Here is a 122,643-nt window from a genome sequence, read left to right as displayed (position 1 = left end):
ATCTGTCTCCTGATCCACTAATGCTCTTCCTCTGAACACATCCTCGTCCTTTCTCCACCACTGAAAGGAATCTACCAGAATATGTGTTACTGGTATCAGAGCATAATTTTCCTTAGAGACTGGTCTCCAATGATGGAGAAGAAAGAGCTGGATGGGTCTCATGTGTAACTTTCCCCACGGTATGATGTCTGTGCAGGAGATCATCAACCCTAAAGTCTGGAGAATGACCGGTACCTCTACAAGCTCTTCTCCGCTTGATTTAACAAGGTTCTTAGGTCTTGTATCCTGCTCTGTGTTGAGAATACTAGCCCTAAATCGAAAGTGTGTCCCGAGGTAAACAAAATCTTGTGACGGGGACAACTGAGACTTCTCCCAATTTGGAAGAAAACCTACCCTACCCTTACTAAAATTGCTAACAATCTCTGAAGGGTATCTGATAGTAGCTTCTTTTGGTGTTCGTTGAATAACCAATCGTCTAAATAAACATGAGGTAGCACACTACAGTAGGGCAACCTGGCCATGGGCGATTTTTTTGTTAAGCAAATAACTCCTGTATTATGATATGCATAAAAAATGAAAAACAAAAAAAATAGATGTACACTATAATCAGTATAATCAGTATGAAGTAGTACATACAGGCTTCACATTTGTTAAAAACTAAAATAAATAAATTGGTTCCGGATTTTCCGAAAGTGTGTTACACAAGAAATTTAGTTTTACCTGCAGCGAAAAATGGAAGCTCATAGTAAAGGTAAGATAGCAGGAAAACTTAATGTACAACATATGTCAAAACAAGATTAATTCTGTATTTGGGATAGAGATATTTCATTTCAAATAGGTTTCAGAAAAAAAAATTATGTAGAGAATTTTGGGTCAAATATCATAATATTTTGCAACTTTTAAGCAATTTTTAAGTTGCTATCATGGTATTCACAGCTCTAAAAATAACAGAAAAAAAATAAGTTTACTTATCCTTCTGAGCTGTTTTAAAATTGCAATGTTTACATATCTAAACATGTGCCATATTTTTTCCAGAATTTGGCATTTTTACTGTACACTGTTACCTGAGGATGAACCCTCTGTCTTCTGAGATAGGCCAGAACAACTGATATTATCGTTACAATCACTCTTCGGCCCGACGCTATTCCAAAAGGAAGTGCCTGAAATTGATAGCACTTTCCCAGGAATGCCAATCTCAGGTACTTTTGACAATTCTTGTGAATTGGAATGTGTAAATCAGCATCGGTTAAATCTATCGTTGCTGCCCAATCTCCTTTGTTAATGTTGTTGGTACTTAAAATGACTATAAAACGAAATGCAGTAATACACAGATTTCCCCCGTTGATTTAATTATTGAAAAAAAAACCAAAACCAACAAAAACCCCAAAACAATTCGACATTCCTGACATATATACCTAGCCCTCGCCCAAAATACATGTTCATTTAAATAGAAAAAATTGTCGATTTACATGAACACATGTATATCTATATGTGTACATGAAACACATATTTGTGTGGAAACTGGATAAATATTCCACCATAAAATATTTGCCGTTTTCGGTGTTTCGGGAGTATTGACAAGACCCAACGGCATACATGCAAGCATATTCCCAGAAACACAGCGTTTCAACAGTAAATGCTGTTAACTACTATTTGTACTGATCAAACAACACGACTTGGTGGTATCTCTTCTTCATATCACCTACAAAAGTGACGAATTAAGAATCTCGTCAAATCTCGTCAGCCTTAGGACTTCACTGTCCGTTGCTTAAAAAACAAAACCCCAAAGAATACCGATATAATAGCGAAACAATATTTCCAATCCACGTCGACAAAACAATGGCAAAGTATTAGCAACAAAAACATTTGCATGGATGCCTTTGATATAGTACAAGGATAATAAGACCAGGTCCGTCGGAGGAGTAAACGTCTTCTGTTTTATCGACAACACCCGCAATATAACATCAGGGTTAAGTCAATGGAAGCTAAGATGGTGACAATGGAACCACTAGTCATATATATAAGCATCAAACACGTCTGACCGAAGTTAATCCTTCCAAAACCAGCTACAGCGGGGTAAATATACCTAAAATCCCCTAGAAGTATGAAACTTTTGATGATTATATCCTACAATAACTTGGTTTCCATCTCAATTTCAGAGATATCTACCACAGAAGCAGGCTGTAGTTTGCACAAACACCAAGGTTTAGTAGTCAGTTATTGTCGACCATATGGACACTCCACATTCACAACGTCATTACTGGGATAGTTTTAGTTATGCCGAATTATGGGTGTAGACTCGTCAGTGTTGCGTTGGACCAAAATTATTAAAATCCAAACGGAGAGTCGAGAAAAAGAGTAAAAAAAGATGTTAAGATATCGAAGGAGAGGTGTACGATCTCTGTAATTTGACCGATTCCGATATAATGTTCCGATTTTTCGATATATAGGATAAAATGTTGAAAAAGCATGTGTATATATTAAACCATGGTCACTATTAATCAGAATTAAAATGAAGCTTGCAGGTTAAGAATTAATGAGTGCAGTCAATCTTTATGTGGGATTGACTAATAAAGCGAAGACTTCGAAAAAAGTTTAGTTTCCTTTAGATACTTTCCTCAGAGGATTGCATGATTCATTCATTCATACCTAGTCCAATATTCCTATAACCTGACTGTTCCTTTGCACTGAAATCAATGATAAATTGTGGTTTGAATTAAGGGTCATCTATATACACGTAGCAGAATAATGTTGAATTTCAAACACGAATTAATACCTAAAGATTTGCACAAAACATGTCATGTAATATACCAAAATGTTTGTTTGGACATATAGCTTCTTACAATCACCAATAAATTGCTATATATGCTACCAGTTTCTTCTATAGAGTAACTTTGTGGTAAGATGTAGCATGGAATAATTCTAAGTCACGCAAATGACCAAACCTGAAAAATAGCCAAGCTGTTATGTTCACAAGTGTCTATAGCACAGGGTAGGAGCATTTGTTTGACCGGATTTTACTGTATGTACGTATAAACACTTATTTTGTTTTGACCTTGGAATGCAAATGGCGGCTGTGAATAATTTTACACAAATATGGCTTAAAGGGGGGCATTTCAGTTAATAACAATACTCCTATATCATACATTTAAGACATCTCAACATAGTAAGAAGAACATTTTAAAGTCAATTTGTTAAACTGGTGAGTTTGCAGCCTTTTTCAGAAATAGGCATATTTTACCCCAAACTCAACGGTTGAAAAATTTTCATAAAAGAAGTCTTCTTGCCACTTCAAGAATACTTTATATTGTCTAATAAGAGCATGTTTGATGTTTTAAATACCTCCTTATATGCCGTATTTGTGTGATATCATTCACGACCGCCATTTGCAATTCAAGGTCAAAATAAAAACAGCGTTTATACATATAATAACGTCAAAGCTGGTCAAACCAATGCTCCTATTTTGTGCTTTAGACACTTGTGAGCAAAACGACATGGCAAGTTTGTGTAATATATGGGATACAAATGAGTTAATTATGTCCCCCTGAAACATGCATTTTTCTTACGTTTTGTTGAAATTTGCAAACAGCTTAACAAATTACATGTCAACAGCAAGTCCCACGGTTTGCCATGATATATACTAAAAGTTCATCATGTTACTTCTGTGACATTGCACCATAATATGGATTTATAGGCCTGTAAAATATCAATGTTTTGACTGGATTTGCTGTTTAGATGCCCCTTAAGAACATTGGACATTTTTTGGATCATATCGCTGCTCAGATATTTCGTTTCTAACAATGCGTACATGCATTTGACAGTTTGTTGGGTTTATCGCTCCGCAAACAGCTATGGTCATTTTGAGGCTGGGTCTCCTGATATTAGTTTGTGACTCCTTTATTAAACAAAATACAAAAGACCCGTCGCATGCCAGTCAAAGCAATTACTGTAAAGTGTCTTGCTTCAAGGACACAAACACGACAGCACAGACCGGTCCGTTCTCAGATTGCTGAGAAACTCAAATCTCTACGGATATAGAGTATCTAACTTCGGACCTTCACCTCAGGTTTCGTGGCCGGCGCTCTAACCGACAGGGCTATCGTGGCTCCTAGCATTGGACAGATTTGATGGAAGTATGAACAGCAATTTTCCACACTTGTCAAATTTTCTGAACTACGTTCCCTGAAAGCCACGATCACTTTTTACTATACCGTAACCGTCATATTTAGCACCAACAAGGCCACACCGTTCCGATACCAAAACTCATAAATTGTCATAAAATGTAGACTAATGGAAGAGAAAGTTGTACCAATGTGCACTAATGTTGGTATCATTAAAACATGTAGCAACTGTCAAATATAGAGGATCTGTCATGAGTTTCCCTTCATATTAGATTTATGATACGAGTTTTGTCGTAGTAAAAAGAAGTAGGTCGTAGTAACAAGAAGTAGGTCGTTCCCACGCGTATGAATACAGTTCTCACGGAACCAGCCAATCAGCGTACGTAAATGTAGGCTAGCGAAAGGTGTTATTACACTAGTGCAGAGACTTGTATATCACAAGTGATCACAAGTGATACTTGTATGTCATAAGTGATATACAAGTCTCTGACTAGTGTCGTAAAGACAATTTACGTGATGGGTTTATGACACCGTATATAACGGTAGTCATATGATAAAATGAAATATGAAATATATATCATACAACTGTTTCGTCCTTCTAGGATCACGAGTCCGTTGCTATAGTTTGAACATGTTTCAATGGATATCTAAAATAAGCGTATCGGCACCGGTTTTAGAATGCAAGTTTCGTGACCCTACCTTAGCTATGTGTCTGATATATATAGGGATGTGTCCCCTCTCTTTCACAGAAGCGGACAGGTTCAGTATCCTCCCACTATCACGTTCATTGCGTGCTGACACATGGGGTATGGTAAAATTGGTCTTGACGGTGTTTGTTTTACCTCCTGTTACTGTTTGTTTTAATAACCGAAAATCTGTGGTTATCTTGCAGCTTTCCGGTAGTCTGATTTCAAAACAACAGTTGATCCTCCAAAAACTGTTCCTCAATCGACAGTTGACGTCTGGCACTATTAGCAGGAAGTAGCATGACTCGCTGGCTATAGTCAGTCTCTTTCCTGTTTCTCTCCTCTGGAAGAGGCTAGTCTAGACGATTGTACAAAAACAACATGATATACGAATTAAGTATATGCCGAGAAATGTTTCGTCATGTCAATTATGGTTGGGGCGAAAATTGAGGAAATTTGTATGGGAAGACAGAAAATAAAGCATGAACATGCACAGATGTTGAAATATAAATGGTAGATGCATCTGCATATTATTTAATTAATTACGTTTTTTAGGATATTGAATGAGTATACAGTATTCTGAACTGACGCCACCATACAGATGTTCCGTCCTTTTTGGACTACTCAGTGATGCTAGGGGGAACAATACAGCAGTTCCGTCCTTCTAGGACTGCTTAGTGATGCTAGGAACCGAAATTGTGGAAAAAGGAAAGGAAAGGCAGAAATTAAAAAAAAAAAAAAAAAAAGGAGAAAAAATCTTCACCCTGAAATGCACCGTGTCACCAGGAAGTCGTGACCTCACGTTTGGCGGTGTTCACAGTGAGCATGTTAATGTAGATGAAGCCCACTTTGATTGTAGCGTGGTCGCTAGTTCTTTATTATCTCTGAGTCTTCCGACTCATAAGTGATTTCTCCTGGCAGCACGTGAAAAATATGGAAACAGACTATCATTTATACTTTCATGGTCGTTTATGCGGACAAACCTTCCCGTCAATTATTAATTATAACATCTCGGACATAAATCTTGTCTGACCTGCATATATAGAAAACCTTCGTCAAGGATAGTTCAAAGGCAACATAACATCACTACGGCCCTTGATTAAACTGGTCCAACCGTTTGTGCCGCGATAAACACGCAATACTATCGGTTAAGGCACAGGTGCCTGACTCGTTTTATAAACAAATAACATATAAGAGTACTTATATATGTACTCTTATATGTTATTTGTTTATAAATGTACTCTTATATGTTATTTGTTTATAAAACGAGTCAGGCACCTGTGGTTAAGGTAACACATAGGGAAACGGGTTATAACGTGTAGTATCATTTACCTCATTTCTTCCATGTGATTATCAGGTGTGAAGTTTGCCTCAGGGAGTTATCTTTGAACTATGGGCCCCATCCTTGACATAAAAAAAATGTGTCCTTCCTACCTTCGCATGTCCCATCTATAGCCGTGAAAGTGAGTGTGATATTGGTTTTGAAACTGATGTTATGATATTCATTTATTCATATGAACGGCATTATTTATTTTTAGTAGATAAAAATCTGCCATGTGACAGGCTTAATAATATGGCTTATGGCCGTTATTATAATTTGAATGAGATATATTTTATTTCTATGTAAAAGAACTCGAAATTCTTTGTCATCTAATGCATGTCTGGCAATTTCAAAATTAAAATTCAAACATTAAGTCTTTATATGCGTTTTTTAAACCAGTCACAGCCACAATTATAAATATATCGACAGAAATTGAAGCGCCGTAGTTTTATGAGTTCGATATTCATGTGTTGTTAATTAGTGAACCGAAAAAAGTTATACAACTAAGATGTTATATCCCCGAGCATATGACACCGGACCAGATCAGGTTAACTCATATTTTCTCTTTTCCCCCCTCTTATTTTGTTCATACATGTTTATCCTAATAATAATCTGTAAAAGTACGGATTCATTTTATTTTAAGTAAACATATTTGAGCGTCAGTCGGTGATTTAAAAACAACAACTTTTCATTAAATAAACATCACGAAAATATATTTATGTGAGTTTATCGTTGATTTCAGGCGGTACGTGCAATGTTACTGAAGACCTTGAATAGGGACTCATATTCTCCGGAATCTGTACAGTTACATAATGAAGGGAGACACGACCTTGTACAGGAACGATGGCGTCAATCTACTCGTATATAATCTAGGGCATACGGACATTAGGTCACCCGTCCTCAGCTTTACTGGGAGTCTATCGATGACATTGTTAAATTCTTGGCGTGATAAAGTTATGGTGTAAACAAGGGATCGTGTGGTACTATTATTAGTTTGTCATTACTTTGCAGAAGTTTTCAAGTATAGTACTGTAATGTCCTTAGACTGACAAAGTCATAACGTAAAATACTGTAATGTCCTTAGACTGACAAAGTTATAACGTATAGTACTGTAATGTCCATAGACTGACAAAGTTATAACGCATAGTACTGTAATGTCCATAGACTGACAAAGTTATAACGCATAGTACTGTAATGTCCTTAGTTTGACAAAGTTATAACGTAAAGTACTGTAATGTCCATAGACTGACAAAGTTATAATATATAGTACTGTATTGTCCATAGACTGACAAAGGTATTAGGTAGCACACTACAGTAGGACAGCCTGGCCATGGGCAATTTTTTTGTTAAGCAAATAACTCCTGTATTATGATATGCATAATTCATATGATCATTGGTACATATCTGAATAACCGGGGTGGAAACAGATGACTGTGATGTCATAGGCATGACATTTTGAAATCTTGGATGTCATGTCATTATTTATCAGTTAGAATAGTGCATGTGTTGCTAAGCTGAGGTTTGGATATGGTTTTGGTTATTTATTAATAATTTAATTTTGTATGAAACACGCATTTTCATTGGCTGAAATAATTTTGTTATACCTCCATAACAAAATTTTTGACGTTGCGAAATGTAACGTCATTTTTGATTGGCTGATGACGTTGCGTAATAATTTATCAAAGAAAAGAGTTCGCCAAAGAAAGTGAAATATCTTGGTGTGTATAAGACGAAATTAAATTATAATCCTTAATGACACCATTGAGTATTTATGACGTCATAGATACCATCTGATGATGTCATATTTACTGATGACGTCATAGTAGCTATGACGTCATATAACAAGGCTAAATTTGATATTTGTATAGTATTTTTTGCTTGATTACATGGACAAAGACTCAAAGTACCATATTCAACTTAAAACACAACTTTATTCAAGAGATATACAGAATTATGGGAGTTTTCATTTTCAAAATTACATCCCCTTATTACTGGATTGGGAGAAAAAGTTGTCAAAATACACCTCTCAGGAAAATCAGCAATACTCTGTGACTATTAAAGATACACAGTAATCCGATATGTCATTTTGTTCGTCGTAACATATTCTAGACATTCATGGGGGTTTTAGTAGAATTAGAAATAAATAAGGTGATGTATAAGGTAGCACACTACAGTAGGACAGCCTGGCCATGGGCGATTTTTTTGTTAAGCAAATAACTCCTGTATTATGATATGCATAAAAAATGAAAAAATAAATGTACACTATAATTGGTATATTCAGTATGAAGAAGTACATACAGGCTTCACATTTGTTGAAACAAAAATTAATAAATTGGTTCCGGATTTTAAATTCCCGGATTTTCCGCAAGTGTGTTTACACAGGAAATTTAGTTTTGCCTACAGCGAAAAATGGATGCCAAGAGTAAAGGTGAGATAGCGGAAAAACTTAATTTACAACATATGTCAAAACAAGATTAATTCTATCTTTGGGATAGAGATATTTAATTCTAAATAGGTTTCAGAAAAAAAATTGTGTAGAGAATTGTGGTATTTTGGGTCAAATATTATAATATTTTGCAATTTTTGAGCATTTTTTTAAGCTGTTACCATAGTACTCACAGCTCTAAAAATCACAGAAAATATCAGTTAACTTATCCTTCAGAGCTGTATTAAGATTGCAAATGTTGTACAGATTACAAATATATATACTTTATTGGAGTTTATATGTAAGGTTAACTGGCAATGTTTACATATCTAAGACATGTGTCATATTTTTCAAAATTGGTCATTTTTACTGTACACTGCTACCTTACGCATAGTACTGAAATGTCCTTAGACTGACAAAGTTATAACGCATATTACGGTAATGTCCATAGACTGACAAAGTCATGATGTATAGAACTGTAATGTCCATAGACTGACAAAGTCATAACGCATAGTACGGTAATGTCCATAGACTGACAAAGTTATAACGCATAGTACGGTAATGTCCATAGACTGACAAAGTCATTATGTATAGAACTGTAATGTCCATAGACTGACAAAGTCATAACGCATAGTACGGTAATGTCCATAGACTGACAAAGTTATAACGCATAGTACGGTAATGTCCATAGACTGACAAAGTCATTATGTATAGAACTGTAATGTCCATAGACTGACAAAGTCATAACGCATAGTACGGTAACGTCCATAGACTGACAAAGTTATAACGCATAGTACTGTAATGTCCTTAGTTTGATAAACTTATACCGTAAAGCACATTTTGAATTCATAATCTAATCTTGCTTGTAACAAGCATTTTAATTGGCGAGAAAATTGTACCTCCATACCATAAAAATAGTTAATCCTTAAATAACTCAAAGCACTGTTATATCCTTAGTTTGTCGAAAAAATCCAATCCCAAAAAGCAGAACTGTTGTTTTTTCTAGATAAATGCTAGTTACATGTACAACCTAGTGACACTTACTTAACATATGCATTATAACTGACCAGAGGGCCGAATGCAATATTAGTCTTTTAATAGTTGGGAAAACTCGCATATATAATGAATATATCCATCCCAGAATTATTGAGATATGAAGCAAACCAAAATGTACATCACTCTAAATTAATATCAGACAAATTACTTTCCTTTGATTTTTAATAAATATTTCAATGTCCAAAATTGAATTGTTTGTCATGATCAGGGAAGTTCAAGACTCCTAAGAATGTTCAATGCATGTTCCTAAACACGAGAACTCTATATATTTGAACTTGAAATAAAAAATAGTAATCACGTGTTCCACATCAGTGTCATCTGGAGTGAAGCGTACTTTGTAACAACACTTCCATGCTACGTTAACGTGCGTCATCAGACGAGGATCAATGGTAGGTCACCCTGTACCCTCTATATAATGAACCACATTCTGTGTCCCGGGCGCATTATTCTGTAATCACAAGGCATACCAGTTATACCATATCCTAACACCATGGACCTTCTACAGAGTCTTGTCCTTTTCTGTGCTTCGTGCATTATCTCGACAATATCTGCACCTCTGGAGAGGATACACCTAGAGAAGTTGTCCACCATTTTCCTCCCCTATACCTACGTCGATGGCGTCGGACAGTACCAGTATAACTCCCAGTCCGCCACCCAGTCAGCCTACGACTCAAGTCAACATGTTGTCTACGTGATCGGTAAGACTGTATATGTTTTTAGAATTCCTTTAGCTGATATGCTGTTCATGCAAATTTTTGCAATATGTACCAGTTTCAGATATAACTTAAAATTACAATGGAAATATAAGACATTAAAAGCTTTTATATGAGGATCGATCATAACTTTCTACTTGAGCTTGGTTAGTTGATAAAAGAGTTTTAATTTCTTATTTGTGTGTCTGAAGACAACTCGGTCATGAAAACGAACCATGTAACAGCCGTTTAATTTGACGCCTGCAATTCCCTTTGTCCGACATATTAATGAATTTGGTGTGAATAAATTCGTTGCATCGATGGAAAAGAAAACATGTAATTATAAAAATGTTAGTTCCAAAAGACAAGAAAGCGACAGTAGAAACATAAGTCGTATTACTAATTAGCCGTTCTAACAGGAGATTGCACAGACAAGTGTTGGCACTGACAGTGACAGCGCAAACGTTTTGAAGTGTCTCCTTTCAAATGCGATATATCAATTTATTTTTGGGACTTCATTTCGTTGTCTTTAAATCACGAGTGTTTTAATTCAATTTTACACTTGATTAAAATCACAAAATAGCATATAGTACGTAAGCGCTTGTAAAGCCGAGTACATCCTACCGACTAGTAACTGCATAGATCCTCACAATGAAACAAATATTTCAGTTGTCGGATAAAAACCTGCGATGTGATATTTAATTGGCTGCAATCTTTTTGATCCTGCATTCAATGGAAAACGAATTGACTTACTTTATTTAATGGACGTGGAATTTTGGGGCGACAACCTGCTCGTGGCGATGGGCAGCCGGATCGACACTGATAATGGAATGGTGAAGATATGCGGCATTAAACAGAAATTAAATTACTCGGTTTTAACATCTGATCATATTAACAAATATACAAATTCGTGACTAGAAAAAGTTCCAGCTATCGGTATAATGTTAACGAAACATTTTAGACAGGGAGGGAATATGGAACTTTCTTTTATGATATTTGATTTTTTTTTACAATCAAGGTGTGCGATGAAAATGCACAGTAATATTAAGTAAGAGCAAGTGATTACGCCTGCTTTAATATACTGATATACACAATCGAAACATCTTATTTTGTCAGGTGGTAATCTGCTGCACGCCTATGACATCACCGACCCTTCGAACCCAGTAATGATATTTAAGACGATGATCAATGACGTGGAACTAACGGACGTGGAATTTTGTGGCGAACATCTTCTCGTGGCGATGGACAACCTGGTGGACAAAGAGAATGGAATGGTGAAGATTTATAGAAGATACAACACAGTTAAAAAATCTCTGGATCTCGTTCACACCATCACAGGTAAATCCGTCATAACTTTTTTCTAACAATCCTACAGATTATCGAATGTGTCATTTAAAATTTGAAGCGAAATAAAAATATCAAAAAAGTCTAAAAAAAAATTCTCAATCAAGATTTCACTTTCGGTCATACAATCTTACTCTAATTAATGTTGATACAAATTAAAATCAGGTATGCATGTTCTATATTAATTAATTACAGCTAAATAAATACTTATCGATAAACTATAGACCAAATACATTACAGTATATGGGGATTTATTTTGGTACAGTTGGGCCTTTGCCGGATATGATTCTACCAACCTCCGACTGCCAAACAATCGTCGTAGCTGTAGAAGCAGAGGCATATCACAATGGGTCTCACTTCATTGATCCGGAGGGGGCTGTCGGAATCATCAATTTTCAGCCACTCCAGGGCGCTGAGAGTGATTTCCGTTACACAAAGCTCGATTTTAGGAAGTACAACACACAGTAAGTTTGATAAATACTACTTTTTCTTAGATTTGGATTGATATTACAAAACGAAACCTTTCCATTTTCAAGGAATATAATAATAATAATAAAAAAAAATCTGTTAGCTAGCATTCGAGGCTAAAACAGGAAAAATACCTATAAAGACACTGAAATAAATATAAAGACACGAACAAGCCCTACAAATATTCATTGACAGAATATAATCAATGAAAATCCTGGTAGGAAATTGTTGACAAGAAATAATTCGAATGCTTGTTATCAAAAATTGTAATTAAGTGAACGAACTTGAACATACTATCATAATATAATCTGATGGTGAATTATATATATATATTTGATGGCTCCAGCTACGACTTTGGAACATATTTCTGATAAACTGCTTTTATGATAGGTGGGAAGACCTGGTAGCTCGTGGAGCGAGATTCGTATACAGAGAGAACAATAATTCTTTCTCCAACGACGTAGAGCCGGAGTTTATCACCTTCAGTCAGGACGAAAAGACCGCATATGTAGGGCTCCAGGTGAATACATTAATCATGTCAGGCTTAATTTTAGGACATCTTTAAAACTATATGATGTGTAAAAAAAGTATGAAGTTTGAATATTATGCAAGAAATACTTTATTTGTGTTTTGAAAATCTGTAGGTAATTATCATTGGTACGATTATCAACATAATAATGAGTTGATGGAAAACAATCGGCAATACTTCCTTAATCACTGCAAAACAATTTAAGGTATATCTTTTAAATAATTGTATCCACCGTGGGAGACTTTTCCCTGAAAACTGGACATACATTTTTCACGTGGATCCTATGACGTTAAGGTTCTTGTAAACAAATATTAAACATATATATTCGATACAATTTTAAAAGTAAATTATTTGACATATATTGAATATATAATTATCGAAATCATATGTTTACTGTAGTATCAGGTACTGTACTTTACCAAAGTTGCAGTGTGTGATCTAAGTGATACATATATGGTACATTTATACGTTTCATACCAATATTTATTTATTTTCCTTCAAAATAAACTAATAGGAGCAAAAACGCTTAATTAAGTTGACGACAAATGTTATACTGTAAAATCTCTAAGGAAAACAACGCTATTGCGGAAGTGGACATTGTCAATGAAGAGATCCTTGCAATTCACCCACTAGGATACAAAAACTGGACCAACTCTAAGTTTGATGCTAGCAATAAAGACCACGGTAAAATATGCATTGTATTTAAAAAATAAAAATCATGTGCTGTGGGAATTTATCAATAATCTGAATAGCTTCCTATTCAAACTGCTCATATTCAGATTTCTAGCTGTTAATATTTGACATTATTAATAACTTGATATAATCATTATATTTCCCTCCAATACTCCAGTAAAATATCTGATGACACTGGATATCAACGTAAAGATATTGCTTTAATAAAATTGCATTAAAAACAAAATATTAAAAGAATATAAGAGACATCTTTGTTTTCCTACCAACATGGGCATGTAAAACTTTTTGACATGTAGCTATCAACATCCGGTCCTGGCCAGTGATGGGGATGTACCTCTGTGACTCTATCAAGAGGATCACTGTAGGGGACAAGTCTTACATACTGACAGCAAATGAAGGGGATTACAAGGACTACTCCAAAATCCCAGGGGCCGGAGGTTTTAGCGAGGTGTCCCGTATATCCAGCCTTACTATTGCTGGTCAGTATAACCTCTGGTTGTTAGATATTGTATGTATAAGCTACATACGCTGTAAAATAATTATCAACTGATACTTGGAGTAAATAACAATTTTCGTGAACTAAAAAAATAATGTTGAAATAGATCATGTGTTACTTTTCAGTGAATTAATATTTTCCAAAACTATATGAAAATTATAAACCATATCGATATGTTTTTACAAATACACATTTGTCATAAAGACACATTCTATCTTGTTTTAGACTCCTCCAATATAGCCAGATGGGCGGAAGTGAATGGATTTAATAGAACTCTACAAAATAAAGAAAATCTAGGTTAGTAGTACATGCTCTTATGCTGATACAATACGAGAAGTTTCCCCTGTCGTTTTGGTGTGTTTAATGGATGAGAGTTAGACTCAAGTTTGGCTACCCGTACGTTATCATCTCAGACTAGCTTACTGGTATAGGATCTGTGTTAATATTGATTACCAAGCGTAACGTTTTATGTTATAAAATTCTCACTTTAATGTGTTCAAAGTTGTTATTAGTAATGTAACCTTATGTTAAAGTAGATTGCCATTTAGTTACAGATTACTATATTATTCTTTTAAAAGGCCCTGAGTCATCTGTATGTCATGTAATACAACATGAAAAAACCCATATAATTTATAAAACATGATTTGCAATATTTGAAAAAAATAGATATAGGTATTTATGTGTTTTATAATGTTATTTCTGTTATAAAAATTATATTGATAACGATATGACGTACAAACATATAGAGTGACACTTTGTGGTTAACAGGGCGTCTGCAGGTCAGTAACTTAGAAGGTAAGGTCGGGGATGAGTACAATGCATTGTATGCATATGGAGGAAGAAGTATGTCAGTTTTTGATCTGACAACGTTTGACATTGTTTACGACACCGGAAGTGACGTCGAGGAATTAATAGCAAAACAGGAACCAATGATGTTTAATGCGGACGGAAAAAAGGGTAATGTCGTGGTTTCATCGACCAAAGATTCAAGATCTGATAACAAGGTATTCATGATTAACTTACACATTATCAGTATACATATGTGGTGTTTGATTGTCAATCAAGCATCAATATCACAAATAATGTCAACAACTTAGAATGACGAGACCCATTCGTGCACCCAGTGTTATCAACAATTAAAAGAAATCCCATAGGGAAGCATTCTCCAGAATTCATTTACATCCAATAAAGTTTTCTTTAGCGACATTTTCTGTTCAGGAATTCCCCGAGGTTTAGGAGTATCGATAAATCTTTGGCCTGGTAGTAGTGTTTATGTACTATGTAGTGGAAAGATATTGGCTCACCCATAATACATGGAACTAATCATACACTTTAGTACTCATCCTGATCTGCGATTGGTTTTACAAAACAAATATACAGAAATGTGTGTACAATGTATTTAATTAATATCCGACGTTATAATTAATTACACTTTGGTATAATAGGGGCCAGAGGTTGAGAGTGTGGAGGCCGCACAGATCGGTGACACAACGGTCGTCTTTTTGGGGATTGAAAGGCCTGGGTTCATCTTAGTCTACTCAATAACTGACGACATCACCGATTTGAAATTTGAGAGTATGTGGACAGATATCACAAGAACTGATGAAACTTTCAGTAATATGTACGACCAGCGCGCCATTAGCTCTGTGGATCCAGAGGACCTTAGGTAACCATATCAAAATTTCTTCTCCACGAGACAAAATCTTCTTCGATGACATGCATACATATATCGTCATACAAACCTCAAACTGTGTTTTGGTGGTCACCGGTAAGGGTTATATGGTGAAAAATACATTTGACTTACCTTAAAAAATGTAACAGTTAATTATAGATATATCATAAGATATAACCGTTTATGAAGGAATCGGCGGTATATCAATGACAGCTCTAACTTTAGTTCAGTTTTATTTTGTTCAATTTTGAATACAAAAATAACTGGAATAAATATTGGATATAGAGCAGATATGTAAAACAATGTTTTTACTTTTTTTTCAGGTATATATCTCCTCAAAGCAGTCCAAACGGTAAACCTCTACTTTTGTGTACTGGGACGATCAGCGGTACGGTGTCGGTGTTGGAAGTAAAGGGTATTAATAGTGACGGGAGTCACGTGGTACAACACATCGACAAACCGGCGTTTGGTTAGATATCGAGTTCTGCCTGTCAACTTTTGCGTGTTATATCTGGTTAGTTATATCTTGAAAAACGTGAAAACAAACATCGTTGATTCAGACTCCGGATAAGAAGCTGGTGCTATTTCATCGAACTGTTACATAATAATGCTCATCACAAGTTTTACAGATGTTTATAGTATTTTTTGTTTCTTTATTAATAAATATTTTGTTTTATATTTTGCTTCTTATGTTTTGTTGATGAAAAGAAATAAAATATTTACCCTGTTATATTTTAACTTTCGATCCCGCGAACCTCAAATAAGCCGCAGAATACAGAATGTCGGTGTTGTGCCAGCTAGAAATACGGTATCTAATTTTTGGATTTGAATGTTGAATCAGCAAGATATACAACATTCAACATTTGGAATTCGAATGTTGAATCAGCAGGATATACAACATTCAACATTTGGAATTCGAATGTTGAGTCAGCTCGACATACGACATTCAACATTCAAAATTTGAATGTTGAGTCAGCTCGACATACGACACTTAGCATTGAGAATATAAATTTTGAGTCAGCTCGTCATACAACATTTAGAATTTGAATGTTGAGCAAGTTCGACATACGACATTTACAATATACGATATTTTACGCCAGTCTGGTATAATTCATGATATCCCATAAGGTGACAGTACCAAAATCGGATCACCATTACATAATTTTTTCTATTTTCAAAAAGTATTTTCAACTGAGATTGCACCAAACGTGTTTTGTCACACATATTGCATAAACTTATCCAATAAGAATACAATTCATATACTTTAGCTCTAATGGTCTACACTAAATTGACTAAAATTAAAAAAAAAAAAATGGAAAGGTCTCTCCTAAAGATGCTGTACACCTAAGAGGACGAACAAATGTCTGATTGGAAGATCTTTGTATTTCAAATAGTTCAGGCCCACAATGGCGCCAAAAGTGATATGATTAGTAACTCTTCCCACTTTTTAATGTTTGGGTGGCATCTGAAGTTGTCTGTTGATGCATTCCTGGGTATCAATGACCCACGTGCGAATCAGTTTGGTAATCTTGAGACATTTGTCCAACGGCTGGTGCAGAGGCTGGAATATACATAAAGGTCAGAAATTCGAGTATCTGGTAAGCAAGCTGAGCAAATTAAGGCCGCTTACTATGCTTGTGTATGAAAGTCAAAAGCATTGGTGATCTAATACTGGTAAGAAAAGTAGGACTCTAGGGTAGACATAAGCTCGCGGATAAATGAGAGCAGGATTCATATATTGTGATCACAATAGAGATAGCTTGATTACCAGTATATAAAATATAGAGAGAAGCTCGAAGACGGATGGTGTAAGCACAGTCAGTGAAAGGTTTTATCATTTTTACGTTCGCGTAGGAGTTTGTGTTTCAGTATGAAAAGGTCAAAGGCAAGGTCATTATTACTTTAGAAAATCTTTGTTAGCGCTCTGGCGACTTCATTATTATCTCAGTGCATTTTAATGTTTAATATCATTATCAGGTTACATTATGATATTGGTTGGAAAACATTAAAGACATCCCAGTTTCAGGGTGCCAACACCAGTCTTTGTCGGCATTCTTTTTTAAACAGAGGTCAATGAAACTTCATACAATTGTTATGTAGGAGATAACCTTGAACAGGTTTGTGTCTAAGGGTGCCAAGGTCAAGGATAAGGCCACAGTTGATTTTTATATATGGAGTGTATCAGCGGCTATAGATAACATGCGAGGGGATTGGTATTGCTTGCAAGATGTCTTGTTTGTTGCATTTCAATAAGTGATTACTTGTGTCAATCTAAGGTGAATAGTTCGAAAGTTGAATTTCTAAAGAAATAAGTTGAAATAGTTTTGAGTTATTGCCAATGAAATAGATGCTTTAGTGTTCTTCTGTTTATAAGCTTAATATTGCCACAATCAGTCAACGCACTGGAATTATTTATGTTAATGACGGTCCTTCAGCTGGAGTGAATTTATGTGACAATCACTATCAGTCAATAGACTGGAAAGATCTTGTGTAACAAAAAAGCAATTAGCTGAATGGACTTTATATTACAATAAGTTAGGCAGGTTTTATCTTACAATCAGCCTATAAGCTGGATTGTTCTGGAAAGAAGGGGAATCTTCACATGCAACTTCTAGTTTGATCTTTGAACTTTATTAAGCAAATCATAACATTATTTCTTGATATCATTTTTCATATTTTTGTTTGTTTCTAATAGTAGCTTGAAGATCTAAAAGTGTGAAGAATACATTAAAATTGCTTGCCGTGGACTGAAATTTGTGTTATTTTTGCATCACACTGATCGAGGGTGCTGGCAGCCACCAAGTTCTTGATTTGTCAGTCAACCCACTGTAAAGGCATTATAACCGGGTATGTGTAATCTAAGCATGTGGATATTTGTAGTAACTCCACAGTAGCGCTGGAATCAATTGAGGTTTAATTATCGATATGTTTTGATTGAGAATGCCAACCGATATTTTTTTTACTAATAATTGTTAATTATTAATTTCCCTGATGTTGAGAGTATAAGTGCAATGGTCAAATCTCTTAAAATCTTTTTAGAATAGTTTGTAAAGAATATGATCTGATGGAATCTAAAATTAAGTTCAAAGTAGTACTAAATATGTTCTAGCTTAACATTTTATTGATATTAGAATCCAAGTTATATTGTTATTTTTGCTATAAAAGGTAGAAATTTAGATAATACTACACATACATGTTTGTAGTTATGTTATATAATTTGTTGTTACCTATCGTGGATAATGATATTTCATAATCAGTTGATTAAAATTGGTTTTCTTTTGATAAGTTTTTAAGACTTATTTATTAACAGCACAAAAATAATCCAAAGTAATGCTTTATATCTTATCAAAATATATCATTGATATGTTTGGACTTCAACATTATCAGCTCAACGATGTGTTATGAAAACTTGTTAGTTCCCCCTGCTACAATAATGCTATTCAAATAGAATGCTTCGGGGGAATATGTACATTATACATAATGTTGTCATACAATTCATGAAATTATTGAATCTGTTAGCCAGGATATTCTTTCCCCTACAGAAAATCCTGTTCATTATGTGCTCGGCCAATGAAGTCTTCTTCTGTATGTTGTATTTGACACACTTCTCAGCGGGACCAACACGTAAGAGTTACCTCTCTTTGAAACATAATAGTTGAAATGGGAATTTTCATGACCATGTGTAAATCTATATTTATCTAACAACATTTTGTAATAATTGAGATCAAATATATCTAATGACGTCCCTACAACATGGTGAAGTGTTGTTATTGATGGTTACCCACAGTGTGATGTGCCATTACTGTTGATGTCTCTATCTCTCACATGTCATGTTTTACTGACCTCATACACCCCGAGGGCCACCTCGATATCAATCATTGTGTCCACAGACTGATTGTGTAACATAGATTGTGTAAAACTCTCTGTCAGTAGTCTATGTTGTGCTGATTCTATACCAACATGCTACAGTTAACTTGTTCTGGACAAATCTGATAACAATAGCATAGTTTTGGATTCAAACAATATATGTTAAACTAGTGCATGATATTATATTGCCTGCAGAGTTCTGTAATTAAAATAGACAATAACTACCATAGCAAGGCTGTTTGATGCTTTATTAAAGGCCTCATACTCACCAACACCATATTTGTGAGTGAGTGAATTAATGATTAACAATTATAATCAGTAACAAGCAGAAAAAAGAGAAGGGTCACCTGTAATTAGCGGGGATTAACAAGATTTCTTTGAACCTCCCTAGGATCAATCACTGTGTCCACAGACTGATTTTGTGACACAGTTTGTATGACATCTATCTGTAGTGTGATGCTGTGGTGATCCCATGCCAACAGGTTACAATTAAATTTTAGTTACGTTTATCTTACAAATACAGTCAAACCTGTCCTATGTGACCTTCCAAGGGAGTCAGTAAAAAAGGTCACATATGACAGGTGGTCTCTTAATCCAGGTTCAATGATAATGACACAAAAATGGAAGTAAAACGTTATTTATTGATATCAAAACTATACATAATCTGCAGCATATCTCAAATATTAAAAATTGCAACTACATTTAGAAGTATGAAAATATAATTCTATAGTCATCAAATAAATTAAGACAACATGTATTAAATAAGAAATCTGAAGCATAATTGTCACTAATAAATGTTAAAAAATGGAATAAATTAATTAAAGACAATATTCAAAAGATTAGCTAATGTACAGTTTAATTACAAAATTGGAATAAAATATCTATAATTCATTAAATTGATTAAGACAATATTCAATAAATGATCTAATGTGCAATTTGATTACAAAACTGGAATAAAATATCTATCATTCATCAAATTAATTAAGACAATATTCAATAAATGATCTAATGTGCAGTTTAATTACAAAATAGGAATAAAAATCAGTCAGCAAATAAATTAAGAGATGATATGGTAACATCTTACAAATACAAAGTGTACTTTATTATTTATTTGTTCATGAATCCTGAAATAAAAAAAAAGATGATGTTGTTTACATTTAAATTCTAGTCAGATTAAAATTCATTTCTGCATACTGAAATAAAGTACTTCGTCTTATTTCATTTAATCAAATTTTGCGGATTTATTCTATTTATTTATAATCATGAAGTTATGTTATTTTTTTCATTAAATGACTCATGTTTTCAAACAAATAATTTTGTAGATAATTGGATTTTTTGTTTTCAGTATTTTGAAACCATTAAGAAGGATAATATTGATAAATAACCATGTCATATTGATAAATCATGTTAATGACATTGCACATAGTGATACATTATTCAAAATAGATGGTACATATTTATATATAATGTTAATAAGATGGTACTTATTAGATGGTACATATTTATATATCAATGAGATGATACTTATTTATAAAATATATCAATGTGAGGGCACATATCTATATTTTATGTTAATTTTATCAATGAAATGTTATATATTAAAAAATTATTTAAATGAAATCTTATGTATTGACTATAGACATTGACAGCTAGTCATTTACAGGCAGGAAAACAAAAAAGAGCCTAGACAGTTTTAAGATAAACAGCATAGAGGCCTTGACACATAATTTGATGGATTTGTATATTTTGAGTTTGAATACCGGTAATTAAGATCATGAGACCATTTAGCTGTTTCTTTCTTCTCGGACTCGTCAGTGATTCTAGGGACCAAAATTGTGTAAACTCAAAGGAAATTCCAGGTAACAAAATAAGTATAATAAAAAGTTTTCACCTTGAACTGCATCGTGTCTCGACGCGGTCATCACCCCACGTCAAAATCATCAGTGACCCCGCATGTGGCGATGTACACGGTTAACACGGTATATTGATAAAACCCAACTAGATAGTAGGTGATCACAAGTGAATACTCCATGTACCAAATATGGGAACCGACTGTAACACGCAAAGCTCTCAATCCAGGTCACAAATAGGGGAACAGATTATAACACATGTACAATTGTACTATCATTTACCTCATTCAATAACCATCAATCGAGCTGTCTTCCATGTGATTACTAGTATCAGGTATGAAGCTTGCCACAGGAAAGTATTTTGGGGGTCCTCAAGAGTAATACTAGATAAAACTGCCTTCCTACCCATCATCTTGTCCATTTGGATGTAATACAATATATACTAGGTAATACAACTAATGTTATAATCTTGATTTATTCAAGTTGTTGTTAAATGGTAACTACTAATTATTTGATATCTATATCATTTATTTTAAGGAGTTGAAAATAGTTTATTTATGTTTCCCAGCATGACGATACTGCTAAGCATCGTCTTTAACCTACATTTAAAAATCTTAAGTTTATCACGGAAATTATGATACATCTTTCACTGCTTAATCAAATGCGTTATATAGAGCATAAATCATAAACACAGAGCATCAAGCATAAAATTAAATAAAGGCAATCTGGAAATAAAACATGTTGCTGAAACAGTAAAGGACCGTTATTCAGAAGATTTGGTGTCCTCACTTGCAGATTTGAAAATGTATTTTCTTTATTACCTATTCGATTAACTCAATCGCGTATCCAAACACAATATACACTGTACATATAAGTGACGGACTTAATGATATGGTTATGGACGATATTATATAATAAGAACTCCGAAATCCTTTGTTGATTAATGTATGTCTGGCCATTTCAAAATTCATTTAAAATTCAAACGCTGTCTTTATGCTCTTTTTAAAACCAATCACAGCCAACATATGTTAATGTATCGATAAAAATGAAAGTACAATGTATTGTGAATGCTGACATTTCGTAATAACATTATTCATTGATTAGTAATTTTAACTTCAGTAAAGTGGGGTTTTTGTATAACTTTTTGTTTTGTTTAGAATGACCAGAAGAAGAACTATTTGACAAATCTAAGAAGGTATTTTATTGATGTTATACTATCAGCCTTCCTCACTAGAATCGTCAAGCATATGAAAAAGGAGGATCAAGTTATACACTATTTTGTACATTTTGTCATCGTAATCATAACCTGTAAATGCATAGACATTAAAAGTTAAAACTTATAGCGTCGGTCATTTTTCTTAAACTATCCATTATAAATGTAAACATCACAACGCTATATAAATGTGACTTTATCGTTGAGTTCAGGGTGTCTGCCCCAAGTATGCGCAATGCTAGTGAAGACCTTGAATGGGAGTCTGTACAGTTACATAATGAAGGTTAACACGGCCTTGTACAGGGACGATGCGGTCAATGTTAATAATCTAGGACATACCTGTACTAGGTCACCTGTCCTCATCAGCTTTGATATCATTATTGCGTCCTTAACGTGATAAAGTTAGAAAGGGGATGTCCTCGGCTTGACCAGGGGATCGTTTGTTACTTGTATGTCATTAATCTGGCAAAGCTTCGTAGAATATTCCTTAGTTTGGTTATATTCATTGTTTGAAAAAAAAATGAAAATTAGGACACATATTTTTTTATTAAATTATGGATCACTGCACCATTTCTTTACACCTATTTTAAGCTTTTGGCCGCCCCCTATGATAACTTCAGGCCCTCAGCATCTCTCAAGTATTGTTATATAATTAATTTGACAAAAGTGTTAATAAATATTACAATATTCGTAATTCGACAAAGTGTTAACGTATTTTTATATACCTAATTCGACAAATCAATAACGTAAAATTTTGTTATATATGTATTCTTAATTCGACAAAGTAATAACGTAAAGTATTGTTATATATCCGCTTAGGTGACGTTTATACAATTCTGTGGGATATGATTCAGTTGTGTATATATTTTGTTGTATATTTAGTTTTTGTGTCTTGACTCTGTGGCTTATTTGGTTTTTGTTCATTAAGGTTTTGGTATATTTCTACATTGTCTGTTGACCTTCTGCATATTTTGTCATTAAGTTTGGACTCTATTATACCAAAGAACATAAGAAAGACATTTAATTCGGTAGATCGTAACATTTTACTCGAAAAATGTCGTAATGTATTTTCTTTTATAGATGACTTGCCTATACCTGTTTTATCAGACACTGATATGTACTTAGACGATTCATCATTATCTGGTATCTGGTTTATCTGTTTGTGAGTCCTTACAATGTATCAGAAACATTTTGCAATCTGAAGTCAATTGTGTATTGAGAAATGATGATACTTGTAAAGAAAACAAAACATAATCATTGCCATAAAACAATTAGTTGTCAAACAATTCATTTCTTACGGGAGATTTTCATAGTAGGAATACAAGATTTTCGTGGCAAAACACAGTATCGAATATTTCATTTAGAATTTGAATCGAATGAAAAATATGCGAAAGTCCAAAACTTTCCCCCCAGAAGTTTACACTTTCGGTCATAAAATGCTACCCAAATCATTGTGCGTATTTAAAAACAAAAACAAAAACAAAAAACAAAAAACAAAACAAACAAAAAAAAACAACAAAAAAAAACCCAATCACAATCACCCATTTCAGACATGTTCATGACCTGTTTAAATTTTGAACTTGAATAACAATAATGAAATATCGTTGATATAATTTTTGTCTGTTGTTGTAATGTAAGAATTATATATTTCCTGATACCCAGTTATATATTATATGGATATAGTGATAATATCTTAACATGTTATGCCTTATCCTCTTTTTTCCTTTTTAGCAAATGTATATATTTAAACTAAAGCAGTTTATAATAGTATACAAATTGATAAACGATATACCAAATTCATTACAGTTTATTGACATTTATTTTGATACAGTTGGGCCTTTGCCGGATATGATTTTACCAATTTCATCAATTTTCAGCCACTTCAAGGCGCTGAGAGTGACTTCAATTATACAAAACTCGATTTTAGGTATAACACACAGTAAGTTTGATATATATCCGTCTTCTTGTATTTGGAATAATATTTCAAAACGAAACATTTTCTTTTTGTAGAAATATATTTCCAACAATTTCAATCCACTTACATACGAGGCGAAAAAATAAAAACAAAATATTTCAGAATATATATGAAGACATTATGAAACAATGCAAGCAGTAAAATATAAAACATACCGAATATACAGTCATCATGGTATTTTATATAAAGTCTCAGAAAGGTCATGGAGGATATTGTTGACAAGAAATACATTTTACTGTTAGTTCTTACAAATACAAATTAAGTCCACCAATATTGACCACGAGATGTTCTGTCAGTGTATTATGTATACATCTGATGTTTCTCTCTACGATTTGGGAACATATATATGTTTTAGGTGGGGAGACCTGGAAGCTCGTGGAGCGACATTCGTATACAGAGAGAACAATAAAGCGGGTTGAAGTTAACAGCGGATTCGTTATTGGGGAATCGAATAACGAATTCCGATTGGGGAATCGAATAACGAATCCGGATTGGGGAATCGAATAACGAATCCGGATTGGGGATTCGAATAACGAATCCGGATTGGGGAATCGAATAACGAATCCGGATTGGGGAATCGAATAACGAATCCGGATTGGGGATTCGAATGATGAATCCGGATTGGGGAATCGAATAACGAATCCGGATTGGGGATTCGAATGACGAATTCGGATTGGGGAATCGAATAACGAATCCGGATTGGGGAATCGAATAACGAATCCGGATTGGGGATTCCAATGACGAATCCGCTGCTGCAGCGGATTGGGGATTCATTTTTTATTTTATGTTTAGATGAAATTTCTTTTTATTGACATTTTGACATTTGGATTCAAATAGCGAATCCGCTGCAGCAGTCGATTGGGGATTCAGTTACATACTAATGATTTTTCTTATAAGATATGATTGGGGATTCGAATAAAGAACCCGCTGCTGCCAGCTTCAGCCTATACTGCCTATTAATGGGGGAAACCTGAGAATTAATTTTTGAAACGATATTTCTTAGTTGCGTAAAAACATGAATGCCGCCCGATGGTGAATTCTTGAAAAGTGATTTCGTTTGATAGCTAAAAATTCAGCTTTAATGCGGGATACCTACCCTATAGAAAGTCCGAATGTTGAGTATTGTATGTCGAGCGAACTCGACATTAAAATTCTGAATTATGAATGTCGTTTATTAAGATTCTGAAAGATGAATGTCATGTGTCGAGCTGGCTGGACATTCAAACTTTGAATGTAGAATGTCGTATGTCAAGCTGTTAAAGGTCATGTTCATGTATTATTACTCAAGGTTAATTTTATTTTAGAGTCATTAATAGGTCTTGATTAAGTGTGCACGGCTTAGGGATTAATTTTAATGTATACACAATGCTAACGTCATTAAGTTTTAATCATGGTAGTAAGACTGAAACTCGCCGTAACATTTCATGGTCTTCATCCATTAAAAAAACTTTTAGGATTAAGGTTTACATGTCGCACGCTAACATATCAAAAGCATGTGTTTACCGTGGTGACCTCGCGTGATAAAATCAGGTGGAGGTAAGGGCAGGACAGCGACAAATCACTTGACACACTAGAATGACACTTAGTCAATAAACTAGCTCACAGCGAATGAGGAGCACTGAATATCGGACAACGTTAATCAATTACAAGATACATACATACTCTATAAAGGTTAATGTATATTAATAATGTGACACAATACAGAACTGGGCGTTGTTGATGATTTGAGGTTGAGAAGAACGTTTGATCACCAGCAAAATATACAATGAAGGAAACGGAAATGCTAAATCAATCTTAGGGCAAAGATATAATATTGATGATACATTTCAACGTGATTTTGAAAGTCAATGTACAATGCATAAGAATACATTAGTAGAACCTACATGCCTACCACTGCTATGCGTGTGAAAGGTTACCGTTCGTGGCTGTTGAACACATGATGATTCTCAAGGTCGAATTACATCCTGCTGATAAAGGCAGAACACCGAGCCTCAGTGTGAGTACATAGCAAAATATAGAAAAGACAAAGAGAATACAGAATACCGTTATTCCAACTGTAATGCTATGAAACACGAAGAAAACATTGTAAGAATGATAAAACACAAATGTCATAAAATAACAAAAGTATATAATATGCTAAATTAAATCAATGTGATTTTACTGGCAACTCACCGGTGTAGCAACAAGCATCGAGCAGTCTCAACATAGTATGTCTACTGTGAAAATATGCGACATTACTCACAACCTAAATTTGGTGTACAGTGTATTGATGGTTGAACTTTACTTTGATTGTCTTACAAGAATTAAAGAAGTCCATACAACAGCCAATCATGTAAGATTTTGTACTTATGCTATTGTAGTAATTAACTAATCCGATTATTTCTTTGTCAAATCCTAGAAACGTGCCTTCATCAATACAATTATATTCTTCAAAACTTTCTTCATGGAAAGATCAACAACATAGACAGTTTGTGGTAGATATACGGATGGAGGTCTATCGATGGTTAAGTATCCATTTCATAATCGAAAAGACATTTCTTTTTTTCATTTAAAAGTTTATGAAATGCTGTATATTTACTGTCTTACAATAAATAGATACAAGAATATAAATAACTAAATATTCGTCTCAACACTAATTCATATTATCACCATTAGGAAAGAGGTAAAGCGCGTTAGGAGAAATTTAGATAACAAGACGCTTCGGGCGGAGTTTCTATTGACTGGGGAATGCAAGGGGAAAATTGGTTAAAAGTACCAAATTTTCTCGAGTGACATGGCAGAACAAATCCAAGGAGAAAACCGGATGTATATATTAGACTTCGAGCTACTACCTGAAAAGGAGTCAAGACAGTAGGTCTTGAAGTGTCGAGGTTTCGTAAATAGATATAGTCAAGTGATTACTCTGCTACCGCCGTTCAAAATAGCAAATACAAATCGAGTGTTAATCGGCAAAAGTTTGGAGCTTTCATTTTATTTTTTTTCACACAAGTGGTGTATTGTTGTAAATAGTGGGATATACCAAAGCTCTCATGAATGCAAATGTCCGAAGACGAGAAAAAGGAGCGAAATCTAACCACTGAACGCACTGCCGGCATTTATAAAATCGTAAAAAAAAACTTTGCCGGATAAGGAACCTTCTTCAAAAGCAAAAGGCAAATAGATATCATTACCTGAAGTTAAACGTATTTTTCTCTGGTAAGATGTTGACAAAATTTGAATCTACGTTATAAGAAGAAAGAGCATGACAGAGAAAAGTGAAAATTATTTTTTTAAATTACCTCTAAGTTATTATACAAATCTGTCAATCAAAAATGATAAATACTTCATATGAATTCGTATCAATGTTAAATGATTCAAATTTTGATAAAAAATAAATCACACAAACATTTAATACTCATGATTTATTCAGTAAGAAACACAACAACACAAACATTATACAATTTATGGTATTTTCTCAGTTCTTAATATTAATCAGAACAAAATTAGGTTTGATTAAGCTATAGGCTTAGTGTAACCGATTATATCCTCCAATCTATATATATTTTACGGAAAAAAAACATTGAAAATACATCAAAATATATTCATGTATAACATAAAAATTAAAGGGTTATCACGATACTGAATTACTTGCATATGTATTTACATCTTTACAATTATCACGCTCTGGTAATGTCATGGCAACTGAATGAATTTATTTTAAGGGAGAACAAAAATTAATTTCTAGCATATACCTGTTTTGTCAGTGACCCAAATTATTTAAAATGTTGATACACAGGAAACGAAACGTGTACTCAGACAGGTCGAAAGAAATGTCAAAATCTAAAAATTGAGAGTAAAGTTGCTACATTATTCAATACATTTAAGTTCAAGTTTTAACACTGAATTTCACAACGCGTCATACCAGCAAATGTATATATTATATTATTCGGCAATGGAGGTTACGCGCACCAGTGGTTTCTGTCAACCTCAGTAACATAACATTTAGAACATCATTAGAAAACGTATTAAAATCGCGCACACATTACACTTTTGTAAATCATTTGAATGATATTAATACCGATATGTTTTATATACATACTTTCCCGTTCTTGTACTGCTTTGACCTGTGGACCAGGCAATCAGTTTATATTTGAGTTGATGAGTTAAGCTGTGTTTATCTTTGGGCTTTAATATTTATTTGATTTTTGAGTTAGAGTTAGATTGACAGTTAGAGTTGATCTTTGTGTTGAAGGTTAGAGTTGATCTTTGTGTTGAAGGTTAGAGTTGATCTTTGTGTTGAAGGTTTGAGTTGATCTTTGTGTTGACGATTAGAGTTGATCGTTGTGTTGACGGTTTGAGTTGATCTTTGTGTTGACGGTTAGAGTTGATCTTTGTGTTGACGATTAGAGTTGATCTTTGTGTTGATGCTTTCATTTCGTTTTGGTGTTGATTGTTTGAGCTGATCCTTGTGTTGACAATTAGAATTGATCTTTGCGTTGTTTAGAGTTGTTGTTTGTGTTGACGATTAGAGTTGATCTTTGTGTTGACGGTTAGAGTTGATCTTTGCGTTGACGGTTTAGTTGATTCCTGTGTCCTGTATCTTTGCACAGACGGATTCAGTTGACTTTTGTGTGGCTCACTGACTATCTGATCGATACGAATGGTTCCTCATGACTGACGTCCATAGCCTATGTACACAGAAAAGTTACATGATGATGTTGAAATGATAATATATACAGATTTCAAATTGCTTCTTAAGATATTACCCTCTGATAACAATATCGTCTGGTCATAGTAATTAAAAGAATAAAGCTGAAATTACTCAAACTATCCTACAGTCTATATTTCATGTTACACCTTCATTTGTGGTGGTCGCACCCAGCAGAGAGAGGTATTTCAAATGGTATCATTACTCGCAACTAATACTTCCTACCAAGGTAAACAGCAAAGGTAGATAACGATGACATTGAAACACTTCAAGTGCTGTGTTAGGAAAATGTAGTACTGCATACGAGTATCATTTGTTTATCACGTGAAATATGACAACACGTCGTAAATTTTGAGCAAGGTCAGAAGGGATCTTTTTCGGAGGAAAATATTTGGAAACAGAAATGTCTATCACATGGAACTGCTTACTCTTACAAACACTAACGTCACGTTGGGACATTGGTCAGTTCCTTATTCAATTGATTTATTTTCAACAAGGGAATTTCATAACATGTTTATATTTTTTTTACGTTCATGTAATTATTGACATTAATTTACATTATTTACTGACAATTACCCCTGCAGTCTTACCCACATTATTTACTGACAGATACCCCTGCAGTCTTACCCACATTATTTACTGACAATTACCCCTGCAGTCTTACCCACATTATTTACTGACAATTACCCGTGCAGTCTTACCCACATTATTTACTGACAATTACCCGTGCAGTCTTACCAACATTATTTACTGACAATTACCCCTGCAGTCTTACCCACATTATTTACTGACAATTACCCCTGCAGTCTTACCCACATTATTTACTGACAATTACCCCTGCAGTCTTACCCACATTATTTACTGACAATTACCCCTGCAGTCTTACCCACATTATTTACTGACAATTACCCCTGCAGTCTTACCAACATTATTTACTGACAATTACCCTTGCAGTCTTACCCACATTATTTCCAGATACTTCGATGTAAAAACATGAAGTACATAATCGTATATAGAGGCATCACCTTACATTGACACAATGATAACCAGCTTGACTGATATCCTGTCTTGCATGATACCCTTATAATCCAATACTCATTTTCAAGTAAGGTATAAACTAAAAGGTATTAACATCCTTACATACGGGAATTATCGTTATCATAGGGTACAACATCTCAGAAGTATCCGGAAATATGAAATTTCGGTATAATTTAGAAGTTTTGAATCGGAATCATTTTTTATTTTCCTTCGTCTCTTTACCATTTAACATATATTGAATTAGCACAATCATTTAACCATATACAAAGACAGTATTATCATGTGTTAAATCCTTGATGAATAGGTAGCATTATTCCAAACGATAAAAACAAGTTATCGACACTTTCTCTTTATAGTCATTACTTAATATTATGTTTTAAAGCTACGGATATTTTTCGAAGAATTCCCAAAATAATAGAAATATAATTAAACACAGCTTGACATTTTGGACTTACCGCTCCTTTGCAGGCGGCTGGTACGTTAAATACAGATGGATCTTTAATTCCAAGTGATATGGCAGAATAGCCCAACGAATACCAATATTCAACTGAAACAAAATAAATTTTAAGACAATGATGACATCCTCAGAAGCATTTATGTTGTCAATATGTACAGTGAAATACTGTATATATTAAGTTGGACTGTACCAAATCATCCCACTGTGATATATCCCGTTTCTGTACAGTGAAACATTGTATATATTAATACATGTATATATTAAGTTTGACTGAACCAAATTATCCCACTGTGATAAATCCCGTTGCTGTACAGTGAAACACTGTATATATTAATACATGTATATATTAAGTTGCACTGAACCAAATTATCCAACTGTGATAAATCCCGTTACTATGTCGACAGGGAGTATTTACGACAAGAATCATATTGTGGTACTCTCAGTACTCTTAGTGTTTTTGGAAAAGGCGGTTTTGATGTTGTTATTGTCGATATGGCAACAAGATGTATGGTGAGCAAATGGCATGGGAACCCGTTAGTATAGTTTGTGTTTAAAGCAGCTAAGAGAGCACACTAGGAAAACAGATAAGAAAGCAAAGTTTGTGTTTAAAACAGGTAATAAGTATAATTTGTGTTTAGAACAGGTACGATAGTACAGTGTGTGTTTAAACAGGAAATTATGTATAATTTGTACATATTCCTTAAAATATGCTTGTTAACATAGCTTTTTTGTAACGAAGATGTGACATACAGTACGTACATTTCTGTGTAAAAAATATCTAAGTTAAAATGACGCGAATAATTTTGATGTAAATATATTTTCCTATGTTCATAGCTTTGAAATATTTTCATCAGCTAGCAAGCTTTATGATATTATTGACAATTTCAGTGATGTTTTATTATTTTGTTGACAATTTCAGTGATATCAACCACAAATTGCGATTCTAGATCAAAATATAAAATCATAGAATCGTACCATTTGGACCAACGTCTCCATTCAGCATCTCAGAGATGGGGATACAATCCTCAGTCATGAACAAGGTCATGTTGATACCTTCATACACGTAGCTGTAAATTCCTCCTTTCAATGTGTTAGCACCAGATCCGAGAACCATTGGCTTATAGGTGGCGTCATCTGGACACGATAAATAAATACCAACATACTGTTACAGACTACATCACAGCGGAAAAAATCATACTGGATAACATCACTCAGCATACAGGCTACATCATAGGGGATGAAAACATACTGGCTACATCATAGGGGATGAAAACATACAGGCTACATCATAGGGGATGAAAACATACTGGCTACATCATAGGGGATGAAAACATACTGGCTACATCATAGGGGATGAAAACATACAGGCTACATCATAGGGGATGAAAACATACAGGCTACATCATAGGGGATGAAAACATACTGGATAGCAGCACTCAGCATACAGGCTACATCATAGTGATGAAAACATACAGGCTACATCATAGGGGATGAAACCATACAGGCTACATCATAGGAGATGAAAACATACAGGCTACATCATAGGAGATGAAAACATACAGGCTACATCATAGGGGATGAAAACATACTGGATAACAGCACTCAGAATATAGGCTACATCATAGGGGATCAAATATAAAGGATATCTCATCCAACAAACAGGTCACATCATCGCGGATCACACATACAGGACACAGCATCCAGGATACAGGTCACATCATCGCGGATCACACATACAGGACACAGCATCCAGGACACAGGTTACATTATAGCGGATCACACATACAGGACACAGCACCCAGGAGACAGGTCACATCATCGCGGATCAAAAATACAGGACACAGCACCCAGGATACAGGTCACATCATCGCGGATCACACATACAGGACACAGCACCCAGGACACAGGTTACATCATCGCGGATCACACATACAGGACACAGCATCCAGGACACAGGTCACATCATCGCGGATCAAAAATACAGGACACAGCACCCAGGACACAGGTTACAAATATCGCGGATCACACATACAGGACACAGCACCCAGGACACAGCACCCAGGACACAGGTTACATCATCGCGGATCACACATACAGGACACAGCACCCAGGACACAGCACCAAGGACACAGGCTACATTATCGCGGATCACACATACAGAACACAGCACCCAGGAGACAGGTTACATCATCGCGGATCACACGTACAGGACACAGCACCCAGGATACAGGTTACATTATCGCGGATCACACATACAGGACACAGCACCCAGGACACAGCACCAAGGACACAGGCTACATTATCGCGGATCACACATACAGGACACAGCACCCAGGAGACAGGTTACATCATCGCGGATCACACATACAGGACACAGCACCCAGGATACAGGTTACATTATCGCGGATCACACATACAGGACACAGCACCCAGGACACAGCACCCAGGACACAGGTCACATCATCGCGGATCACACATACAGGACACAGCACCCAGGACACAGCACCCAGGACACAGGTCACATCATCGCGGATCAAAAATCAAGACACAGCACCCAGGATACAGGTTACATCATCGCGGATCAAAAATACAGGACACAGCACCCAGGACACAGGTTACATTACAGCGGATCAAATATACATGATACAGCACCCAGGATACAGTTTACATCATCGCGGATTAAAAATACAGGACACAGCACCCAGGACACAGGTTACATTACAGCGGATCAAATATACATGATATAGCACCCAGCATGCAGACTGTACCAAAGAGGACCAAACACAGACGAATAAAACATATATTAGACGGTAACAAAATATAAAACACACAAACGGAAAAAAAATGGAGGCAGGTGACCAAGTTGATACATCGATATGTTAAAATCTTTCAATATGTGTGCATTTCTCAACAAACCTAGGGATTTTTTTTTAGAATTTATTTGACATGTATGGTGGTAAGCAATGAACGAAAATATATAATTAGATTAAATTCAAAGATGAGACCTTCAATGTAGTACACAAAATCTTACCTTAAAAAGTCAAGATATTTAAAAATACGAACCTGGCATGCATGGATCTGGGAAAGAGTTTAGTGGGATCTTTTGACAAACTCCGTTTCTCAGAGTGTACTGTATTTTCTGAAATGAAAATTTAATGTTTTATAATAGCTACATGTAACCTCATTAATATTACCGGTATATCGGAAATCCCTGACACGGTTACAATAGCAATGAAATATATACAGCATTGACGGATTCATAGTGAACGAAGGTAGCCAAATCCGGGAGTAGTCACATACATGGGCATCATTGTTGATCATGTGAATATTTAATTAATTTGTGATTATTTCACAACTTCCTTATATTTCATATGTGAATTGTGTCAAATTTATATCACACACAAGTTTTTTTTTATCATCTTGATAGATTTGACAATCAAAGCTAACATAATTTTATATAGGTTTAAGTTGTAACGTAAATGGAAGTATGAATATAAATATGGACTAAATTTGCGGAAGTCAAATTTTCCTCTGGAGTCTCTCCTTACAGCCTTATAGTCCTTCAGCTGCACTTCGGTTGTTGGTGGGTATCCGTCAATAGAGGTTTGAGAAGTTGTTGCGACCTTCTCGAGCATGGCATCGTAGGAAATCGTCATGGAAGTCTACAAATAAAAACATTGATAATAGGAAAGCATCATAGTAGTCTACAAATAAAATATTGATCATAGGAAATATCATGGAAGTCTAAAAATTAAAAAAAGTTGGATCGAGATGAATTCTTGACACAAAATTAAGAGTTATCCCCCATCTTTTCCCTCCTTTTCAAGCGATAGAAAAACCTACCTAGTAACACTGACATTATTATCTAACTAGAAACACTGCCATTGTTCCCTAACTAGCAACATCGCCAGTCACAAGCCTAGCAAAAACTGTCGTAGTCACCTACCTATCAACAGCAGTTATTTAAGAAATAATTAACGATGATTCGTGTATTGTTGCTGGATATACAACTCGGACTCGGATATTTTGCAATTTTAATTAATTACTCAGGCCTGCGGCCTTCGATATTAATTTAATTGCAAAATATCCTCGTCCTCGTTGTATATCCAGCAACAATACAACTCGGACTAGGATATTTTGCAATTTTAATTAATTACTCAGGCCTGCGGCCTTCGTTATTAATTTAATTGCAAAATATCCTCGTCCTCGTTGTATATCCAGCAACAATACACGATTCAAAATGGATAATTTCTATTCTACCATGTACTGTTTAGTTCTGAGATCGACCTCTTTCTAATAGAAAACAGCAAAGAAACCCCGAGAAAACCTTGAAATTTATTTCTTAAGTATTGCATTATTTGCTGATGAAATATACAGGCAATACAGTACTACGATCAAGAGCATCTATCATATGGCATTGATTTCGAAAATTAAAAAAAAAAGAATAAAAATAAAGAAATAAAGAAAAAAAAGAGGCGGGCCTCCGTAGGATTAGAACTCGCGTCGTGATAAAAATTTATTGAAAGACTAACCCATTAGCCGTGACTCACGAGCGTGTATTATTGGCACGAGCGTGTATTATTGGAAAATAATACATGGTTTTAAACCAATCAAAATTGGCGTTGCATAGCAAACATGGTAGAATTCTAGATAAGTGGTCGGTGAATATATATTTATTACAGTAGTAACACGATATATCTCCTTTTATCTCGATACATCAATACGTACCCCTTGCTGCATCGCTTTGCCGTTCACCTCTACCAGGCCTATCATGCCTCCGGGTGACTGAAACTGTTTCGGAATACAGCATTTTGGAGCCGCCCTTGGTTTTGGTTTGTCTTCAATTAAAGCAAACTTCAGAATGTCATTAAGGGTAATCTATATAGCAGAATAATGTTGAATTTCAAACACGAATAAATACATAAAGATTTGCACAAAAAATGTCATGTAATATACCAAAATGTTTGTTTGGACATGTAGCGTCTTACAATCACCAATAATTTGCTGTAGATGATACCAGTTTCTCCTGTAGAGTAACTTTGTGGTAAGATGTAGCATGGAATAATTCTAAGTCACGCAAAAGACCAAACCTGAAAAATAGCCAAGCTGTTATGTTCACAAGTGTCTATAGCACAGGGTAAGAGCATTTGTTTGACCGGATTTTACTGTATGTACGTATAAACACTTATTTTGTTTTGACCTTGAAATGCAAATGGCGGATGTGAATAATATTTCACAAATATGGCTTAAAGGGAGGCATTTCAGTCAATAACAATACTCGTATATCATACTTTTAAGACATCTCATCATAGTAACATGAACATTTGAATGTCAATTTGTTAAACTGGCGAGTTTGCAGCCTTTTTCAGAAATAGGCATATTTTACCCCAAACTCAACGGTTGAACATTTTTTCATAAAAACAGTCTTCCTGCCACTTCAAGAATACTTTAATTTGTCTAATAAGAGCATTTTTGATGTTTTAAATACCTCCTTATATGCCGTATTTGTGTAATATCATTTACAACCGCCATTTGCAATTCAAGGTCAAAATAAAAACAGCGTTTATACATATAATAACGTCAAAGCTGGTCAAACCAATGCTCCTATATTGTGCTTAAGACACTTCTGAGCAAACCGACACGGCAAGTTTGTGTAATATATGGGCTACAAATGAGTTAATTATGTCCCCCTGAAACATGCATTTTTCTTACGTTTTGTTGAAATTTACAAACAGCTTAACAAATTACATGTCAATAGCAAGTCCCAAGGTTTGCCATGATACATACTAAAAGTTCATCATGTTACTTCTGTGACATTGCACCACTACAGGGATTTATAGGCCTGTAAAATATCAATGTTTTGACTGGATTTGCTGTTTAGATGCCCCTTAACGTTGTATACGAGAATTAAGCATCTATAAGAAAACTACGTCTACTGTATTTTGATTTGTATTTGTTTAACGTCCGTCCTATTAACAGCCAGGGTCATTTAAGGACGTGCCAGGTTTTGGAGGTGGAGGAAAGCCGGAGTACCCGGAGAAAAACCACCGGCCTACGGTCAGTACCTGGCAACTGCCCCACGTAGGTTTCGAACTCGCAACCCAGAGGTGGAGGGCTAGTGATAAGAAGTCGGGACACCTTAACCACTCGGCCACAGCGGCCCCCGTGTACTGTACAACACAATTATGGATACGTGATGATGAATAAGTAGGTTGGATGCTGACACATTTATACATAGGTTCTGGACAGGACACGTGTGAATATATGTTCCAGACAAGAAACGTGTGAATAGGTTCTGAACAAGACAAACGTGTGAATATGCTCTAGACAAGACAAACGTGTGAATATGTTCTAGACAAGACACATGTGTAAATAGGTTATGGACAAGACACTTGTGTGAATAGGTTATGGACAAGACAAATGTGTGAATAGGTTCTGAACAAGACACTTGTGTGAATAGGTTCTGAACAAGACACTTGTGTGAATAGGTTATGGACAAGACACTTGTGTGAATAGGTTATGGACAAGACACATGTGTGAATAGGTTCTGAACAAGACACTTGTGTGAATAGGTTATGGACAAGACAAATGTGTGAATAGGTTCTGAACAAGACACTTGTGTGAATAGGTTCTGAACAAGACACTTGTGTGAATAGGTTATGGACAAGACACTTGTGTGAATAGGTTATGGACAAGACACATGTGTGAATAGGTTCTGAACAAGACACTTGTGTGAATAGGTTATGGACAAGACACTTGTGTGAATAGGCTCTGGACAGGACACACATGTGAATAAGTTTTTAACACAGCACAAGTGGGGACATAATTACCTCTTATCTGCTCGCGCATACCGAACAACTTAGTCATGAACATCGGTCTTTCTCTATCTACAATGAGAAGAGATGTAGATGAATAATATTGCATACAACACAGATAAATACCTGCATCACGTAGTACTCAATTTGTGTACACTGCCAAGTTTCAAATTAAGAGATGTCGTCACATATCTAAATATGACGATATGACGTAGCACACATGTGATATGAAAACTTCTTACAAATGATGTAGCACAAATACAAGGCATTATTCTATATGCTTACATGCCATATCTCCCAGCTTGAGAAAAAAAATCTCCGTCATATCCAACTCATTTATTGCCTCCTCGGAGAAGGAGAGCATAATTCCCGTATTTCGTAATTCCCTTCAGTATTTTGCCAATGCCACTTTTGTTTACAACTCGGTAGTGTTTTCACGAGATTTTATGAGATATCGCTAGATATCGATCACGAGATCTGTATGTGTTCACATGATCACTCAGTCAAAATGGAGCCAATATTGGACACGGGGTTCACACGAAGCTGTGGCTAGTGTGATGTTTGTCACAAGAATATCTTTCAATATGAACTAAAGGCAAGTTGCTTACGAACTTTAACTCTTTATTCTTTGCTTATTTAGGACGAAACTTTGTTTAGTATCAGTAATCCAGAGCCTGGTCAGACCGCAAAATCACATTTATATCAGTTATATCAGTCATTGGCTTGAAGTTAGTTATAGGCTTTTGAACCTCCTTGATATTGTTTCTTCACAATATCAGTCATTGGTCTTTTATTAGCTTTACACTTTAAGTTTTGGACCTCTTTGATATTATTTCTCCGCAATGTCATGGGGCTCCAGTATGTTGCATATAAAATATGTGCATCATGGATCGGTGATAGTATGATGAAATCCGATCGTTTATTTTGTAAACCTAAAAAAAACTAGCGCATCAATTGGTCGAAGTGGTCATTGTTTACACTGACTGTACCTGTCCTGACATAATATACAGAATCTGGAATTATTGTGATAAGATTTACTGCAGTTATTTAGACTCCACAAACATCTCCATTCAATTCTCATGACTACTTGGAATAGTTTAAGATCCAAATGGTCCATCATTAGGGACCCCGCCGTAAAGGCATTATTGGACAATTCATACAACTTATGGGTTGCCTCAGTGAGGAACATTCACATTTTATGGAAATTCCAAACTGATAAATGAACAAGCTTGTCTTCATATCCATCAGCTACTTGTAACACTTTCAAAAGATTTTATATCATATGCACAAATCTGTGAAACTTTTCTGTTACAAGGAAAAACTAAAAATAATTGCATTTTAATGGCATACATCTTTATGTTGTTTTCATGTATTATGATTAATATATCCAATAAATATCAATATTTTTTTTAATTGAGTAAAATTGTCGAAATTTGAGGTCGCGCACAAATCTCCCTTATTTTAGGCAAAAGTCCGTTAGAATAATCACCAATCTCCCTATTATTGGTCTGGCAAAAGTATGGCTTGTATGTATATGCAATATGTTAAATATTGTAGTGCACATTCGTGCATAGTTCCATACCTGTGACCTTGTCTGCATTCTCTTGTTGACATGCAGGTGGAATGTTGAAGACTGAAGAGTCCTTAATGCCAATCGTTGTCCCATTATATCCAAACGACAAGACGAATGGAGCTGACGAAAGAATCGATTACCGGTTACATAAAGTTCGACAAATGTAATGCATGAGTTTTTGTTGAGTTTCAATATTTACCTACGTATTATGCAGTTAAGTTAATTTTCTTTTCTTCGTCTTTTTGCGTTTAAAAAAAGTTCTTTTCGGCCTTCATCGGCTGTCAAGCTTTAATATCAATATACTATTGCAATGACAGGGGGCAAAGGGATGTAACTCTGATAGATCAGAATGAAAAAGGTAGCATATACCTAACTTCAGCCCCCCCATTCATAATGTTTTGTTTAGTTTGGGACAACACTTTTAATTTTTTTTTTTTTTTTTTTTACAAAAGTGAATGTATTTCGTTAATAATGCGTTCAATTAAACTATTTTCTTTCGATTCATAGACGAATTGACAAGTGCTAAAATTTTGGTCTCATGATGCTGTTTTTGACTTACAAGCTTAATTGAAATTACTAATAATAATAAAACTAAAATAAAAAAAAAAATAAAAATAATGTAAATCAAATAAATGTATTGGGTTCCGTCCAGAAGATGAACCCGTACATTGAATTGTTACTTACTTTCTCCCTGTTTGCTCACTGTTGTATTAGAGAAAGGTACACAGTTGTCGGAGACTAGTAGAGACGATATCCGTCCTGGGCTGACTACTACGTAATTCGTAACATTGATTTTGTGGTCACCAATTCCAAAGTACATGGGTAAAGGTGGTGTGGCATTATCTGAAAACCAAACAACAATTACAACATCCGCGTATTAACGTGTTGTTGTGTGATAGAGACCCCGTGATGAGGCCAGTATACTACAATAGTCATTTCAATCAATACACAACACTTAACAACAATTGTAACGTTTTAATAATTAGAAATATTAAATTAGCCAACCTTATCAAGAAAAACGACCAATTACCTACTCAATCAAAGCAGTTTATTAAATTAACCGAATGACAAAAAAAACCAAAAAAACAAAAAACGATGACGAAGCATAATGTTTAAATGTTTTAACATTTACTGTTAAAAGCCTACCTGGAATACAAGCTTTAGTGAAGGGTCCTGTCAACGTAGATTTCTTACACACACCTCCCGACACTGAATATTTCATCTTCTGTTAGGTTTAAATACAAAGCAAAAATGAATTAAATAGAGACCATATTTCATAAATAATAGTATTGCATTTTTGCCAGTGAAGTATATAGAGGATATTTTCACTTGACGTTATCTATTCAAGAACAGATTCTCCGATAACAGCAGAAAACGCTTCGCTGGTCAGTCTTTTCAAAATGGCAAGGTCAAGTTGACGTGGCGTAACGTCACAAAGAGATGACGTCTTTTTTAATGATTCCCGCTCTTTTTGACACTATTAATTTTTCTATGTTTTCAATTAGTTTCAAGTATTAGAAATGCATTAAAAAGAAAAATGAATGATTTCCCGTTAAATATAACATAGATTTCACTCGTATGACAGAATATTTCAATAATTTTCACTCGTGCTTCGCACTCGTGAAAATATCGATATTCTGTCATACTCGTGAAATATATGTTATATTAAACGGGAAACCATTCAATATTCTCTATGTATTTTTTAACATAATGCACACAAAGAATCGATACGTGACGATGTTTTAGTAGAGCTGTGTAATCTTGACAAACATTTATCCATAGTTCATATTTGTTAACAATCGATTAGAATATCGAGAAGGTTAAGGGTAAATTGCAAAATACTTTAAATAGTGAGGTTTATTTAGTGACAATGGTATTGACCCGAATGGTAATTATTACCAGTGTAATCGTTGGGGGAGTAGTTTAAAAAATAACAAATTATATCATAGATAATTTATAGATAATTCTATGTTATGTCTAATTTAAGGGAAGGATTTTGTGAGTTGGAGTGACTTGTGTCCTCCCCTTTTTGTCTATCACATATCTATTTAATCTAGTTTTGAATTCCAGGTATACTCAGTAACGTACACACTCGGTTTCTTTGTTGTGTTATTGTAGTAACCGGATAACACATGATGAGAATACTAACATCATCAATTTAATAGTTTAAATAAACCAGTCACAAAAGTGTTTCTCATGTTTAAATACACTGCCTAGCAGCCTAGTAATCTATGTGATATACACACATGCCTTAACTACCCAAACTAGAGTACAATTTAGTTAAATTTACAAGTGTTACAAACACTGATTTAGCCACGAAAATTAGAGTACAATTTGGTAGCATTTATGATTTATATGTATTACAAACACTGATTAATCCAACAAAAGTACCTACAATTTGGTAACATTTATACGTATTACAAATACTGATTTGATCACTAAAACTACAGTTAAATCGCATTGAATTTATAAGTATTATAAACACTGGTTAATCCAACAAAACTCCTGTACAATTTGGTTACCTTTATAAGTATTATAAACACTGGTTAATCCAACAAAAGTCCTGTACAATTTGGTTACCTTTATAAGTATTATAAACACTGGTTAATCCAACAAAACTCCTGTACCAGTTTTACTAACTATGATTTAGCCACTAAAAATTAAGTTCAAATGGGTTACATTTATAAGCATCACACATATTGATTTAGCATTTGATTTGTTTCCGTGTTGATATGATGACATTTATTTTATAACCCAAGGTGAGGTAAATAAGACATTAGAATAACAAGGACATGTAAAGTATGCGTGGCATATACGTGTTTAAATTACAAAAACACAGGTATAGTGTTACTGTAGTTTCAGACAGTCAGATAGCCATCAGTGACCTGGGTCAACAACAGTATGTCAAATACGTACTGTTTACCGAGAAAAAATACCTATTAGATACCTTAAGATGCGTTATAAATATATTACCTAATAGCAAGTTAGTCCTGCTGAAGTTTGTTAACATTTCAATGATATTAACATATATGGTATATACCAGATTGAAATACTCCAATACTTATGACAGAGGATACAATGGACGTCTGTTCCTCATTTTATAATTTTGATGGTTAAAGGTTTACTTACACCAGGATAGTCCATAAGAACGTGTTCCGTGGTTTTTTTCTGGCCGCGCGTGATCGTGTATTCGCTCACTATCTTCCCATTATTTTCATCATATGATGTCCGCGCTTCTCCCTATAATAAAGAAAAGCGGGCATACAAGAAACTAAACAAACGACAGTAGGTTGGCAGGTAATTCACAACAAAAAATTTACTCAAGTGTTAGGTCTAAGCAAAGTATCCAATACCTAAACTGTTATATATTAAGCTGATATTCTGCCAACTCAGAAATACGGCGGCGTATTATGAACACTAGAATATCAAATTGTACGTACAATATATATAAGATTTTGCATTAACAAAATAAATAAATGTTCGTAGTTGCAATAATGCCCCACCGTACAGAATGTATTTGATAGATTAAAGCAGTAACTTAATATTCTGGCAACTCAGAAATACGGCAGCGTATTATGAACACTAGAATATCAAATTGTACGTACAATATATATAAGATGTTGCATTAACAAATGAATAAATGTTCGTAGTGGCAATAATGCCCCATCGTACAGAATGCATTTAATAGATTAAAGCAGTAATTTAATATTCTGGCAACTCAGAAATACGACAGCGTATTATGAACACTAGAATATTCATTTGCACGTACAACATAAGAAGTTGTACTAACACCACAGAACACATCAATTTTTGTAGCGGAATGCATTTGACATGTTAAAGCAGATTGCGTTGATTTTACTTTAATCATATGAATGTGTTGTCTAAGATGTGTAATTGTATCGCGACCCGTTATGCATTGCTACCAACATGTAAGCAGTCTTATAAGGGAGGTAACCCTACTTAATTTTGCTCTTGAAGCGAATCGACAAAGACAGACGGTACGTAAACTCATTACAAAATGTTGAAACATCTTTTTGATCTATATTGATTGGTGTAGAAATATTGGATGGATTTGGGAAGATTTGAGTTAATCGGCATGCCGATATTTACATTTAATAAATAGATTCTAGATGACTTCAATCTTCAATCTTTGCTGCAAGCTGTCAATATTTACATTATAGTTACTATAAATAACCTTGCATACATACATGTATAGGGGCCTACAGGAATCGTACAATGTGTAAGGGTATACTATAATATTTTGACAGAGAAAGCAGATGTGATATACCTACAAATGAAATTAAATTTATATTATGGATTGCAAGGAATATTGAACATATATCACAGAAATAAACAGGAACCTTTTTAATCAACAATATATCACGTAATTTCATCCGAACAAAACATCATGTGATTTAGGTCATCACGGCGTAGACTGTAAACGAATGCATAGTCAACGTTTAACAAGACCTGTTTGACTAATGACGTCATCATATACACAACGACGTCATGAATTTCTCTTTCAACATGCATAGTATACCTGGATGGGAGACATCTTTCCGCTGACGACCTCTGTTCCAGTGATGTACTCGGTACGTTCCCATTGAGGAGGAGAACAACATTTCGATCCAGAACTCAATGTAATAAAGCCAGTAAAACAGATTAGCGATAATGTGATCATGTTTGGGGATTAAGATACGCGTATATCGCGGAACCTTGTTACGTTCTCAGTGGTAAACAGATGAACCTTCCAATTTATACCCTGGTTAAACAGTTCCGGGTTAGCCGGTCCTCGTCATGTGAGTCTGAGTCATACCGTAACTACCTAACCATGCAGTGATTATAGCATGTCACATGAGTACTCGTCTTGAAGATAAGGTTTCATGGTTACATTGATAAGGTGATATTGGCATTTCGCAATGTACTGTCGGCTGTTGTTCTATTTACATCACGAGTGGATGACAGGTTATATATATAGCTATTTATATATAGTAGGTATTGAATGCTTATTAAGTAACGAGGATGAAGATTTGTGACTTAGAAAATTCGGCTGGTGTGAAAATATTTTTAGGAAAAAATACACAAAATATTTTTGCATAACAAACGTTGTTAGACGGGAACAAAGCATTTCTATATTCTTTACTATAAAATGTATTGAGATACTCGACTCTATTACAGATAAAAATCTCGTAAATTTACAAATATTTTAAAAGAAATACAACTGTACATTGTATTTTTTGACATAACACCGTGTATTATAATTATTAAGGACAACAACTGTCGCAGCCTATTTTATAACTAAAATAACATAGAAATTAGCTAAATGTACTTAGAGTTTCGTTTAGAAAGTATAAAAATGCTAAATAAGCACATCTGTTAAAGAATGTGCTGCTAGTAAAACAATAATTTGATGCCAGAAATGGCACAGGAAATCATAATAAATGAAATGATTTATAATTGAAACAAAATACATATTTCAGAATTATATTCCTATTTGCCGAGGGCACCAAAGCTGGAGACGGGGAATCACAGCAGGAGGTTATTGAAATGCTACGTGATGAGGTAAACGATCTCAAACGATCGCTCATGCATGGTGGAACAACCAGAACACCGTACTATCAGCCACAGCCCCCACCTGTGTACCACAATCCGGATGGAGGTGATCATGAGGTGTTTCCTTATTACCCGCCTGTGGGGGACCCACGTTGGTTCCCTCCTTGTCACGAAGGGAATCGTAACACAAATAGGAGACAACCGTCAGGTAATGAAGGTCGACAATTTCCCCCTAGGAACCGAGAGGTTGTTTCCCTACTGCTGAACGAAAGACGTGGGCCCGAGGACGTAACTCAAACGCCACCAGGAGGGGGTAATGGTAAGAGCCAGGGCAGCACGGACAACAGCCATGTCCCAAGACCGTCAGAAGGTTTTCCCTAGTTGGTCCCGCTCTCCGTCACCATCAAACAATGGGTCCCGGGATCCATCCCCCCATAGGGCAATAAAGTTGGTGGTCTCTGAAGGCAGCAGCCTCACTATACCAGTAACTTTGAATGGAACGTCCATAAGAGCAGTTGTGGATACAGCCGCCACTATGACACTGGTCCGGAGAGGATTGCTGGACCACATGAATGGACCACTAATACTGGGCAAAAGGGTACAGCTCAGAGGATTCACCGGCAACCTGAAGAATGTATGGGAAATTAAGGACCTACTCATTGGGTTAGGAACCACGGTGACCCCCTGGACGGTATGTGAAGCACCCATCAAAGATGACATGTTGCTGGGCGTAGATTTCCCAGCCAGGAACAGCTGTATCCTGGACATGAACTCTGGCAGGCTACTAATGGGAGATCAAGTAATCCCTCTCACACCTTACAGGGAGAACCCACAGGAACCACCCATGGTGTCCACTGCTCGGACAACTATTCCCTCAAACTCAATAGGATTTTGTGATGTCAGCTGGAACGAAACCACCCGGCAGCCGGTCATGGTCCAGCCCAACTCCAGTGCGGTGGGGGACATTATTTGGCAACACATCAGTATCCTCTGGGGTTGATCATGCCATTATGAAGGTGGTCAGTGACTTTAAAATTGCAAGGGGGAAGGACGTCATGAGACTAGAGACAGTGGAGCCCCATATGCCCCTTCCTGTCAGGGAACCACATACTGAGCCCCCAGGGGAAGCCCATTCCAACAGAGACGTGTCATGGAAGACCCAGAATGATCCAAACCCGGGAGGTGGATCAGAGCTTCTTAAAAACGTGTAGGTAGTACCCATACGCGAGAACGCGCTGAAGGGCCGCTGTCCGCAGTGTCGTGGGATTTCGCGCCAACAGAACCAGGGTCCGCTGAGTATATCTGTCAAACCATGGAAGATTGTCCCCTGGGGTACCTACTCATGCAGTCTAGGGAAAGAATGGGGGCCCTATATCACTCTCCTATACAGGGAGACAAAAACTCCCCATAGGTTGGACATTAAGGTCCATTGGGAAGGGGCTGATACAGGACAAGGGGGTAAGAAAACATCAGATACTGGGGTTGAATCTATTAGTATTTAGCTCCCTTACCCCCTTCGGGCAATCTTTCTTGGTCATCATTCTGTTTCAGCATTGATTTCCAGTAAGAGGGGTTTGACGACCTTCTGTGGGAGGTCGAGGGTTTGGCCTCAGCAAACACCAAACCTGATATCCACCTTGCCACCGCTTTCTAGGAGCTGGAGGTGACGGTGGAGCCCCTAATATCCAGAATAGAGAAATGCCTCCTAGGGTTCCAAATTATTGGTAGAACCTCAAGGGGGCAAGTCTTAAAGTTTATGTAACCAGTAATGTGCACCGCGGGGTTCCAGTGGAACCTCAGCAGGCAGCATCCCAGTTGATATATATATATACTTGATGAGATATCGGAATTCTCCAATTCTCGGAAGGAGGGTTTAGAGTTCAAGGTACTCTGGTGCTGATGGAACTTCAAGTCCCTCAAGGGGGCGTGCAATCGGCCAGAGATCTCTCCTCAGTTTGTGGATCGGAGATCCTCTGGGGGTGTGCACGCTCCCACAACACCAACAGATTGATAAGGTGTAAGGTTCTATACCTCCAGCACAAGTTCTCGAGGTCACCGCAGGCTCCTCCCTTGAGTATTCAGGCGGAGGGAGAGGAATCTGTGGAGACTTGTTGCATTAACCTCCCCTGAGAACTAATTATATAATACATAATAAAAAATCGATCAGGTTATCAGATAGACATTGGCCACAACTCTTCTTAAGAGAGGGGGTGAGGAATGGAGTACACTTCTAATATAAGTAGTGTTTTTATCAAGAGTGCTCTCAAGTAAAAGGAGGGAGTACACTTCTAGTATAAGTAGTGTGTTATCAAGAGTGCTCTCCAATAAAAGGGGGGAGGGAATGGAGTGACTACACTCCTAGTATTTTTGTCCTATGAAACTCAGTTTTAATTGGTTAAAATACATCTAATGTATATAGGATTAGTTATGGCTTAAGTGTTGCCCATAGAACCGTCGGGTACTGGGACCTACCACTTAGTAGTGGAACCCTCATCCGAACTGGGACTTAACAAGCAACCTGAAGCCTTTCCTCAGATAAGGGAATGTAAATATTGTATATATATCAGTTGCACAAATAGTTATTCTTCATCTCAGCAGATATAATTTCATGAAGTAAGTAAGCATTAATCCTCAAAAAAAAACACCTCCACATTAAACTATAAATGGTTGTTCAAGGAACCCCTGGGTTTTCTCAGGCTGGGGCCTTCGGAACAACCCCAACTCCCTTAAGTTTGGATAGTTAAATACTGTATATACTCAGTTAGGTTTAAATGTTAGTTAGGAAGTCTGAGGATAAAACCCTCTGACCCGTCGTCTAACACAGCAGTTATATACATAGCTGCTAATAGGAAAACAAACATAGAATTTAGAAATTAGGATCTCGGCTATTCTGAAAGAATCTCCCATGCGAGTAACGGTTCCAAAGTGCACCGTTTCAAGTCATGGGAGTTAGACAACAGACATATGATTAGATTTAGCTTAAGGGGGCCCACACCCTCGTCGTCCCTCGGAAGATCATCAACCCTGGAATCTGGAGCCCTCCATGCCATCGGATCCATGAATGCTAGGACGTCCACCAATTCTTCTCAGGGAGTGTACAGAGTCCAGGAGGGGGCCTTCATAAAACAGGGAGGAATGTAGTGAAAATCGGGGGAGTTATCTCCCTTGGTTGGAACTCATTTCGCACGTGAGCTAGTATTTAATCCCGCGGGGTGTCAGAGAGCGGCCTCTTTGATCCTGAACCCCGCAATGTATACATACAGCCACTACACGTGAGTACTTGTCACTACATTGTATGGGTTTTGGGATACGGGAGCATTCATTAGTCTTCTAGAGAAGGCTGGCGATACCCTACACCAGTTTTCTCGGTATCTAATTTCCGACCATCACCATTACATTTAGAATTATTAAACTTTAATTTCCACTTTCCACTGTAATCCATGAGTGCTAGGACAAGCATATTGTCACTGAGCATTTGACAAAGAAATGTAGACAATGCACTGTCTTGTCTTACCTCCGATCTAACAGGGAACCATTGTGATATCATCTGCAAGGTTACGACATTTCGAAATTAATTGCCAAAATGCTTGTGATCGGTGCTGTTTTATCATCAAGTCGATTCACTTTTATTGAAGTGAAAATAGGGATAAAAAATCTAACAAGGTTTTCTTTGTACATATTTTTTTTTCTAAAACATAAAACCTTCGTATTAGTATTTTTTTTTTAATAAAGCGATAGTGTGAGAAAGGTCTAATGATTTAAAATTTTGAATCATATTTGCATTTTGTGTTGTAATAAACCTTTTTGAAATTAATAATAATCAAAGAACTTGTATAAAAATATATATATATATAGTAGTGATAAAAATAGAATGTCTCGTGCCGGGAGTCATATGCATATGATTACTGAATTCGATTTCGCAATGTACATGTACATGGCGAACAGCTGATCCCATAGTAGAACTTGTGACCGTGTTACCTATTTATACATAAACACAAGGCTTACAACCGACAAAATGATAAAAGATAAAGTACTTAACGAACTTGTATGCGGAGATGTGTTACTGCCTACATAAACAGCGGAAATAAGATATCGCCCAGAAACGTGTTTGAACCGTCTAATTTAACATACGATACACAATGACATTGAAATTGCAATGTTTCATATAAAAACGCACATACATTGAATTCACGGGTACCTGTAAAGTGCGAAACGGAAGTAAAACGAAACGAAACGAAATCAAAAGAAACCAAACCAAACCAAACGCAACGAAACGAAATGAAAAAGGAAATATTGAAAAAATGAAGAAACAAAATGTTACACCGTACACAGGCCTCTTTCTCATCCGTGAAAAAAACAGCACACAGGAATAAATTGATCGCAATAGGATGAAAGAAGTATGGCAAATGCTAGCCCTCATGTATGTGGGTCATTCTTGTATCTGTATCTCTTTGAAAATAAAAAAAAGATATTGAACATGAAAAAAATATCGCAATATTCGTTCAGTTCTTTATATATAAAATAAGTTTATTCAGAATATATGCTTAGTCCATAATTTATAGGCATATACATCGCGTAGTGTATTATGTATTTTAAATTTGGAAATCGAAAACTTAATTTATTGCATACCAAAGTAAGACACCAATGCAGTTCCCTTAATTATGATCTTTTTAGAGTAAACCTTGTATAAAGCACAGCTTGTATTTGTGGTCATCCTTGTTAGAATGCCTTTCACTTTTTTATGGAATGTCACAGTTTTACTAACGAAAGGCATATTTTGTTGCAAAACCTAAATAATCTGAATGTTACAGTAGTACAAAAGTAAGGGTTTTGGCACAGGATCATCCGGTGCACTCCCCTATATAATCCTTACCACCTCCCTGGCACCCCCTCGACAGGGGGGTACCGATGACGTCACAGATGGAGGGTTATCCGGTGCACTATCACAGGGGTCCCTCCCACTCAGGGGGGTACCGATGATGTAACGGGGGTCACGCCCCCTCCCTTCAAGGGGTACCGATGATGTCCCACCTTTGGTACAACCGTTGACCTGATGATATCATAGAGAGGTTGCCAGCGTTTGTAGAGCAACACGATTCTTTGTGGAGCTGGCGATATCTTTGACAAATAATTTTGTAATAAAGTCTTGACAAAGTTTTTCCACAGGATGTGGGTCCCGATACATTTGCAACATCGAGAGAATTCTCATACAATAGATATTTTATAATAAAAGTTAATGCGTAGTTGAAGTTCTATAGTATTTTAGTAGAAATATCTGTCGGACAGTTGGAGTTTGTTCGAGATTAGGCCGGAAGTCGACGAGGTGTCATGGTTGCCAAGTGGAAGCACACGCTCGGCGATAGAGAGGAGAGAGTTTGTTTTGCAACAATTTGAAAGATAAGTTCGTTTATAAGTGTTTATATCAGCTAATTTTGGTCTTATTATGCAACTTACATCTTTAAATAATGATATAATGGACTATTCAGGCAAGATAGAAGACTATTTGTGCTGACTTAAACGTTCATTGATAAAGTTTATTGAATGAAATGATACTGAACCAATCATATTTATGTTTACATACACTGTTCGGAAGGCTCAGTTGCGATAAGTTGAATATAGAATATTTATTGAAATAATAGCTAGCAAGAAAGTGCGGAGAAAAATGTTCATCCAGACTCTTTGTTATTCTTTGTTAGATACAATTATTAATTAAAATGTCTAACACTGACAAATCTTTTTACATTGAAAATTCTCATGTGTGCATCACAGAATATTACTACTGGAGTTAACAGACGACAATTTCATTGTTCCAGAAGTTCTTGACTGTTGTTTTTGTTGCATTTTGGTGCATTGGAGATGGATATCTAAATCGGGTTGATTCTAGAGCAAATAACTTCAATTTCTATCAGCAACCAGAAGCTTTGAATATTGAGTTTATAATACGTAGGGTTGCATCAATTGAAGAATTGACAACTTCCTCAATCTCGCGTTTACAAAAGTTGACTGATGTAATTATAAACTCACATAGTATTTTTGTAAAGATTGCTGCAGGCATCAACAATTGTTTACATAAATATCCAGTCGTTCCTAATAGAAATTGCTTTAATCCATTCTGTCAATAGTTATGATGGATTATACCTTATACACTTTTTTTGCCAGTGGTTGTACATGTAGCTATTTGGACTTGATTTCTCTATGCAGATAGTGATAGTACCTTATCAAATGGATTTGTGCATATGCTGTTAAGGGATATGTAATATTGATAGATATTGTTGCTAATGAATATTTGCCTTTATACTAGTCCATTCTTAAATATATAGTTTTGATGGTTATACATTTAGCTAGTGAAAGTTTTATGATTGTCGAAATGAATTTTCGAAAGTTTTAATTAAATGGATTGATTCAATGGCTTAATGGTTGTGCTGATGAAATTAGTTTGTGAGGAAAGGAAGAATTATTTATATCTACTTGTGAAAATTGCTTTCCATGAACCACACCATGCAAAAATCCTTGATAATTAGTAAATGAAAGTAATACACAGTTTAGAACTTAAATACTTCTAAAGAGAGATAATTTGATGATTGACTATTTTCACTATTGATTAGTCGTTTTAAAAGGATAATGAATCAAAAGAGTAATTTTGTATCATTTGAAATTAATATTTTTATCTTTAAACTATAACACTTATATGCTTGCAAAGTTAAAAATTTTAATACTTGTATTTTGCAGATTCAACAAAAAAGAAAAGTAACTGTAATAACAGGATGGACATGCACTTAAAGCCACATACTCACGAAGAAACATATATCAATGTTTACATCTTGAGCTTTTTACATACTGAAAGAAAATGTGTATTTATGAAAGTACATATATTATAGTGTATACGGGGAATTCCCAAAAATAATTACAGAGTATTTTCTTAGGAAAGGAAATGATTCGTTGGAACATAACGAGAGAAGAAAAAGGAATAGACTCGAATTCCGATTTTTCCGGACATTTATTGGATTGCTGGTTAGCTTTTGAACACTGTCAACTTCACCGATCTAAGCTTTTATCGATGTGTTGTATGCATATTTCTGCATTATAAAATTAAGGATTTAAATGTTAACTATGTTTGTTTATTTTGTTCAGTTACCTGTGTATTACGCGAATATTCTGTTAATATGTTTAAATGAAAGTGTTATTAGGCAAAGTTGATTTATGCTCGATATGTAAACAACGGTCATGTGTTTAGTTTATTTGCAGTGAACGTTATTTTTTATACACTGATGTCTCAAGGACTCCCCCGGTCAAGCGTCCAGGGCAGTGGTCATTTTAATGTTGGGAGAGCGTGAATGAGCATCTTGGATTGTCATTAATGCACGTGTGCAACTAGGATTTTAGGTTGTTCGGGGGTATGTGGCTTTAAAGAAGTGCGAGTATACGTAGGACACTAAAATTTTGAATTGTGAATGGTAACTATCTCACGAGATTAGTCTTTAGTGATACATACAACGGCTACATGATTTACATGCCTTTGAAGTTGTTTTAATGAATCTCTCCAATAGCTTTGCTGTATTTTCTTGTATCGATATTCTGCCATACTCATGAAATACATGTTATATGAAACGGGAAACCATTTAATATTCTCTATATAACGTTTTAATTTAAAGCAATTGTAAACCAAGTTACATCAACGAATCTGTAACCGACTGAACACACTTGTATCTTGCAAATCATACACTGTCATAAGAAAAAAAGCAAAAACAGAATTTACCCTATTGATAAGTAAAGACGTAAACTGACTAATGTTTATTAACCATGAGTGTAATATAATGCGGTGTAGCTTCTTAATGTTTGATCCTGTTAGCTGTGTTAATTATGTTTGTAATTCATATTAAATTTGCAAATCAATCCATTCCCCTCGTATTGTTTTCCAATTCTATATGTATATTTATACGATTTGTATTGTGATGCGAGTACTTGAATGTTGATATTGTGTAGCGAAATAGCCGGGGAACTATAAACCCGCCACAATACCCGAGTTTGGAAATACATAGTGTGGGTCGTCGAAAATCACAATTCAACACCGTCGTAAAGTTTCAGTCTATGTATTCAGCAACATCAGCAGTGTACAGAGCATATATAAATGGCAACACCGCTCTCGCTTTCATCAGCATACGTAGCAACTTCCAGCAAAGTAACACCTAGGCACTCCAACTCGATCTCTCCCTCGAACTTCAACTAACTCTCTGAACTCCATGAACTAGCCGGAGCAATGCCGGAGCGGTGCGCACCTGTAACGGAACAATTAGCCGCGAGTAAATGTTGACCATGTGTTATATAGATGGGGCATCGCTGGAGCTCCCAGACGGGTCCAGCCATTTGTAGTGGGTAATAGGGATGAGAGGCGATTAATACCTCTCTGACAGGGGCAATAAACATGAACGGGAGCCGGACAGACGATTACTGCCACGGGCGTGGTGAATTGATTACTTCACGGATTAGCATCCCGACGTGTCCCCCCCATCTAATTACCAACGGTCAACAGATAGACGGGCTATTAAAATTCCTAAAGCATAGATGGTCTAACATAAAATAGAAAAATACTACACTAATATAGAAAAATACTACAATTGTTTTAAAAAAAAAACGTAACAAACATCGTGTTTATATTGTGTAATCTTGTGTGATATTCCATATCAATGTGAAGACAAGTAAAGTTAAAAGGCAAATGATGGACATTACTGACTGTGGTAGTTTTGTCATCTTTGAACATTTGTGAGATAATACAGAAAATCACACAATATACCATGTTATAAATGCAGTTTACAGAAAACGAGATGTAGAGACTGTATTTATCACTCCAATATCCATCAGCCTACTACAAGTACTTGTCGATAGTTCGTCTATCTGGTCGGCTGCCATGGCAACATTGATGACAGTAAATATTCCTACAACTGGCAAATATAAACACACGATTAGAATCTAAATATAAAGGTAAAAAGTAGTAAATTATTTTAAAAACAACAACAACAATAATTACGATAGCAATAGCTGACGGTAGAGTCAATTCTCTCCAGAAAGCTGGCTCTGGCAGCAATACTGTTAGTCCTTTAAATACATAGAAGATATATATGAAACAAGGAATTCGATTGGTCTGTTATTTTAGTCATTTTAACGTGTTAAAACAAAAGCTACGACTTTTAACGCGTTAAACGAATGCAGCTCTTAAGAAATGTCTTCGTTAATTATAAGAAAAGGACTAACTAGTTTTAACGCGTTAAATGTTCTGTTTAACGCGTTAAATGCTAACGCGTTAAATGTATCTCGTTTTTGGCATGAACGGCCTTTCATAGTAAACTTTTATCATATATTTTGTCCAAAATGTTTAATAGAAGAAAAACATACACAACTGTGATGACTTTGTACATTAAAGTTTTAGCCGATTGCTATCTGTTTTATCAAACAACATATGTAGAAGATTTATATAGAATATGGTTTAGTGTCTCATAAACCGGTATGGCTGGCCATTTTTAGATGTTTGTGCAAAATGTAATAACTTGTGAAAATGTATGACACTGAAATAAAATATTTCGTTGATTGATTGATTGATAGTAAAGCATCACGAGGTGTCATTCGAAATTCCATGAAATTAAACTTTCTGTTTGTTTCTATTGTATGGCTTTAAAAATCAATTAATGTCAAAGAAAATATATATATGGTTAAATTACGTAACATCAAGGATTACGGACCAACTGTCTATCAAATCCCTGCAGTGGAGGCCTGGTGTGGCATTGATCGGTATAAGGGGAATAACTCTATTAACCCGCTTATCAAACACGGAACCAGAAACGATGTCGATCGCTCCACGTGCAATTTTAATTACTGGTGCAAACAGGGGTCTTGGATTGGAATTCGTCAAACAGATCGTCTGCTTTTCAACGCCACCAAAATATTTGTTCGCAACATGCCGGAACCCGGATTCAGCAACGGTAATTATCGCATCCACCTAGATCTATAACACCGTGTCCAAGCCTCTTCACTGAACACGAGGTCAGTAGAAACACAGGTGCCCGACTCGTTTTATAAAATAGTAACATATATGAGTACATATCTCATTTATATGTACTCTTATATGTTATTATTTTATAAAACGAGTCAGGCACCTGTGGTAGAAAGTACATGTAGGTCAGCTAAGGAAAGGTGTTTTTTGTGCTTCAAATACTGTCTCCGTTTATTTGTTATCAAGGGCAAGGACCGCGGCGATATTTCAGTGATCTTTTACGTCCATGAATGTGGCTGAATACTGCATGGTTATTTCAAACAATTCTGCACCGTTTGGCCAGTCGGTATACTGTATAATTATCCCCTCGGGCGACCAGTACGGAAGTTTCAATGTTTATTTAATTAAGCCTTACGGCTCATAAGCATACTAAAAGGTTACATCATACAATTTACAACCTTAATATGAAATACAAATTATCGAAAGACGGACAGCATTAATATTATTACTTTACATATACAGTAAATCTATAAAATATATCATTTGAAAATAAACATTACAGTAAGGTTACAGATGTTATGACATTTCTGAGTGCAATGTCGAATGGGTGAGTGAGTGAAGTATACAATAGTGTATTCATGGGATAGACGGCTATAATGTTGGTAAACCTAGAAACTGATATGAGTGAAAACAAAATAAGCTAAAGCTGAGATCTAGAACGTGCTGAAAGTCACAATTTCAAGTACTTCCCTAAATTGCAAAGCTCTTTCCTGTTTAACATTAAAATAAGTAAGTACATAATATATTTGTATTTATATTATATAATATATGCATGATAACTTCATCAAACTTCATACACATCAAGACTACATTGAGGCAGAGTGCAGTGTGCAAGAACCGTAACTTTTGCATTCGTTTTTAACAGAGTATTTCCCCTCAAAAAACCCACAACATTTACATTTTTCGCACTCCGGAACATAACTTTCACACCATGCATGATAACTTCATCAAACTTCATACACATCAAGACCATATCGAGGCAGAGTGCAGTGTGCAAGAACCGTGACTCTTGTTTCCGTTTTCACAGATTTATTTCCCTTTTTAACAAAAAGATATTTACCTTGTCCGGGGCATAACTTTCAAACTATGCATGATAATTTCATCAAACTGTAAAACGATTTTGTTATCAATAATAACAGAAAAGATTTGGTCTATTGTGCAATATCGGAAAGGAGAAGATGAAACTTTAATTTGTTTAGAGACCCTATCTCAACATAAAAAGCAGGTAATAAACATTCCTAATTCTCAAATTGTACAGCCACAAGAAACACGACACAAGATCTGTTATTTTTCACATAAAAAAGTCGACTTGTACAGACGGCCAGAGTAGAATGCTTTGTAATAGAGAAAAGGTGATTTTCAAAGTGAAATGTGAAACTTTGTTCCGACTGGCCAAACTGCGGAAGTGTTTAAAATGAAGTTGGTATTCGGAGCACAAGAAACACTTTTCTTTACTGTCATACTTTCTGCCGCCCCCGGTGTTGCACACTTTAAAGACCCAAACGTTGAGCTTGGACACGGTGTGTAATATCCTAGTTCATTTTATAGAGATTTTACAAGATATGAACGTTCTACATGTTGACCCGACATGGACAATATTATAATAGGACTCGTGTGGCTTCTCCTACTTTTTCCTGTTTTGAAAAAAGAAAGAGAAAGAAAAATGTTTTCGAAATAAATTGTATAAATATTTGCCATTTCGATCCTACCTTCAGTTATATTATAAGATATAAAAAAATTACCAATTCAATGTACCGTGTATCTTTATGTTGTCTTTCAGTCTCTTCAAGAAATTGCCAAGTTATACTCCTGTATAAAAGTGATGAAATTTGGTAAGTACTTAAAAAGTATATATAATGTATTTGTAAAAGTATGGCAACATTAATTTGCATGTTAAATGGTTAGTTAATCGGCCTGTTTAAACGTATATCTTGTTACACGTGTGATGGAGTACCTGCCTCCGTCAAATAATAATAATAAAACAACAAATAAACAAACAAAAAACAAAAACTATCATAGAAATATCAACCTTTTTTCAGGTGAATACGAGGATTTATCAACCCGAGAAAGTGATATTTCCAGAGGCCTGAAGCTGAGAAACATGTCTCTTTCGAAGGTTGATAAATCATCGTATTCACATGAAAAATGTTGATAACTGTTTTATGATATATTTTACTTGTTTTAAAGCAAAAATTGACATGAAATATGGAATTTCTTAGATAATTCATGACATTTGTTCTCCCCATAATAGTTTAACATAAACTTTGATAGTGCTGTATCCCAAAAAAATATTCAATATCATCAAATATATTAACAATCCTAAAATAGTAAATGATTATTATATTCATGCCAACTAGTTGATATAAAAAATGGCTGGTGTTGAAAAGTAATTGGCAAAATACTTTTGTACGAAAATTTGAGAAAATCTAATTGGTGACTAGCCGACGAACAAATATCTTATTGGCAAACGCCCGTACACAGGTAACCGGGTCGTCTGTGCCGAGACAAACCTTGAATACGTCTACACGACTTAGCCACACGCTTACCTATATGTTATCTGATTAACTTACACGCCTTCTGTGTGTGTAAATGTAAAACTAAAGAACTCAAAGGTTATCTTAAACCTTTTTTTTTTTGTAAAACAGTTACAATGATATCATTGTATTAGTGTTTATCTCTGTCGTGCCTGGTATTTTCAGTCCCCTGCCGTTTGAAAAAGATAATATCATTGGTTGAGGCTTGTCCGGACAACTCCTCTTAAAGTACTACTCCGATTTTAATGAAACTTGGTATACATTATCAGTATAAGATGTAGTTGTACATCCCACAATTTTTTTTCTCGAAAAAACATTTTTCAAAATGACCGCCAGCTTCTCATTGGTTGAGGCTTGTCCGGACAACTCCTCCTAAAGTACTACTCCGATTTTAACGAAACTTCGTATACATTATCAGTATAACATGTAGTTGTGCATTCTTTTTTTTTTCGAAAAAAATATTTTGAAAATGGCCGCCGGCTTCTCATTGGTTGAGGCTTTTCCGGACAACTCCTCCTGAAGTACTACTCCAATTTTAACGAAACTTGGTATACATTATCAGAATAACATGCAGTTGTGCATCCCATATTTGTTTTTTCGCAAAAACATTTTTCAAAATGGCCGCCGGCTTCTCATTGGTTGAGGCTTGTCCGGACAACTCCTCTTAAAGTACTACTCCGATTTTAATGAAACTTGGTATGCCTTATCAGTATAACATGTAGTTGTGCATCCCACATTTTTTTCCGAAAAAAACATTTTTCAAAATGACCGCCGGCTTCTCATCGGTTGAGGCTTGTCCGGACAACTCCTCCTAAAGTACTACTCCGATTTTAACGAAACTTGGTATGCATTATCAGAATCACATGCAGTTGTGCATCCCATATTTGTTTTTCGAAAAAAACATTTTTCAAAATGGCCGCCGGCTTCTCATTGGTTGAGGCTTGTCCGGACAACACCTCTTAAAGTACTACTCCGATTTTAATGAAACTTGGTATGCCTTATCAGTATAACATGTAGTTGTGCATCCCACATTTTTTTTCCGAAAAAAACATTTTTCAAAATGGCCGCCGGCTTCTCATCGGTTGAGGCTTGTCCGGACAACTCCTCCTAAAGTACTACTCCGATTTTAACGAAACTTGGTATACATTATCAGAATAACATGCAGTTGTGCATCCCATATTTGTTTTTTCGCAAAAACATTTTTCAAAATGGCCGCCGGCTTCTCATTGGTTGAGGCTTGTCCGGACAACTCCTCTTAAAGTACTACTCCGATTTTAATGAAACTTGGTATGCCTTATCAGTATAACATGTAGTTGTGCATCCCACATTTTTTTTCCGAAAAAAACATTTTTCAAAATGGCTGCCGGCTTCTCATCGGTTGAGGCTTGTCCGGACAACTCCTCCTAAAGTACTACTCCGATTTTAACAAAACTTGGTATACATTATCAGTATAACATGTAGTTGTGCATCCTTTTTTTTTCGAAAAAACATTTTTCAAAATGGCTGCCGGCTCCTCATTGGTTGAGGCTTGTCCGGACAACTCCTCCTAAAGTACTACTCCGATTTTAACGAAACTTTAAAAAACGGGAAATGAACAGGTGCACTCCTAGGTCAGGCAGGGGACTTTGTATTGCCGTTGCAATACTATCCATCCTTGTTTTTAATGAAAAACAGTATGAAAAAGCTCAAATTATACAGTTTATATTGTTTTACATGAATAGAAATAGCCGTTTTTTATGAGGGAAATAATCAATACAACACTATATTGATCATTTGAATAAAAACAAGCCTGGTACGATATAGATAAACACGAATACAATGATATTATTAAAAACAATTTCACAAAAATAAATTTAGATCAGCTCTCTGCATTCTGTTGTTTCGGATTATATACTAATTATAGACAATGTCATTTTATCGAATTCAAATAATCTTATATTGAAATATCTGTTTTTAATGTTCCTGTAATTATCCCTTAACAAATATACCACATCAAATCTTACTCGGCACAAGTGTGCTGAAGCACTCTAAGGAGCTGCGCCTGTTCGTCAACATTCATTTAGTGGAAGTCGGTTTCAATGTTCATTTCCTCCATGTAGGAGCGCAGGACAGTAAATGGCGTTTCCATGGCTCTACTTGTATTTTTTGCATCTTTTTCGTTCAAGATTCCTCTTCGGACACAATTCCGTAACGCTTTTTGTCCGGTCTGTTGTCGTTTTTGAAGCGACCGAATCGTCTGCCATAATTGCTGTAAGGAGTTATTTTTTACTGGCGTCTGATTGGTCAAAATCACACTGACCACCCCACAAGACACCAGCACATGCGATAATTCATCAGATACTCAACACACCCCTTTAGCATATATACAATCACATGTACAAAGCACACACAACTAAGTTACACATTTATAACGAAAAAGTACTAATAAAGACAACAAATAAATTAGGCCTATGACCTTTTCCCATAATCAATATCATATTTTCAAATATGTACAAGTCATAACTATATAAATATTTTCCAAAAATTATAATAAATAAATAAATAATCTACGTGACTCAATTACTTTAATTCGATTCAATGACTTTAATCAGGAATTCAAATATGACAATATATTCACCTGTATATAAATATTAAACAAATACCATACCTATATACAGTATATAAAATATACAAAATTACTTTAGTAAGTTGTAATACTGCACGAACAAAGAATCCAAAGCAATCCTATTCTTAAATTGGACAATGCAAATCCCCTCAATTCCCCATGTAGGTTTTGATCAAGGACCCTATTCTACCCGTTACTTTTAACCTGTCTTGCAAGGTACAACCTATAAGCATCAGATTGCCAAATTCCCTGCAGTTGTTTTACTTTGCTCGGCACTCCTGCCTGGAATGCAAAGGAGACCTCCTCCTTCGTGGAAATGAGTGGGAGGAATGTGAGGCCCCACTAGAGACAACCCTTTTAGCAAAGGTCTTAATAGCTTCCTGAAAACTTTGTAGGATACCGAAGTACGATTACCTTGCGAACATTTTAAGGCTGGCGATGATGGCGAAATTGGACATCATCTACACATATTACGAAAGGCTACCACCGGACAAAGAGGGTGATCCGGGATAGCCGCAATAGGGATAAAAAGTCTCCTGTCCCCAAATTGAATTGTTTTAGACCATTTAGCCCGCACTAGGATGTGAGATCCACAATCATGAATTCCCCCTGCTGTAATCTGGTTACCTCCATCAAATGTCTCAGAGGTATTGGGCACCAAGTTAGAATTACGAGCCACCATGGGGTGTTGGGCACCAAGTTAGACTTACGGTCCACCATGAAGAAAGCGATGAGAAACAGTCACCACAAAGTTGCCTCAGACTCCTTTTTTTAATTCATGATAAGGTATATTTTACCTTTTAGGGGTACAGGTATGGAGCCGTGAAAGTCCCCTCAATAACAACTTAAGATCATATGAACCTAACTCTGGACATTCAACCGCTAGTGATAAGTGAAGCAACTTTACTCCATTACAGTGATTTATAATAGAGGCAGTTGGCTTGAACGAACGGACCGAAGCTGGAACAGGAATCAAGGCAAAAATATCTACAAAACATGGCATAAGCCTTCACTGGGTTTTTAAATTCTTGTGGGTACCCTCGGCGAAGGCTGCTCTGGTACAGGTTTTCACTTCCCATTGAATCAACACTCACTGTCCCTGTAAAAACAAGCAAACTGCGACCACTTACTGACTGGTTCTGAGTAAACAGGACTTACCACTGATGGGAGGACTGAAACCCCGCAGGTGATTTTGCCACCTCCTCCGCTCTAATCTCTTCCGTTAGTTTATACAAAACTTTACGCACAGCCGTCCCAGTTCCCCACTTGGACAAAAGATCTGGTATCCTGTTGTCTTGACCTGGATAATGTATTCCCCGTATCTCAAAGTCACCACAAGCAGCACTAAATAGCGATACCCTCAAACAACTCTGCATTAACAGATCTCGATTGGCTCCCGAAATAATAATAGTTATCGCAACCTCATTGTCACAAATGACCAAGAAATCTCCAGGTATTTTGCCTTCCATTTTAGATCCAATCTTATACATTTTTAATCAAAGTAGTTCTCTCATCGGGGAAGTTCTTGCATGTTAAATGGTTAGTTAATCGGCCTGTTTAAACGCATATCTTGTTACACAAGTGATGGAGTACCTGCCTCCGTCAAATAATAATAATAATAAAACAACAAATAAACAAACAAAAAGCAAAAAACTATCATAAAATTATCAACCTTTTTTCAGGTGAATACGAGGATTTATCAACCCGAGAAAGTGATATTTCCAGAGGCCTGAAGCTGAGAAACATGTCTCTTTCGAAGGTTGATAAATCATCGTATTCACATGAAAAATGTTGATAACTGTTTTATGATATATTTTATTTGTTTAAAGCAAAAGTTGACATGAAATATGGAATTTCTTAGGTAAATCATGACATTTGTACTCCCCATAATAGTTTAACATAAACTTTGGTAGTGCTGTATCACAAAAAATATTCAATATCATCAAATATAATAACAATCCTAAAATAGTAAATGATTATTATATTCATGCCAATTAGTTGATATAAAAAATGGCTGGTGTTGAAAAGTAATTGGCAAAATACTTTTGTATGAAAATTTGAGAAAATCTAATAGGTGACTAGCCGACGAACAAATATCTTATCGGCAACGCCCGTACACAGGTAACTGGGTCGTCTGTGTCGAGACAGACCTTGAATACGTCTACACGACTTAGCCACACGCTTACCTATATGTTATCTGATTAACTTACACGCCTTCTGTGTGTGTAAATGTAAAACTAAAGAACTCAGAGAGGTTATCTTAAACCTTTTTTTTTTGTAAAACAGTTACAATGATATCATTGTATTAGTGTTTATCTATGTCGTGCCTGGCATTTTCAGTCCCCTGCCGTTTGAAAAAGATAATATCATTGGTTGAGGCTTGTCCGGACAACTCCTCTTAAAGTACTACTCCGATTTTAACAAAACTTGGTATACATTATCAGTATAAGATGTAGTTGTGCATCCTTTTTTTTTTTCGAAAAAAACATTTTTCAAAATGGCTGCCGGCTCCTCATTGGTTGAGGCTTGTCCGGACAACTCCTCCTAAAGTACTACTCCGATTTTAACGAAACTTGGTATACATGATCAGTATAACAGTTTAAAAAATGGGAAATGATCAGGTGCACTCCTAGGTCAGGCAGGGGACTTTGTATTGCTGTTGCAATACTATCCATCCTTGTTTTTAATGAAAAACAGTATGAAAAAGCTCAAATTATACAGTTTATATTGTTTTACTAATTTTGTGAACTAATAAATGGTTATTGAAAGGTCCTATGATGCTTCTCTGTTTAACTTCTCCAAGAATATAATCTATGGCCTCCTGCATACATTCTCTGACCCCCTTATGTTTCTTAACTGATTCTGTTATCCCCTAGCTGACTTCATAGCCTATATGGAAAACCAAACTCTAAACCTTCACAAACAAAACTGTCTGAAAAAACACAAAACAGTGAGCTACAAAGGCCAATATTGATGTTAGGCTGTACTTGTATGCTAGCCCCTGCAAAGTTAGGGACGCAATATCCCTTAACTGCCTCATGCGCTTCCGAATATAACTGAGATTTTATTACCTGCTCTGACTTAGCTGTAATACACAAGGTACAATCACCACACTCCTTACGAGTCCCACTGCTCACTTTTTCTGAACTCTCAAAACTATTTAAATTAATTTGGGGATATCTTACCGTGCAAGCAAGCCATCGTGCCTTGTCCACTCCGGGTAAAGCAAATTCTGTAGATCTTAGCCATCCGTTGACTCGATCTATATTGCTAAACTTTGCGAGAACTTTCCTGCCAACTCACTGAGACTGACCATCTAGTCATGCCTGATGCTGACACGATGCAGAACATTCAGGGTTTTTTAACGGAACATGGCACCAGCATTTCCTTCCACCATTAGTTTAAGGTCCCCTTATTTCTGTTAAAAAAAGGAACGGAACCAATCCAGATCATCATCACTAGGCACCTGGTTGTTAAGGTTTTGAGATCTTCGTTTTTTGTTTGTATCTGCTTTTGTTCTTCCCATTCACATCCTGATTTATAATTATGTGACCTGATCTCTCCAGGACTTCTCCCCTTTTTCTAATCTCTAATCTTTCAAAGATTCTTCTTTCAGATTATGGTTATATGTTCCAATCGACTGCATTGCAAATCATGCGTTTTGCTTTAGAACGACTTTCAAATAAAAGTATTCATTCTCCATTTTGTCAGTTTTGGAGATGTCAAATGAATGATGATTATAGCGCACCAAAACCACAACTGAGTCTATAGAAAATTTATATAACAAATATACCCAATGACCACTAAACTATAAATGTGGGCGAAACCAACTCGGCCCACTATATACAAAGTATTACAGAGTTATTACCAAGTTATTTTAATTCAATTTATTCTATTGTTTTCTTTTTTTAGTGAGATGATGTTAATTATTATACACAAAGAAGTTTAAATAATTAAGTATCAATAATAATACACATTCATGCAATCTTATTAAAAGCAAAAATAAAAAAAACCTTTATGACTGACGATTCATTTTCAATGTATGACTAATTATGAATTATTGTTTCACCATTTCAGTGTTAATTTTTTTTTTTTTTTTCGATCGTGGTGAATTTCATTTATTTCATTTTTCATGAACGTTACCAATCGGAACTCCTCGGGGAATCTACTATTTCAGGGACAATACATGATGAGTTCAGGATGGTACGTTACCAGATTGTCATGCATGGGCGGAGGTTGATAACCAACTACTGACCTGTGCACGCGCTCCAAACATATTATTATTTGAATACTTACCCGTGCTCGTGTGTTATAAGGGGTAATACGTCCAATATTTATGCTAATCATACAAAGGAACCATGCGGTAAATGATAGTAGATTATATATATAAACTGAGCTTATTGTAGCAATAATTATTCTATACACATCTTCCAAAGTCTCTCCGTGTTTTGCTGTGCCATTCTAAATGATAGATCGACTTCGACGATAGATAATGTTTGACTTTCGGTGTATAAGGTTGGTGCAAAATGTATTGAAGTAAACAATGTCACGATACCTTGAAATCACTCCAGGACAAGATAAACGTCATGCTCCCCAACTCCTTTATATGTGATTTTTTTTTATACCGAGATAGGAGATAAGTATTTTCCGGGATAAAAACTGTTTTATTTATTTAGTTATTTGTTTATGCATTTATTTTTATTCTTGTAAAATTATCATTGGCGCTTAAACGTTGGTCAAAAACCCAACTAATTTATGTTCTAGATGTATGCGACTTCAATAGCTATAGTAACTTGAAGGAGAATATTTCCTCGATGTTAGAGGGTGAAGGGCTTAATTTCCTGTTGTGTAATGCTGGTATACATCTTCGATATGGTTTCGTGGACACCACCCCAGAAGTGATGACGTCAGTATACACAACAAACGTCATAGCACCGATGACTCTTGCGCAGGTAACGCCATTAGAAGGACCTCCTGACACAAGACTTTGTGTCATTGTGTGTACAATATATTGTTGTAGATGAACAACCAACATGAAGCACAAATCAAATTATAAACAAGCAAAAGTTATAGTTGAATGTTTAGTTGTCCGAATTCTCCTTGAAAAATGGCCAAACTAATCACCGGAAATGTTTTCTTTGGATGTGTAGACCTTCGGCTATATATATATAGACTTTTGACTGTATAGACATTCGGCTGTATAAATGGGCCTTTGGCTGTATAGATAGACGCTCGGCTGTATAGATAAAACCTTGTATATATAGACATCTGTAAATTTATAAACATCTGATTGTATAGATTTGTTGATGTATATAGACCTTTGCCTTCATAGACCTGTATGGCAAAATAGACCTTTGGTTGTATAAATAGACATTTTGGCTTTTCAATACACATTTTGGCTGTATAGACATTTGTCTGTATAAAAAGACCTTTTGATTGCATAGACCTTTGGTTGTATAAATATATATTTTGGTTGTATTTAAAGACCTTTTGACTGTAAAGACATTTGGCTGTATAGACCTTTGGCTGTATAAATAGACCTTTGGCATTATAGAACGTTGGCTGTATAAATAGACCATTTGGTTGTATAGACGTTTGGCTGTGTAAATAGACCTTTTGACTGAATAGACATTTGGCTGTATAAACACACCTTTTGACTGTATGTATATATTTGCTGTATAAATGGACCTTTTGTCTGTATAGACATTTGGCTGTATAAATACACCTTTTGACTGTAAAGACCTTTGGCTGTGTAGATAGATCTTTTGCTGTATGAATATACCTTTTGGCTGTATAAACGTGTGTAATGATAGGGTTGTTCATCTACTTTATATCTATTAATTCGTTGCTTGTGTTAGGATATATTTAAGCACCATGAAGAATAACAAGTCACATTTCTGCCTCCAGATGTCACAGGATGTGGTGAGATTCAGGCTGTATACGATCGCACACGACATATTCTAGCAGAGGATGGTCTTAATTTGATCATCAACAATGCAGGCATTGCCTACAAGAAACAGTATTTAGGGAATCTCACACACAGTGATATGTTAGGACAGTTTGACGTCAATGTCTTTAGTCCTCTTCTCATAACACAGGTGAATTATATAACATGAAATATGTCAATGTGTTTAGTCCTCCTCTCATAACACAGGTGAATTATATAACATAAAATATGTCAATGTGTTTAGTCCTCTTCTCATAACACAGGTGAATTATATAACATGAAATATGTCAATGTGTTTAGTCCTCCTCTCATAACACAGGTGAATTATATAACATGGAATATTTCAATGTCTTCTGTCCTCTTCTCATAACACAGATGAATTATATAACATGAAATATGTCAATGTCTTTTGTCCTTCTCTCATAACACTGGTGAATTATATAACATGAAATATGTCAATGTGTTTAGTCCTCCTCTCATAACACAGGTGAATTATATAACATGAAATATTTCAATGTCTTCTGTCCTCTTCTCATAACACAGATGAATTATATAACATGAAATATGTCAATGTCTTTTGTCCTTCTCTCATAACACTGGTGAATTATATAACATGAAATATGTCAATGTGTTTAGTCCTCTGATAACACACGTGATTTATATAAAATGAAATATGTCAATGTCTTTTGTCCTCCTCTCATAACACTGGTGAATTATATAACATGAATTGGTTTTTCAAATGTTAAGTTTTTGGTGCAAGTGTTGAAAGGCATAGTAATTTATGGTCCCGGTGGGGGTTAAACTAAAAGATTTTAAACCAGATTTTTGAAAGCCTTTGGACTAATATGTATTTCTGCGTTAAGTTTTTGGTGCAAGTGTTGAAAGATATTAATACATCACTTAATAATTGTACTAGGGTGCTAATAATTGGCAGTAGTGTGCCTCTGGAATTAAACTATCCTCTGCCCGAGTTAAACTAAAAGATTTTTTTTTGGGAAGAAAACCAGAATTTTGAAATTTTTGGACTTAAAATATTTCTGCGTTATGTTTTTGGTGCAAGTGTTAAGAGGTTTTAATACATCACTTTATAATTGTACTAGGGTGGTGATATTTGGCAATAGGGTCTCTATGGAATAAGACGATCCTTTCCTGGGTTAAAACTTTTTGAAAAAAATGATTTTTTTTCTTTTTAAATCTGTGTTTTTTTTTTGTTTTTTGTTTTTTTTAAATCTTTTGACTTTGTGTTAAGTTTATGTTGTGAGTGTTGAAAGGCATAGTAATACATGGTATTAGGTTCCCTGTGGGGGTTAAACTATACCTTGCCAGAGTTAAACTAAAAAATGTTTTTGGGGAAAAACAGATTTTTAAATTTTTTGTGGAAATGCTGAGCGCCATTAATACATCACTTTATGATTGTACTAGGGTGCTGATATTTGGTAAAAGAGTCTCTACGGAGTTACACTATCCCTTCTTGGAGTGAAACTGAAAATAAAACAATGTGAAAATGCTCCCAATTGACAATTTATACCGGTCCACATTTTTCAAGGGAGACAACTCTCACGGGGATAATATTTTATAAAAAAAATTGAAGAAATATGTCCAAAAGTAATTACATTTGTATTTAATATATTCATTGAATCTACAACATCATAGCTTGTCTCCCGAATGTTTGTCAATAGATAATTTATATATATATAAATTGGTATGGTTTTGAAAATTGCACGAATTCACAAAACACAATCTGATCAAGTAAACAATATAAATATTATTAATGCAATTTGCGAAACCATTCCAATTAATATATTTTAATTATTTATTGACAAACATTTGCGAGACGAGCTATGCTGTTCTCCAACAGCTCTTGTTATAGTATTTAGTCATTCTTCATAACACAATCTAGATGCCATTGGTCACACCCAAGGTCACACATTCTTGTTAAGTGCTGTATGGTATTCCCAGGTTTATCAACACCTTATGCAAATAATAGCTAGGTACAGGCGTGGTGGTTGTATATTTACTCCTATTGGACATCAGATTCATCCGGGTAACACGATTGTATTGATCACTCCATACACATAGTAGCAGTTGTGTATATATACAGATGTATTGTTTTCAGAAGTGCGTTTAAATTGTTTGTACTTTATGAGTCGTTTAAATTGTTTGTACTTTATGAGTCGTTTATTAAACAATTAGCTTTCTTTATGAAGTATCTGTGGTTGATTTAAATGTCAGAGATTCGCCGGCAAGATTTACGACATCATATCGAATTGCCTCCCCCCACCCCCCTCGTTGGGCTACGTTTACATTCATTGGGCTGATGGGGCAGGGCCAAAAAGTGGGTCTTTTTCTGCAGACCAAAAACTGAAAGTTCTTTTACAGTTTAAGCAAACCATATTGGGTTTTGAAGATGATCAAGCCAGACCTAGACTGCGGCAGTACTGCCCATCGATGCCCCTTGGGAGGGTTAGTTTATACAGTAATTTTAAAAGGAAGTGCAGTATGATATATGCACAACCAGCATATTTGGAGCTAATTTTCTCGATTGACGGTCCATATACGATCCAAATATATATGATAAATGCCGTTGCGCGTCGTCCAACGTCCGTTGTCCATTTGGCATCAACTTTGCACTTTAAACAACTTCTTCTCGAAAATCAAAAGCCCTAGAATCATTATATATACCTTATACAGTGGAACTTCGTTAACTCGAACTCGGATAACTCGAATACCCCGCTTAACTCGAAGTACCTCGCCGGTCCCGGCCGAATTCTCTCTTTATCTTAGTAAAAAAAACTCGGATAATTCGAATTCGGATAACTCGAAAAACTCGGATAATACGAAGTAAAAATTTGTTCCCAACAATAAAAATCCTACTTGAAATGTTCGAATAACTCGAAGTATAATTTTCGTCGATCGGTGGCAAACGCCGACATTTTTTAAGAGCTAAATTCCGTTTGTAATACTGAACATATCGGCACTACTAAACTACATGCTATTATAAGTGTTTCATAAATTCATAAAAGAATTGTCGGTTGAATCTTATAACAACAAGTCTTGGTGATAAAAAGTACTGCTTTACTTACATCAGGTAATTTCCCAAGGCGGTCGCCGATATCAGTACACACGATAGTCAACAACTCATCTACCCGTTCGCTCAAGCGGAACTAATCTCTGACACACCGGTAGATCTACCCGACTGATGTTTTTACAGGTGTAGAAATGACACAGTCACCGGCGCCTATTAAATCTTTAAACTGCTGCAACAATAGCGTAATTACTGCCGAGGTGTTCAGAGTACAACTGTAACGGTCTATTAAATCGGATAAAACGCCAACTCAGTTACAGTAACATTTTATACGCACATGCGCAGCCCAACTTCCGGTGCTAATACACATGGAAATGGCGTGGTTATCAATAAAAAGTAAGTAGGCCGATCAAACAGTATTTTATATATGTCCAATAAAAGGTAATGGTTCTGTTACGTTTTGTATGCAATCTGTGTTAAACTTAAACGGTTATTTGTTTTGACATTAATAACTTGTTATTTTGTCGAATTCCGTTTTATCGTTTACCTTTTGCAAACATGACTTGCACATCAGCTCGTTATTGAAGTGACTAAGTGAAAGAAACTTTATCGTGACTGTATATCGGCAAAACTACACCAAATTACAAGTGACATAACGAAACATTACATATATATTTACATGTATTTACCAGTCTTCACACTAAACTGATGAGCGACAGAGCGAAGTTATAATGATTATATAATGTTGACAAATATTGACCAAACTTTTCACCAAAAATGATAACTCGCTTAATTCGAACACTCGGATAACTCGAAGTTTTTTCGTGATCCCGTCGACTTCGAGTTAACGAAGTTCCACTGTATATCTGGTAGGTTCCCAACAAATATTGCGAAAAATGATCACGACTTTGACTCATAGTCAAGGTCACGGGGGTTTAATTTGTTAAAACTGTCAAAAAAACTTTTAAAAACTGAAAGAGGAAGAATCATTAAAGATGTGAATGAGTGATGTAGTCCGATTGGGTCTCTTTTCAATACATATCGTTATACAGATAAGGACCATGTGCTTGTAGTGGTTGATTCCAATCAAAAGTATGTGAATACTTTAACTAAAAAACATCTTTCAGCTGCCCCTTTGTAATTGACAGGCTTTCGTGCCCCTGCTTAAACTAGCGGCTCAGAAATCATCGGAAGAAGCAATGTCCTGGCGAAAAGCCGCAGTGGTGAACGTATCGTCAATTCTCGGGTCTGTGGAGAGTAACAACAGCGGTGGCCTGTACCCGTACCGGGCATCAAAGGTAAATAGATATGGTTTAAAAGGTGTTTCTGATTTTATCAGTTTGAGAGTCTAGAGAAATAAGTCTTTTGGCAGAATGATTTCAAGTCAAAGGGGCTTGGCACGATTTATTCGTATTTGTGAGAAGCAGTGTATCTTTAAGGTACTCTAAAGAGGAGGAAAATTCAAAATGTAAATTTAGTCATTTTTGCAAAATATAAAGCCGTCAAATAGTATTTAAACTTTTTTAATTTTTTTTATAAAAAGCAGGATATTTTAAAACGTCCTGTGCTGTTGAAACAAGCATTGACGCAGACTTTTTGACGGAATGAATTTGCTAGACGGAAAGAACAAAGCCCCCTCCCCTATTAGGAACATATTTCAAGATAACTTATAAACCGGATTCCAGGTACATCAGCTAATTGCACATTGATTTTATTGATAAAGGCGGCACTGAACATGGTGACGAAAACCCAGAGCATTGATTTGAAAGCGGATGAGATTCTAGCTGTTGCCGTTCACCCAGGTTGGGTTCGTACTGATATGGGAGGCCAGGCAGCCTCTGTCTCGCCGACTGAGAGTGTCCAGGGTATGCTCGAAGTTTTCTCCACTCTATCCGAGGATACCAGTGGAAGGCTGTTCAACTACACGGGTGAATTTCTGCCGTGGTGATGTGTCACAAGTCTTTCCCAGGACAGGAAATAAGGACATGGGGATGAGAATGTATTACAAGGTGGCTAGGTTTATTCGGACCTATTCTGAGTATTTAAGGGCCAAATGCATTGAACCCTGTGGGAGAATGATTTAACTTAATCGGAGATATTTCAGTGATTACACCTCAAAATCGATTCAATGCAAATCAACTTAAATATATTAAGCAGACTGTCAAAGAATGTTTCATATTGCATTTGTGTATAATTATAGTTCTGTATGCCATGGTGAGGAATAATTCTTCTGCATTTCGTGTGACAAGTTACAGTGATTATGTGAAGTAATATCAATGTCTGTAGACCACAGGAACCACACTCTATGTATATTGTGACTTTCCCAGTGTGTATAGCACATTAGCATTCCGTAGATGTAACAAATTCTCGTGTCCCTGTGGTGTAGTAAATCCGGTGTCACTTATTTCACCTAATAATATGCTATTTTGATTTACATCACTATTCGGGTATTGATTTTGGTTATTGAGTATTTTTACATTGTTGAATTGTTGATATATATGTTGTTGTACTGGTTATACCTATATTACCAGGTGCTATTTTTGGGTGATTTACCGTTTGTTATGATAAACATATTACCTCTTCCATACAATATTGAACATGAATCTTGTTACTCTAAATATAAACTCAGAATAGAAAATTAAATTAAAACATTGATTCATGAGAGATTTGAAAAATATTTTTTTCTAATTAAATGCATAGCATTGATGAAAATATGTTTTCGTACGGTCAAATTAAGAAAACTTATTAAGAAGAATCTTAGTTATCATTGCTAACCTTTTAACAAGGACAACTTTTTACAAAAATCAGATTAAGTAATCATATTTTAGAGATTATAACTGGTAGATATAAAAAGATCCCTCGACAATATCGATTATGTAAAAGTAATACACTTGAAGATGAGGTTCACTTTATTTTCCACTGCATTTACAACTCTTCCCCTAGAAAAATGTTCTTTGAAAAATATTAAATAAGTACAGGTCTCCCCGATGAAAAAAAATTATATACGATATTATCATCTTAAGAACCACAGTTTTTGCGCGATATCAGCCTCTTCATTAAGTCTTTTGAACCGAGAAAGTAGGCTTACAATGTGCTTAAGTATATGTTCAATCTTTAAAATGTATGTACGTTCAGTGATGTCTAATATACATCCCTGATATATTATATCTGTTTGTCTTTTTGGTTACATTGTTTACAGTTTGATTCATGATGTGTTCTATTTGGATGTAAAATGCAATAAAGTTGAATAGAATTAAATTTATCAATTAAGCAGGTATTAAAAATCAGGACATTACACTTACTACCTGACTTGTCTTATCACTTCTTCAAATAGCAATGCTATTTATATAATCTTGTATGAGTCTGTCGCGTGGACAGGGACATCTCAACCTGAGTGTAATTCTTAGAAGCAAAACTCTTACTCCAGGATTGAAATATCACTGTGTACGGTACATGCCCATGCTTTATTATTTTTCTCAGCATAACAATGACCCCGTTGACGACTTTTTTTACAATATGAAAACTTTTTGTATCGTATGATTGTGTCAATGCACAAAACCTTTTTGCTACACACACACAGCGTATTGGAAAGTATTGTTGGCGCCAGTGACCATTGGTTCTATTTTGGAAAATTCTGCGATAAGACGCCAGCTTGTCCTCAGATTTGTAACGTTCTAGGGGCAAATCGTCATCACATACCTTGTGATGCACAAGTAATTAAATACAAATAGGCAGAATGGACCAAGGTGTCAACTTATCAAAGATCAAGGTCACTGGGTCAGTTTGGTCCAAAGCACAAGGACAATCTCTGACAATGAACGGATATCTCCGGAGTTTACAGGAACCTGCTACTCTCGAACTGCTGCTACTGTCATTATAATGGTAGGCAGAATCCTTGTAGTGTGTTTCAAACGATCGTACTGTGAGCTATGGTATCTGGTGCTTTTGAAAAGTAGTGCCACTTTGTAGTACAGCTTACCATCTGCTCCCGGAAGTTTAAAACCCTTGCTATATTCAAGGAGGTTAAAATTCGCATGTTCACGTCTTTGTTTTTTCCCAAACTTCGGACATTATTTGCAATATACGATGTTACTTCAATGGCAGTGTTTTCTATACTGACAGGGGATCGATACTGGTGCTTCGGGGCCTCTTGTTTGGCGTTAATAAGAATAAATCGGACATTGCGGTTAAAAAGGAATTATGTTTTCTCTATGTTTCTGTTTTGTCAAGAAATGTTATGCGTCGCAATAGCCCCCGTAATGCACTCATTTTAATAATCATGGAACCGCCTTTTCTCGGCATGCTACTGGCCCAATATCGTGACCCTATATCTTAATTGCCACAAGGGCCATTTAATCATTAAACAACATTCTGTTCCGTGTTATTGTCCTATACCATGGAACAGGATTTCAGACAAATAGAATAACGCGCGTTAAAACAGTTTTTTCGTTTGCAATTAACTTTTAATTCAAAAATTTTGATGTCTGTGAAAAAGAAATATTTGGCTGCGCTTACTTTTCTTTACAAGATGCTAGATGTTGCGGAGGGGACTACTGAATCGGTAGTTAGTCGTATTTTACACATTACCACGCCAGTGTTTACACGAAACTGCACAAGTCAAATAGAAATGAATCTGCAAACTCTTTAAATAACACCGAATTAGTCCCTTTGTTAAGTTCATCAAGCTGGCATGTTCACAAGACCCAATGGTAATTTGCAAAGAGTCATTACTCTGTAAGATAACTCAAATCGGTCACATTGTTGAGCTCGTCTGAGAGCTTATTCGTATGAAGTTGCATATGAGCTTTCAACAAAATCCGTTCATACTTATTCAAGTTTTCGTGTTCACATGGTCCAGTGGCAAAAGTACAAAGGGCCATAACTGAAATTATCAAACTCCTCTGAGATCTTATTGATACAATGGTGTATACCAAGTTTCATGAAAGTCCGTTCATATACTCAAGTTATCTTGTACACAAGGTCCAATGGCAATAAACCTAAAAAGTGCCATAACTTTGGTAATTGCTTTTAAATTACCCCCTGTACGATGGTATTCATAATCTATAAGTCTGCTCATTATTGAACCTAAACTTATAATTATATATATATTCTATGTCCATTGATCCTTATCTTATGTCATGCATTTTCTTTAATATACATGTGTTTTAAACATAATAGTATACATCTTATTATGTCATGCTCTTCATTTTGGAGGAAGTAAAGGCAATAATAATAACTCGGTAACTGCAATCGAATCCTCCCAAACGTCAAACTCTTAGATATGAAAGATTAGCTATCGTATTCAAAATGGCCAATGGCAATATAACTATAAATAACCATAGCTGTGTAAGTTCAATATTATCGGCTGCTCTGGGATCTTATTGAGGTGTCCGGTAACAACTAAGTGACCACTTAGGTATAAGGGGAATAACTCGATTATATTATCTCCAACAAATTCTTACGAAATACCAGAAAAATGTCGATCGCTCCACGTGCAGTTTTGATCACTGGTGCAAACAGGGGTCTGGGATTAGAATTCGTCAGACAGATCGTCTGCCTTTCAACGCCGCCAAAATATTTGTTCGCAACATGTAGGAACCCGGATTCGGCAACGGTAATTTATATCCACTTATTTTGACTTACATTGCACATATGTCTCATGGAGATTTAAATATGTTCTATATGTTAACCCCACAGAGGGTCTTATAAATGACCGGTTAAGTCACTCGATTTCTAGCCTATACCATCATTAATATATATACACATGTGCTTTTTTACCGTTATTAATATTGCTAATTTTCGTTATCGATCACTTATCGGAAATCTATATTTGAACCTTATTGAAATTTATCAAATTAAAGGTTTAGGACAACACCCTAGTCCTATAATATATGTCATTGAAGGTTCATATGGTAATGCCTCGAAGTCTCAAACCATAAGACTAGACAGTGTACGTTCTGAATTCATCGTTCTTGGACGTATTTCCCCTTATTGCTTCAAGAGATATAAATATGTTCTATATGTTGACCCCAAAAAGGGTCTTATAAATGACCGGTTAAGCCGCACGATTAGTAGACTATACCATCATAAATATATACACATGTGTATATTTACATTCATTAATATTGCTAATGTTCGTTACCGACCGCAGTTCAGCCTGTTTTTGAACCTACATTGTAATTGGAATTAATCAAATTGCAGGTTTAAGACAACTCCCTAGTCCTTTAATATATACCTTATAATATTTATATGTAATATTTACTAATATTTATTATATGATATTTAATATTTATGTTATTAGTCGATTCTCGAAGTCTCGGATTAAAGGGCTAGGTAGCGTACCTTCTGTATTCATTGTTCATAGACTGATTTTCCCTTATAACACACTGTAGGGCGTTTGGATCAATGACAAGTGCCAGAACGAGAAATCTCCAATATGACACAATTTATTCATATTTTGTTGACAATCATTTTAGGTTACTGTAACATATTTCTGTAACTGGAGTTTAAGTCCGCGAGGTATGCCCCGTATAAATCTTCATGCCTTTATACAGATATATAAGAATAAGTGTCTTAACTTATTAAACGAAGATTACTACAGTTCGTAGAATATCCATACACACCAATATATCGTGATCTTACTTACAGCGACGTATTAATTTCGTAAGAGTAAAGAGTTTGTCAATATAAGTGGATTTCCATGGGGAATGTGTAGAGTAAATGATATCAAAAGCATTAGCTTCAATATATCTTTATGTTCTAGAGTTATATAAGAAAAAAGTCAATAGGCAGTCACCACCCCTGAAAATGTCAATCACTTTCCATGAAAAGTATTGGGAAAATCCTTGAATTTAATGACAGAAAATCCTGGAAAAGTCTTGAAATTCGAAGACTCAAATTCTCTGAACTATTTTCATATACATTAAAAATAATAGCAGCGGTTCGAGATACAAATAAATGTTATTTCTTGCTTTATCAAAACGATTTCCGGTCCAGAATTCTTCTGCCATATTTTACATTTGTTCAGGCCGTCTAGGTTTCCCTTTCTCCCCCTCCAGATTTCCAGACCTTTGTTCTCCTACATCACTTTGTCCAAGACAAATGAAACACATATATTCCTATACGTTAACATGTTATCTTTCAGTGTCTTCAAGAAATTGCAAAGGCACACTCCTGTATAACGGTGATGAAATTCGGTAAGTGTCTATAAGGTACCAAAATCGGATCAATTGTCACAAGTATTTTTTTAATAAACTCTTGTGTTTACATATATTAATCACAAATGTATAGTCTTAGAATGCATAGCAATATGTTTTTGTCTGTATAATATCAATTCACGAGTCACCAGAATACACATTTCAAAGTGTTAATGTTATAACGTTGTTTACGTTGTCAAGAAATGGCCGCATGCGACGCCTATGATTACTTTTTCACACACAAAAAATCAAAACAAAACAAACTACAGAATTTCTTATCTGAATGCAAATTCCGAAGATCATTCTTACGAATAAAAGGCTTATGTGAAGTGGACAGTATGGTGATCCATTTTGGGTAGTAACATTTGGAAACATCGGAAGCAATAATTGGTAATATCGAAGCGTTCTGAAAAACGTTTACGACAATTTTTCTGTTTCACACACACCCTGCGATGTCTTTTTTTTATATATAACTGTTGTGAATGTATATGACGAGTTGACTTCCCTGGGATTAGATACTAGAGATATCAGAAGAAAACTCGTCTTAAAGGTGATGATATTTTATGGTCGGTCATCTTTTACAACATACCGTCTTCCCACATAAGAAGATCAACAAAGCAACATGGATTTCCTCAGATGGGAAAATCAGATTGACCACATCACCATTGACAGAAAGTGGCGGCGAGGTCTACATGATGTTAGGACAATACATGGCGCGGACGCAGGCACAGATCATCATCTGTTAGTAGCAGTGCTTCAGACAAAGCTCAAGGCCTACTAAGACCACGCAGGCAGACTATCTTTTAAATACAACGTGAATACCTTAAAAGACAGAACAAAAGTGAATGAGTTCAAAACAGATTCAGCGCAATGGACAACCTGACTGAAAATACACTGGAAGGACATTGGCACGGACTGCGCAACGCCTTTACATCAACGTGCCTGGATATACTAGGGAAGAAAGAAAGGAAACACAAAGAATGGCTATCACCAGACACATGGAACCTTATCACAGGCAGGAAAGAGCTGAAGGAGAAGACCAACCTGGCACAGAACCAAGGAGAAAAAGGAAAAACAGACACTCTATTGGGTGACCAACAAACAAGTGAAGAAGAGTGCAAGACGAGACAAGCGAGTCTTCATCCATGAGCTTACAGCAGAAGCTGAGACAGCAGCAGGGAAGAAAGTCATGAAGATACTCTACGAACTCACAATAATACTATCAGGGAAGACAAGCAATCCCATTCGTCCTGTCAGGGACAAAAAAAACGGCGAGATCATCACTGGAGAAGAAGCACAAAGAGCAAGATTGGCAGAACATTTCAAGGAGATCCTGAACAGATCACCACCACCATCACCACCAGTACCTCCGGACATACCCCCGGCCAGGCAACTACTAGAAGTCAACATTAATCCACCAACGAAGCGGGAGCTTATGAAAGCCATCAAGTCCCTCAAACCTGGTAAGGCATCAGAACCACACGATATTCCACCAGAAGCACTGAAAGCAGATACAAATTCCTACGGACATGCTGCATCCACTGTTTGTGAAGATCTGGAAGAGAGAAGCAGTGCAAGAAGACTGCAAGAAGACTGCAAGAAAGGCTACCTTATGCAACTTCCGAAGAAGGGCGACATATCACTGTGTACCAACTAGAGAGGAATTATGCTCCTATCCATACCTGGAAAAGAGCTTTTGAGAATTATTTTGATAAGACTCAAGACCGCTCTAGACAAGACCGTGCGAGACGAACAGGCAGGCTTCTGTCAAGACAGATACTGTACGGACCACATCGCCACGATGAGAATCATCATTGAGCAGTCCTTGAAGTGCCAGACACCCTTGTACACCGTCTTCGTGGACTTCCAGAAGGCATCGTGGACAGGGAGGTAATCTGGAAACTGATGCAGCACTATGGCGTTCCCCCAAAATACATCGCTATCATCCAGCAATTGTATGAGGACGCCACCTGCCAAGTTATACATGAGGGAAAGTTGTCCGATCCCTTCAAGGTACAGACGGGGGTACCCCAAGGATGCATATTGTCACCGACAATATTTCTGATGGTGGTAGACTGGATCATGCGGTAGGATACAGCAGGTCAGAAAACCGGAATCCAGTGGACATTCAACAATTAGCTAAAAGTTAACGACTTTGCAGCCTCCTCTCCCACAGACAACAACATGCGCAAGGAGAACTAGAGTTAGTCTGAGAGGAAGCCAAGAAGACCGGCCTCAGAATCAAAACTGGAAAGACAGAGATCCAACGCATTAACAATTGGCAGTGAGACCCTGTGAGACTTCAACAGGAGGATATTAAAGAAATAAATCAATTCACCTATCTAGGCAGCATAGTGAGCAAGGACGGCTGAGCAGATGAGGACATTAAGAGCCGCATCAGCAAAGCAAGATACACTTTCAAAACCCTACAACCCATCTGGAAATCTTCAGCCCTTTCACTTCATATCAAGATTAGGATTTTCAACACCAATGTCAAATCAGTCCTTCTTTATGGCTACAACCAAAACCAACATGAACAAACTACAATCATTTGTAAACAGATGCTTGCGTAATATCCTAAATATAAAGTTGCCAGTGGTCTTCTCAAATGGGACCCTTTGGAATAGAACTAAACAAACACCGGTTGGAGAAGACATCACGAAGAGGAAAGGGGGTGAATTGACAACACAATGTGTAAAGCACCAACAAAAGTCACTTTGCAGGCATTGGACTGGAACCCCCAAGGAAGAAGGTAAGTTGGCAGACCCAGACAGACTTGGCGAAGGAGAACAGACGCTGAAGTGAAGGAAGTCGGTATGACATGGGCCGAGCTGAAGAGGGTCTCTCTAAACCGTGTCCACTGGAGGAGTGTTGTTGTGGCCCTTTGTTCCCGAGTGAAACCAGAGGCAAAATAATAATGAGAAGAAGAATGTGTTGTGAACAAAAGTTCAATCAATTCGTTGATTCTACTACCAACACAGTTCAACTTTCATTCTAACAAAGAACCTTATTGAATTCATCTTTAAAAGATATTTTGTGGACCACATTTAACAAGGCGGATTCTATCAGTACTATAATTCAAACTTATTTGACACGTTCCTGATTTGTTTTAATGCATGGTTTCGGAGCAAGATAGATGCCGCCATGACGGTGACACCTTTTTGTTCGTCCATGTCATTGTGAACATAAATGTTAATTCTTGAGGACGAAATGATAGAATGACATTCAATTCAATTTTCCTTCAAGCGTTTAATGGCTAAGTACATGTATATCTTATTTTTGATTTTCCAGTTTTTTAAACGGCATATCACTTGCTAATGATTGTCTCTAGACTTGCTTATGATATGGGATATGAAGATGTCATCTTCGTTGATATCGAGATTAAGGAAGCTGGTGGATCCCAACTATGGATGGTTTTGTCTTGTTCATTCCCACTCTCTCTAGATAATACCCAAGTGACTGTCTGACTGATTTAGCCTCAGTTTTACAACTAGAAGTGTGACTGTCTGACTGATTTAGCCTCAGTATTACAACTAGAAGTGTGACTGTCTGACTGATTTAGCCTCAGTATTACAACTAGAAGTTTGACTGTCTGACTGATTTAGCCTCGGTATTACAACTAGAAGTTTGACTGTCTGACTGATTTAGCGTCGGTATTACAACTAGAAGTGTGACTGTCTGACTGATTTAGCCTAAGTATTGTAGCTAGAAGTGTGACTGTCTGACTGATTTAGCCTAAGTATTGTAGCTAGAAGTGTGACTGTCTCACTAATTTAACCTTAGTATTACAGCTAGAAGTGTGACTGTCTGACTGATTTAACCTCGGTATTACAACTAGAAGTGTGACTGTCTGACTGATTTAGCCTCAGTATTACAACTAGAAGTGTGACTGTCTGACTGATTTAGCCTCAGTATTACAACTAGAAGTGTGACTGTCTCACTAATTTAACCTCAATATTACAACTAGAAGTGTGACTGTCTGACTGATTTAACCTCAGTATTACAACTAAAAGTTTGACTGTCTGACTGATTTAGCCTCAGTATTACAACTAGAAGTGTGACTGTCTGACTGATTTAACCTCAGTATTACAACTAGAAGTGTGACTGTCTGACTGATTTAGCCTCGGTATTACAACTAGAAGTGTGACTGTCTGACTGATTTAGCCTCAGTTTTACAGCTAGAAGTGTGACTGTCTGACTGATTTAGCCTCGGTATTACAACTAGAAGTGTGACTGTCTCACTAATTTAACCTCAGTATTACAACTAGAAGTGTGACTGTCTGACTGATTTAGCCTCGGTATTACAACTAGAAGTGTGACTGTCTGACTGATTTAGCCTCGGTATTACAACTAGAAGTGTGACTGTCTGACTGATTTAGCCTCGGTATTACAACTAGAAGTGTGACTGTCTGACTGATTTAGCCTCGGTATTACAACTAGAAGTGTGACTGTCTGACTGATTTAGCCTCGGTATTACAACTAGAAGTGTGACTGTCTGACTAATTTAGCCTCGGTATTACAACTAGAAGTGTGACTGTCTGACTGATTTAGCCTCGGTATTACAACTAGAAGTGTGACTGTCTCACTAATTTAGCCTCGGTATTACAACTAGAAGTGTGACTGTCTGACTGATTTAGCCTCAGTATTACAACTAGAAGTGTGACTGTCTGACTGATTTAGCCTCAGTATTACAACTAGAAGTGTGACTGTCTGACTGATTTAGCCTCGGTATTACAACTAGAAGTGTGACTGACTGATTTAGCCTCAGTATTACAACTAGAAGTGTGACTGTCTGACTGATTTAGCCTCAGTATTACAACTAGAAGTGTGACTGTCTGACTGATTTAGCCTCGGTATTACAACTAGAAGTGTGACTGTCTGACTGATTTAACCTCAGTATTACAACTAGAAGTGTGACTGTCTGACTGATTTAACCTCAGTATTACAACTAGAAGTGTGACTGTCTGACTGATTTAACCTCAGTATTACAACTAGAAGTGTGACTGTCTCACTAATTTGCCCTCAATATTACAGCTAGAAGTGTGACTGTCTGACTGATTTAGCCTCGGTATTACAACTAGAAGTGTGACTGTCTGACTGATTTAGCCTCGGTATTACAACTAGAAGTGTGACTGTCTGACTGATTTAGCCTCGGTATTACAACTAGAAGTGTGACTGTCTGACTGATTTAGCCTCGGTATTACAACTAGAAGTGTGACTGTCTGACTAATTTAGCCTCGGTATTACAACTAGAAGTGTGACTGTCTGACTGATTTAGCCTCGGTATTACAACTAGAAGTGTGACTGTCTCACTAATTTAGCCTCGGTATTACAACTAGAAGTGTGACTGTCTGACTGATTTAGCCTCAGTATTACAACTAGAAGTGTGACTGTCTCACTAATTTGCCCTCAATATTACAGCTAGAAGTGTGACTGTCTGACTGATTTAGCCTCAGTATTACAACTAGAAGTGTGACTGTCTCACTAATTTGCCCTCAATATTACAGCTAGAAGTGTGACTGTCTGACTGATTTAGCCTCAGTATTACAACTAGAAGTGTGACTGTCTGACTGATTTAGCCTCAGTATTACAACTAGAAGTGTGACTGTCTGACTGATTTAACCTCAATATTACAACTAGAAGTGTGACTGTCTGACTGATTTAGCCTCGGTATTACAACTAGAAGTTTGACTGTCTGACTGATTTAACCTCAATATTACAACTAGAAGTGTGACTGTCTGACTGATTTAACCTCAGTATTACAACTAGAAGTGTGACTGTCTGACTGATTTAACCTCAGTATTACAACTAGAAGTGTGACTGTCTCACTAATTTGCCCTCAATATTACAGCTAGAAGTGTGACTGTCTGACTGATTTAGCCTCGGTATTACAACTAGAAGTGTGACTGTCTGACTGATTTAGCCTCGGTATTACAACTAGAAGTGTGACTGTCTGACTAATTTAGCCTCGGTATTACAACTAGAAGTGTGACTGTCTGACTGATTTAGCCTCGGTATTACAACTAGAAGTGTGACTGTCTCACTAATTTAGCCTCGGTATTACAACTAGAAGTGTGACTGTCTGACTGATTTAGCCTCAGTATTACAACTAGAAGTGTGACTGTCTCACTAATTTGCCCTCAATATTACAGCTAGAAGTGTGACTGTCTGACTGATTTAGCCTCGGTATTACAACTAGAAGTGTGACTGTCTCACTAATTTAACCTCAGTATTACAACTAGAAGTGTGACTCTCTGACTGATTTAGCCTCGGTATTACAACTAGAAGTGTGACTGTCTGACTGATTTAGCCTCGGTATTACAACTAGAAGTGTGACTGTCTGACTGATTTAGCCTCGGTATTACAACTAGAAGTGTGACTGTCTGACTGATTTAGCCTCGGTATTACAACTAGAAGTGTGACTGTCTGACTGATTTAGCCTCAGTATTACAACTAGAAGTGTGACTCTCTGACTGATTTAGCCTCAGTATTACAACTAGAAGTGTGACTCTCTGACTGATTTAGCCTCAGTATTACAACTAGAAGTGTGACTGTCTGACTGATTTAGCCTCAGTATTACAACTAGAAGTGTGACTCTCTGACTGATTTAGCCTCAGTATTACAACTAGAAGTGTGACTGTCTGACTGATTTAGCCTCGGTATTACAACTAGAAGTGTGACTGTCTGACTGATTTAGCCTCAGTATCACAACTAGAAGTGTGACTGTCTCACTAATTTAGCCTCGGTATTACAACTAGAAGTGTGACTGTCTGACTGATTTAACCTCAGTATTACAACTAGAAGTTTGACTGTCTGACTGATTTAGCCTCGGTATTACAACTAGAAGTGTGACTGTCTGACTAATTTAACCTCAGTATTACAACTAGAAGTGTGACTGTCTGACTGATTTAACCTCAGTATTGTAGCTAGAAGTGTGACTGTCTGACTGATTTAGCCTCGGTATTACAACTAGAAGTGTGACTGTCTGACTGATTTAGCCTCAGTATTGTAGCTAGAAGTTTGACTGTCTGACTGATTTAGCCTCAGTATTACAACTAGAAGTGTGACTGTCTGACTGATTTAACCTCAGTATTACAACTAGAAGTGTGACTGTCTGACTGATTTAGCCTCAGTATTACAACTAGAAGTGTGACTGTCTGACTGATTTAGCCTCGGTATTACAACTAGAAGTGTGACTGTCTGACTGATTTAACCTCAGTATTGTAGCTAGAAGTGTGACTGTCTGACTGATTTAGCCTCGGTATTACAACTAGAAGTTTGACTGTCTGACTGATTTAGCCTCGGTATTACAACTAGAAGTGTGACTGTCTGACTGATTTAGCCTCAGTATTGTAGCTAGAAGTGTGACTGTCTGACTGATTTAACCTCAGTATTACAACTAGAAGTGTGACTGTCTGACTGATTTAGCCTCGGTATTACAACTAGAAGTGTGACTGTCTGACTGATTTAGCCTCGGTATTACAACTAGAAGTGTGACTGTCTGACTGATTTAGCCTCGGTATTACAACTAGAAGTTTGACTGTCTGACTGATTTAACCTCAGTATTACAACTAGAAGTTTGACTGTCTGACTGATTTAGCCTCGGTATTACAACTAGAAGTTTGACTGTCTGACTGATTTAGCCTCGGTATTACAACTAGAAGTGTGACTGTCTGACTGATTTAGCCTCAGTATTACAACTAGAAGTTTGACTGTCTGACTAATTTAACCTCAGTATTACAACTAGAAGTTTGACTGTCTGACTGATTTAGCCTCGGTATTACAACTAGAAGTTTGACTGTCTGACTGATTTAACCTCAGTATTACAACTAGAAGTTTGACTGTCTGACTGATTTAACCTCAGTATTACAACTAGAAGTTTGACTGTCTGACTGATTCAGCCTCGTTATTACAACTAGAAGTGTGACTGTCTCACTAATTTAACCTCAGTATTACAACTAGAAGTTTGACTGTCTGACTGATTTAACCTCAGTATTACAACTAGAAGTTTGACTGTCTGACTGATTTAACCTCAGTATTACAACTAGAAGTTTGACTGTCTGACTGATTTAGCCTCGGTATTACAACTAGAAGTTTGACTGTCTGACTGATTTAGCCACAGTATTGTAGCTAGAAGTGTGACTCTCTGACTGATTTAGCCTCAGTATTACAACTAGAAGTGTGACTCTCTGACTGATTTAACCTCAGTATTACAACTAGAAGTTTGACTGTCTGACTGATTCAGCCTCGTTATTACAACTAGAAGTGTGACTGTCTCACTAATTTAACCTCAGTATTACAACTAGAAGTTTGACTGTCTGACTGATTTAACCTCAGTATTACAACTAGAAGTTTGACTGTCTGACTGATTTAGCCTCGGTATTACAACTAGAAGTTTGACTGTCTGACTGATTTAGCCACAGTATTGTAGCTAGAAGTGTGACTCTCTGACTGATTTAACCTCAGTATTACAACTAGAAGTTTGACTGTCTGACTGATTTAGCCTCGGTATTACAACTAGAAGTTTGACTGTCTGACTGATTTAGCCTCAGTATTACAACTAGAAGTTTGACTGTCTGACTGATTTAGCCTCAGTATTACAACTAGAAGTTTGACTGTCTGACTGATTTAGCCACAGTATTGTAGCTAGAAGTGTGACTCTCTGACTGATTTATAGTGCCCTGTCAAAAATGTGCGCATTTCTATTAAATCTTGTTCCAGTAAAATTTAAACCTTTACCTCTTTATGTTTTTGTTTTGTTTTTAAAGCATTTATCTGTACCATATTGTCCGTACAATTTACAATTGACTCTTGGCCCATTTGGTTTGTTAGTAATCCGTTATTCGGAGTTCCTCTATACCGTACATTTGGTATGTGCAATATCCTTCATTTAAGCTAAAATACACATTTATTTTCTAGATGTATGCGACTTCAGTAGCTACAGTAACTTGAAGGAGAATATTTCCTCGATACTAGAAGTTGAAGGTCTTAACTTAGTTGTGTGTAATGCTGGCATCCTAGTTCGGTCAAGTTTCGAGGACACCACTCCAGATGTGATGACGTCAGTGTTTACAACAAACGCCATAGCACCGATGACCCTTGTGCAGGTAACACCATTACAAAGTTGAAGTATACACAATTGTTATAAAACAAAATCATGAGTCAAAATTTACATAGTTCTGGATATGATATATTAAGTTACATTTCGTCCATCCATAAAACAAATGTTTTGTACAAACAACGAAGTCGACATGTAACATAAATATGGTGTATTATATTCAGATGTTAAATAAAGATTTTGTGATAACATATGTATATTGATTTTCCTTTATATAACAATTAACATCTGCTGACGTAAATTTGAATCTCTATAGACTTTCGGGCCGCTGCTTAAACTAGCGTCAGAGAAATCGTCGAAGAAAGGAATGTCCTGGCGAAAAGCCGCAGTGGTGAACGTTTCGTCAGATTTGGGTTCTGTCGGGGGTAACAACAGCGGTGGTATGTACCCGTACCGGGCTTCAAAGGTAAATCGTACATCTAAACAAATGCATATACATTATGAAAATCAGGAATTGAAATCGGATGTTGTAAGACTCTTTATGCAGGATACCAAGTAGAAAAGACACAAAACATTTCATGTTTGAAAGAGGTAGTTGTAGGTGCTTCCTTTAAAAACGAAGGATGATAATTGAAATATTATCTTTATAAAGCGATATATAACCTTTACCATTACATATATCTATACAATCTGTTTCACCATCTTCAAATTATTGTTTATAGAATATGATTATCTAACAATACAATAGTGTTACCGACCCACAGATTTGGGGGACGTATACATACAGAGACAAAGAACTAATGTCAGAAACGTATACTGAAATTATCTTACTTCTTTTTTATGAAACTAGTTTGTTAATATGTGGTCTCTAATTGTTTTCTGATATAGGCGGCACTGAACATGATAACGAAAACCCAGAGCATTGATTTGAAAGCGGATGATATTTTAGCTGTTGCCGTTCACCCAGGTTGGGTTCGTACTGATTTGGGAGGCCAGACAGCCCCTGTCTCTCCGACTGAGAGTGTCCAGGGTATGCTCGAAGTTTTCTCCACTCTGTCCGAGGACAAAAGTGGAAGTCTATTCGACTTCAAGGGTGAAATCTTGCCGTGGTGATGCGTCACTAAGTCTTTCCAAGGACAGGGACCTGGGAATTTATTACAGGGTGGGTAGGTGTATTCGGACCTAATTTGTGCATTTAAGGGCCAGATGAACATTTGGTAAATCACGATTCGCCTCCGTAAATAATGTATGGAACCATGGGATAGACTGATTTAACTTAATCAGAGATATTTCAGTGAATACACCTCAAAACCGATTCAACACAAATCAACTTAGATATATTAAACAAACTGTCAACGAATGTTTCATATTGCATATGTATAAAGTAATTCTAGTTCTGTATGCCATGGTGTGGAATAATTCTTATGGTTTTTTGTGTGTGTTACAGTGCTTGTGTTAAGTAATATCAATGTTAAAGTCTGAATACAACAAGAACCCCACTCTATGTGTATTTTGACTATCCTAGTGTGTGTAGCACATAACATTCGGTAAATATAGCAAATTCTCGTGTCCCTGTGGTGTAGTAAATCCAGTGTCACTGTGTACGTATTTGATAAATCGGTATGTGTGGGAGTTTTAACTTGATACAGTAAATATGACGTATGCTGTTTAATTCACATATAAATAGCTATGTTGAAATCAATTGAAAGATACATTTTCACCTAATAATATGCTATTTTGATTTACATTACTATTCAGGTATTGGTTTTGGTTATTGAGTCTTTTTTTTACATTGTTAAATTGTTTATATATGTTTTGTTATACTGGTTATACCTATATTAGCAGGTGCTATTTTTGTGTGATTTATCTGTTGTTATGATTACTGACTGAAAAATCAATGGGATCGATACAGGCGTTCCGGGCCTCTTGTTTGGCATTAATAAGGATAAGTTAGACATTGCGATTAAAAATGAAATCTGTCTTACCACTCTGTTTCTGTTTTGTGTAGGAATATCATGCTTCGTAATATCCCCCGTAATGCATTCATTTGAATAAACATGGAATTCCTTCATCTCGGCATGCTACTGGCCCAATATCGTGACCCAAATAATAAATTGTCAGAAGGGCCATTTAGTCATTAAACAACATTCTGTTCCGTGTTATGGTCCTATAACACGGAACAGGACTGTAAACGAATTGAATAACGCGCGTTAGCACAGTATTTTCGTTTGCAATAAACTTTTAATTGAAAATTTAAGATATCTGTTGAAAAAGCAGAATAGCCAACGGAACTGCCCATAGAAATTTGCCTCTTGACTTTCCATGCAACAAAAAGTAGTGCGTGAAAAAATCACAAAAATACTGATATCATTTCTAAAATTGAATGAACCAATATTTGCGATTCACATTATTTATGTTATTTCTTGTAATATGAAAGGAAATATTTGCCGCGCTTTCTTTTCTTTACAAGATACTAGATAGATGTCGCGGAAGGGACTACCAAATCGGTAGTTAGTCGTATTTTACACGTTACTTCGTCCATGTTATGGTCTCATAGCCCGGAACTGCTCACAAGATCAAATAGTAATAAATCTGCAAAGGACCAAAACTCTGTAACATCGAATCAGCCCCATTGTTGAGCTCATCAGACTCCTTAATGATATAAAACTACATACCACATTTCCTCAAAATCCATTCATATTCAATCAAGTTGGTATGTTCACAATACCCTACGGTAATGAATTTGCAAAGTGTCATTACTCTTTAAGATAACTCAAATCGGTCATATTGTTGAGATCGTCTGAGATCTTATTCGTATGAAGCTGCATACGGTATTTCATTAAAATCAAAATTCAAGTTTTCGTGTTCACATGGTCCAGTGGCAAATGTACAAAGGTCCATAACTGTAAGTTACAATTGAAATTATCAAACTCCAAAGATCTTATTGATACAAGGCTGTATTCATGAGTTTCATGTTAGTCCGTTCATGTACTCTAATTATCTTGTACACAAGGTCAAAAGACAAAGACAGTAAACCTGAAAAGGGCCATAACTTTGTTGATTACTATTGAATTATCACAATTGTTTTACTTATTCGAAATCATATTGATAAAAGGTTACATATCAAGTTTCATTAAAATCCGTCCATATTTACCCATGTTATGTTCACAATGTCCAATAGCAATAAAACTGCAAAGGGCTATAACTCTGGAAACTACAATCGAATCGTCCCAAATGTCAAACTCTTAAATCTGAAAGATAGGTTATCGTATTCAAAATGTCCAATGGCAATAAAACTATAAATAACCATAGCTCTATAGGTAACAATTTTTTATCGGCTGCTCTGAGATGATCTTATTGATATCAGATTGTATGTGTCACGCAGCAACCACGTGGTAGTGATCACTTGGGTATAAGGGGGATAACTCGATTAAATTTTCTCGAACACATTCCCGAAAGATGTCGATCGCTCCACGTGCAGTTTTGATCACTGGTGCAAGTAGGGGTCTGGGATTGGAATTCGTCAGACAGATCGTCTGCCTTTCAACGCCACCAAAATATTTGTTCGCAACATGTCGGAACCCAGATTCGGCAACGGTAACATTCGTATCCACTTGTTTTGACATACATATGCCGCATGGAGGTATATATATGTTCTATATGTTGACCCACCAGAGGGCCAGAGAGATCATTATAAAGGATCGGTTAAGTCACTCGATTTCTAGATTATACCATCATAAATCTGTATACACATTTGTATATTTACATTCATTAATATTACTTATTTGAATTACAGATCAAACATTAGGAAGTTGTATTTGAACCTAATTGGTGTTTATCAAATTACAGGTTTAAGACAACACCCTAGTCCTATAATATGTGCGTTCGAAGGTTCATATGGTAATATTTAATTACGTGTAGTATAGGATATTCAATATTAATGTTATTAGTCGATTCTCAAAGTCTCGGATTATAGGGCCAGGCTGTGTACCTTCTGTATTCATTGTTCTTAGACTTATTTTCCCTTATTACACCCTGTAGCGTGTTTTGGTCACTGACAAGACCTAGAACGAGACATCTTTACTATGAACTCTCTGATTTATTCATATTTTGTGGACAATCATTTTAGGTTACTCTAACGTATTCTCTGAAAATGGAATTCAAGTCCGCGAGGTATGCCGCTACCCTGCCTGTTCCGTATAAATCTTCATGGCTTTATACATAGATATATATATATATAGATATAGATATAAAGAAAGTCTCGAAATTCGGCATAAGTGTCTTGACTGACTAAAAGAAGGTTACTACAGTTCATGGAATATCCATACACACCGAAGTATCGTGATGAAATCACGAGGTTCATTAAAATTCGTTATTGTGATTTTTACTTTCAACTATTTTGATACCATTTTAAATCTTACTTGTTGCAAGCATTTTCATTGTCAGATACAGCGGCGTAATAATTTCTAAGAGTAAAGAGTTTGTCAATAAAAGTGGATTTCCACAGGGATGGTGTAGAGTAAATTAGATTATAAATATCAACTTCAAAAACAGGCGTCTGCTTCTGGTTAGTATTAATAGAAAAAAAACTTAGCCCCTAGGGGCTAATAATTTTTTTCATTAATACTAGCTATAAGTAGACACCTTTGCTTCAATACATTTTTATGTTAAATGTATAAAGCCACATAAGAAAAAGTCAAAATTCAGGCACAACCCCTGAAAACGTCAATCCCTTTTCCTGAAAGTCTTGGAAAAATTCTTGAATTTAATGACAGAAAATCCTGGAAAAGTCTTGAAATTCGAAGACTCAAATTCTCTGAACTATTTTCATATACATTATAAATAATAGCAGCGGCTCGAGATATCAATAAGTGTTATTTCTTGCTCTTTAAAAACGATGTCCTGTTCAGAATTCGCCTCCTCTGCCATATTTAGCATTTGTTCAGGCCGTTTTTGTTTCTCTTATTCCCCCTCCAGATGTCCACATCTTTGTTCTCCTACATCACGGAGTCCAAGACGGACAAAACACATGTATTATCCAGGTTGATTTTACAACCGTTAGAGATTATAAGTTAGCATGTTATCTTTCAGTCTCTTCAAGACATTGCTAAGACACATTCCTGTATAAAGGTGATGAAATTCGGTAAGTAGATATGTATCAAAATTCCTTAAGTGTATTTAAGGTACCCATATCGGATCAATTTTCACACAGAAAAGTAGTCTTTAATATACTCTCGTGTTTACATACATTAATCGCAAATGTGTAGTCTTAGAATGCATAACAACATAATGTTTTTCTCTGTAGACTATCAACTTACGAGTCAAGAGAATAAACATTTCATAGTGTTCAATGTTGCTATTTTTCACTTGTGAAAAATATCACTTTTGCTGATTTGACCAATCAAATTAATGATTAGAAAATACCAAAATAATTGACCAATCAGAAAGCCCGACATATATGTCAGCACCTGGACAGGGGGAACTACTTTTTTGTATGCAAACTTTCGCTGTAGGCCTAGTTAGCATACCGGGTAGGTTTTTCGTTGATAAAAAATGTAATAAACAGAATATCTAACAGTGTCTTCAGTAATACCAAATATATTTCACTCGTGTGGCTAATATTTTGATATATTTCACTCGTGCTGCGCACTCGTGAAAAATATCAAAATATTAGCCCCACTCGTGAAATATATTTGGTATTACTGAAGACACAGTTAGATATCCTCTATATATTAAATACAAAGATCATTCTTAAATAATGGCATTCTCACAAAAAAAAAATGCTCATTTGAAGTGTACAATATTGAAAAATTCAGTCCGTGATCCATTTTGGGTACTTATATTTGGAAAAAAACTGGCAGCGATAATCGATGATAAAAATAGTTCACGACGTTAGTGACGTAGTATACGCACCCATACTTGTGTGATCGTAGAATACTCTTCCCATTGTCAGTATTATTAAGTATATAACATTTTATATGCGGTCATCTAAATGGATCTCCTTCATCTTCTGAATTTTTTAACAAATGAACAAAATGTTTATTGGTAATCCGATCGGGGTACTATCACCTATATACAAAATGTATATATATATGTGTGAGCTTGGTTAGTATAATATATTATATAAATCTTAGATTTGTATTCGACTTCACGAGAACATTAATTTAAATTACTAAATAATGGTTACAAAAATTGAAAAATCACTTCCTGTCAAATTTTGTTCTGATTCGAAATACACCACTAAGTGGTCGAAGTGAGCAAAAGTTCAATCCATTCGTTGATTCTTTTACACAGACGAACTTTCATTCTAACCAAGATCCTTATTTACTCTCTCCTTAAAGATGGAATGATGGAATGACATTTTAATTATGAAATCATGACATGAGTAGAGCCTTCTTTTCGTTTTGATAGCGTTTTAAGAATGACCCCACTTGCTTTGGCTACAATATAAGGTCTATTATGAGGAATTGTCTGACATGAGTGTTCAATTTTCCTTCAAGTGTTTATTGGCTAAGTATATCTTATTTTTGATTTTCCAGTTTTTTAAACGGCATATCACTTGATAATGATTGTCTCTAGACTTGCTTATGATATGGGATATGAAGATGTCATCTTCGTTGATATTGAGATTAAGGTTGGTAGATCCCCACCATGGATGGTTTTGTTCATTCTCTCTCTCTAGATAATATACAAGTTCTCCAATCTGTCCGTGTAAGCTACCAACGGTTTCTTTTAGATAGCTACAGCAGTAGGTGAGTGAAGAATTTTACTCAAGCAGCTTGTCGATTTTATCGATAGAACAGGGCAGCTTGTCCATGTCAATAATTTCTTTTTATTTATTGGATTTAGCCTCAGTATTACAACTAGAATTGTGATTGACTAATTTAACCTCGGTATTACAACTAGAATTGTGACTGACTAATTTAGCCTCAGTATTACAACTAGAATTGTGACTGTCTGACTGATTTAGCCTCAGTATTACAACTAGAATTGTGACTGTAGCTAGAAGTGTGATTGTCTGACTGATTTAGCCTCAGTATTACAACTTGAAGCATGACTATCTGACTAATTTAGCCTCAGTATTACAACTTGAAGTGTGACTGTCTGACTGATTTAGCCTCAGTATTGTAGCTGGAAGTGTGACTGTCTGATCGATTTAGCCTCAGTATTACAACTAGAAGTGTGGCTGTCTGATTATTTAGCCTCCTGGCAAAACTGTTAGCATTCCTATTAAATCTTGTTTTTATTTTTTTATTTTTGCAAACACACTGCCAGTAAAATTAAAAGCCTTTTCTACTTTTTTTTTGTTTTTTGTTTTTTTTTTCTAAAGTCTTCATATTGTCCGTACGCTTTACAATTGACTACTGGCTCATTTGGTTTCTTGGTAATCCGTTTTTGGATTAGATTTTTCGGACTGATTTTAATTTCATTCTGATTAACCAAACATCAGAAATATAAAGACTCTGCATTTATTCAATCCATCTTCTATCAGGTCAAACATCCTCGTATTGTTCTTTTATATTTCTGTTGATCATAGTTAGCTATTCGGAGTTCCTCTATACCGTACATCTGGTATACGCAATATTCTACATTTAATTAAGTTAATATATACATTTTCTAGATGTATGCGACTTCAGTAGCTACAGTAACCTGAAGGAGAACATTTCCTCGATACTAGAAGGTGAAGGCCTTAACTTAGTTGTGTGTAATGCTGGCATCCTAGTTCGGTCAAGTTTCACGGACACCACTCCAGATGTGATGACGTCAGTGTATACAACAAACGCCATAGCACCGATGATTCTTGTGCAGGTAACACCGTTACAAAGTTGAATTATGCACAGTATAACATTATAAAATGCTATATATATATATATTAAACAAATATTATAAAACAAAAGCATAAGTCAAAATTTACATGAATTCTGGCTAAGCGAGTTCAAGACATGGCCAAATTGTCTTCCTTTATCTTTTTCTGTGCTCTATTGGATATGCTATATTAATCTACATTTCGTCCATCTATAAAACAAAAACATAATTAATGTACATATTACGGTAGTATGAGTCTAATTCTATAATAATAACTGCTATATGTTAGCAATAGATATATAAAATTGCTTGTGACAAATATACATGTTTAATATTGCATGTAAACTATAACAACAAAGAATACCGACAGGATAACGAAATCTTAATTGCAACAACTTATAATCGATAAAACGAGGTCAAAATATGAAATATAGATTTACATGTAGAAACCTGAAAAATTACAAGGAGATTAAGACCAGGTACCCCGGTAGAGTAAGCGTCATCATCGACGACACCCACCATGAAAATTTAGTAAAATCTGGGTTGAGTCACTTTTCAAAATGCGAACTTGGACATGTAAACATCGTTATTAGGGGAAGCAAGATGTACCTTTCTAGAAATGGAAAATCAATTATTCTTTTGGGCTTTTGAAAAGTCTGTAGTGTCCTTGATTTCAAGTTTTATAGGGTATATCTTATCGACATGATCAATTAAATGTATGTTATCTAAATCGCATACCTTTAGGTGAAATTAAATGGCTTTGCAAGGTCTGTATTATCTGTTCTAATAATCTCTTCAATACATATGATCAGCCTAATATGGGAACGAAGATAAATCGGCGAACAGAGGGACATGGTTTCTTCCCATGGAAAATGGATAATGTTATATGCAAGCAATGTATAATATTATATGTTAGTGCATATGTCATGTACTGAAAATATATCATATTGGCATATGAGTATTGCATGATATTGATCAACTCTGTAAAAACACTTTTGTAACAATTGTTTTATACAAACAACGAAGTCGACATGTAACATAGATATGGTGTATTATATATATATAGATGTTAAATAAAGATACACTTGACGAATCAACCTGTAGATCATCTGTTCCTGTAATGCACATGTATGTTGATTTTTCTTTATATAACAATTAACATCTGCTAACGTACATTTAAATCTCTAGACTTTCGGACCGCTCCTTAAACTAGCGGCACAGAAATCGTCGGAGAAAGGAATGTCCTGGCGAAAAGCCGCCGTGGTGAACGTATCGTCAATTCTGGGGTCTGTGGAGAGTACCAGCAGTGGTGGTATGTACCCACACCGGGCTTCAAAGGTAAATATCCCAACAAGTTCATATACATTCTGAAAATGCAGGAGATATGTAAAGACAACAGGTCTCAAGAAGAATATGTATATATGAATGGATTTTTACATGTAAAAAAGGTTTAATATGTTTAAAAGAGGTAGTTGTAGGTGCTGCCTTTAAAAACTAATAGTAAGCAATATATAACATTTGCCATTAAATATATATATATATCTTTGTGTGTTTCACCTCCTTAAAATTATCGTTAATATCTAATATGATTATCTATAATGTTACCGACCCACAGATTGGGGAGAACGTATACATACAGACCGGACAAAAATATGTCCCAGAGGAATGGAAACTAATGACAGAAACGTATACTGGAATTATTAAAAAAAAATTTTTTTTATGAAACTAGTTTGTTTATATGTGTTCTCCGATTGTTTTCTGATATAGGCGGCACTGAACATGATAACGAAAACCCAGAGCATTGATTTGAAAGCGGATGAGATTCTAGCTGTTGCCGTCCATCCAGGTTGGGTTCGTACTGATATGGGAGGCCAGGCAGCCCCTGTCTCTCCGACTGAGAGTGTCCAAGGTATGCTCGGCGTCTTCTCCACACTGTCCGAGGATACCAGTGGTAGGCTGTTTAACTATACGGGTGAAATCCTGCCGTGGTAAAATGATCTGGCTTTAGTCATCCCCAGGCCTGGTGATGAGAGGTGACTTTGCGGGTAGGCGTTTGTACTTTACTGGAGAACTGTCGTAAGAATTCCTTAGGACTGGTGATGAAAGGTGACATTACTGTCCGGCATTCCTCAGGGCTGGAGTTACCACTGCTTCATATCGTTTCCATACAATCAGATACAGTTTATCTACATATATGCGTGCTTATCAGGTAATGTTCGTCTAGTTGTTTGATTCTGTCATCTATTTCGATTGGTTGTATCATATCTTTAGACAAACCCTTTCACCTAAGTTTCATGTGTATTAGGATCACTTCGTGATTATTAAACAACAGGCACTGTAACCAGTCTAAGATCTTTTGATTTCAGTCATACACCTGACCATGGCCCGACTAAAATTCCTTGGATCTCACGCACCATGGCCCGATAATTCTGTTTAGTTTCTTATCGACATGTTTCAAATTGCAACGAAGTAAATAACATTAAACTACATCATATTATGACTATGGCGACATTGACGTATTGGTGTATTTTATAACAAATATGTCACTATTGTATAGAAACACCCGTATAATGTCCAACATTTGAGTCAAAATGGTTCAATATCATATGGAATCTAAATGTAGTGATATCAGTCCACTTTGTGGATTTCTAATACTAATGAGCTTACTTCCGATATTTGGGTCATACCACATGACCTTCAATAGCTGAATGACCGGTCAGTGGTGAGAAGGTGATCAGAAAAATTAACATTGGAATCCATTAAATACGTGGTACATCTGAAATGTTATATAGGATTTTCAGGAAACACAACGTCAACATTTACCAAATGTAAATGTAAAAAAATTGCAGGTCCCCTTCCCCTCTTCCGTCCATTTTACCCATGATACTACTTTGTTTTTATGGGATCTTCTCTACATCATTCTTTTTTTTCATTTAACTCGTCTAAATAAATACTTTCCTGTGGCTCGAATTCTTGCATTGTTTTTCTGAGATTATCTTCCTGAAAGTTCTGGGTTTTTCTTTTCTGAAATACCGAATTTTCTTTTACAAAATAATTGTTCATTTAAAGTAAATTGAGTATCAAAATTAGGGATGGTTCCAATATTAATTATCAAACAAAATTGAGAGTTAGATACAGTAGTGGCAATGTAAACGAGGCAAATAATTGCCAAACGATCGCAGTAGTCGTAAATGAAGTTGGTATCGCAACATTCTTTTAAGTGTCGTTCTACGCCTATATACCAAAACCTTTGGGGAGGACTGCTTAACAGGAATGGCGTTTAGCGAGTAGTTGGGCGTAAGCAAGATAGAGACAGTGTATCAGGGAGACAGGTGGGGGACGGTGTATCAGGTAGACAGGTGGGGGACAGTGTATCAGGGAGACAGGTGTGGCAGTGTATCGGGAAGCCAAGTCAGGACAGTGTATCAGGAAGACAGGTGAGGAGTGTATCAGGGCTTTATGTGCCAGTGGGGACGATGAGGACTGGGAAGGAGGTTGTGATGATACAAGATATATTTTCAAGAAATTAATGTAGTGATTGTCACCCATGTACTTGCATACATGTAGATACATGTATACATTGTATTACGCTCTGCAATACAAAGTGCATTAGAGGAATAATGCAAATAAACGCGCTACATAAATGTTGTATACTACATAGAACTTTCGGTGACTCGGCAAGTTATTTCCCTTCGAACACAAGTAACTGAAATATTCGTTTAATATTTACTTTTTGTTCCAGTTTCCCTACCCTATCTATTATATACGGTATTTAATAAATAGTTTGATGGCTTAGCCTCAGTGTCAAGAATTAAAGTCACTTCTGAGCACTGATAACAATTAATTTAGGAAGAAATCTCGCAAATAGATATGAAAATAATTGATTGTAGGCAATATACATTGCAATAATACTTCCATAAGATTTGAAACTTCCCATTTTCTATTCTTAATCGCTTTACCTCGCATCATAACAAATAACTAACCAGAGACCTTTAGCTATCTGAAGTAACCATTCATTCCCTCTATCGTAAATTTTCCATTTCTAGATAGTAGTATTCCCGGTTTATATATCTGCTGTATTTATTTGTCCTAATGGATTCAGCATTCAAAATTTCCTTGATGAATTATGCTGACGGAAACAACTGCGAAGACATGTTCTCAAGAGATAAACGTGAATAATTCATTCGTGGACATTATGGTTTCTTCGGGAAATATTCTATTCCTTTTGTTGCAATCAATGAATTGACTACATCTACTCGCTTCGACTGTCAAAAAATAAATACATTGGATGTATTGACAGACGTGGTTAGTTTCTGTGGCTATGAGAAGTTAAGAAATGTAGCGAAAAGTGATGGATTTAACAGGTACCGACATTTTATGTTTACTTCTAAACGGTTCATAGATTATTCATTTTCGATGTTCAAAGCACGAAAATTGTCATTTGATCAATATTATTCAGGTGATGTCAAAATAAAACATTTTACTTGATTTCCTACATAAGCACGGTTTTGTAAAAATCAGTCTACCACGTGCTGTTCTTCTATTTGCTTAATAACCAAATCAGTTATGTTCTGTTGTCATGTCATTTCGAAATATTTGGAGTAAAACATGAATTATCTGATATATTGGTGTTCTCTAACGTTCAGTGTAGTAACAAACAACAAAGCGATCAGATTATATCGTACTTTATGACATAAGGCAACCTTTGGCTCAACATCATATTAACCAATATGGGCATTGTGTCATGTTTTGATCTACAATATACAATGCAATAGCATACATATACAATCAGAAACAGAAATTACATTTATATCATCAACAATATATATATATATATATATATAAGCTCCTGAGAAATTATGGCAAATCACAAAACTGGAATATTACAAAACATACTGATTACTTAATTATTCTGTACACACGCTATAATTTGATTATACAACATTGACGAACAGAGCACCAAGTTAAAATGTGATGTTTCTGTGAGTACTGGAATGCTGTTATCTTCTAGAACTTGTTGACACACTTATGCAAAGTAAAAATAAATAATATCAATGTTGAAAATAAGGGTGATTCACATACATTCATGTATTACATTCTCTACTGTGATATATTTGATAAGTTGGCTTTCAAACTGCTCAATCAGCAAAAAATAATCAAGAAGAGTAATTAATCACAAAATATCAATTCCGATGGGAGACATTATGGTAATATACCGAGGGTTTCCTATAAATCCCTTGAGATAAGAGAGAGAGAGAAAACACACAAGGTTTGAATAACTTTCTTTTACAATCAATCACGTACGATATAATGAGATAATTGGTAAGTCCATATGCCTTTACCTTGCCGCCAACAGTCCAGTTTGAGCTTGTGGTATTTGTTGTGAAACCTTTCTGCTAAGTAGTTATAGATTACCTTGATAATTTTTCATTGAAGTGTAACACAAGAATTCACATAAAAAAAATTCTGGCTTCAACACGATTAATGTACATACAAAATGTATATGAAAGTTATTAGTTACAGATACAAGTGATAACGTTCACCTCACATCAAGTCTCCTTATTGGTTTATTTACATGCTAATCTTCTTTTCAAAAATATGTTTCCGTGCCTTTGTTTTTGTCCGGTATATTATAAGTGTTGCTGAAGAATTATCACTTGATAAAATTGACCTTTATATTACATTATGTATCTGTTTAATTAGAATTTTATCAAAGTCAGATAATTGGCCAAAGATGTTGTACAACGAAGGTTAAGCTGTGTCCTCCAATGGAAATGATCATCAGTATTTTTGTAAAGATATAAGTTGATCGTAATTGAGCCTTAGATATTGATAAATCTAAAATAGGGTACAAACCATCATGAAAACTGTTTCTCGATTTCTAACCATGCCACAAAAAAGTGAGCAGCTCGATATAATATCTAATGGGAAGGTAATGCAATGTGAAATACATATTAGCAGTACCTATAATACAAAAGACACATCACAACAACATGTGCAACCAGTGCAAGATTTCAACGAATGAATGTCTGTATATCTGTGACATATGGAGGAATAAATGCAGTGGATTGCATCTCCTACTAAACTAAATTTTGTAACATTATATAAAATATATCTGGTATTTTATGATGCTACAATAAATATACATGCATAATTTGATTATCTTGATAACCTTTTAAATAAAGTATATATGAATATATAAATACATGTATTTTTTTTTGAAAAAAAAAGAAAAGTTTTCCAAGGAATTGAAATCTGCTCATATATAATGCCCATAATGGAACTCACATTTTATTCACATCAAAAAGCTCTGAAGATAGGATCTACGATATTCGCGTCTCAGGAAACGAATCTAAAGGTTGATGAATGAATTTAAAAGATACCTCACGCTGTTTTGTTGTCACTGTCATAATCATTATAAATATTGATAGTTCGGATTTCTAGAGTAATATTCAGGGTAAAAGAACATTTCGATATTAAAGTTATATCAAGTAAAGCAAATATCCCGTGAGGTAATATCGTAGATCCTAGGCGTTTAACGGAACTCCTCATATGAAGGCTTTTTCACAAGATGATGTAATCCATAGCTATAATTATTACAGTTCAGCATTACGTCCCATTGACCATCATATTCAAGTGTGTTAACAACCATTTTGTTCACAACTTTTAGGTTAACTACATACATGTATATAATGTTAATTCTCATAATAATAAACAAAATAAACAAAATAATATCAAGGACAATGACCAATCAAATTAGCATGAATGTATTCATCTCTTCATAACCAGAGACTGTTGTGTATCAATTGACTGATTCCAACTTGAATCATGTGACCTAAAGACAAGGGCATGGGTATCGGTGGATCCCGAGGGCTATGCTCGTTGTGTAAATGCAATTATTTCTTCAAGTCCATCAATGCAATGTGAGAGGTTACGATCTAAAATACATGTATATCATAGCCTCTAGAAGTCAGAGGTGGAGTTGGGATGCTTGTATATACTTATCAGTACTAACTCCTGGTCATGACCGCATACATCAACACAAGACATGATTTTAACAGCCAAATGACTATATATCCCCGAGATATTATATACATAAAATATCAAAGCTGCCGTTCTTGTTTCATACAATATTTCAAGAATTGCCTTTAAGCTAAAATGAACTGCAAAAATAAAACAAGAGGCCCACGGGCCTTAATGGTCACCTGAGATTTAAAATATTTCAGTTAATTTAAATAGAAATAAATTAATAGAAATAAAACAAATTATAGTCAAAAATGTGATTTCCCTATATAAACTATAGTAAAGCTTACCTCCTCCTCAGGGGCAAACTTGTGACCTCAGGGTCATGAAATTCATAGTTTTAGTAAAGCACCACAAGACCCTTCCATCTATGAAGAGTATTTGATTTTACCTTATTTGGGTCTTGAGAATTTTTTTTTTGAAATTTCAGTCAATTTGACCCATTTTAGCCCTGCCCATCAGCCCCTGGGGGTCAGTCAGGGCCAACATGCGCATACCATCAAACTGTCATTCCATGCTGATAAAGTTAACCAAATTAGATTGAATTCCATTACAAATCCAACAAATAAAAGTCAAAAATGTGATTTCCCTATATAAACTATAGTAAAGTTGACCCCTCCCCAGGGGCAAACGTGAGACGCCTAGGTCATGAAATTCACAATTTTGGTAAAGCACCTTAAGACCCTACCATCTATGAAGAGTGTATTCCACCATATCTGAGAGTAGAGAAGAAGATCTTTTGAGGTTTTGGTCAATTTGACCCTTTTTAGCCCCACTTCTCAGGCCCCTGGGGGGTGGGGACCTTATAATTTACAATTTTGGTTGACCTTTAGCCATAGAAGCTTCCTGCCAAAATTTCTTGAATTTGGTTTACGGGGTTTTGGAGAAGAAGTCGAAAATTGTTTACCGACGGACGACGCACGGCGGACGACGCCGGACAGAAGGCGATTAGAATGGAATAAAAAAAGAAAAATTTCTTGTTTGAAAATGAACTAATGGATATTTTTGTATACAATCTATAATTGAATATATATAGCTGTAGAATTCTTATTTTACATAATTCAAAAAAAAAAAAAAAAAAGCACACACAGTATCAATAGCAATGTTTTCTCAATATAATCCTTGCTAACATCACATTATCTGCCATTTTGTTCGTTTAAGAGCACAAATAACAATGCTAATATAAGGCTGAAGGTGTACCGAGTATAGGGACACAAGGAATTTTGAAGGAGACAGAATATGTCACGGACAAAAAGAGGAACGAACAGGAACAAAAAAGACATAGACAAAAACAGGAGAGGCAGGAGAAAGAATAAGAAAAAGACAAGGAAAGGGAGAAAAGGGAGACTGAATAAGCCACAGAGGAAGCAAACATAATAGGTCATAGAGACAGAGAGGCAGAGAAAGGAGACGTAATACGTCATGAGCAAAGATAAGAAGAGGAAGGAGACAAAATAAGTCGTAGACAAAGAGAGGAGGAGGAAGGAGACAAAATACGTCGTAGACGAAGAGAGGGGGAAGGAGGAGACAAATTAAGTCGTAGACGAAGAGAGGGGGCGGGAGGAGACAGGTTAGTCGAAGACGAAGAGAGGAGGAGGAAGGGGGACAAAATAAGTCGTAGACGAAGAGAGGGGGCGGGAGGAGACAGGATAAGTCAAAGAGGAAGGAGACAGGATAAGTCATAGAGAAAGAGGAAGGAGACAGGGTACGTAATAGACGAAGACGAGAGGGAAAGGAAGAAGGCAGGATAAAGCATAGAGGAAGAGGGGAGACGGAGTTAGACACAGAAAGACCACTGGGACATATATAAATGAAACAAAAAATGTGACCCAAAACATTCAAGAAAACGACACATATAAATGGACTCTGATTTGAATATAAAGGCAGATTGGTTTGCATTCAGAATAAACAAGGTTAAAGTAGTTCACCGAAATATTATCAGAAACCAATCATTAGCACTTAATATTTCATGAACTATGGGACTCCCTGTTTAACTTTTCATTAGACATATATTTATTTATGTTGAAGTAAAATAGTACCTACTGCAGCGAATTGTCAACTATAGAGTTAGTTACTGTAGAAGTAGTACTCAATACATATGACATATAACTGTATACAAAACTGAACTATACAAACAACCCTTTCTTTATTTCTGAGAAAAAGGACGCGTTCGACTAAGTCCATAAATATGTTGCTAAATTCACCGATACAATGTACGTCAACGCAGTCAGATGGTGATGTTCCAGAAAAGCAACACCGACAGATATTGTATATCTTTCCCTGAAATAAGTATCAACTCGCCCTTCTTTGTGTTATAAAACTGGAACACTTATTAAGATCGGATATGGTAAGTACTGTATTCTAAACAATTACATACTGTACATTATAGCTATATACTTCTAAACACCTTACCAGAAAACTAGGCATTATAGCGTTAATGAGCTGCTAATTAAGTTTATGTCACGTTTGACTGAAATGACTCAACAGTTTTATAAAGTCACTTTTGAAGTATAGATTAGATGAAATAGCAACATAAAAAATCTGTCTACCTATCAACCCTAATTATATTCACCTGGTAACACAAGAAGAACTTATAATGCTCAGGCATCAAGTTAAAAGCACTGGTTATTATAAGCCTCATTGTCAGTTACTATAACAAAAAATCACAGGTAGAAACGGATCGTAACAAGTAAATACTAAGTTAACAGTATACAGTATCAATTTTAAATTATAATTACTACATATCATCAATACAGTACACAGTTCAATACTTTATCGTGTTGCTGTAGTTTATTCCTCTTGTTTGCACTTGTCCTTTTTATGAAGAAAGTCACTTTGTAAGAGGCGGTAAAAAAGAATAATATTCATGATTGTCATTACAGCGAGTCCCATACTGCCAAGGGAGTAGAACACCAAGGGGATGCGGTCCTTGTTTATTAACATCCAACGGCTCATCCAAGCCATCACGGAGATCCGGCACACAATAAATGTACCTAAAAATACATTCAATTTATTATTATTATCCAGTCCATATATTACAGAAATGTATAGTGAACTAATGAAAAGCATATTTTCTAGTATGTTTTCCCAATAGCCTTCAATGAATAAAATTCACGTAGTGCTGCTTACAAGTATGTACAGTGAAAACTAAAGTACTCGGCATCACAACTGCAAGTGAAAAACTAATATATAAAAGGTGAAAATAAATATTAATTTCTTTTCATTTTTAGAGATTAAAAAATGTGCTATGTAAAAAAGAATGTCATAGAATTATCACTGTCTCTGTTTTAATTAAGTTTTTATTTTACAACGATATACCCCCTTTACTCAAGATTTCAAGATTTTGTATTCACTCAGGACACACAAAGTGTGTGACAAGAGGACGATATGACAGAACAATGTATATGGCTTACAGGGTTATAACGTGAAAATACAAGAGTGTATAGAAAATACACGTAGTTATAAACAATGTTATCTCACTATACATATAATAACTACATGTACCATATTATCTAATTGAAATAGGAAGTTTTTGTACATTTTTTCAGGAAATAACTCGCTCTAGTTAATAATGATTTGTTACATATTTCAAACATACCTCCCATTTTAGTTAAACTTGGATTTATAACTTTGATCTATATAATAATAATTTGGAATGTGTTTGTGTCTGAACTCTGTAACTAGAATAGTATTGCAATGAAATAAATAGTGATATTCATCACCAATACCGTTATGACATAATAAGCAATCACGATTATTACGTGCAATATCAATCCATCTAACAGTTTCAACAAGTAACTTTAAATTTGACATTCTAAATTTGCTGATAATAATGCGCTCTTGGGAATTAAGCTTAATAAGATAAGACTCAATGCTGAATTGTTTTTTTTAAACATACAAAATAAAATTTCCCACAAGACGATGATTGGATAGTAGTAAAACCTTGTTTGAATGAATTGGTCACATAAATGTCTTTTAAGCTGTTTTGAAAACAGTTTTATTTAAAACCAGTATCATTAAGCATTTGTTTTATATAACTAAGTCATTTAAAGTCTGCTTTTTGATTTTCTCGCATTTTTAGTATTAAGCGATAGAATATAGTAGAAAGTTTGTCACCTCCTGCGATTAATTATTACTGAGTGGGGGAGCGTGAAGACCAAATGCCACAGCCAGACTCTCAGCCAGAAGAAAAATTGAATGTCTTTAAATTCTGATTTAGCTCCCTACCGACTTCGCCTTATACGTCTGTTTATTTTTGTTTTCGTTTTTTATTATTTTGATTTATTTATTTGTTACACAAACTAGAAATATGTGGGTATCATCTCATCATTGTCCTTGCTGTGATGTATGTCAAAACTGAGCATATATCGGATATATATTTCGATTTTATAGAAGTAACATGAAAAAATCTCAAAATTAATCGGTACATATCAGAGACATATATAGATGTATCTGGTACAGATGTAAACATTTGTATGAAGCTACGAAATGATACGAGCTGTAGCAGAAGAGGTTAGCGGAAAATACTTTACCCCCTTCTCCCTAGATCGGCTGCAAGTACATTTTTTGTGTACCTGTTACTTTGCTTTACTTGAAAAAAAGTTATCTATTGTCTGTTTCTATTTCAATATCCTTGATGCGATTAGGGTGTGTGTATAGGTAAATTTGTATTGATTGTATAATGATAACTATAGAAGTTAACATGAAAAAAATATCTTTTTAAATATCTGAATTCAACAGTCATAGATATACACACACGAGCTATGGAACACATGATACTTAAATGATACGAACTTAAACAGGAGAGGCTAGCGGGCCATGTTGCCCATCTTACAAGCAGTTATCAATCTGTTAATTAGAGTTAGAAATATAAAAAAAAGCACTCTCCGCGTCTACACGTAGAAATTTTGGAGGAAAAGTTGCCACAACATAAATGCACTAGTTTCATTGCCCGGTACGGTTATTGACCCTTGGCTACTTCAGTATCTCCGAGAGCTAAAAACTGTATTACAACATTTATGATTTAACTATTATAAATCTATCTTAACGGTAATAATAGACGACTAACATTGAGGGAATACTTTTCTGAAAAGACAGGACACATAAGACGTCCGTCAACACACGAATAAGGTTACCAAAGTATCATCCTAGTATTTCTGTGTGTCTGTATATATACCTGTATATAAAGAATACTAATGCTGCCCAAGAAGCTGTGACAATAGTCACAACACAACTTTATTTACGATGGCCCGTATCAGCCGACAAATTACAACCACGTAATTGAAGCTGTTGTACACATTATAACTTGACAAAGTGTACATGTCAACTTACTCATTGAAGTGGTGGCACAGGAGTAACTTGACAAAGTGTACATGGCCGCTCTGAGGTTGTTGTACACTTTATAACTTGACAAAGTGTACATGTCAACTTACTCATTGAAGTGGTGGTACAGGAATAACTTGACAAAGGACAAAGTGTACATGACCGCTCTGAAGTTGTTGTACACTTTATAACTTGACAAAGTGTACACGACCGTTTACGGTGGTCAGGACAAGCGATAATGTTACAACAATGGACTGTGAAGACTGTTGATAGTGTCAAATTGGCTGTATCTGGGGCATATAAATACTGTCATGGATGCATCATGTCAAAAACAGGTTGTTTTTTTCTTTTCATTTGCAACATCTAACACGATACAAAAAAAATGTATTTTCCTTTTTGCTTAATGGAATGGACTGGTTGATAGCGTATAAATCTGGTATACTTCCTATGGCTTCTTCTCAAAATTACAGTTAATGTACCTTTCTTGCTATCGTTTGCGATCATATTAATAAAAGTTTATGTTCTCGTATGATGATGCCATTTTGGTGCCAATCACCGTAGCAATAACTTGAAGGCAACGCTCTCTGTTGAATGCAAAGTTTTCTGCGTGCGTTCTACCTACATGTATCTGTTTCAGTATGCTTATTCTTCCGAGTGTCCCAAGCTGCACGGCAAGCAATGATGGCGTCCTCGAGTGGGATGTTGGTGTAGAGGGAGACCACATCCATGGTGACTAGGAGTGTATCATCAGGTAGGAGTGTACAGCTACTTTAGAGTTAAAGGCCATGTACACTTTGTCATGTTATAAAGTGTTCAACTATACTTAAGAGTTAACGGTCATGTACACTTTGTCATGTTATAAAGTGTTCAACTCTACTTAAGAGTTAACGGTCATGTACACTTTGTCATGTTATAAAGTGTTCAACTCTACTTAAGAGTTAACGGTCATGTACACTTTGTCATGTTATAAAGTGTTCAACTATACTTAAGAGTTAACGGTCATGTACACTTTGTCATGTTATAAAGTGTTCAACTACTTCAATTATGGTAGGTATATACGTAGTCGTAATTTGCTGATACGTACCACCGTACTTATACCATCGTTTGGCTACATCTCAATTCATTCAATGCTACATGTAATTATGTACACCTTTAATGATTGGTTTGTAGTTAAGCTATTATGATAATACAAATAATTTTACGATTGTGAAACTTAAATGTTAAGAGATGAATGCATAACTTGTGTTTTATGTGAGAACCGCACATACAGTGTATGGTCTGTATCAGTCTTCATCTAGTTCAGGCCGGCGTGTTGTGATCAGCCTATTGGTGTTTGTTGTTGTCACCTGGGGTGGGTCAGTGGAGAAAGTGTATGGTGTGGATCAGTCATCTTCTAGATTTGTTTACTGTTGCTACCATATTGTGGATAGCCATGATCATGCGCCTTCTATATTTGTGTTCGTGTTCGGTCGTCATGGAAAATAATAGATATGCAAATGATATACAGATTTCCATCCATCCGTTCATCTAACGGCATTTTAAATATCTTCAGCTGAGATCTAGACCTAGATCGGGTCTCTCAATGAAAATGTGACAAGACCTTTCATAAATATTATACATTTAGGGTTCAGAATTCAGTATAAACATCTATTAGCATGGGCATTGAAAATAGTTTTTTATTATTATTATTATTTCATACCTATTAATATGTTGTGCGAATTTTACAGACATACATTTCAGGGTCAAGTATAATATTATAGAGAGAGTCACCATAACAAGCCAGAGTTTAAATGCCAGTAATCACATACGTGTATACATATCTCTGGCCTTATTTACACAGTAACCATCATAGTCGACCGACACTCACGGTACCTGTCTTTGGATACCATATACTAGCTACACATGTATAGCTAGGCATTGCTTCCTTATACACATACATTGTAACTTATATCGTTGATTAAATCATATTACATTTTTGTTTTTCTGTGCCTAACAGGAACTTTTATTTACAATTTTCAAGGAAGTACTGTTTATTTAATTCATGATAAGTTTCCTGTAAAACCATGCATGCTACAGATATTTAGCTGCCTTCAATTCCCAGCCTGAATTTTTCAGATGTGTAACAGGAAACAAGGGTACATTTTGTTTATAGCCTCGAAGAATGCCTTTGTCTTGAAGCTCCAAACCAGAACAATGTAGGTAAAAGACCAATGATCTATATATATATATATACACACTATTCCTGTCACAGGTATAGACTGTAATGTTGTATATCATCTACAGTGCACGTGGACTAATATTTTTCTGAGGGCATTCATGTGTATATATATACTAACATTTCTGAGCGTATCTTATGTCATCTAAGTCAGTGCAAATGTTCTAAAATTTCTAGGGTATTTTATAACATCTACAGAACACATGTACATGTTCTAATATTTCTGAGAGCATTTTATATCATCTACAGAACACGTGTATATATCATCTAGAGTACACATATTCTAATATTTCTGAGGACATCTTATTTAATCTAGAGAACTCATGTTCTAATATTTCTGAGGACATTTTATTTAATCTAGAGTACACATGTTCTAATATTTCTAAGGCTATCTTAGTACAGTACTATGGTACTGGATACTACTGGGTACTATAACAGTCTGATTGTATAACATTGGTATTCACTCTAAGTTGGCCCGATTGTATAAAATTGGTATTCACTAAAACTATAACTTGGCCTGATTGTATAAAATTGGTATTCACTCTAACTTGGCCTGATAGTATAACATTGGTATTCACTCTAACTTGGCCTTATTCAATATCCATCCTATTTGTGTTCCCATGGACACACATATATTTGTTCTATTTCATGGAATCACACAGAAAATATCACAAGCTTATACAGCTCTTTGTACCAATAGTTCTAGCCTCTCATTAAAGGGAACTCAGCTTCATATCATACCTATAATCTGAGCACAGGTGTGATATACAATTTGTGCTATACCTACCTGTACAGCCGTCTATTTAACCACAGAACAGATTTGCTGTGTAACACAAATGCACCTAGGCTTGTAGTATATCACAGGTTTAACAAATTTTGGTATCAAATTTTGACCGTATTTTCTGCTTCAAAACATTAACAGTGATGTACTTACCTAAATTGACAACACTATTAAATCTATAACAACTGTTGTGTTTTGAGATGCCACAAATCAGCATCAATTGTCTAAGATGGAGAAAAACACTGTTGATTTCAATTAGAAGAGCAACCACAGCATATCCCACATATATCCTTGCTACTATGGCTATGGTAAAACAAACAAGGATCTGAAATAAAAACAAACAACAAACACTTAATAATACATAATTATATATATATATACATATAAGTACTGACATACAGTACCGGTATTTGATTAATTTAATGTGCCAAAAAACGGAACCAGTTAGATTTCATTACAATTGCATAGCGTATTTGAATATTAACTAGGCTTAACAGTTCAAAAGTTATCTCCCGGTCACAGAAAAAGAATTGGAAAAATTGCATTTATTTGACCTCTGACCTTCAAGTCAAGGTGATGGTGAATTACAGCACTGCACGCACTTCACATCATCTTTAGAAGATGCAATTATGCGACAAGTTTCATCAACATATCTTCAAAAGTGGACATGAAGTTGAACCAGAATCGAAGAAGAACCGATACTAATATAATATGTCTCCTATTCAAAGGGGAAACATAACTTATATATATATATAATGCACAAGATATTTCTCATTGTACTGTATCCTGTCATAGTTTCCACGGGCATGAATATGGCACCAATTAGTCATATTTTCTCAGGGTAATGTAAACATGTTCAAAATGCTTTTTGCCTATATAAAAACTTTCCATTATATATTTCAACCTTTTGAGGGTAAAATTAGAGCTGATATATTTATGATGAATATATATGCATCACATAAATAATGTAAATATTTTTTGAGAAATTTACAATTTCATACATATTCATACTAAGATATCAATAAGAACTCTATGCAAAGGAGAATAAATCCGTGCTAAAGTGATACATACTATGATAGTAGACTGTGGATCAAAGTTCAATAAGCTAATGAGACCAACATTTGTCATAATGACCTCGAGCTCCAACACCTGATCATTGGAGACCAGTCGAGCATGTATGTGTCACCAGATAAGTAGTAAGTTACAAAGTCTGGTGTTGGTGTACACATACCAGCTTACAAATGGGTCGTGAAGATTTGTATGATCTTATCAGAATTACAAGTAGTAAATTCTTCTGTACAGTTTTACATTTCAACACTGAAAAAGAATTTCTTTCAGCAAATCTTTGTATATCAATGACAATCAATGACAATTCAGAAAACTGACATCTAAGGAAATGCTTCAATATACAAATGTATCTAAAATGATGAAATATTATAGACAGTATCGACAGTTGGAGAATGATTTTATCACTAAGACTTATCACACTTACATATTGTAGTTGAGACTATGGGATTAAGTCTCCATGAGATCATGCATATGCATGGAGACCAACAATATAACCTGGATATGTTGATAAGCATAATGTACATCTTCAAAATCATTTTTAAGTTATAATACTCATGAACAGTGATGACTATAGATAAAAAAAAAATCATTTTTATCAATCATTATAATGTTTTAACTTTATATTTGGGTATATATGATTTTGATATTTAAAAAAAAAATTCTAACAGATGAATTTGCATACTTTCATCATAAATTACTGTAAACATGGTTATTTTCACATTAAATTCCCGGTTTTGATATGTAAACTATACCTATATGGGGGTATACATATTTCTGTGATTGATGTACAGTTTTTGCTTTTAAACATGTTCCATAAATAACACATACATCACAAAAAATAATGCATGTGGGGAATTTTTTGCAGCCAAATGACCTTAGCGCATTTAGCATAAATTGGCCCTTGTATAAATTTCTCATTTTACAATATCTTCTTTGACCAACCAAATGCAAGTTGTTTGTTATATATTACATATATGAATTATAATTGATATTGTTTCTTATCATGGAGTATTTATAAACTTCATTCATAATATGAGATACTATGTGTCTAATTATTGTATACAAATGTAACAACAGGTATATATATCCCTAGGGCAACATGTACATTCAGATTCAGATGGGTCTTAACTATTCTTAAATCACCTCAGAACATGCTATATTTATAAATAAGAAAGTAACATTAATTTCTATCAATTATATTAGATTTCAAAATCTTAATTATTGCAATATCTTTTTGGAAAAAACAACCATCAGCATCAGTAACTATGTAATATGCCCTGTCACTGATCTGTCCACAGCTACATGATCAAAACTTAGTAAATTTCCTAAAATATTGAATGAAATCATTGAACATATATCACTTTCAGGGAGTCCTTGCTTTCAGCTTTAAATGAGATATATATGGTCTTATTGTAGGATAAATGAATTTAAGTGATTGTATCTGTAGAATTCATACTCATTAAATGGTGATTTCTCCTTATGAATATTAAAATGGGATTCAGAAATAGCAATATCTGAACCTATACCATAAGAACTGTTCTATAAATATATGTTTATGAGTTTATAAAAACACTGATTTACCTCAGTTGATGTTTGATTATGTTCAGTTGATGTTTGTAAGGACTGATATACATTGTATGGACAAAGCCAAATGGAGTGATTATGTATGTGGGTGTGAGTGACAAGTCCGTGCAGTGTAGTTCTGCTTATATATTAGGACCGATCAAGTTGTTATTGATTTGCACTGATTTAGGTATTTACAAATCACGGTTGCGGACACTTTTTTTTTATCTTTATTAAGGGAAAGCCTTAGTTATATGAAATTTTGACCTGATAAAGGGCACCTGCCTCTATATGACCACCCTACTCCCAACCATTTTTTTACGGAAAAGAGGATGTGCTAATTGATGCATAAAAAGTTCTTTACCTCATGATCACTGACCTACCAATATAATCTTGAGTCTTTTAACCAAAAAAACCTAGATTGTTTTCACTACATAAAGGACAATGAAAAAAGGTTTTTTTTCTCCCACCAAAATTTAATACCAAATCTTTTCTCAGTACATGGCTATATTAAGCGCACCCTTATGTGTTTTTGTAAGCACACAGAGCATTTATATTATCATTAGGTCGATTACGGTATATGTATATAATGTTTTAGGTTATCATATGCATGTGTAGCAGATGTTTAAGAGTCATATGTATTGTATTGACGAAAATATATTATTATCAATGTGACAGATAACAAACTCGTAACTTATACACCAAGTACCAAAATAATAAATTAAATGTTGAACTTTTTTCTTTCTTTCTTTCTTTTTATAAAGCACATATATATCTGAATTAAAAAATTTAAAAACAGTGTAGCCTTAGGGAAAATCATAATTATCATTATGTGGTTTTACTCAATACAGTTTAAATGTTTTGGTTTACATAAAAGCTAGCCATCTTTAGAACAATGATATGTCAGTAATGATAATACCAGTTGGGTTAAAATCATAGTCCAGTCTTGACGTAATTATATTAGAACATGCCATCAATACAATATACAATAGGAGTATATACAGTGTAGCTACTGTACATGTTTTGACCATATATACATACATAAAATGTATATAGTTACAACAACAGAATCAACAATCAACAGCCTCATAGTAGAGGCTCACATATTCCAAATTCCTGAACCATACGATAGACTTTGCACCTGTAAGTAATATCTGACCACACCTGGGGTGTGAATAAAAGCGAAAAGTATTTCACCTACATTTACATACATGTATATGTATTAGCCTTCTGGTAATTATGAACTACAAATTAATATTTCAAATGAATTTACAAGGATATGGTATTACTCCCATGAAATGAAATTAAAGCATCAAGTGAAACTACCATTTATTTTTAAGTATGGATTATATGAACAGCAAGAGGCCCATTGGCCTTAACGGTCATATATATGTCTCTAATTAATACCCTTGTACTATTGTAGAATACATGCTCATGATCAGTAGCAAGTATAATAGTGGCACTATTGGCCATGGCAGCCATCTTGGATTTCAGACAGAGCAGAAAAAAATATTAACACTTGGTAAGGACCATCTCAAGATCATCTCAGGTAAGTTAGAGCTGAATCCCACTGGTGGAACTTGAGAAGAAGTTTGAAATAGATGTTATTAAAAGAAATCATGTTACAAAATAGCCGCCGTGGCTGCCATGTAAAAGTTTTTATGAGGCTGAAAAATATTAACACTTTGTTGGCTCCTCTTCCTTAACATCCTCACAAATTTCCAGCGCAATGGCACCAGTGGAATTGGACAAGAAGTTTTTCAAGATGGCTGCCATGTCGGCCATCTTGGGATTTCAGACCGACCTAAACAAGAGATCCCAGAGGGATCTTGGCGCCCACCATTGAATGATCTTTATAGGTTCCATGTCAGATTGATCTTTTCTCTACTTTTCCCTTCCTCTAAGTCTTACTAATCTGTGTAAATTCAGAAACAGCCCTCTAGTACTTTTCAAACAAGGGGAACCTATATATAAAATTTAAGATTTAGCGATAATGGCTGTCTGTCAGCCATGTTGTTTTCGGATTGGTCCCAAAATGCAACACCAGGGACCAAGGGGAACGTACATATGAAATTTGAGAAAGATCCCTTCAGTACCTTCTGTAAAATAGCGATAACAAACTTCAATTGTTAAAATACAAGATGGCTGTCTGTCAGCCAGGTTGTTTTCTGACTTGTCTCAAAATCCAATATGCATAACTAGGCACAGAGGGCAACCTACAAATGAAATTTCAGAAAGATCCTTTCAGCAATTTCTGACAAATAGTGATAACAAACTTCAAATGTCAAAATCAAAGATGGCTGCCTGTCGACCATGTTGTTTTCCTATTGGTCTCAAAATGTAATGTGCATAACTAGGCACCGAGGGGAACCTACATATGAAATTTGAGAAAGATTCCTTCAGTACTTTCTCAGAAATAGCGATAACAAACTTCAATTGTCAAAATCCCAGATGGCTGCCTGTTGGCCATGTTGTTTTCCGATAGGTCTCAAAATGCATTATGCATAACTAGGCACCAAGGGAATCCTACATATGAAATTTGAGAAAGATCCCTTCAGTACCTTCTCAGAAATAGCGATAACAAACTTCAATTGTCAAAATCCAAGATGGCTGCCTGTCGGCCATGTTGTTTTCTGATTGGTCTCAAAATGCAATATGCATAACTAGGCACCAAAGGGAATCTAAACATGAAATTTGAGAAAGATTCCTTCAGTACATTCTCAGAAATAGCGATAACAAACTTCAATTGTCAAAATCCAAGATGGCTACCTGTCGGCCATGTTGTTTTCCGATAGGTCTCAAAATGCAATATGCATAACTAGGCACCAAGGGAAACATACATATGAAATTTGAGAAAGATCCCTTCAGTACTTTCTCAGAAATAGCAATAACAAACTTCAATTGTCAAAATCCAAGATGGCTGCCTGTCGGCCATGTTGTTTTCCGATTGGTCTCAAAATGCAATATGCATAACTAGGCACCAAGGGGAATCTACATATGAAATTTGAGAAAGATCCCTTCAGTACTTTCTCAGAAATAGCGATAACAAACTTCAATTGTCAAAATCCAAGATGGCTGCCTGTCGGCCATGTTGTTTTCCAATTGGTCTCAAAATGCAATATGCATAACTAGGCACCAAGGGGAACGTACATATGAAATTTGAGAAAGATCCCTTCAGTACTTTCTCAGAAATAGCGATAACAAACTTCAATTGTCAAAATCCAAGATGGCTGCCTGTCGGCCATGTTGTTTTCCGATTGGTCTCAAAATGCAATATGCATAACTAGGCACCAAGGGGAGCCTACATATGAAATTTGAGAAAGATCCCTTCAGTACTTTCTCAGAAATAGCGATAACAAACTTCAATTGTCAAAATCCAAGATGGCTGCCTGTCGGCCATGTTGTTTTCCGATTGGTCTCAAAATGCAATATGAATAACTAGGCACCAAGGGGAACCCACATATGAAATTTGAGAAAGATCCCTTCAGTACTTTCTGAGGATTAGCGATAACAAGAATTGTTTACGGACGGACGGAGGGAGGGACGGACGGACGGACGGACGGACGGACGGACGGAGGGACGGACGGACGAACGACGGACCACGGACGCAGGGCGATTTGAATAGCCCACCATCTGATGATGGTGGGCTAAAAATAACAACACTTGGTCGGAACCATCTCAGGATCTTTCCAGGAAAGTTTCAGCTCAATTTCGAATTCTCAGTCAAACTTGAGAAGAAGTTTGAAAAGTGAAAAGTTTATACATGGCGGACACCAGATGGCTCGCGACAACAGACGAAGCATGATGACTATAACTCATCCTGACCCTTTGGGTCAGGTGACCTAAAAATTTCTTTGAAATTGATTTAGTAAGCAAATTACAGACATTTTGCTTCCAGTATACCCCCTTCTAAAATTCAATGCAGGGAAGGGGGATGTAAAACTTCTCCCAGACTTCCTTAAATCATATGTATGGGACCTGATGAGTGACACAGTGCACTCTGACAGAGCTAGAAAGTCTTTCGTTCTATTGTTGCTAATTTTCTAAAATGCTACAAACTTGACTATGCTTCGCTGATGGGTTCACTCTCTACATTTTTTTCACTAATTATATAATGATAAATATTTTATATAGCACTGATAAATATTTTATATAGTACTGATAAATATTTTATATAACACTGATAAATATTTTATATAACACTGATAAATATTTTATACAGCAATGAAATAAACACAGGAACCCTTGAGAATGCTGATGTCCTTGTTATCTGAGTCATATATATGCATCGGGTGATGTTCCACTTATCTCGGGGCATACAGTATACGTAGTATCACTGTATGATATTTGCGATAATTATAGGAGTCTAAAGGTCCTGGGACTCAGCTCTCATATATGTCCCATTGACATGTGTACAGCTCACATTGGGATATAGGACCATTCAGTTTTCAGAACACACAGTAGCTGTTTATATAGCAGTGAGAGAGTATATTATATGCAGCATTACTCTGAAGAATACATTACAATGTATATCTTGTTCTTATTAGGGACATTCCCATAAAACTTCCTGAAGTATCCTAGCTTTTGCATGTACATATATCCTTCCTATACAGTAATATAATATATCTTCTATGTTTAAATTTTTGGTCAAACATTCATAATTACAGAGTGACACCCTCCCTCACATAAAGGTATCTGATTGGGGTGGGTGGGTGTAATAAGACTGTAAATAAAATAAAAGTCATGATGGCATATTGGCAATACCATATAATGTAGATGATATATGTTTGAGTACTGCTATATACAATTGAAGTAAATAAATATTTGTTTATCTTTTATCCAGTGATGCACTGGTATTGAGATTGTGTAGCTCATCAAGAATGATATTTATAAGCACCAGCTGTTTTTACAACTTGAAATCACCAAAACATGTCCATTAATTATATTAATAAAACAATTGCATATTCTAAAAGTTCTACAAGCTTTCAATATGCTACACATGTACCAGTGCTGTTTTGCACTTCAACATTATAATCCATCCTGATTATTTGCAGATATTATTTTGTTGATGACTGCAATCTGGTACCCACAAAAGATTTATACCTTCCCTCTTCAGAATCATTTAAACAAACTAACTGTGTACCAATCAATATTCCTGTATCACAATGTACACATAATTATGAGGCTAATTAATTCACAACCATCCTACAAATATCCATGAAAAGGTCATTGATCAAATATAAATGCAGCTCTAGGGAGTGAAGTTATAGCACACAATGGATTTGAACTTTGACCTCACTATGAACTCAATTTGGGCCCACAGTCCTAAAAATTACAAATCATGCTATGATTCTTCATATTTCTATGAGAATTCATTGACCCACCTCCAGTCAAAAATAAAAGCAAAGTCAGAAATGCAGGGCCCCAGGGCTTACAGAGATATATGTATACCCCCTCCCCTGTACTCCCTCATCAATAAAATGAATCTGTCCAAAAGCTCACACATATATACCCCCATCCCCTCTACTCCTTCATCAATAATTTAAATCTGTCCAGCGGATCAGGATTAATCTTGTATACAAGCTTTTTAGTTTCGAAAGAGGTCAAGTGTGACATTTGATGACCACCAAAATCTAATCCATTTAGGATTTCATGTGGTGATGTTATGGCCATGGTACCGGTGTGCATATATATATATATGAACTAATTATATAACTAGTCTGTCCACTAGTTCATGAGATACCTCAAGCTTGTATAAATCTTATCATGAATTGATGGATGCAGGCACAAATTGATCACTAACTATATACCCTCCTTTATTAATTCATATATATATATAGATATAAGGGGGCGTGGGGGGTATAATTATGGGCTTGTGGCCAAGATATGAGCATCTCAGATATGATGGACTATTACCTTTGAAATTTATTAGTTGCCCCTGGCCTTGACCTTCATAGACATTAATTAAGCCTCCATATATACCGTATATAGTGGTATGCAAATTAAATGAAGTGCAACATTCCAACATATGCATACTATCCTACTTATAGTATATATACGCCTACAAAATTTGAGCGACCTATAGCTACTTTAAACCAGTTGCAATTTGGGAACTTCCTCAGAAAGTTGAGACAGTCTCGATTTTGGGATAAATTATATGATTGAGAGCATATATATAAAACATTCAAATTTTGGATTTAGGTATGTTAATTTGATTGATAATTACCAAACCTCTTTTGGTTAATTTGTCAAAACTTTCTGAGAGACTTCCCAACCTGTTTTATTAGTGTATTCATCTCCTGAAACAATGATACACTGAAGTAGTAGGTGACACCTGTACATCACCATGCAATAATATTTGTTTTTTACTGACTTGCCTACATTTGCAATTGGTAATTAGAACTTTATTGAAAGGACACTGAATTTGATCCTTAACCCTGTAATAACATGGCCTCAACCTTGCAGATGTGGGACAGTATACACATGATTGACAATTTCAACCTATCCATCCTGTGTAGATTAAATCTATCAATGTCAACATTTTATTTTGTTTTGAATATTATTTTCTGTATGCTTGCATTTAGTGTTCTGAAAGTGATTTGGTATATGTACTTTGGATGTGATTTAGTACTTTGTGATGTTTGGTACTTTGGATGTGATTTAGTGCTTTGGATGTGATTTAGTGCTTTGGATGTGATTTGGTACTTTGTGATGTTTGGTACTTTGGATGTGATTTAGTACTTTGGATGTGATTTAGTGCTTTGGATGTGATTTGGTACCCGAGATGTGATTTGGTACTTTGGATGTGATTTAGTATTTTGGATGTGATTTGGTACTTTGGATGTGATTAAGTACTTTGGATGTGATTTGGTACTTTGGATATGATTTTGTACTTTGGATGTGATTTAGTATTTTGGATGTGATTTGGTACTTTGGATATGATTTTGTACTTTGCATGTGATTTAGTATTTTGGATGTGATTTGGTACTTTGGATGTGATTTGGTACCCGAGATGTGATTTGGTACTTTAATTTGGATATGATTTAGTATTTTGGATGTGATTTGGTACTTTGGATGTGATTTGGTACTTTGGATGTGATTTGGTACTTTGGATATGATTTGGTACTTTGGATGTGATTTGGTACGTACTTTGAGATGGACCGTACTAAAGTTCATCCTGTCTGATCACTTACCACAACATGATGTCCTATCAACTCGTATGATTGTCGGCTTCTTTGATTAACAAGCATGTCCCACATGTCGTAAATAAAATAACCTAAAAAGCAGAATGAAAATTTAATTCCTGATATATGAAACATTTGACAATTGAAAATGCAGAAGAATATGGGTCCTTTTGTATAGATATTCCACTGAATTTCATTGTGTTTAATGATACATGTTTCTTTTTTTATTAACGTATCAACTTTTTAAAAACAATACATTTTGTAGTTTTCACGCAATTTGATTTTTTGTCAGATATGATTTGTTTTAAATTGATTCATCAAATGTGTATTGCATTTAACGATTAGACATATGCATGAATTTAACCTATTTTTTTTTCAATCCTATCTTCAACTCTGTCCTGTCCATAATTTCACATCAATATACAAATTAAGACGGCCAGTGTTGAGGCGTCCCTGGGCCCAGTTTTATGAACATTCTAAATTTTTTCATAGGAAAACATTACTGAATTTACATATGTAAGGAAATATCATAGTTAAAGGGACATTCCTTACAATAAAGTGTATGTTGCCATAATGAAACTCAATGGGAAATGTGTATCCCCCCCCCCCACAAGAAGTAAAAGCTATAATCTTTAAATCAATACAGCAGTTTACTCTCAAGGGAACCCAAAGTACTTTAAGTATCAAATCATCAAAATTCTCAACATACCACTAATAATTACAGCAAAGGCAGGTAGTATTTGTGTACAAAACGTCATTTTTCAGTACATTTTGGCATTGCTGTCATTACTGGTAGCAGCGGTAGGCACAAATACTCATATAATCCCCATTCGGGCATAGATTTTATCAATAGAAAATTTACACGTTAACGTTTCTGGTGTCCAAACGAAAGGAATGTCCCTTTAAGGAACTTAAACCCAGATAAATGCCCTCCAAAATCTCAAATAATCAAACTGAAGGATATATATATATATTATATAAATATAGTTATACATGTACAGTATATCATAATCTGATATCTATTAGTAATTTTTAGGGAGGAAAAAACTTCAACATTTACTGCAGATAGAGTATCCTAAAATATTTTCCAACTCATTAAAGTCAGTGTAAGTTTATATAAATATAACAATATCTACTTTTTGACTGGGATTTCATTTCTACAGTTTAATGTTTTCCTGTTTACAACATCTATACATACTTATAAAAAATACATGATCATATATATACATACATAACTGATCTCCTTAAACTATACATTTATAATTACCGATATATAATCATCCCAATAATATATTATGCATGTATGTATACATATTTAGCAACTGAATCATGTTCGATATCTGTATGTACAGTAGCTGTGTGTAAGACGTCTAAAAGAAAGTTTATCTTTGTGAACACTTGGACCCAAATCAATGGAGAAACTCGACAAGACTTTATATCTTGATATGGGTCTTGAAAAAACAGCAAGGAATTTAAATCTAGCAGTAGTTCTATATATACTGTACATGTAATCACCCGAGCGTACATGACGTGTATAGTAAATACACTGGCCCATTCATCTATCTGGGGACATTATATCACCCGATATATCCTAATCACGCAATTTGCTGATTATACATAATCAGACAGATTGGAAGCTTATATTAAGTCTGGGTATGATTTATTGTGGTCAATCAAGCGTCCTTGTTGTTTTGACTTTGTTTCTAAAATTAATCAAAAACATGAGAAGTATCAACTTGTTTGTTTAATAAAATGTCCCAGGAAAAATAAACAAAGGAAATGAAGAATGCTTATAGCAATGGCTAGATTGATTGACGTTTGCAGTACAGTACTAGGGAGATAATATACAGCTCTATCTAGATCTATAATATATATAACTATTCTTAAATAACAGGAACAAATATTTAATCAATTGGTTATACCAATTATTCATAGACCCTTATAAGGACTCTTTTGTATTAACTTGCAATGTTGGTAATGTTTTAAAAGATGACATGAACTTTGCCTCGACGTTAACCCGTGACCCTATAAGCAGCACACACACGTGCCGACTAAAAACTAGGTCACGGGAGCTTGTTTACGTAACCATCGACTCACCTACAGAAACAGCTATTAGCGTATGAGCGAATGTGTCGTAGGTGGAAATTAAATCCTCTGCCATTTCCGGCTTCACATAAAAGCTGTAAATAAAATTAACAGTAGAAAGGAAGACATATCGTGTACAAAATTCGTCATCGCATAGAGTAGGGTAGAGCAGTAGACGCGAAAATTTCAATTACGCAACAATTGGAACTTACCACACACAAGCCCATGTTCCACTTAAAACAGAATGAATAAACGAAATTGTTATGTTTTTCCATTTCCATGTGGTTTTCTTTCCAAGTCCAGAGGGGGTCAAGAGCTTTGAGCACAGTGATAAAACGTAAAAAATCACAGCCGAAACGGCGACAACACCCAGGCCATAAGGAGCTCCATCTAATTCAGTTGGCCAGACTTCTTCCACAGCTCTAGTTTCCATTATGAATTGATAAATCACTTATAAAAAAGCAGAATTCTTTCCAATACTTTATCTACGAGTCAGAGACATATCTTCACAAGATGAAACTCCAAAACAAGACGATGAGCTGACGTAAAGACGACCAGGCTGGCCTATTGCTAGCAGTTTCATTAAAATGTTACTGTTGTCAAGTCAGAAATAGTACACTAAGCGAACCTGTGTTTCTGATAACGTGCGTAATAAGAGTAAAATTTAATCATAATTCACCCACGGCCTTAAAAGCATAAAGCAAATTAGTTTATATATACATATATAAGTAAAACATATCTGGGTGCCAATAATAAATCACAAATTCAAAGGTTTTGATAGAACATATAGATCAGAAAAATGCATGTTTTAAAAATGTTTATTTTTTTACCGTCTGTTTATATTTATGTATAAATATATCTACAAACATTTAACAAGATACAGGAAGAACTTTTTTGAGAAATAGCGATAACAATAGTCAAATGTCAAAATGGCCGCCTGTCGGAACAAGGATTGGACCACATTACTCCAATATTTGATGATAATGACAAAGGTGCCGAGCGACTTTATCAATGGTATCAGGGCCAGAGGAAACTCGGGCTAGCTTTACGTACACCAGTTAATTTCTCATCAAGATATCTTCATAATCTATGCATACTACGCATATATCAAAGTAATTAATTTGCAATTTTTTTTAAGTGAAATGTACTTTTGAATAAATTATTAAATATCAAAACAACTTTCTTTACATTATTATCCTTGAAAATTATTAAGAGAAAATAATATGAAGACAAATAAACTATTTTCATAGTTTTTTTTTTATTTATACTCACGGAAAAAGATTTATTTCTTCAGAATTTAAAATGTTTTTCATCATGCCCATGACGCTGAATGTATTTTTAATTACTTTTACTTAAGATTTTTACTCTAACATAAAATGCTACGTAATGTATGGCTCCCCTAATACGTGGGATGATTGATATGTTGTGAGCCTCGTATAATAGGAGGTACTCAAGGATGTTCTTTTTAAGTACTATTATTCTCTGACTACATAGGACCGTTTACCCAAGGACTTGTCTCATTTGGATAGTATACATGTATATCGACGAGGTAGCACTCTAAAGTATACAAGACAAGCCGCTTTTTCAAAATGGACAAAATCGGTGAAAGAGCAGTGATCCAATATTTGCATAAGATAGGTTTAACACTTAAGGATATCCATAATGATATGGTAGCAACATTAGGGAAAGCTGCCCCTTAATATGCTACAGTGAAAAGGTGGGTGGCCGACAGAGCCTTGAGGATGACCCCCGTCCTGGAAGGCATGTCAATGTTGCAACCCCAGAAATGGTCAATAGAGTTCATGATATTGTTATGACTGACCGACGAGTCACAGAAAGATGTATGGCCAGTAGAGTTGGCATTTCACTGAATAGAATACATTCCATTCTGAACAAGGATCTGACATTGAGAAAACTTTCGGTCCGATGGGTACCATGACTGACCGTTGATCAGAAGCACACCAGGCGCACATTATCGCGTGCTAATCTTAACCTTTTTGAGGAAGATCCTGCCAACTTTCTGCAGAAATTTATCACTATGGATGAAACATGGGTCATAATTTTACCCCAGAGGCCAAACAACAATCGAAACAATGGAAGCACCCTGGCTCTCCCCCGCCAAAGAAGGCAACTTAAGCGCCGCGGAAAGCTCACTAAAGGTGTATTATTCAATCAGGACAATGCTCCTGTTCACAAGTCTGTCATTACCATGGCTGCCATATACGATTGTGGCTTTAAATTCTTTAAATAAATTGAGCATCCGCCTTGTTCACCTGATCTCGCTCCATCAGACTCCATCATCTATTTCCAAAACTGAAAACAGCTATTTCAGGCACCCACTTTCAGTCATGATGCCGCCATACATGCAGTGGATGATTTCTGAACAGCCAAGAAACGGAGTTCTATAAAAATGGTATTGAGGCCCCTAAACACCGCTGGCAAAAGTGTATAGATACTGAAGGGGATTATGTTTAAAAATAATACAATCTGTCCGGCAAAATTCAAATTCTTCAATATGAGGCTCACAACATATCGATCAGTCCTCGTACACCAAATTAGATATGACTACACAATGTATATGTAACAGCTGCCTTCAAAGTTCGACAGCTACGTGCAATACACTGTAAGACACTTTAAGGACTTTTGATATAATTA

At 35.5% G+C, this 122,643-nt stretch overlaps 6 protein-coding genes across 7 annotated transcripts; 4 read left to right on the top strand and 2 right to left on the bottom strand.

The window, feature by feature from the left end:
• The first annotated feature begins 10,099 nt into the window (after positions 1–10,099).
• Positions 10,100–16,181, top strand: LOC117332266 (mesenchyme-specific cell surface glycoprotein-like). Its single transcript, XM_033891152.1, has 10 exons — positions 10,100–10,307; positions 11,418–11,639; positions 11,911–12,109; positions 12,504–12,633; positions 13,212–13,326; positions 13,632–13,814; positions 14,057–14,128; positions 14,600–14,835; positions 15,277–15,497; positions 15,827–16,181. Exons 1-10 carry the CDS (start codon positions 10,100–10,102, stop codon positions 15,975–15,977), a joined length of 1,737 nt encoding a protein of 578 aa, XP_033747043.1. The 3' UTR covers positions 15,978–16,181.
• An 11,613-nt stretch (positions 16,182–27,794) lies between these two features.
• Positions 27,795–43,769, bottom strand: LOC117333167. Its single transcript, XM_033892324.1, has 12 exons — positions 43,519–43,769; positions 42,108–42,218; positions 40,125–40,203; positions 39,663–39,821; positions 38,988–39,098; positions 37,421–37,477; positions 35,319–35,428; positions 34,139–34,252; positions 33,654–33,729; positions 31,566–31,724; positions 30,589–30,680; positions 27,795–29,075 (listed from the first exon to the last, which is right to left on the bottom strand). Exons 1-12 carry the CDS (start codon positions 43,657–43,659, stop codon positions 29,031–29,033), a joined length of 1,254 nt encoding a protein of 417 aa, XP_033748215.1. The 5' UTR covers positions 43,660–43,769; the 3' UTR covers positions 27,795–29,030.
• A 10,127-nt stretch (positions 43,770–53,896) lies between these two features.
• Positions 53,897–71,989, top strand: LOC117333164 (C-factor-like). Of its 2 annotated transcripts, none has more exons than XM_033892321.1 (5): positions 53,897–54,505; positions 56,357–56,408; positions 65,623–65,813; positions 69,836–69,985; positions 70,411–71,989. In XM_033892321.1, exons 1-5 carry the CDS (start codon positions 54,212–54,214, stop codon positions 70,633–70,635), a joined length of 912 nt encoding a protein of 303 aa, XP_033748212.1. In that variant the 5' UTR covers positions 53,897–54,211; the 3' UTR covers positions 70,636–71,989. The 2 variants fall into 2 exon arrangements, with proteins under 2 accessions (XP_033748212.1, XP_033748213.1); XM_033892322.1 differs by lacking the exon at positions 65,623–65,813 and adding an exon at positions 64,480–64,667 and having other exon boundaries at positions 53,903–54,505.
• Positions 71,990–74,081: 2,092 nt separating this feature from the next.
• LOC117333166 (C-factor-like) lies at positions 74,082–86,525 on the top strand. The gene is made up of 5 exons (XM_033892323.1): positions 74,082–74,301; positions 75,832–75,883; positions 84,803–84,990; positions 85,258–85,407; positions 85,830–86,525. The coding sequence occupies exons 1-5, from the start codon at positions 74,164–74,166 to the stop codon at positions 86,052–86,054; spliced, it is 753 nt and encodes a 250-aa protein (XP_033748214.1). The 5' UTR covers positions 74,082–74,163; the 3' UTR covers positions 86,055–86,525.
• Positions 86,526–88,400: 1,875 nt separating this feature from the next.
• LOC117332265 (C-factor-like) lies at positions 88,401–95,145 on the top strand. Its single transcript, XM_033891150.1, has 5 exons — positions 88,401–88,538; positions 90,033–90,084; positions 92,563–92,750; positions 93,936–94,085; positions 94,515–95,145. The coding sequence occupies exons 1-5, from the start codon at positions 88,401–88,403 to the stop codon at positions 94,737–94,739; spliced, it is 753 nt and encodes a 250-aa protein (XP_033747041.1). The 3' UTR covers positions 94,740–95,145.
• A 5,936-nt stretch (positions 95,146–101,081) lies between these two features.
• On the bottom strand, positions 101,082–120,572 carry LOC117333163 (TLC domain-containing protein 2-like). Its single transcript, XM_033892320.1, has 5 exons — positions 120,201–120,572; positions 120,001–120,083; positions 117,913–117,995; positions 108,242–108,413; positions 101,082–102,763 (listed from the first exon to the last, which is right to left on the bottom strand). Exons 1-5 carry the CDS (start codon positions 120,419–120,421, stop codon positions 102,561–102,563), a joined length of 762 nt encoding a protein of 253 aa, XP_033748211.1. The 5' UTR covers positions 120,422–120,572; the 3' UTR covers positions 101,082–102,560.
• Positions 120,573–122,643: the final 2,071 nt, after the last annotated feature.

Source organism: Pecten maximus, chromosome 8 (genome assembly GCF_902652985.1).
Source record: "Pecten maximus chromosome 8, xPecMax1.1, whole genome shotgun sequence".
NCBI lineage: Eukaryota > Metazoa > Mollusca > Bivalvia > Pectinida > Pectinidae > Pecten > Pecten maximus.
This window is presented reverse-complemented; position numbering and strand designations above follow the sequence as displayed.

Coding starts and splice junctions, on each gene's coding strand:
- LOC117332266 (XM_033891152.1), top strand. CDS start 10,100: ATGGACCTTCTACAGAGTCTTGTCCTTTTCTGTGCTTCGTGCATTATC. Junction 14,836..15,276: donor ATTCAAGATCTGATAACAAG/GTATTCATGATT, acceptor TTGGTATAATAG/GGGCCAGAGGTTGAGAGTGT. Junction 15,498..15,826: donor GTGGATCCAGAGGACCTTAG/GTAACCATATCA, acceptor CTTTTTTTTCAG/GTATATATCTCCTCAAAGCA.
- LOC117333167 (XM_033892324.1), bottom strand. CDS start 43,659: ATGATCACATTATCGCTAATCTGTTTTACTGGCTTTATTACATTGAGT. Junction 34,253..35,318: donor GCAAAGCGATGCAGCAAGGG/GTACGTATTGAT, acceptor TTTTATTTGTAG/ACTTCCATGACGATTTCCTA. Junction 31,725..33,653: donor CCCAGATCCATGCATGCCAG/GTTCGTATTTTT, acceptor TATCGTGTCCAG/ATGACGCCACCTATAAGCCA.
- LOC117333164 (XM_033892321.1), top strand. CDS start 54,212: ATGTCAAAGAAAATATATATATGGTTAAATTACGTAACATCAAGGATT. Junction 54,506..56,356: donor GGAACCCGGATTCAGCAACG/GTAATTATCGCA, acceptor GTTGTCTTTCAG/TCTCTTCAAGAAATTGCCAA. Junction 65,814..69,835: donor GTCCTCTTCTCATAACACAG/GTGAATTATATA, acceptor TGTAATTGACAG/GCTTTCGTGCCCCTGCTTAA.
- LOC117333166 (XM_033892323.1), top strand. CDS start 74,164: ATGTCGATCGCTCCACGTGCAGTTTTGATCACTGGTGCAAACAGGGGT. Junction 74,302..75,831: donor GGAACCCGGATTCGGCAACG/GTAATTTATATC, acceptor GTTATCTTTCAG/TGTCTTCAAGAAATTGCAAA. Junction 85,408..85,829: donor ACCCGTACCGGGCTTCAAAG/GTAAATCGTACA, acceptor TTTCTGATATAG/GCGGCACTGAACATGATAAC.
- LOC117332265 (XM_033891150.1), top strand. CDS start 88,401: ATGTCGATCGCTCCACGTGCAGTTTTGATCACTGGTGCAAGTAGGGGT. Junction 88,539..90,032: donor GGAACCCAGATTCGGCAACG/GTAACATTCGTA, acceptor GTTATCTTTCAG/TCTCTTCAAGACATTGCTAA. Junction 94,086..94,514: donor ACCCACACCGGGCTTCAAAG/GTAAATATCCCA, acceptor TTTCTGATATAG/GCGGCACTGAACATGATAAC.
- LOC117333163 (XM_033892320.1), bottom strand. CDS start 120,421: ATGGAAACTAGAGCTGTGGAAGAAGTCTGGCCAACTGAATTAGATGGA. Junction 117,996..120,000: donor GCTAATAGCTGTTTCTGTAG/GTGAGTCGATGG, acceptor TCTGCTTTTTAG/GTTATTTTATTTACGACATG. Junction 102,764..108,241: donor TAATAGTGTTGTCAATTTAG/GTAAGTACATCA, acceptor ATGTATTTTTAG/GTACATTTATTGTGTGCCGG.